Genomic DNA, 144,179 nt, shown 5'->3' with positions numbered 1-144,179 from the left:
ATGTTTGTAGTCTATTACTGCTGTCCAGATATTTTCATCATGCCATTTATGCCTACTGTCTACAGTTTGACCTCGCATAATTCACTGTTTGCTGCTTTTCACAATAATTGAATGAAATGTACTTTAATTGATACAAAATGCAGAGAATATACAAATACAAAATACACCTCCCCATTTCTTCTTCCCTTTGAAACTCCTGAGCTGGCTAATTCTTCTTGTTTCTCCAATAAAAGTCTGCCTCCTCAGATCTCTCCAACCATGTCTTCTCAGATTCCTGCTTCTTTTATCCGTGTATGTTCTTTCTGTGTCAGATTTCTTTTTCAGTCATGTTCCAAAGTCTCTATCTCTTTCCCCGCTTTCTTCAAACACCAGTTCAGAGTGTTCAGCTCCATTCCATCTCCTACAGTCACCACAGTGGCTTTAGCAGATGCCTTTCAACAGTCTAGCCACATGCACTCCAGATTCCTCTGCTCTAATGATTACTATATCCAGACCACCCCGTGGTATCACCCTGTGACTCTCCTCTCTGACCACAGCTTCTCTACCCATCAGCTTGACTGAACATTTCTGTTACTCATCACACCTGGCATCTCTCCTCCCTCCCTCGTCCCTCAGTCCAGTCTCCAGTCCCCTGCGGCTTCAGTTGCCACTCAAACAGCACTGGCCCTAGAGTTGTCCCTTTCAGCAGTGATGTCACCAGTAACGAACATCTCAACCTCTGAATTCTCTGCTTTCACACCCAAATTAATCATACTCATTGTTGCCGGAAACAAGCACAAAACGTTGGTAATTATTTCTACAATTTCTAATTGTTCCTAATAATTTGTATAATTATTGTTTCGAAGTCATGCTGTTGAAACACACCATGGCTCTAGTTTTTATTCACATTATTCATTACCCCCGGTACTTACTCCAAACCTTTTCATGCTCCTTTACATTTATGGTACTTTCTCCCAGCAAGAGGCATCACCTCCCGTTTACAGAGATGACTGAGGCCCTGCAATATGAATGCTATCCATTTCCATTCTCTTCCTTCAGAGCTTCCCTCTCTCCAGTGACTGTGTGTGAGGTCTTCAGGGACGGGCTGAAGCCCCTCTTCTCTGTGAGGCCTTGCATTCCGGCAGCGGAAAACTTACCTTCTTCTGATTCCAAGAGGGTCTTTTCTCTCTGCACCTTGTTCTGTGCTGCCTTCTTTTTTGACTGGGGTTTTCCTGCCCCTAACTTCAAGGGTATTACAGTCCATCTGGAAAGACAGAAAGCAAACTTTATAAAAACAAAAAACAGTATAGGATGAGTGTGTTGGCATTTTAGTGATGAAAGATCAGAGCTTACAGAAGATAGACACAAACCTAATCCAGCTGCTTTGTTTTCCAGATTTTTTAGATGAGAAACAAATACCAGTGGCTAAGTCATTTGCCTAAGATCTTACACTTAATTTAAAGGCCCTCTGAGGCCAAGTCTCCTTCTAGTATACCACACCATCTTCAGACCGATTTCAAGTGTTCATGAATTATGCTTCTGTTTGTATCTCATCCAAACTTATTATTTGCTTTAAACATTGTCTTGTCAGGAAATCTTCTCAAAGGCTCATTTTTTTCTAGTAGCACATTCATCAAAGAATCTTCTGTTCTAATCCAGGAGCCCACTGGAACTTCACACATTTCCCTCTCATCCTGAACTTTACAGGCATATTCTATACTGGTTAAAAGCAAGCACTTTGGAGTCAAGCTCCCCACAATCTGAATCCCAGTCATACCCATTTACCGGAGCTGTGTATCTTTCAGTATATTTCTTTCGCTCTCTGAGCCACAATGTCTTCATCTGTAAAATGGGTTTTAATTCAGTAACTTTCATCAAATGGCTATCAGAGTATTTGACAAATAGTACACGCTTAACAAATGGCCCTGCAGTCACAATTATTTCGGTAGTGCCCTTGACAGTTCCTTTCCTGCCTTTCTTGATCTTATCTCCAGGTAACTGCCACTGTGCTGTCCTCACCTCTGCTCCAAAGATGCTCATTTGAACTATTTTGGCTGCCCACTCTGTGCCCAGGATTTCTGAGTCCACATCCCTAGCCCTTACTCTCCAGAGCTCATTTTCACCTGGGCTCCTCACCTGGCTTCATGGTGGCAGGTGTTAAAATGTGTTCAAAACCAAACTTACCGCATATTCTCCTGTAAATCAGTGACAACCCCACTGTTTATGTTAATTATGATACAGCTTTAATTGTAGTGTAATTTTATAAATGAATGCAGTACTGGGAATCATATTTCCACTCTGTCACAGCTGCAAATAACAAAAAATTTGGAGTCAACAATCAATTGACATTGATTCTACCTTGGTAGGAGACAAGAGAGTCTCATGCATGCAGTCAGTCCCCACCCATGTTGCCCCTGGACTTAGCATCATCCTAGCTTTGCCTGATAGGTAGGTGATGGATAAGAGGTAAAGGGAAATTCAACATTTGCATAATGTTAATGTTAAGCTGGGGAAGAGTTTTTTCTCCTCAGTGTACTGAAACAACCTTCTATTGCTGAATATTAGATCTCTGTCAGGGACTTGAGGTGACATGGGGAACTGAGCCATGATCACTAGCTGTTACCAAAGCCAGCCCCACTCTAGAGAGGATCACACACCTATTAGTTCTTTTTTTTTAATACTATTTTTAAAGGTTACACTCCATTTACAGTTATTACAAAATACTGGCTATACTCCTCATGTTGTACAGTACATCCTTATAGCCTATCTTACACCCAGCAGTTTGTACCTTCCACCCAGCAGTTTGTACCTTCCACTCTCCACCCCAATACTTGTTATTTGTGTTCATTTTGATGGCAGCCATTCTGACAGGTGTAAGGTGAGATCTCATTGTGGTTCTGATTTGCATTTCCCTGATTATCAGTGTAGAGCATCTTCTCACGTGCCTGTTGCATCTGCATTGCCTCTTTGGAAACATGTCTATTCGGTTCTTCTGCCCATTTTTGAATTGGGCTGTTTTTCTTGATGTTCAGTTATATGAGCTGTTTATGTATGTTGGATGTTAATCCCTTATTGGTTATATCATTTCCAAATATCTTCTCCCATTCAGTGATCTGTCTTTTTGTCTTGTCTGTGGTTTCCTTTGCTGTGCAAAAGCTTTTAAATTTAATTAGCTTTTTTTTTTTAATTTTGCTTTTATATCCTATAGGTGACAGATCCAAAAAAATATCACTGCAGTTTATGTCAGAGTATTCTGCCTGTGTTTTCCTCTATGAGTTTTATAGTATGTGGTCTTACATTTAGGTCTTTAATCCATTTTGAGTTTATTTTTGTATATGGTGTTAGAGAACTTCAGTCTTTTACAGGTAGCTGTCCAGTTTTCCCAGCACCACTTATTGAAGAGACTGTCTTTTCCACATAGTATATTCTTGCCTCCTTTGTCATAGATTAATGACCATAAGTGGGTGGGTTTGTTCTGGGCTCTCTATCCTGTTCCATTGATCTGTGCATCTGTTTTTGTGCCCGTATCACACTGTCCCACCCACTAGTTCTTATCTACCAGGAAGACTGCTGTAAAAGATAGTGAGACGCAGGAAGTTCATCCTAGGCTCGCCCATGCAGAGGTGTGTCAGCAACCTACAACCCTCAGGGCCATCCCTTAGCCTTCGCCCCTTCAGGTACTTACCTGAGCAGTAATGTGGACTTGGCCACTCAAACTGAGAACCAAGCCCATTAGCCTCCAGTTTAGCGTGAGCTGCAGGGTCTGTCGTTGGCCTTGTCTGTCCCCTGACTCTCTTGCAGTTGCACAGCTCTCCTGATGAACAGTTCTGCCCATTCCATGCATCCGCTTCCAACCTTGCACAGCCTGCTCCTCGAAGCCCTGTACCACTGAGTGTAGAAATCATCTCCAAAAGGTCTAGAGGAAGTCCCTCTTAGAAAGAATGGGTTGTTTTAGGATGTTTTTTTATCTCATCATAGAGAAATGTTAAAATAGGTACCCAGTTACTGAGATCTGCTTTGTTCCTAGCAGCATAGTAGGTATCTTACAGAGTACATCATCTCATTTTACCCTCATAGCACCCCTGTCCAGAGGTATAACATCTTCTATCACTGAGAAATCTAGCATCATAGGGTTAAGTGATTTCCTCAAATTTACACATAGTAAGTGGGACAAAATTAGGATTCAAACCTATGTCTGTCTGTCATCAAAGCTTGTAATTTTTTTTCCTATGCTGTACTGCCCTTGGCAGATGTGCAATAACTTAGGCAGAATATTTGTTATGATTATTATTCTTAGATGTTTACCTATATTCTTTCATAAAATGAATATTTCTCAAGTTCTCTGTGCTAGGGCTACAGTTACAAAGACTGTTTCCAGAATCTTGCCATCAAGGAGTGTCTATTGAATGGGCACATGTATAAACAGAGACTCACAATAGGACAATGATGGCACGTGTCAAGAGCTACAGATTCATAGGAAATAAGTGCCTATAGTCCATCTGGAAGACTCAGGGAGCCTTCACAGGAAAAAGCAGCATTTGCACTAGACTTGAAGGATGAATAGGAATTTCCCAGGTGAAAAAGGTAGAGGGAGCAGTATTTGTAAAAAGAAAACCTGCAGAGAAGTGTTAGCTTTCGTCCTCTACACAGTGTGACGCCACTGAAGAAATTTAAGCAGGAGAATGACACGGTCAGTTTTACCTCTGTAAAAATTTCCTACAGTAACAATAAAAAATATGGATTGAAGAAAAATTAGACGAGAGTGAAGATAAAGGGATATTTATAATATTCCAGGTGAGAGTTGGTGAGGGTCTGCACTGTGGCAGTGACAGGAGAGGCAGAGAAAACAGGACCCACTAGGGAGGGACTGGGCAGAGATATGTGGCAACATTTCATTCAGCACATTTGGGTCGTTAGAACCTTCTTTCATCCCAGATTCTTCATCTCCCATACCTGCCTTTTCTCTAAATTAAAATGAGATAAATAACACTTTTCAATTCGTGATACAGCTTTTTCATTTACTTCATGTAAGCAATCACTTTGCATGATTTTTGTACATTTTCACATCTGGATCATACAACGAAAGGTTGGGGGGAAACTCATAAATTTTATGAAATCTTTCAGCTTCATCATGAAAACTTCAAAGTTAAAAACATATGGTCCATCCATCTAGCTCTTCTAGTATGTGAGCTTTTGATCTGGAATTTATTTCAAGTTGTAATGTAAAAATCACAAGTACAGTCACCATAGTTACTCCACATTACAACATCTAACATCATCATGATACTGCATTCGGTATAAGTATTCATTTCTCTTTTCCTTTTTCTCTTCGCTTCCAGAATTCAAGAGTTGTGACTTGTGAACTAATACTTTTATTTTTGTCTGAGTAGTGTGCGTCATGACCAGCTTGTCTCACATACTTCAAAGGCAAAGTGTTTTAATGAGCTCTGCAGAGAAATAGGAAGGACAGAAGTAGATTTTCCCTAGGTTTATAAACACATACATTCGTGCAGGTATACACATTAATGTGCACACATACACATACGTATACGTGTATCTATTATACCAATACTCAGGCTTTCTGATGTATAATTAGAAGACTCATTGGCGCTTAAGAGCCATTTGACCATTCCATCCCAGTGGCCATGATATCCAGAGATGTTGAACCATTTCCCTGCAATGTTTATAAAAAGACCACAGATTGGTTTAGCCAGATGTTTTTCAAACTATTTTACTTTTTGTAAATTAGAGCACCCAGAATAGGAAGTTCACAAAATATGTCTGACTCAAGAGTACTAATTTTACTAATACAATAGACCTTTAAAGACTATTTCTAGAAATGTACTAATAGATTTTGTACAACATTTGGTATATACTTTGCTGCCAGTGAAACGGTAAAATATGACTTTAGGCATTTACTAGGTCCATCTAATTTCTCTTAAACCTTCATCTCTTCATTTCCTAAAACAAGAAAGTGTGCTCCTAAAACTGTATAAAGTAGCTGCCTGAGATCATGATATTAACTTATGTGTCTTTAAGTCAGCATTCACTAGAATCTAATTTAATTGAAATAGCTTTGCCTGTGTAAACCTCTCCTTTGTTTAAATAAGATTTCACTGTTTAGTTTTGCCTTAAGCAAATGCAGCCATTTGTTTGTCCATAAAACATTGGATTAAATGTATAGACTAATCTGAATAGCGTCTCCGCATTTCACATGCACCACAGGTTCTTGCCCCCTTTCGTGTGCGGTGTCTTATTTTCACTGAAAACCCAGGCTCTGCCTTCAGCTTGCTCTTTGGGGAAAATACACTTCTGGCGAGAAGACCTCCTATCACCTTACCATTATTGATTTTAAATTTGGAAAACACTACCCGAGATTTACCCTTTAAATGCAACTGCTAGTGCTCTCGAGCCAGTGAATTGTATAGGCACTTGCTCTCCAAGTACACTGAGTTTTTCTCTTCATTACTGGCTGCCAATATTATCCGGCTATCTTTGCTGACCTGAAAAGGCTAGATATTTGGCACTTTGTAGGACGTGATGTGCAGTACATACTGTGAGAAATCCAGTGTGTTCCCTCCAGTCTAACTGTAGTTGGTTTCTATTTTGATCAATAGTAATTTAGAGGTATGATGCTTGTGGAGGAGGGGGAGTTGTTTGGTTTTTCTTAAGGCTAACATCAGAGCGGGCAAGTGTCATGGTATCCTTGTAACATGTGCCTTTTCCCTGTTCAGGCAATGCTGGATGTGGCTGCACACCAGGGCTGGCTGGTGACTGTCCTGAACATCACCAATCTGGTGCAGATGGTGATCCAGGGTCGGTGGTTGAAAGACTCTTCTCTTCTTACCATACCACACATAGAAAACCACCACCTTCACATTTTCAGGTAATTATTTTCATTTCCAATGTAATTGGGTTTTTTTTTATTTCAAAATATTACTTCCTTTATATGTGTGGTCACTTGAATTTCATGATGTGCCTAGAATATTGATTCTTTACAGTGAAAATAACCCTGTTTCCCAGAGGGAAATACAGCCTAGTGACCTAATGTTCTCACCTGGAATTTGATCATCAATCTCAAACTGAACCACAGTTCATTTTAACCTTCTATTAAATTGTTTCCATTTGCAACGTGGAATACATTTTCATTTTAACTGTTTATTACTTTACAATGTCAGCCTTCACTTTAAAAGATGTTATTAAAGTACTTTGTGATCCAAAGTAAAATAAATTACCAATTTCTGTTATTGCAGAATAGATTTGAGGGATCAGAAATCTATTGTCAAAAGTAAACTGTGCATCTGCAAAATGTCCAAAACTGAGTGTTATATATGCCAGAAGCTCAAGATATAACCTGTGCTTAAAAGAAAAGTTTATATTATCATAAAATTGCTCAACTCTTAGGTCCTATGTACATGGCTACAAAGAAAAGAACAGTACATCTTACAAGCAAGGTTTGCGGTGTTTAAATGAAAATGTTTCTTTCACACCAGTTGAGAGATACTCTGCAGCCAGAATATTGGTTCACAGCCATGCAGATGGGCAAAACATTCTGGTGTGCCTGCCATCATGCACTGCCTCCCCCTCATCAGCTGGACCAGGAGCATCTGTCCTGGAGGCAGCTCGAGATATACGCCAGCCAGAACCTCAGGCACACATGGGGTCTCCTCAGGAAAGTCCCTCAATTTGAGTGAAGTATCCTGGGTTCCAGGGCAGTTGTTTCCATGGTGCTTGAGTCCCCACCATGGGACGTCCCTGGAAACTAAAAGGCACATTCAGAGAGTGAGCCACACCAGCAGCAGGTGGCACGGGGGGAAAGCAGGTACCTCCTATATCTGCAGCTCAGTGTCAGGAACCCTTCCAACATGGTACTAAAAGTTATGGGAGCTGGGTTTCAGCAGTAAAGGAGACACATAAGGGTACTAACCCAACACAGCACGCGGGTCTGTTATGGAAACTGTTTGGGGCCTAGGAGATTCGCTCCAGTTCTTTGTTGTTACCCAGAAAAGTGCTGTATTCGTCCATTTCAATAATATTGTTCATCTTGCTGTATAAACAGGAAATTGGAAGATTTAGGTCAACTCCGTTCCTGTGATCTGGCCCTATTTAAGCTATAAATCTCAAATATTCCCAAAATGTACTTTTAATTGTATGTTCCCAAAAACTTACAATGAAAAATTTATTCAAGTAGTTACACTAGAGAAATTTGCCTGCACCCATTAAAAACATATCAGAGCTCCAGTTCAGTACTTTATCCACATGGAAGCATTAGCACACATTAGTGCCTTCCTATAGGAAGACACCAACTGTCTGTGAACACTCATTATTTTCTGAGCTCACATATGATTTACACATTTTATGTCATGGTAGCAAAACTGCCTAGGATTGATATCTTAGAAGATGCTGGCTGATTTTGAAACTTAACAATAGTGACCTTTAAAAAGTTATACAGTAACTTTAATTTTAAAAAACTGTTCTAATTATATAAACCATCATTGTCAGAAAATCCCAATGGTGCTCTGAAAGAATTAGTGGTTGGTGTTGATATTATTTCTTAGGAAATGGAGCTCAGGTATAAAGGGCCCACATGCTGGATTCCATGGCTTCATTGAGTGCCTTCCTGAACTGATCCACGCCTGCGGAGGGAAAGACCACATATTCAGCTCCATGATAGAAAAAGAGCTACCTGCCCCAAAACTGAAGCAGGTACGTCCATCAGTTCCATGTGTTGACACTCCCTCACTCTGTCTGGGCAGCTATACCATGAGTTTTCTAACTTAGAGTGTTGGTTTTGGAGTCAGACTCTCCTGGGCTTAAATTCCGTCTGCCATTTACTAACGGTCATTATGAACGTGAGAACATTACACCTGTCTCACGAAGTTCTTGCGAAGACTAAGCAGGATGTTATGTAAACTGCTTTATATAGTTCCTGATACAGAATAAGAGCTCAATAAATGATATTAAAAATAATGACAGCAAGGGGGTGGGTGTAGCTCAGTGGCAGAGCACATGCTTAGCTTGCATGAGGTCTTGGCTTCAATCCCTGGTACTTCCATTAAAAAATAAAATAAATAACGACAGTAGCAATAATTAGTAGGAGCGTCTGCATCGTAGACAGCTTCGGCCCTGTGCTGTTAAGCCAGCTGAGAAGGGCCTGCTGTGACTTGCCCGTGACCAGGCTGGATGGCTCAGACGCCCTTCTAATCCCTTCCTCAGGGTGGGTTTTCTTTTTTTACACCCGTGTATATTTTCACACAATTCCCTCAATTACTTTTTTATGCCTCCTCCCCTTTTTTGAATCACTTTATTGTTCCAAAAATACCCCTTCAAATATATTTATATTTATATTTATATTTATATTTATATTTATATTTATATTTATATTTCATATAGCTTGGATATAAGTCTAAATCTACCTTGTGAAAGACAACGTAGGTCTTTGCTCCAAACTATCTCTGCAAAGGCCAAAAATATGAATGAACAATGCCAGAAATATTTGGCGTATATAGACTTCTAAGTCTTAAGCAATTTTACCCTAAACATGTCAAAGTGAAATGTTCAGGATTTATAACATAATTAACATACTTACTTGCAAATGCAGGTATTAAAATAAAGAAACTTCTAAACCATGTCATTTTTTTTCCAGTGGAACTTATTTTTGAGCAAGACTTGGAAAATTTTTAACGGGCACTAAAGTCTGATTGTTCAATTTCTGTTGAACCCAGAATTGGCACCAAAAACTGGTTAAATATTCATAATAAGTGCCTACCTTTCTAACTAAATTACCATCAAAATTATGAATAAAAACAATATATTTAAATCAAAACAAGGCTTCTATTAGCAACAACAGATTTCTAACATAATATACAGTGATTTCAAGCCAAGTTTTAGATGTGATAAAAAATTAGAACATTGTTATAATTAGTTCAGGGAGAACTCAGAAGTAAACTTACTTAATTTATTTGCATAAATTGCCATTCTGTTATCTTTAAAACCAAATGCAAATTGGCTCGGTCTGATATGATGATGGTTATTTGGCTCAAAAGTGCTTCAATTTGCAGAGCAATCTGGTGTCGGCTCTGCAGTGAGGCGATCCCAGGTAACATACAAATCCTGAATTATTCCAGAAATTAGTATGTTTAAAGCATCAATTTAAGTGCTAATTGCAGTAGTAATGAGAAAAAGCAGTACGACTGTGAGATTTGCATCTTCTACCCCATCAGTATGCCTGGAACGGCTGCTGACTGGCAGAGGATTTGGCTGCTAATTAAATAATTGTATGCATGGTAGTGCTCTTGCCTGATTCAATAGATGAAGATTAATCCTCAGATAAATATGTTTGGCTGGTATTGAAATGTCTTAGCAATTTCTTTAAAAACAGCTCTTGTTTTATTTACATACATGTATGTGTGTATTTTGTATATACATGTATGTACAGATACATACACACAACAAATATATGTATATGCATTGAAGATTGAAAGTAAAATTAAGAGCTACAAAAGATTACAAATATATAAAAGCCAGATCTGACTTTTGAAGGCTTTGTAAAAATTCCAAGTTGCCAATAATTAAGACATATTGATAACTCATTTAAAGGTACAAGAAACATATGAAATCTTGCTTCATATGGTAAATGTGTCTTGTGTCACAAAGTTAAATGCTTTACAGAAATTGTGTATTTGTTGTCCCTTGATTACTTTTCCACCCTGGGCAGTCTGAGAATCACATCTAAGTGGCACAGCTTCCAGGCTCCGTGACTGTCAGTTCTAGCAGGGGATGGGCCAGCATCTGTACCTTGAAGCACAGTGTAGACCATTCTATGGCTTGACTATTTCCAGATCTATTCCAAACATAATTTCAGATTCACAAGTTATAGGATTGGAGTTGGAATGAAAATTTGCATTGGATTTACATTTTTTGAATTCCTAAGGGGTAGTTTGATTCATCAACGCTTCTTCATTTCAATTAGGTAGACTCAGCAGCACTGAAGTCTTAGCAAACAGGAAATCAGAGCCTATAAGGAAACCTATGGTGTACATTAAAGAAATGAAAAGAAAATCAAAATTAAAACATTCATGTACTTTTAAAACCTTAGAAGGTAACAACAGATAATACAGCCTATAAAGAAGTTTTCTTGACTGACAGTGATATTTGCTACATAATTGTAAATGTTAGAAAAAGATGAGTTAACTATCTGAGGACATTAAGTTTATTTTGTTACATCTTTGCTGTAGACTTGAGAATTCATTCATTTATTCAACAATGATAAGCACTTAGTATTTGCATTTTGATTTCTGACAAATATTTTCAATTAAAAGAGCAAGAATAAAATTGGTAAAATACTTTCTACCCCTTTAATATGTGTCATTCTAATTGGTATTCTCAAAATAATAATGCCAAAAATACATATTTGTTTCTAGAAAGAACCCTAGATTTATAGGGTTCCTTTTGATATACAGACATATGAAATGTTTTCCTTTCAGAATGATTTAGAATATGGACCAAAAAAAAACCATTTTGTACAATAAATGGTCAGTGGTTGATGCTGACTGACAACAATTGCATCACATTTTTTTCAGGTTTCCGTTACATCCCCAAGTCACGCTCTCTGCCTTAGAAGTCACATAAACGTTAGACTAGAAGCTTCTCTAAAACCAGTTCAACAACAATTATTTTAAAACTTATTTTTTAGTATAGTCAATAGCCACTCAATAACTAGTAGGGATTTACAATAAAGGGGTCATAAGTTTAGATAATAATTAATACTTTTTAGGTTGTTTTTAAAGGGACTTTAAAAAGATTAAAAGCACACTATTTTTACATGTAACAGACGAGTACATGAAAAACTGGGAGATCTGAACAAGAGCTGTGGATTGTATCAATGTTAATACCCTGATATTAATACTGTACTTCAGTTTTGAAAAATGCTACCATTGGGGGAACTGGGGAAATGGTGCCCGGGATCTGTTTGATTTCTTACAACTGCACTGAATCCAGAATTAATCTCAAAACAAACAGGCTGGTTTTTGTAAAGCTCACTATTTCTTAGTTGATTACTACATTTCGCATTAACCATTTATTACCTCTTTATCCAGGCATGGAATTTCTTATCTCATTTGCCGGTGATAGATATTGGCTTAAGCGTTAAAGGCTGGTGGGATGACTCAGAGGAAGGACACGATGAACTCCCCATCACAACTGTGACTTCAGACAAACGCAGCGACAACAAATGGGTCAAATTGCATGCTGATCAGGAGTATGTGCTTCAAGTCAGCTTGCAGAGAGTCAGCACTGGGTTCCACAAGGTATAGTGTTTGGTTTCCATTCTCAAATGCTTCACACCAGATACCAGCATGCCCTAGCACACATATCTGTTTAATTACTCATGTGTCCGTGCCATTCATGAATCCCGCTTCATCAACTGGCCTTAAGCAGTAAGAGTCGGTCTTCTGAAATTAATCAGTTCTCATGTGCCATTTTTCAATCCCAGAATACCCACCTGACATCACAATATGATGTCTGGAATCCTGTTCTCAAAGTACGGTCTGTAGACTCAGTCCAGCAGAGTTTTCTAGAGTACCTTTTAGAGGGCAGATTCCTTGACTCTATGCCAGACTGACTGCATCAGAATCTCAAGGCTCCAAAGGAATCTCAAAATCTAGACTTTTACCCAGCACTCCAGATGGAGAAGACGCTAAGCTTTTCTGTGCCTCACTTGCCACAGCTCCTGCTTCCTTCATTCAAATGTATATGAGAGCTTTGTCGCCATTCACACAGGCCAAAAGTTTACAGTACTTTTAAGTTACTGTGCTCTTTTTTGTTGCCTAAGACACCAAAAATAACTATTTGGCCTCTTAAGAATTTTAGTACACAGCGTGTGAGCAGATTGGTTTTCAGACCATAACAATCAAAATATGAAATTCAGGGGCTTTCCCATATCTATAATCAGCCCCTTGGGGAGTGAGGTTCATTAACACCATTCCCTCTGTTTTCACACACAAAATGCACAGGAACTTACTGTCGTTAACAGTGTCTTTTCAGTACTGTGCCTTCAAGTCTCATCTCATTTGATTTCTAATTCTAAAAATCAGTTGGTGTAAGTATAAACTGATTGGCCTCTGGCATTTCAGAGGCTTTAATAAAAATATTTATAGATGATTTAATGTATCCCAACTTACAAAAAAAAAGCACTAATAATCATACAGATAAAATCTTGAAGAAAAAAAAATTTTTTATAGCTGCCCTGTGAGGAGGTGTGATTCCCCATTTTACAGAATGATGGAACTTGGGGAGTTACGATTTGCCAAGGACCTACAGTCTGAAAACATGAGTGGGCTTGGAGCAGAGAGTTGTCTGATTTCAATGCTTGTTCTCTTTGCCCTGACCTGTGCAGACACCCTGACAGAAGCTATGCCTGTCAACATAGCTAAGCAATGTGCCCCAGCCTCAGGGGGCTCATGGTCTCAACAAAAAAACACCCGAACAACTTACCACACTGTACTGAGGTGTGTGTCTAAGGCACCTGGAGAGCACTAACAGGGGACAACTTAATTGTGAGGCCTGTGCAAATATTTCTGACAACAAGATTTTCACCTTAATATTAGTGCTTTAAAATTAGATTTAATCATGCTAAAAAAACCTCTTAAGTTTGTTTCTAAATGCTGTAAAAATACATTGCTCTCTGACCTCTCTTTAAAAATGCCTTAAGTGAAACATCTCCCTGTAAAAGGTTGAGCAAAGTCGGATTAAGTGCACATCACTATTAGTACATGTCATTATTTGTACATTTTACACCAGAAAGTCTTTGTCTTAAAGAATCTCTAGAATAATCTTGTATTTTGTAAAATCAACCTAACATAAAGACTTCAAGTCCTATCACTATCATGATATCTAATCTTGGATTGTGATGATTAATATGTTTTTATAAATTGCTTGGCTTTACAATTCCCATTCCTCAGAGAAAGGACTTCTTAATATCACCATATTAGAATATGTGCTTTTTCATATGGGTTTTATTCTTGGGTTGGGGCAGGGAAGATGTTTATCTGACATAGTACTTATTATCTCAAGGTCCAGTGTCTAGGCTGGATTGACTTTTTCCTAAGCATCAGTCTCTTGTAGATTTAAGACTTTGGAAAATTTGCTTAACATGGTTGTCTCTCAGTTTGTTCACCTGCAAATGGAGTGTTAATTTCATAGAAGAATGGTGTGAGAATATGTTAGTTTGATGTCAAGATTCAGGGCTTTCTGTTCTAACAGAGCCAAATAATTCTGGTGGTTATAGCCACAACGTAGTGTCTATACGGTGCTTTGAGAATCTTAAAAAATGGTGTAGATCATGAACACACCAAAACATGAAGATTCATGGCCTTCAGGTAAGACAACATAGCCTTTTAACCACAACCGAGTGGTATAGAAAATCTGGCTGTTATTAATGGGGTTTGTGTGTGCGTGTGTGGGTTTACAGGGAAAGCAAGACAGCCATGCAGTCGCACCTCGATTTCCCAAATCAAAAGATGAAGGATGGTTTTTGATACTCGGAGAAGTGGATAAGAAAGAACTTATCGCTTTGAAAAGAGTGGGATATGTCCGAAATCATCACGTGGTCTCCATCTCTTTTTATACCCCTGAGGTACCAGGCAGGTAAGCAGAATCTTAACCCTAGAGTTCCAAAAGAGTTGACTATGACTGTGATGAGAAGAGTGGCTTTACATTTTTGCTCCATTTTTATATTTGAGGTATATTTACACACTGTATTTCATGAGCGACTGCTACCTTGGCCTGGACCAGCAGTACGACATCCATCTCCATGTCACACCGGCAAGCGTCTCCGCACAGGCCGACGAGGAGCTCTCCGATGCCCTGACTGACCTGCAGGTGAAGTGACCAGAGCCCAGCCATCCCCGTGAAAGGAGTGGTTGAGAAGTCTGGCTGTTCAGTCATCTGGACAAAGTCAAATTACTTGACGTTTGCCTTGGTGGAATCAACTTACAACCTCAAGCCACTGAGGAAACTGGCAGTGGCTGCAGCACTGACTCCAGCAGCACGAAGTTGGCTGCCAGGGCCCTTTAACAACGTTGCCTTTTATAATGTTGTCTGCAGGGGTCTCTTGCAATGTAAAATGACCACACAGGTGGGAGAATCTTGTGGTTTGTGTGCGTTGAGATGATATTTAGGAATTGTCAAATTTTCATCTCACAGTATACTGTTTACAAGTACATTGGCTTCTCTTTTTTTTTAAGGAAAACTGTACAGAGGCGTGACACTGTTAAGATTTGTTATAACAGATTTCTAACACTGCAGCATAAAATATGTAAGATAAATCTGTACAGTGACACCCAGTATATCTTTTTGGCAAAATTTATACTTCGATCACATACAGAAGTAATTTCAAGCATTTCTTACAGTTATAAATGTTAATAATATATGATGTAAAGTTACATTACAGAGCCCAATGATGATTTAAAAAGAAAACCAACTATACTGATGTTAGAAAATGTAGATACTCTACCTGGTGGAAATAAAATATTTGGAGTGCCACTTCAAGACTAGCTGCCTCACTGAGCCCCTCTTACTCTTCTGTTCTTTTCATTTCCTGCTACTTCAAGACTTCCATTCTCTTTCCAATATTATTTATTTGCACAAGGAGAGAAGTATGGTTCATTTGGAGAAAAATTTCAACCCCTACAGGTAGGTTTTCACCTGTGATAAAGGAAATTTCTCTGTGTCCAATTTCCAACTTGAAAAATAGCTTTCAAACTAAAGGGTTGTTGGAATTCAATGGCCATGAAACATACATTCTAGTGAAATTAAATTTTATCTTTGTATTTTCAGTTATTCCTGGTCCTGCAATGAATTATTTTAAAATACTTTCCAATGTTACCACCACAAGTACTAGAATTTTCAGGGTGTTTTTCTGAAACTGGAACATATTGGAGTGTGTACCTCCTTTTTGGTACTAAAAAAAAAAAGAAGAACTAAAAGGGTGGGGAGAACCAGGCATTCACCTCCTAAAATTAAGTCTAAATAATGTGAACACACAGAGCGCAGTAAGCATGACGTGTCTAAAGAACTCTAGTCTCAGAAGTTTATAGAAAGAGTTCTTTGCTTTTCCTTTGGCAGTTTATTTCCTAATTGCAATTCATACCTTAAGCATTGTTTTAGTGAAATGAAAAGAAAATGAAGGCTATGTATAGACAATCATCAGTCCATAGAGGAACCTGAGGAGAAACAGTCTCATTGTGTTCATGTTTATCAGGATCATTTTTTCTTTTTGAGTAGGCAGGTTTGGGGAGGTGGGGGATCTACTTCGCAGGACACACAACAGAAACATAGGAACGATAACAAAGAACATCCACTGAGAGAAAATAATGTGACTAATTTTAAAATTAAAAGTCATCAGTTCACAGTAAGTTGCAGAAGACACTAGTAAGGCAAGGTTTGCTTGGATGGAAAAGTTCATCTTATTCCAAGGAATGACCAGCACTATTTATCTACCACTTTATGACTTTATCCTCACTCATTTATCACTCATCCAAAATTTTAGTGTTAAGTGTGCATTACGATGTAGGGCATGTTCCAATGGATTAATTCCATATTTCATTTCTAATTCTATATTCCATTTCATAGTCCCCTGGATTTTAATCAACTCCAGATAATGGAAGTGCCAGTCAGATACTCATTCTAGGTACTACATTGAGTGCTCTGAAATCCAAATGAATCAGAGACATGTCTTCCCCTCAGACAAGGCAGCCTGGTGATGAAAAGATGTAGATAACTGTAATAAAAGGAAGTCGTTGCAGCAGTGAAATATTTAGAAAAATCATGAAAGGGACATTTAGGTTGAGTTTTGAAGACAGAACTGTGAAGTTAGAGATGAAGAGCATTGTAGGAAGAACAGTATCAAAGTCTGAGAGCCTGCAGGGTCCAGTTGGTCTGCATTTTCAGAGACATGAAAGGGACTGGTGGACAAAAAGGATGGAAAAGTATATGAAGAGACCCTGAATTACAGGGTAAGAACTGCAGTCTTCTGTGCAAACAGTGGAGTTCCTTGGGAAGGCACCGGAGAAGATGACCAGGAAGTTCAGAGAGTAGAACGGAGACTCAGCGGAGACGGGAGGGCAGGCGTCTGTGCCTGTGGTGAGGATGGGCACCAAGTGCTGATGAGATTGAGCCTCACCCTCAAATGCTGGCATTCCCTTCTAGTGAACTAATCCAGAAGCCTTAGAAAGCTACACATCACTCCCCAAGCACACACTTCTCCCATTCCTCCAGTTACTCAAAACCTTGGAGTCATCGTTGACCCCCCTCTTGCTCACTCCACACAGCCGCAGCGGTGCCTGGTGAACATCCCACGGGGCCTTGGCTCGTGCTGCTCCCTCAGCCTACCCCTTTCCCCAGACACCCACAGGTCTGACCATCTCAGTCTAAATGTCAACCCACCCAAGCTGACCTATCCCCTAGCCCACTTTCCTGTTTTTTTCACCATTTTTCTTATCACCACTATAAAAAAATTTATTATTTAGTCTCTCCTAACTAAGCTTCAGGAAGGGTTTTTTGGGGTTGCTTTTTTTTTTTTTCAATCGCTTTTGTTCACAGCTACATTACCAAGAACTACAGCATCTCTGGGCACATGGTAGCCGCTTGATAAATCCTTGCTGAATGAATAAATGGACCTGGAGACACAAATGGCTTCCAAAACAAAACACACCTACTTCAGTTGACATCTCCTCTTCTAGAGACAGCATCTACTATCAGACCCACCAGGAGTAAGGTACTTACCTGATCCTCATGTCATCTGTCAGAGGAGAGGAATACTTAAGCTAACAGGTAGTTTTATTGTGATGACTGTGGAATATTTTTATATAGCAGTGGGTCTTGGATGTTACAGATATTTTAAACCTTCAAATTATCATAAGACCTTTTTAGTCTGAAGTTTCAGCTCTCCTTTCTCTCACCAGACCTCTTTCTTTCCTCCATCACTGATGCTGACTAGTCACAGTGAAAGGATTCCCAAACTGTAACTCCATACATTTGAAGAATACAAAATGATAATAAAGACTTTCAGAAATAATCCAGAATGAGGAGGCAAACATTATTTCATGAGCTAAAGGAAAACCTGAATTAGGTTTCAAATTTCTCAACTGAGTATTACCAAAATAGAACTTGGCTTCAAAGTTGTAAATTGAGCCCCTAGACTACCTTTCTTATCCTGCTTTTGAAAATCTAAACTCTAAATCTAGAAAACACAGGTGAAAATTTTTTTTATTTAATGAGTTCTAATTATATAATTTTCAGATCCTTAAAAGTGCTCAGAATGGTAGTTGATTCCAGGTGTCCTGGAAGCCTGTTTTTCTGGTGCTGGAGGACGGCTGCAGTGACTTCTGGAAAGAGTTATTCCCACAGTGTCAACCTCATTTCTTTCACTTTTCATTACGGGGCATTCTGTCCTATTTCTGAAAAAAGTTCTTCAAATTTTAGGACTTTAGAAGAGATTTTAAGGATTATTTTTGCCTTGAATCTCTTCCCAAGTCTTTTGTATGTCAGTTTGAAAAAGATCTTGGGGTGATACTCATATATTGGGTCCAGTCTCACCCAGGGTCAAGCTTTGGGCCCCAACAGTCACATCTGAATAGATGCTTAAATTTTTATTGATATTCTTCAATTGGCCTGCAATTCAGAGCATATGTTTTAAATGTAGTTGATTAAAGTTTCACAAGTAATACTATGTTCCTAAATTAATATTAAGCAGTTCATTTTGCAAACTTCCTGGAGAACATAATGGACTGTAAATCAATCCGTGTTTGGTTAAACAGAATTACAGCACCTCTGTCTAATTTAAAGTTCTTGGAGAGGGGATTCAAGATGGTTGAAGAGATTGACCCAGAGCTCTCCTCCTCCTGCAAAAACATCAGAGATACATCTACATGTGGAACAATTCTCACAGAATACCCACTAGCCTCTGGCAGAAGATCTTATACTAGCAAAGCTACAAGAAAAATCTCCACTTAATAGGGTGGGACAAAAAAAAAAGATCATGTCAGGACCTGAACTATCTGCAAACAAAAGTCCAGGACTGGATGGCTTCACTGGGAATTCAACTAAACATACAAAGAAGAACTTGTGCGAGTCTTTCTCAGACTCTTCCAAAAGACTGAAGAACAGGGAACACTCCCAAACTCATTCTGTGAAGCCATCATCACCCTGATACCACAACCAGACAAAGACACTACCAATAATTAAAATTATAGGCCAATATCTTTGATGAATGTAGATGCAAAATTCTCAACAAAATATTAGCAAACTGAATACAACAACACATAAAAAATATCATATACTAAGATCAAGCTGGATTCATCCCAGGGACACAAGAATGTTTCAGCATATGCAAATCAATCAATGTGATATACCATATCAACAAAAGGGAGGACAAAGACCACATGATCATCTCAACAGATGCAGAAAAAACATTTGATAAAATTCAACATCCATTTATGATAAACTCTTACCAAAGTGGGTATAGAGTGTATAGATCTCAACATAATAAAAGCTGTTTATGACAAACCCACAGCCAACATAATACTCAATGGTGGAAAGTTGAAAGCTTTCCCACTAAAACCTTGAACAATACAAGGATGCCCACTCCACCACTTCCATTCAGCATAGTATTGGAAGTCCTAGCCTTAGCAGTCAGAAAAGAGAAAGAAATGAAAGGTATCCAAATTGGAAGGGAAGTGGTAAAATTGTCACTATGTGCAGTTGACATGATACTATATATAGAAAACCCTAAAGAATCCACACAAAAACTACTAGAGCTGATAGATGCATCCAGCAATGTATCAGGATACAAGACTAACATTCAGAAATCTGTTGCATTTCTTTAACAATGAAATATCAGAAAAAAAATTTTCTTAACTTAAAATCATATCACAAAAACAAAAAACACTTAAGAATAAGCCTGACCAAGGAGGTAATATACATACACAGAGACTATAAAATATTGTTTAAGAAAATCAAAGATGATTTAAAGAAATGGAAAGATATCCCACACTCTTGGATTGGAAGAAATTTGTTAAAATGGCCATACTACCCAAAACAATCTACAGATTTAATATGATCCCTATCAAACTACCTGGGACAGTTTTCACAAAACTAGAACAAATAATCCTAAAGTTTATATGGAATGACAAATGATCCAGAATTGCCAAAGCAATACTGAAGAAAAAGAGCAAAGCTTTTAAGAAGACTAACCCTCACAGACTTCAGACAATACTACAAAGCTACAGTAATCAAAACAGTATGGTATTGGCATAAAAACAGACACATGGATCAACAGAACAGAATAAAGAGCCCAGGAATAAATAAACCCACACCTATGGTCAATTAATCTATGACAAAGCAAGCATGAATATTCAATGGAGAAAAAAACAGTCTCTTCAGCAAGAGGTGGTGGGAAAGTTGGACAGTGGCATGTAAATCAATGAAGTTAGAACACTCCCTCAGACCATACACAGAACTAAACGCAAAATGGCTTAAAGACCTAAGCATAAAGAAAGGACACCACAGATCTCCTAGAAGAGAACATAGGCAAAACATTCTTTGACATAAGTTGCAGCAGTGTTCTCCTAGGTCAGTCTACCAAGGCAATAGAAATAAAAGCAAAAATAAACAAATGGAATCTAATTAAACTTAAAAGTTGTTGCAGAGTAATGGAAACTATAAACAAAAAGACATCCCTCAGAATTGAAGAAAATATTTGCAAACGATGCAACTGACAAAGGCTTAATTTCCAGAATATACAGTTCTTACAACTCAACAAAACAACAAAAAACAAACAACCCAATAAAAAAATGGACAGAAGACCTAAACAGACATTTCTCCAATGAAGATATACAGATGGCCGATAGACACATAAAAAGATGCTCAATGTTGCTAATTATTAGAAAAATGCAAATCAAAACCACAATGAGGTATCACCTCACACCAGTCCAATGGTTATCATTAAAATGTCCACAAATGATAAATGCTGGAGAGGGTGTGAAGAAAAGGAATCCCTCCTACACTGTTGGTGAGAATGTAGTTTGGTGCAGCCATTTGGAAAACAGTATGGAGATGCCTTAAAAAACTGAAAATAGACTTAACATATGATCCAGCAATCCCACTCCTGAGTATATATCTAGAGGAAACTCTAATTCGAAAAAATACAAGCACCCCAATGTTCATAGCACTATTTACAAAAGCCAAGCCCAGGGAACTATATTCAATTTCTTGTAATATCATACAATGGAAAAGAATCTGAAAAGAAAATATATATGTGTGTGCATATATAACTGAATCACTTTTCTGTACACCTGAAACTAACATTGTAAATCAACTATACTTCGATAAAACATTTAAAAATTTTAAAATAATAAATAATTTAAAAAATAAAAATTAAAGAAATTGTGGTAAATATATATATGCAGTGGAATACTACTCAGACATATAAAAGTGTTTCCACCTCTCCAACTACAAATGCATACACACTTTCAGTTGTAGCTCAACACACAGACGGGAATGGAACTGTTCCCAGGATGCTTGCCGGGAATGTGTTTGGACAGCTAGCGAAGGTAGAAGCCCCAGACAGTGGAGGAGAAATCTGACTGCCTCATTTCTACCCCTTCTGGGTTATGAGGACAAATGTCACCACTTCACAACCTTGCCAAGGCCATTTCTCATGTCCAAATTAGCAGAAACAGGGACCATTTTAGAAGCTGAACATCTTTTGAGAGCAAGAGCATGTGGGCACCTCACCCTTTCCACCAAGTGTTTGGATTGCAAGGTATAGTGCACCCAGAGTAAAATGGTATTTAAGTAAGTTCTAAAATTTCCTTAAAAGCATTTGTGTTCTTTCCTTAATACTGCAAGCAAAACCCTCTCTGTCCAACCTCCCTGGGAGTCGCGTTGCTCCCAGGCTTGTATAAGCGCGAAAATCAATTTGAGTATATTCAGTAAAACCTAAACCCTTTACTTTTAAAAGCAAATATTTGGTTTTTCTTTCAGAAGTAACTGTCTTTACACCATTTGATCCAACTTCTGAAACCTAATTCTAGCCGAAAATAAGGAGGAAAAACTATGCCACTGGCTTCTAATATATTAGAAGCAATGAGAATAATATAGACATCTTAGTAAAACCTCAATCTTGTTTTCTGATACTTTAGGAAATGTATTCCTCTAAAAACACATTACCCTTCAAGTGGCCTTTGGAGAAACTGAAAGACTGAAGAAATCCTTGGATTACAGCAAAGAACATTCTCCATGGACAATTCTAATCAATTACAGAAACCCAGATCATGTTGCACACCGCGGTGATGATCCTGGCTTCTGTCCACCTTAGAAAATGCTGCAACTCATAGACATTGGTCCTGCTGCTGTTTGCAGCTCTCTGACCCAGAAAGGTTTACTCTCATTTGTTACTTTTCATGCTGAAAATGACTGTACATCTGCATCTTTTATTTCAGTTTTGTCATTTCGTTATCTTTGCCCACCACGTTAATTATTTTTGGATGCTTCATCCTATCTCCAAACAATGTATTTGAAGCACTCACGAGGATGCACTGCATAAATATTGAATGTGCTGAAGACAGAGCCTGAGGTAATTCAAAATGAATTTAAGTAAATTGATTGGAATCAGCTTTTATTTAGGAAGTCTTCTAGGGACAATTCTGACATATTTAAAATAACTAAGTGTTCACAGAGATGCAATCTGCATGTGCATTGCAACAAATCCATGAATCAGCAATCAGAACAGAAACACCTATAAGATGCTGGAAAACAGCTAAAAAGAATCAGAAAGACGATACCAATTGCAGTAATAAAATACCTGGGGAAATTCTTAGAACAAAAATGATTTGATAAAATGAGATAAAGATAATGTAACAATACTGAGGTGTTAATATGAAAAGGGAAATGTATGGTATACCCAAGCTGTATTTACATACATGTTTTATAGGTTCAGTAGACAGAAAAATGAGATCTGTTCCACCTTGCTGAACAGTGAGGGAAAGAGAAGTGGCAGCTGTAATTAGAAGTCAAATGTCTTGCATTGGATTTGGCAAGGATTTCTTGGACACGACACCAAGGGCACAGGCAACCAAAGAAAAATACACAAATTGGACTTCATAAAAATTTAAATTTTGTGCATCAAAAGACACTATGTATTAACAGTAAAAAAAAAAAAGGCAACCCACAGAATATGGGGAGAAAATATTTTCAAATTATATATCTGATAAAGAATGAATATCCACAATATAGAGAGAATTCCTAAAACTCAACAACAACAAAACCAACCTGATCCAAAAATGGGAAAAGGACTTGAAGAGATACATCTCTAAAAAGATTTACACGTGGCCAAGGAGCATAGGAAAAGATGCTCAACATCACTAATCACCAGAGAAATGCAAAATGAAACCACAGTGAGATATCACCTCACACCAATTAGATGGAGGGAAAAAAACACCAGGAAATAACAAATGTTGACGAAGAAGTAGAGGAATTTAAACCACTGTGCACTGTTAGTGGGACTGTAAAATGATACAACCACTGTGGAAAAGTAGTATGGCAGATTCTCAAAAAATTAAAAATTGAATTACCATATGATCAAGCAATTTCACTTCTGGGTATATACGCAAAAGAATTTAAAGCAGAGTCTCAAAGAAATATTTGTACACCCACGTCCATAGCAGCATTATTCACAGTAGCTGAAACATGTAAGCAACCCAAGTGTCCATTAACAGATGAATGGATAAGCAACACGTGGTATGTACATATAATGGAGTATTATGCAGCCTGATTCAAAAGGAAGAAATTCTGATATATGTTGCAACATGGATAAACTTTGAGGACATAAAGCAAAGTTAAATAAGATAGTCACAAAGAGACAATAGTGTATGATTCCACTTATATGAGGTTCCTAGAGTAGTCAAATTCACAGAGACAAAAGTAAAATGGTGGTTGCCAGGGGCTGAGGGAACAAGGAGCCAGTAGGTATAGTTTCAGTTTTACAAAATAAAATAAATTTAGGAGATGGACAGTGGTAACAATTGTAACAATATGAATGTACTTAACACCACTGAACTGTAAACTTGAAAATGGGTAAGATGGTAAATTTTACATGTGTATTTCACCATAAATAGAAAGGTTATTTTTAAAAAGTCAAATGTCTTAGATCAAATAGAAGAATTATAAGAAAACCAAATGACACTCAAAATGTTTATTGAAACTTCAGGACAATTCACATGTAATCAGAATATTTAACACTGGCAAAATTAAACATTCCACATAGAAGACTTACCAGACCACTTTACCAGTCTAATCCATTGAAAATATATTTCAAAAACCTGTCAAATGCTGGATCTAGAAATCATTGTTTCCAGATATTAAAAAAAAAAAAGAAAAGAAAAAAAAGGAGTGGAGCAACTAATTTCCGTTCCTACATCCTTCCCTACCCCTTTTCCTGCCAGAATCCATACCCCTGACTAGGTCAGAGCCAGGTCTTAGAGCGAGAGGGTGACTCAACATCTCCAACACAGCCCAAGACTCTGCGGCTACCACACACTAAAAAGTTATGGGTTGGTAGGACGGTGGTCCCTTTGTGATAGCCACACCTCCAGTAGTGTGACACTGGTGACCAAGAAGTCAAGCCTCCTTCCCTCTCCCCCATCTCCCACACCCATGCTTTTAGGTACTTGAACCCCACCCTGTGAGCTCACAGGAAACATAATGAAAGATTTGTATTTTGCTCACTCTTCATTATGAAATATTCCCAATATAAAAAAAATGCAGACAAACATAACAAATATCCCTGCAGTCTGCCTAATTTATTGAATTATAACATTTTCCATACCATTTATATGTGGAATCTGAAAAAAAAGATACAAATGAACTAATTTATAAAAAAAGAAATAGACTCACAGACATAGAATACAACTACAGTTACCAAAGGGAAAAAGGGGGCTGCAGAGATAAGTCAGGAGTTTGGGATTAACATATACACACTACTGTATATAAAACTAAACAAGAATCTACTGTATAGCAAAGGGAAATATATCCAATATCTTGTAATAATAACCTACAATGGAAAAGAACCTAAAAAAGTAAATATATATATATGTATGTGTATAATTGAATCACTTTGCTATACACCTGAAACCAACACAACATGGTAAATCAACTAGACTTCAATTTTAAAAATCACTGGAAAACTACTGCACTTAGACAATTTTTAAAAAAGAGATTTCCAAAGCAAATACAGTAAAACATTTTCTGGACTTTGTGTAGATGCTTTGTTTCCAGACTGTATTGTTTGAGATTTATCTATGTTGACATAATTTATTACACTGTACGAATACACCGTTTATTCATTTAAGCTGATGGGCTTTTTATATTTGTTCCCAACATGTGCTACCACAAATGATTACTGCAACAATATTTTCCCCACTTCTTACTGAATTGTAATTAATTTCATAAAAATATACATAGCTACATAATATTCAGATCAAGCTTTTAGTGGAGGAAGGGGAGGATAATAGCTCGGTGGCAGAGTGCGTGCTTAGCACGTGCAAGGTCCTGGGTTCAATCCCCAGCACCTTCTTTTAAAAAGGATTTTAGTTGAAGAATCAAAAGAAATTAGACACAATGATTTTATGATTTGCCTAGATTAGTATCACAGGTTTATATTTTTAGGGCAAAATGTAATCTCCCATGGATTTCCCCACAGAAAGCAGGTGATGTTGAAACTGTAGGAAAGAATAAAGGCAGCCATGGAAGCATCTCTGGCCAGGGCTGATGGAACACAGGCAGCCACATCTCACGAGTCCCTGATTATGTACAAATGAAACTAGTTAGCACACATTTTCCTTTTCTGCTCTTTTAAGCTTAGATTTTACCGCATAATTTCCCAATAGATGCTTCAGTGGGAGATGACCTCACAGGTGGATTCTCTAGGCATCACCTGAAGGAGAGTCAGGAAGCAGAGCCCCTGTGTTTTCGCCGGTGAGCCAGGACTCGGCGGGCTCTGTCCGGAGGCTGCGGGTGGAGCTGTTAGGCGGGCACTAACTCTTCCACACCACGGGAGTTAAACTGAAGTCGTAAGCCTCCTGAGAAGTGGGACTGTGCTCTGCCGTCATCTCTCCTGGCACAATGGGACTGGGCAAAATGTCATCATGAATTAGCAAGCATGCCTGAATGCTTCATGGTGTGACAAAGGTCTTAAAAGTTTCTCTTCTATTTTTGATTTACAGATTTTAAAGCTAACATTACATTATTCCTCCCTGGCAGCATATTTGGTCAAATGGTGTTGTTTTCTTGGATAAGCTTGGTTATTTGTGGTAACTATATTTCTCTATATTTCCTATCACATGTGGATCCAAAAGGAGAATCCTGCAGACTCTTGCCTCCCAGTTTTAGCTATAGCTGCAACCTACCCTCACACCCCCCATAAGACATCTAAACAGAGAAAAGTCAGCTTTGATGCAAGATGCAAATATAGTAACACCCCATGAGGTGCTGCCTTGAATGGCTGTTCTAATGCACATTGAATGGGCGATCTATTTAAAGGGATGTCAGACATTTCAAAGAACTTGAATCACTACCTCATCACAACTTACAAGATTTCTTCGAGAAGAAATAAAAAAGATCACATTAAAAAATTCATTATCCATCATTTTCAGAAGCAATCTGTATATCTCTCAGAATACATGTATTTCATCTCATCATTGCATCAACTGAAGAAAGGCATACTAAGCACAGCCTTTTACCAAACATTGAGCTGTGCAGATGCTTCAGAACACAGGAGGCAATGGAAGTCAACACAGGAGGCAACGGAAGTCAGCACCGCAGGCCGCCCCAGCCAACCTCAGGCGCTGCCTCCGCCAGGAGCCTGTGCTCCCTTCCTGACCCTCAGAGCATCAGCCTCTCTCCTGGACACTAACTAGCTCACCTTAGACCCTCACCTGCAGGGCACACGGCCTCTTATATAGGAAGCAGTTGAGAAGTATCTGCGGCACAAATACAAATTTAAAATAATAGATTGAAGGATTGTCTCATACAGACAATGAAACTCATAGAGGAAATAGACTTACTAAAGGCTTCTGCAGCGCCCACTACGCCCATTGTCCTGTTTTCTCTTAAAGGGATTCGTTGATGCGTCTCCGGAGAAGGTCAGCAGAACAAAGTGAGGTTACGGAGTATCCTTCCTGCTTGCAGGTCATTAGGCAGACAAATGCCTTCCTGTGCTGGGAAAGATGATCTGAAAGAGAACCAAGTAAGCGCAGAATTTAGGAAACTAAAGGTAATTTTCAGGCAGTGGGCTCAGGAGTAAAAGTCCCTGACGTCTAACAGTCCCCATGAGAGAATATTTTACAGCCTCCACCCCAGACTGCTGTTCACTTAACATGTTCCCAACCAAACGTGCAGTGCGGAGAACTCGGCGCTCTCTGCAGAGTAATTCTGGAAGGCTATATGAGGAATTTGTGAGTGATGGCTTCTGAGGAGGGGAAGGAAAGAGAGACTTAATGTATAATGCTTTGCACTGTTTTTTTTAACCTTGTGCTTAAAGTATTTTTCCATTGAAAATAATTGATTTAAAATGTTTAATAAAAGGGAAAAAACTCTCAAAATTATAACCTGCTTCAAACGAAGCAAACCAAACTGAAAGACTGCCTTTCGTGTTTCCTTTACAAATTGATTCACTAGCTGTTCATCTGAGGGGATAGGGTTTCCATGGAGGGTTAAGGTAAAAAACTTAATTTCCTGTCAAGGACAACTTTGGGAGAAAGAGGGCAATTTCCCCTTCCTGCCTGGGAAGGGGCGCTCCTGAGAGCAGGCGTGGGTTCCCGGGCGTGTTTGCTGTATGCGAAAATGGCACAGCTGGTACTTGAGGCCCTCAACCCCACGAAGCTCCATGAGCACGAGTGGGTGTTCCCGAGGGACGATTCTCTGTTAAAGGATGATTAAAACAAGGGAAGATTCAGTGTTTTATTTGGGGAGGAAAACTGAAGATTTTCTGGGGAAGGAGTTTTATTTCTGTGCTTTTTCTGCTTCAAGAAATCTCAAGGTGATGTCTCACCTTTCATCCATATGGTTTGAATTGTATCTGCCCCCCAAAAAGATATGAAGTCCTAACCCCCTAGTACCTCCGAACGTGACCGAGTTCAGAAAAAGGGTCTTTACAGAGGTCAAGTTATCATTAGGGCCTTGGGGCAGGTCCTAATCCACTAGGACTGATGTCATTATGAAAAGGGACATTTGAACACAGAGACAGACATACGTGAAGAGGATGTGAAAGGACACAGAGGGGACACCTGTGAAGAAAGAGGCAGATATTCGGAGTCAAGGAAAATGGGGGACAGCTGGAAGCTGGATGAGGCAAGGACGGATCCTTCCCCTACAGGGTTCAGAGGGAGCACAGCCCTGCCGACGCCTGGATTTCAGACTTCTGTTGCCAGAACTGTGGGATCATGTGTTTCTGTTATTCTAAGCCGCCTACCTAGTTTCAGGTACTTTGTTATGGCAGCCCCGGGAACTAACACAAACCCTCCCACATCTTCTGGGCCTACAGACCCTCAGTGACCTCTGCCAGGTCTCAGCGCCTGTGGCCTTTTGCCTCAAATCCAATGCCTTGCGTTTTGCTTCATTGCTTTCAGTTCCCTCATGCAGCTCTCATCTCCAGATCTTGGCTCAGTGGGTCTCCATGCTTGGCATGGAGCCACTTTGTGGCTGTACACCTGTCACTCACCCTCAGGGCTCAGCCTGGAGGCATCTCCTTGAGCTGGTGAAGCTCCTGCCGTTAACAAATGCAAGTTCGTGTGCCCGATGCACAGTGAGGCCAAAAAATACCGAAATGTTGGACCTGGAGCAGAGAAAGGTTTATTGCAGGGCCGAGCAAGGAGAACCAGTGGCTCATGCCCAAAAGAGCCCCTAACTCGCCAAGGGGTTTCAGCTGAGCATTTTTAAAGGCCAGCAGAGGGAGGGGCATCCCAGGGTACGTGGTCAGCTGTGCACAATTCTCAGCTTGGTTGATGGTCGTCAGTCCTTAGGCTCCAGAAGATCCGAGGGCTACATGCTCATCAAGGAGTTAATTCCTTCCATTTGGTGGTGGTTTTTAGCTTCTGAGAAACTCAGGAAATATGCATGAGATACTTCTATCTGGGTACTTGAGAGAGAAGCTGCAGCCGAGATAGGGAGGGGTCTGTCCCAGGGAGGCCCCATAGGGTCCTGCTCAGTTACAATTCCCCCCTTTTCTTGAAACCCCTCAATACTGAGAACAGGTGTGAACAAGGGGAATAATATTTTGGAAAGGGAGGTTAATCAGACACTCGGCAGAGGAACTTGGTTTCAGTCCCTAATCCTGTTTCACCCCTCCCCCAAGTCCTTCAGGGAATGGGGTGACAACCACTCTGGCTACTTCCTGCGGAAATGGGGCATAGTTCTAGCTTGATTTGGGGAGTGGACATGGAGTTGGAAATATCCCCAAATTCCAAGTCCTGGATCCAAGTCTTATGTGATTAAGATCTCATTCCCTGAGGAATTCCGGAGAATAAGCCTGAAAACCAGTCTGGACCTGGCACTCTGGGGGAGACTTGTAGCCAGAGAGTCAGTTGTCTACTTTTGTCTGAATAGGTTTTAATTCTTGATATGGTGTTAACATATATATACGAGCTATTGGCCACCACACTAGGTCTCCTTTTATCTGCTAACACCTGATCTAAAGCAATTTTATTGTCTAAAAATTTAATAGAAGAGGAGACCTTGAGGTCATAAGGTTGCAGCTGCCATCTGCCAGGAGACACCGCTTTGAGAATGGCTGGTGGCATCCTGAGAATGACAGAGCTCAGAAAATTCAAGTTCTCAGCAATATAGGAATGCGTCTGAAATCACGTCCACAATGGCCACCTAGTCTTACTTTGGACGTCTGAACCACAGCGCCTCCGTTTTGACTTTCATATGCATTCCCCTCCTCAAGGCCAAAGCAGATATATAATGCACGTCCAAAAGCCCATAAAACAGGCCACTTTGGTCAGTAAAGTTTAAGTCAAACCATGCATAACCCAGGATGACTTCCCCGTGTCTCAATATATGCAGATTTTCCTATCATTGCCCCTTTTGATTACAATCTTTTAACAAAAAGCATTGATGTTCAAAATACCTGTCCTTTGACACTGAGGTGGTGGTGGCTCTTGCCTCAGGTTCAGATCACGTCCCTTGGTGCTACGTCTCTTTTTTACTTGCCTAGTGATCCGTGTTGGGGGAAAACTAATCAGATATCGTGAACAGGCTCAGAGGGACGTTAATGGGGAAAACACTTTATAGGCCATACATTTTTATCATTTATACCCAGTTATTACACAGGCATCGTACATGTGCTTTTAGCAATAGACTTCAAGCATTGTTATACACCATGAGTACTTACATCCTGTGACAACCCTTTAGAGAATTGTACCCTACATGTCGGGGGCAATGTTGATAGGGAGGCAAATATTTGGTAATCAGCTCAATTAGAAAATAGATTAAAAGCCAGTCATATTTTAGACAAAACCAAAAAACCATAACTATATTCATCAGTTCACTCAATCCCATGTAATCAATCCCCTTTACAGCAGTTCCATGAAGTCAGTGCTACAGACTTTTTAAATATCTTATCCAAATCAGCAGTGTGATTTAAAAGAAAACTGTACACTTGTCAAAAATGCTTCCTTTCTTTCTACTAGCCTTAATTACACATTTAAATTAGAATCCTCAGCTCTTAACTTCTAGTGAATGTTTCAGTATCTTGTTTGAGAATGACCTAACTATTCAACTATTCAGTAAACTTCCATCATTTAACTCAATCCAGCACAACTCTAAAATTCAAGTCACAAAATATCTGGAGAGATCCCCTTTTGGTATACATTCCCATAACATAATCACTGCCAAAGAGATTACCCAAAAAGCTCATCTCATCTGCACTCAATTCACCCATAAGAATATCATACCAAGCTAATTATTTTTTTTTCTGCTAACAAACCCTGCAACAGAAATTACATGAACTTACTGACCTTCAATATACCTAGGTACAATAAGAGACGACTGCATTGATTGTACCAATAAGCTTAAACTAGCTTTAAAATCAGGTATCAATCCAATATTGAATATTTCCTAGATCACATACGTAAGCCTGAAATTTGTTCTGTCTAGCTTTTTTTAACTTAGAGAAATATTTGATTTGTAAGCACTTACTTTTAAGTCAATTAAATAGAGCTCATTTACAAGTTAATTTTTTAAAGTAAAGACAGAGCCAGAGATCTCAGTTTTTCTGCTTGAGTTTAAAAATTTTTTTTTTCCCTTGAGAGCCCAGCTAGATCATTTACATCTCAAAGGCACAGGAAGAGAAATGCAAATTTCCCCTCTAACTGCTTATACGAAAACCCAACTGTCTTGGCTATTTTCAGAGATTTTTTTCTCCAGTTCCCAAATATCCACTTCAGTTTAAAGAAATAACAGTAATAGACAAATATATATTTCATTCACATTTACACCTCTCGCTTTCAGCAAACCAGGAAAAGAGAACAGGATTTGGACTCAGGTACTCACACACACACCCACACACACACACCCACACACACCCCCGCAAGATAAAAGCTAAACTGCAAAAGGCCCTCTTTGATCTAATAGTAGAGCCATTAGGGGCCATTTTCTCCAGATCTCTGGGAGTACTGAGCCCACATAGTATTATAATAAAAAAGAGATCATTTTTGTTACAGTATGAGATTACTTTCACTTATGGGAGCGTAGCTAAAGTTCTCCCAGTTTTGCAAACTACACCCTGGGGGGACAGCAAGATGGAACAGAGCTCTAATCATCCATACTTGCTTTTGGCCAATGTCATCAAACATCAAGCAAACCATTCAGAATGGTCTCTCAGGGTCACAGTTTCCTAGCCCCAAAAAGGAGATTCCCAACCAGTGCTCCCTCAGTCCAAAGGAGGAAAACCCCAACCGACGCCCCAGAGATGAAGCCCAATGAAAGACCAAGGCTAGTCCCAAAGGGAGAATTCCAAACAATGCTCTGCCTCTGGTGAAGCCAAAGGGAAGGGCGCCTTGGTGTCATCACGTGTGAGCCCAGTTGCCAAAGCCGTCTCAAACCAGCCCGTGCAAGTACCGATACACATACAAACAAACACGTTCCCACAAAGGATCAGACGAGGTGTGGCCCAAAAACTCCACTTCCACTTCCAGGCAGAGGCTCCAGGGTGGACTGGCTCCCAAAAGAGAATGGCCCCAGAGTGGTTCCCAATGCACCCAGGATGGCTCACTTTCCGGAAAGGAAAGAGCCCAGGTGGAGTGGGTAGAATTTTCCCATCCTGCAAAAAAGCCAGAGTGGCTCACCCCAGAATGAACATGCAAAAACGCAAGCAACAAATAAGCTACAGTCGCACAGACAGAAAATCAGAGGAGGTGTAGTCTAGATTTCACTGCACCCCAGATGTAGGCCTCCAAAGAGATGGGCCCAGCTCTTGAAAGGGAATGGACCCAGAGTGGCTCACTTCCCACAAACGAATGAGCCCAGGTGGAGGGGAGAAAATTCCCAGCCTGCGCGAGCTGGAACAACTCACCCCAGGCGACACCAAATGTGGGCCGAATGTGGAAGGTAGCTCTGGGCGGTTCTTGGCCCCAAGCAGCCTCGTGGCAAGGCACCGGCCAGCCGGCACCTGTCAGAAAGAATCTCCCCATCCCCCCATCCCCAGTTCCCTGGAGCAAAGTGAGTTCTGGCAGCTGCTGGGACCCAGGCAAGGGGCTAGCCCTGGACAAGGTCAACCTGCCATGGGCACAGCCTCCTTAGCTAGTTCCATCAAAATTGTTACTGAATGCAAGTTTGTGTGCTGGCTCACAGTGAGGACAAAAAATACTGAAATGTCAGAGTTTGGAGCAGAGAAAGGTTTGTTCCTGGGCCGAGGAAGGAGAACCAGTGGCTCATACCCCTCAAAAAAAAAAAAAAAAAAAAAAAAAACCCTGAAATCCCTGAAGGGTTTCAGCTGAGCATTTTTAAAGGTCAAGTGAGGGGGGCGCATCCCAGGGTGTGTGGTCAGCTGTGCACAATTCTCAGATTGGTTGATGGTGCTCAATCCTTAGGCTCGAGAAGGCCTGGGGGGCTACGTGCTTATGATCATCAAGGAGTTAATTCCTTCCATTTGGTGGTGGTTTTTAGCATCTGAGAAACTCAGGAAATATGCATGAGATACTACTATCTTGGTATGTCAGAGAGGAGCTTCAGCAGAGGATATGGGGAGGGGTCTGTCCCAGGAAGGCCCCATAGGGTCCTGCTCGGTTACACCATCCCTCACTCTCCCCTCCCCTCCCTTGTCCCTCCTTCCATTGCTGAACCTGCCCACGATGCTGAAAATGTCTGTGGGTCTGTCTGGCCCATGAGACTAACTCCCTCCAGGGTAGGGACCACATGATCTTCATCTTTTACTCCCAAGCCTGCCACAAGGTCTGGCACATAGATGCTCAGTGAGCTGTTCATGATCTGAACTGCCCTCTGTGTACGTACTGCCAGTGGAACTCTGTCAGGAGAGGCACTGTCATCCCGCCCACCTCCAAGGAAGAGGCGATGCCTGGAATCTAAGCAGCCTCGTGACAAGGAGAAACAAGGGCATCTGGCACTTCTGTAACTATTTCTCATTCCCGCTCAGAGTCCCCATGAGATAAAAGAGCCCAGGGCTACAAATGGGGGCCCAGCAGTGGCATCTGGCCTGGGTTAGATGCCCGCACTGTCTGGGGTATCTTTACCCTCGTTCTCTCTCACTTATCTACTTGTGCATCTGCCTTGATCTCATTTGGTAGTGAGTATCTTTGAAGCTGTAACCTCCTCTTCAGAGACTATTATTCAGGGTCCTCTGGGAACTGAAGAAACAATGGTTGAATTGAAACAGCAAAGCCAGGAGGCTGAACAAATGGGTGGGTGTGAAAGAAGTTTCTGGAAGAAGTAGATGGTCTCACTCCCCCACTTGTTCATTATGAGTCCACAGGAACATGTTTAAAGGATCAAAGATGTGGAAGGAATAAAGAAGAAAAGTGGGAAATAAAAGCCCTATTTTTGTGAGGAAAGAACATTTGATCATCCACAAATTATAAGATGACATACATTAGCATGCTATTTCATTAACAAATTACAGTCCATTCTCCCCAGCGGAGGAATAAAGAAAAAGTTCACCTAATAAGAGAGGTTAGCTCCTAATTAGGATCAGGCTGCAGAATTTGCCGGGTGTAATTTTCCACTGCAAATTGTTCTCGGGTTGACCTTGGCTGGTATTAAGGACATGGGTTTGAAAACACATCTTTCCTCTGCCAGCATGTCCCCACAAAGCACCAGTGCCATTCCACAGACCATTACTGAGTCTGTCTCCATCCCCCAGCCTCCCTCCTGCTCCCGCGTTGCCCTGCTGTTCCCTCGAGCTTTGAGATATCTTCTTAAAGAGAAATCAACATTTACTGAGTACCTCGGGGTAACAGAAAAGACACAGGACTCAGAGTCAGACAGTCCTGGCCGTGAACTACGTCTCCACTACTTACTTACTTACTACTTCTGTGGCTTAACTGAATCTCGTTTCCTAGCTGAAGATGAAATGATGATACTGCCTTTCAGAGTTGTTGTAGGGGTTCAGTGTGAGGGTGGTGTGAGGGTATAAAAGCAAGTGCTCACACATGTTACTTTCCTTCTGTTTCAAGTCCTGTCAGCAACTCTGTGAGGCTGGCATTCCTCCTCATTCCGCAAAGACCTCAAGAGAAGCTAAGTCAGTCTCTCAAGGACATGCAACCCACATATTGTGAGGGCACGATTTGAACCTCTGACTCCAAAGCATCCAACCCAGGCACGTTGTCCACCCAAGCACAGCAACCTTGAGGATTGGCTACTCAGTGTAAAAGCCTTGAGAGATGAATGCTCTTTATTTCCAAGAAACCACCACCACCCACCCTCACACCCCACCTCTCCTCCTCCCACCAAATACCTTGTGAGGTCCCAGGTGTGCTGGACCTGAGTGTAGCTGAGGTGGTGGTTTCATAATGAGGCAAGGATAAGAGCTGTATACCATCCCTCCGTCCCTATTGATTGCTTCACCACATGAATAGGAAACCTGTGGAAAAGTTCTACAAATGCACACCAAGCAATCCAGTTCCCTAAGTCAGCACTTTGGAAAACTTTGGGGCTTTGAAAATTTTCCAGTGGTTCCAGAGATGTCAATGTGACCTTCAGAGACAGGACAGTGGTGTCTGGGATGGGAGGGAGAAGAGTGATCTCGAAGCTCTGGCGACCTGTGCTTTCATATGACTATAACAAGTAGGTAACTGAGAAATTTTACCAGAAAAGATCTTTAAAATAGAATTAATAGAATCTCCTCCGACTTCACACTTTCCTTAATTCCTCTTAGGGTTTATCTCTATTTGCCCTAAATGGGCCCCATCTTGGGCTGCTTCAGAACCATCATTAAGAAAAGAATTTCAAGAAAAACAAAATCAGTTAAAATCCCTAAAATTTAGAGGTCAAAGATTGCCAGAGGTTGTGGAAGACAGAGAAGTAGAAAGATGAAAAATAAGAACAGGAAAAAAACTCTTCTTAGCCAGTACTTACGGACTTGGCAGGTGACATAAGGTTTTTTTCATAAACACAAGAACTCAAAAACAGAGTTCTTAACATGCCAGTGTATTTTAAAGGGGAAGAGAAAAGATTAGGCTTTTCCTCTTATATCTCAAAAAGAATTGTACAAACTTCAACATTTTTCTTTTGGTTAAAAATGACTTTCATAAATTTGGTTATATAAATACTCAAATTTACAAGTAATGATTGCAAAGCAGTCTGACTTTCAGCAAATCCCTGAATGACTATTATTTCCTTCAAAGTCATCATCTCAGTAGACTGCGCTTTCACAGTCAGTTCAACAATTCAGTTACATCCCACAAGTTTTTGAAACTCCCTTTCAGGACTCCCTTCAGAGCCCGAGGTACATTTCTCCTCAGTGGTGGCAAACATTTGTTCTCTGAGAGAAAATCTGGTTTTGGGAAATGACCAGAAATTAACACAATCAGTCTAGATAAAACCAGCTTTTGTCAAAAACAAAATGAGACTGTGGTTCTGGAGTAATTAATTTTGAAACCAATTCCCAAAGAGGAATTTGGAAGTCTTACACGTTGGCAGCCTGTTGGAACAGGGGTTTGCCCTCCCAAGATCAGAGTCCACTCAGCTGTGTGAAAAGTCACTCTCTTCTTTTCTTGAGCCTGAGTCCCAATATTGAGTTTTTGCTAGCTGCTTTGCACAGAGTTTTAATTAGACATTAACAACTTGATGATACTATTTCTCCTTTCGCCTGAGGTCAGTCATCTTTTTTCATTTCTGATGTAGAAAATTAGTTCTCTTAGAACCCACAGAACTAATTAGCTAGTGGAAGGGCCACTGTGGATTTGTTCGATAGATTTACTCTTCAGTTTACAACATTTTTCTGGCATTCATAAGCTGTTAAGATTAGTGCTGAGTAGCTTTACCGTGTTTCTGATGCCAATAGCGTGTGGAGGTTAGCTGGGCCTCCTCTCCTCTCTAATTTAGAAGCTCATTAGGAGACATTTATTTATCTCAAAAGTGCATGACCATCAGGGTCGTCAAGTGCTAATCTGCAGTCCCATCGCAAGGACTGAGGAACAAACTTTTCCTACACCCACAAGGTTTATAAATGCCTTTTGCTCAGTTTCTGTGGCAACTTCTCTGTTTTGGTGATAGATCAAGCATGGTACATATGGGGAGGAAAAAGATACAGTCGTTTCTAAATGATGCTCTCTCTGCACTCACTTGAGGAGTCTGTGTGCCTCCTTGGGGTCCAAGCCTGACCCTTTCATCCAACAGAAAAGAAAGGACCTGAGCATCTTCCACGCTCCAGCGAATGCTGAGGCTCCGCCGCAGCAAGCTGAGATGGCATCCTGGTGTTTGGGAACACAGTGGAGTCACCCGGGCTACCAGGGGTGCCTGGTCTACAGAGGTCAGCTGTCAGGAGCCCATCTGAAATTGGCATCAGGCTAAAACAGGGTGTGTGTTCCCTTGGGCCATATCGGAGGAGAGGGCTCGGAGGAGGAGCTTCAGGGATCTTAGAAAACTCCAAGTTAAGTGGCACAGGGACTTGTCTGCAAGCAGCCTTTCAGATGGCAGCTCCTAAGGGCAGGTGTTCCCCCTACTGACCCAACCTGATATTTTGGGACCGGGGGGTCCGGGTTTTCCCTCCCCTGGACAAGAAGGAAGACGAAGGACTCCATACTGGCCTGCTATTAATGTGAGTGTTCACCTTTGTCACTGCTGTTTACCTGGGGATTTTTATTTGATTCATATAACTTAATCAATGTCATATATGTAAGCTGAGCTCTGATGTATATATTCTTTTATTTATATAATCAAATCTTTGTGCCTCTAGATTAGACAAAAGTGTTATAGTCATCCCTTTTAATTTGGAATTACTAAACACCCAGAATGGCTCACCAAAATGGAAAGTGAAGACAGGTTATTCTTCTAAACTAGTATCAAGTGAATTATTTGCTCAGGAAGATGAAGCATGTAAAGTTAGATTCTGAATTGAATCCCTAAATTCTCAATAAAGTTTCTATAAGGTACATTCTACTGACAAACTTGCTGCTAGTTTGAGACATACAGAATCTGCTTTGGAAAACGGGTTTTGCCCAAGTCAGTATTTTCCTGTAGGATCACATGGCCTGTCTCTGGTGGTTGGCTGCCTAAGAGTAAAGTACCAAAGAAAATTACGGATAAACTCAAAAGATTATACCCTATGGTCCTTCCCTCCACTGCCCGCCTATTGCTTTATTTCTCAATCCCCACTTGAGAAGCTGGCAGTAACTTAAATATATGTTGTTCCTATAGATAACGCTGATAATTTGTCCCAGTTTCGTCAGCACAGAGCAAACTGTGTTGAGAAATCTGCTTGCAAATTACCTGTCCTCCCACTCCATCCACACATCAGAATACCCTCTGTTTTTGACACATATGAATGTGACTTTAATAAGGGAATAACATACAGACTCACCAAGCCCTCCCTTTCCTTTGTTTCCTCAGCCTCTATCTCTCTTCACTTCTTAGTTTTGAATTTGCTGGTTTGTGGGGGAAAAGAAGGGGTGAGTAGGTGCTATGCAGAGACAGTAGTGATGAAAATCTCTAGCTCCTGAGTGACACGGGTCAAATTTCTCTGTATGCTGGCAAAGAAGCCCACAGTCACTGCCAAAACCACAGAGTAAAGTCCTTTAAAAATCCCCCCAGACAGCGATGTTTTGAGAGTTAAGCCTTTTCATTTATATTTGGACAACCACCTGTTGACTTCTCCCGGAGCTTTTCAAGGGCGGATAGATGGCGGGAACCTGGAGCAGAATTAGTCCATTCAGAGGGCTTGATACTCCCCTTTGAAGACACTGCCATTGTTTTCAATGGAGCCCAGTCAAGGCTCATAAGATCAAAACATGAAAAACAAAAAGGAAAGAGTCGACTTGGGGCAGGGTCTCGCTCTCCTCTTGTGATTATCACGGCATTCTCAGGCCATCCTTTTTAATCCAGGAATCGATGAGGGCAGTCTCTAAAATGCATTTCCCAGTCCTGAAATGCGGTGGGTGAGAGCCAGGGAAAAGACAAGGGAGAGAGTCCACGCTGGACGAGGAGGCAAGGCGGCAGGGCCTGCCCCAGGGCTCCCGCTCTGCCTGCACACTGTCCAGGGCAAGTTCTGCTTCTACCACAAAGGAAGAGGGGAGGATAAGGTAAAGTGAAGCCAGAGGACAGGGAACAGAGCGGAAAGTATGCTTCAGTTAGGAAAGTCTCATTTAAAGCAAATCTAAGCAGCAGGAAGGTATATAGCTCAGTGGTAGAAAGTGTGATTAGCATGCACGAGGTCCTGGGTTCAGTCCCCAGTACCTCCATTAAAAAATATGTATGTATAAACCTAATTATAAAAAAAAAGAAAAAAATCAATTAAAGCAAATCTCATATTTGTGATAGGAGAATCAACCACCATAGGATGGCATCTTTGGTGAGATTCAGACAGTTTTAGGCACAGACAAGGTTGCCAAATTCTCCAGGCTGCCTCGATCAAGCCACGTCACAAGTATTTTGTGAGTTTTTACTATACCCTGGGTCCTGTGGCAATTCAACCACGAACCCATCACGGATCCTGCCCCCGTGAAGGTGTATGTTGTCAATCATCCCTAACAATCTCTATAAGAGACAAGAAAACAAAACCCAAAACAGTATGTCTGTTTTTGCCAAATGAAATATTCCAATCTCTCTCTCAGGGAACATTTCCTTGGGCAATTCAGCAGCATGAACAGTGGATGGTGTCCTTTATTTGCCACATACATTTACTGTGTACCACTGCACATCAGAATTCTGCAAAGGACTATGACTCGTAGAGGCAGCTTGGGTAAGAAGGCCAGCCTTGCTCTCCTTCCGTGAGCGCTGCGACAAGGGTGTGTGCCTGGCTCCAAGCTTCCTCCTAGGGCTCCCCTTCCCCTCCCACAAGCCACTTATTTAGAAGCCATTTCTGCTCCCAACTCCCATGGACACGGGGCTTTGCCACAGCTTGGAAGTCATGGCCCTTCACTCTCGTCCACACTGACACCAGTCAGCCCCTCAACCCAGGTACCCAACCAATGGGGCTTCCTCAGAGCAGGGGTAGGGTACGCGGGCTCTGGGCTGGGCGCTAAGGAACTGAGGCTGAACCCAGATGGTGTGTCCCTGCCCTCAAAGTCAATATGGTGAGTCCTAAATTGGGGTGTCTTTGAAGTACTCTTGGAGTATGGAGGGTATGCATTTGATCTTGCTGGGAGAGAAACAAAGACTTCTATAGTTCTAATTAAATTCAGCGTCAACTGCAACCAGACCTGAGACAGGGCTTGAGCAAGCAAAACAGGATTAGGGCCTCGATGGCGCTATGGTTCCTCATTAGATGCTCAGTTCCTCAGATTTATCTTTCAGTTCCCCAGACAGTCATCTAAAAGCAGCATTTGGCTTTCAGAGCCGACAATGAACACACATGTCTTCTCAACAGTGTGGCCAGTGGCAGAGGTAGGCACTCCGCACAGCAAAAGAGAGTGTGTTTCCAGCTGTACTCCTTCCCACCCTCCCTGTACTGTCTCTTCCAGCCCAATCCCTCTTCTACACCCTCTCTCAGATGGATCCCATCTTTCTACCCATCTTGAGGGCCACTGTCAGATTGCTTTTTCCAAAACTCCATGTGCACCCTGTCCTGGCGGACTCTAATGGAAACAGATGGCACACTGACAGGGCTGAAGTGAGGAGAGTTTAATGAAGGGACTGGGCAGAATGGAACAGGGTTTTGGATGCCACCAAAGCATGAAGGAGCACCTAGAGACTGGCAAGAGGAAGAAGCCCTCACGACCCCCGGTCTAAGAGGGCAAAGGGAGAAAGAGCTGCAGCTGTAAGAGACGGGCCGTCCACCAAAATGGAGCCTAGAAGAACATGACCACCACCCAGTGGTGGCGGGAAGAGGACAAAGCGACACATAGTCCAACCTCTCCCTCTCCCACTCTCCAGTGGCAGCCCACTGACTGAACTCAGTCAGAAGCTGAAGGCAGCCCGGCTTCCCTCTGGGACACTGAAGAGGTTCAGTGTTGGGGGCAGAGAGCAGGGTAAAAAGGGCAGAGGATGGATCTCTAGAGGGAGGGGCAAATAGAAAATAAGCAGCACGCAGCTACTATGAGATTGTTCAGACACCTTCAATCCAATGGACCTTTACTGACTATCAAAGATGCGCGCTGCCATATATTACACAGTATCGCACCGGCCCCCAAGCAAGGTTCTGTTACATACATTATCCCATTACCCATCTTACAGATGGTGAAAATGAGGCTCAGTTAGCTCATGTGTCTTGGCCAAGGCCTTACAGCTAATAATGATGGAGTCAGGATTTGAACACAAGTCTGACCCCAAAGCCTGGGTGCTCTACCGAGGGAAGATATACCTAGGACAGGACTCAGGGACCAGTGGGATCTAGGAAAGGAGGAAGAGGGGCAGTCTGATTATGTCTTTTAGGGATTGACCCTGTGGGCTTTAAGCATGTTGGGATTATGAACTAAAATGAGACAGATAAGTTCATGGGCACATGCTGAATCTGAGACCCCTAAAGTAAGCACCTGCTGGGTAGGCGTGTCAGCATAGGGCAATGTAGATAAAATCTGGAAAGTACCTGGGGGTCTCATCGCCATGGGACTAGGGTGATGGCTGACACCTTGGGGTAAATAACATCACCTGGGGAGCCTGCTGGGCAAAGATGAGACAAGGACCCAGGCAGGGCCTTTCAAGATCCCCACACTGAGTTCCTCTTTAGTTGAAGAGAATGTTGTATTGCCTTGCATGGCACCCAAGGCCCTCCTTCCCTGGGCCCCAAACACTTCAACATTCCTTCTCGCTGGTTCCAGAGACAAGCCTTCCTGTCTGGTCAAACCTGCTTCCACCTTCCCAGCTCTTCCTCCTTCCCCACACCCTGTGCCTTGTCTTGCCCACAACCTATGCCTCCTTCACAAATGTCTTGGTCTGGCCGATGGCTCTCAGTAGTTCCCACATCTCTACCACACAGCACATGCTGCATCTTTTGTCTCCGTACTGTATGGACAATGAGATGCTCTAGGTGTATTGGACCTAGATGGATCAAAAACCAGTTGATTCAAGAACTCAGTTATTTTGGAGATAGCCACACAACTTTGTAGCCAAAGGCCAACTTTCTTGTTTGATTCATATTAACCCAACAATTTAGACCAGTTTGTTATTTCTAAAAGAGCACTCCAAAAATACTGGTGGTAGCATCATTGGAATATAAGGGTAGACTTCCAAAGGGACTATACAAGAACACTTAATTGGAAATATATTCCAGTAGATAAAGGTATGGTGGGCTCAGGTCATCCATGTGGCACTTACTTCCTTGCAGTTTGGGGCAAGTTACTTAATCTTTCTAAGTCTGTTTTCTTATTACAGTAGTGGTACTTATTAAATAGTTTTGTCAAGCAGGTCAAATGAGATAGGGCTTAGCCCGGGGCCTGACAGGTACTAAGGCCTTAATAAGTGTTAGACAGCACTATTCATAACTTACCTTATTAAAGCTGGAAGGAGCTGCACAGAAAGTCTAGTCCAATCACATCATTCATAGCTGTGGAAATAGATGCTCATAGATCAGGCCACGATCGAGTAGAGCTCAGACATCATAAAAGGCCTGGGTTCCTTCCTCACTGCCCAGCTTTATTCAAGTGAAGGTATGATGGTTCATGCCTGTACAGGTCCATAGCCTTCACATATATTACAAGCAGGGGGACAGAGTCATCTAAATCTGTTTTTTGTTTTTAATGCTCTGAAGAAATACAATATTTATGTTATAAAATCCAAACTACTTTGATCAACTAGGAAAAATATCTATAACAATATAACGTTTAAGACAAATTTTGGTAAAGCAAAAGTGACACTGGTTCGCAAGCACAAAAATCACTGCTGGTGATCCTTACGGGAACACTGAAAGCAAACGTGGAGAGGACAGTTGGAGTGGAAGTCATGGGGGAGTTGTGTGCATGGCAGTTCTCTTTGTTTTTGTTTTTGTTTTAGACCACTATCTAGGTCACAGGCCGACACCTGTAATGAAAGTGTCCACCTATAGGTGGCAAACTTATACTGCTGGCATTCTGTCCTTGAGTGCCCTTGCAAACCAATGTCACAGTGGATGGAGAGGAAAGTGAAATTTAAAGAAAGGAAAGAAAAAACTTAAAAGGATCCAGAAATGACATTCTCATGCAAACTTACAATGAAAGCAACACCACGTAATTTCACAAAACATTTAGTCCAATTCATCTGCAAAACACCTCATGGAATTGTACCAAATGCATCTATCTGAAATCTATTTCCGGAGTCCCTACAACATAGCAACCCCTGGCTTGCGGTAAAAAAAGGACCCACATCGCTGCCTTCAGACCCCTGACAGGCTGGTGACCTTCCACACGCGAGTGCTTCCAGCAATAGCTCTCATTTGACAGCAGTGGTTGTGCTTGATTTTACAGATAAGGAAACAGAAGCTCAGAGACACCAAGGGGAGTGGCAGCAGAGACTGGAGCCCAGCTCTTTGGATTTCAAGTCCTGTCTCTGTCAGCCACTGTATGCTGCCCCAAACGTAAGGCAGAAAGTGACAAAATAATTCTGTTGGGGTTTATCATTCACAAAGGAGCCCCAGCTGGTTCTTCCGGAGCCTTTCTGAATAGAGTGGCCCCAGCTGCCCCAGCTAACCCAGACTCACTCCCTAACCATGGGATGGGGAGTGCTTCCCAGAGTGCGGGCTGGACCTCCTGGGACCCCTAGGGAAGGTAATAAAGAAACTAATTTATTAGCTAGGAAAAAAAATCCCTCCACACTACTTAAAAAAAAAATCTCTGGATATAATTCAATCTTTTAAAATGTGTTTAATTAGAACAGTATTAAATGACTATTTAAACATATAAAGAGGGTAAACCCACTCCTCGCTCCTTTCAAGAGTTTCCTGTGTATGATTCCAGGATTACTGCTACATATTTACATAGATGTGGATGTGTAAGCGTGCATATAGAGAGAGCTGTCTTCACCCACTTCATATATCATTCTGCTACTTGCTCTTTTTTGTTGACCAATGTACCTTGCAGAGCCTACAGTAGATACATGCCGCTCGGTTAATGTGGCGCGGTGATCTGTAGTCTGGATGTGCCTTAGTATATGCGCCACTCCCCTACTGGTGGGTATTTAGGTTGCTTCTGCTTTTCACTATTCCAAACAGTTCTGTAGTGAAATCCTTTTACATATAACCGTGCACACATGCAAGTATCCCTGAGGGATAAATTCCTAAAAAGGAGATTGTTGGAACAAAGCATATACACATTTTACATTTTTATAAAAGCTGTTGAATTGTCCCCCATGAAGGCTGGACTCACTTTTTTGTTGACTCTTTCCATCTTTTTTTTTTCCTTTCTCTCTTACTAACTTTCTAGTCTCATCCTACACTCTGAGTCACTTTTATCCCATGTTCTAACTTTAACCTTAAAGTCTTCCTTCTCCCTCCTTTTCCCACATCCAGTTCATCAGAAAGCCCTGTTGGATATCCCTTCAAATATGTACAAAATCCAACCACTTCTCACGATCTCCAGTGCTAGCATCTCATCAAAGCCACCGTCATCTCTCTCCTGGATCCTTGTATAGCCTCCCACCCATCTCCCTGCTTCTGTTCTTGCCTCCTTCAAACTATTCGCAACACAGCAGCCAGAGTGACCCTGCTGACAGCAGTCAGAGGGTTGCAGCCCCCTGCTCAACACCCCTCACCAGCCCCTCTCTTCACTCAGAGAAACGTCCTCACAGTGGCCTCCACACCCCAGCGATCTGCCCCTCTCTCCTCTTTTCCTCTGTTTTCCCCATCCCAGCTCTGTTCTACTCCAGACACCAATCTACCTGCTATTCAGTGAGCACCCTGGGTGTGAACCCCTCTTTGGGTCTTTGCTCCGGCAGCCCTTTCCTCCAGACATCACTTGACCAACCCCATCCCCTTCAAGTCAGCTCAGGTTGCACTTTCTCAGCAAAGCCACCTTGACACTCCTACTCCATCTTGCAAACCAAATGCCCCCTCTGGCTCCCTGGACTCTTGGCTCATTTTTGTTTTCCCACAGCACTTACAACCCTCTTACCTACTATGTAATTAACTTTTATCATGTTCATTGTCTGTCTCCCCCATCTGAATGGAACTGCCACATAGGTGGGGATCTTTGCTGTTTTGTTCCCTGAAAATTCCCAAGTACACAGAGCAGTGGCTGGTACTCAACAGAAGCTTATTAAATATCTATGGAACTGGAATTGCCATCCATCCCTCTGTTGCAATTATGAAACAGCTTCCCAGAGGTGTGGTTTTGACATTGAGGCATTTCCTTGGAGATGATGTTGTTCTATGGCTTTTTGAAAATAAGTTTTAGACAGGAAAAATGGAAACATCGGGCATCATCAAAATCTAAAGTTTTTGCTATATGAAGGACCCTAGAAAGGGGTTGAAAAGACAATCTGAGGAGACAATACTTGCAAGTCACATATCCAATAAAGAGTTTATATACATAGAATACATAAAGAACTCTCAAAACTAACAGTGGAAAAAAACCCCATAAAATCCAAGGAAAAAATTCACTGGCAACCAGGGTTAACCACTGAAACGTGATCATTCCCATGAGGTCATAATAAACATTTCCTGACGTGTGTCACACAGCCTAGAATCAACAAGGAGGGTAGTGTTGGCCCAGTGAGAGCTACACCGCTTAGCACCTTTGTGCAAATTAGGAAAAAGATGCCCTCCCTGAGCAGAACATAGGACTGAGTCATGGCTGAATTTCAGTCTTGACCTGCCCGAGTAGGGCACAACCTCCCCAGCTGAACCCAGAAGCTCAAGAACCAAGTTCAGGAACACTAACTCAGCCCCTCCTCACCTTTACACTGACTCCATCAGTGACTTGCAGTGTTTCTAAGAGCAGTCACTTGGCCCTTTTGTGACACAATTTTTTTTCCTGGATCCCAGTAAAAACTATAAAATACTTAGTAGGTACAAGGTATTACAAACCCATCCTGCTACAAGTTTCTTTTTTTGTTACCATGACGGTGGTGCCCATACTCATCAGGATGAGCAGGTCACCCGGCTCTAGGACAAGCTCAGGCCGTTTTGGTTTTATTTAATGAGGAAGGGGGAGCTCTGGCTACTTTTGTCCCTGTTCAGTCTTCGTCTTCCAGGGCGGTGGTCTGTGACTCACCGGCCAGCATTCATGACCTGCTGTCGGGGGCCTGAGGCATCCATTCTCTTGAGCTGAATGAGAACATCTGACTTTCTCTGTCAACCTGCAGTGGAACACACCTCTCAGAGTTTCTGCACTATGCGATACCAGCTCCGGACATTTCTCATTCAGTGCTCATGTCTGTCAGCTAGTCTGAAAATTGGAAGCAGAAACACTTGACAAATCACTGGCCACATTATGGTTACAGGTGGTGACATATTGCTGCTGCTGCTGCTGCTGCTGCTTATTCATGAAACTGGAGGTTAAGACTCCGTTTCTGAGATGTAAAGTAGGGAAAACCCCACATAAAGCCCCAGCGTTGGACAGAATAGCACATAGACAATTTCCACCTGAAATGCTGGTTATTAGAAGTCATGTGGAGTCAGGAGTTGCCATGGAATCCATTTGTTTCTAAACCGGCTCCTCCTGTTGGAATAGTTTTTCATTATCATGTCTTTCTTATAAGAGAAGAGAGGCAGAGAGAGAGAGAGACAGATGAGGGTGTTATCTGATATAAAACTATGTTATAATCTTAATACACTCAAGCCCTGAGATGAATAAGAAATTAAAAATTTTAAGGAGGGTTAGTATCAGCTTTAACACAGATTTGTATCGCTGTCTCGTTTGGAGTAAAACAATCACGTTGCCATCATGTGACTTCTGATTATTCAGGGAGAATACACAGTGGCTTATCATATGACATTTATCTTCACAAACAAGTTATCAGATCTCCACCAGTGCAAGCAAACATCAGAGCAGATCCAAACCAGACAGGCAGCACACTTGCCGCACACTTGCTTCCCTGTTTTCTCCTATGTATCATTGTTATTCACATTCTTAACCACACCGTTACTGTTTTTCCTCCTGTGAAACTGCCACCAGGCTGTCTATCCCCATGTTCCCCCCAAGTTATTTGTTCAAATCATGTGAAGTGATTGGCTGGCATATGTTAATGCTTGAGCTGTTTTTGTGATAGAGACCCCACTTGTTTGTAGGTAAAATACAGAAACAGGTTGATCAAATATCAACTTGGGACAACTGAATTTCAAAACATACAGAATCCATAAATTAACCACTGTCTTAACATACGTACAATCTAACTGACTATAATTAGGCAGGATATCTGTTGGATGAAGACACATTAAAATTATATTTGTATATTTATCTTTTGTGTTTTGCACTAAAGAATATTGACTGTTTCACGTAAAGGAAAAAAAGTGTCTGTTGATGACACCAGAGCCTTGAACCTGTATTTCTGATTGTCTCCACTTCCCAGAGTTTTGATGAGCTCTCCTGCAGGGGTTCAAGAAACTCTTACCTCCATTAAAAGCCAGGTCCCACCTCTTTCTCTGGCCCTGGCCCCTGGCCCTCAAACCTCTTCAGAGCCAAGAGGGCCCCACCCTTAAATGTTTCTGGAAAGACAATTCAAGAGGAGATAAAATTTAAAATTCCTTAGGCATATGAAAAGATGTTCAACCTCCATAATAAAAGAAAAATGAAAAGTAGACTGATTTTTTTTTTCACCTATCAGATTGGCAAAAAAAAAAAAAAAGGTTATAATGCGTTTCATTGCCAGACTGTGAGGAAACAGCCACCTTCAAGCATTGCTGGTGGGAGTGACAATTAGCACAACTTCTGTGGAGAGCAATTTGACAATATCTGTTAGGAGCACAAATCCACATATTCTTGACCTAGCAACTCCACTTTTGGGAATCTGTCCTTGGTTACACTGGTACGAAGGTAACTGTCATGTGTCCAGGGTTGTTCACTGCTGCATTGTTTGTGATCGCAATGAAGAGGAACAACATAAATGCCCTCAGTGGGTGACAGGTTAAATAAATTATACTGATATATTCTCAAAGCAGAATGCTATACAGATGTTTAGGAAAGAAAGAATGAGGAAGCTGTCATGGAAAATGAAAAAATCAAGGTTCAGGACAGTGTACAAAATACCAACCCTAACGTTTGCTTGAACATGCATAAAGCAACTCTAAAAATATAATAAGAAATTAAATGTTGTATAATAGTGGACACCAACTGGCAGCCCAAAGATGCATTTGCTTGGTTTGCATAGCTTTTTAAAAATTGGGTTTCACTTAATCTGATACTCAAGTAAGGAAAAAATGTGAGGCAGGCCAGATGTTAAGATAAGAAATGATGCTGGTAACCTAATCTGTCTGGATTTCCCACCCAGCTTTAGGGTCACACCTTGGACGTAAAGCCGGGTGGAGGGACTCTGCAGTGAGGCTGTGACGCACGGATAAATATTCTGGTCCCAAGTCTCTCCCCAGGTTTCCTAAAGAGGTCGAGGAGCTGCAGCTGGGAAAAGGCGCCCCTAGCAGCCCCAGCCTCCCAGGTGCGCCAGAAGCAGCACTGGTTTATCCATTTGTCACAGTAGGCATGGAGCCTAGGGCTCATGATGATTTCAGGAGCCCACAAAATATTTTAATTTTAATCTCTTTTACATTCAAAAGGAAAAAATAAATATAAATGAATATATGACAATGATTCCAGCCTGAATTACATTCATCTTTATACTGACCTCACTGTAAAATACAATCTTTAGTATTTTTTCATGGAGGAAGGGGTTCCTAAAAATATGACAAAAGTGCCCAAGGACTGACAAAGTCACAATGTACTAATGTGGCCCTGCACAGCAGGGAGCACACAACGCCTGAGAGGAGGCCTGGACCTCACAGCCCTAGGCCCCAGGCAGGACCTCTTCCCCTAGGGACAGCCCCCCTGTACCAACACCACACACATCTTGGGCCCTTTATGTTTAAGGAGTTTGGCAAAATTAGGGAACAGTTTCAAGGCCAAAAGGTGAATCAGTGCTTATCTGCTGTTATTCTAGTGTGTCCCACTCTGGGTGGATTGACCCATACTCTCTGGACTTCTTCCCCAGCTAGAACCCTGGAATCCTAGAACCTTGTAGGGGTGCTCTGAGCACTTCCCTGTCCTCTTGAGGCCAAACTCCCCACTGAAAGGTGGCCTGGCTTAGTTCCCCTGCCTCCTTTCCCTCATCCTGAGGCCACCATCTTCTTTCCTAAGGAGGTAGAAATGACCCATCTTCAGAGACCCCACCCTATCCCCACCATGAGCCTAGATGTCTTATCATTTTATGCCATATGCCCAAGGTCCTACAATAGGTTTTCCACTTTAAATATTTTCCCTTCTGACAGTCTTCTCCTCCAAAGACAAGCTGAGAATAAGCAGACTAAATCTATGGTTCTCAAAGTGTGGCCCCCTGACTGACGCAATAGCAACATCTGGAAACTTGTTAGAAAGGGTCCCATCCCATATCGATTGAATCATAAACTCTGGGGGAGGGGACCAGCAATCTGTGTTTTCACAGGCCCTCCAGGCCCATTTCTCGTGCAAGCTCAAGTTCCCAAACTACCAGCTAGCAGCAAGGATACCCAAATTTTCCAGGGCAGACTCTCCAGTCCTCTGGCTCAGAAGTGATGAGTCGAGCTAGAGGGGGACTCCAGGGAATGTGTCCCAGAAGCCAGAGGCTCTTGGTCCCCAGCGCAGATGAAAACAGAGGTATTTCGCGATCATCCTGGGGTGACGCCAAAAGGCAAGTGTGGGCGGCAGCTCTCTAAGTTTGGCGGCGCCTTCAGCCAAGTTAATTCAGGGCGGCCGTCTAAGGTTGGGGTTCGGGGCAAGGTCCGGGCCGCCGTCACCGCGCGGTGGGAGGTGGCGCCCGCGCCCCTTTCTCTGAGCTCGTCCTCAGCTCTGCTTCTGCGGCTCGGACCACCCCTGCTCCTCCCCTACCTTAGGAATGCCAACTCCAGAGTCCAACAGGGGTTTCCAATTCCTAAATCAGAGAGGGGCACGTATTTAAAAGCCGCGCTCCGCTAATAACTCCACCCTAGGGGACCCCGGGGCTCAGCCAGGTCTGGAAGTTCATCATTTGTTTATGGATTAGAGGGATCCACCTCAAGAGAATGCCTTACCTACTCCGCCTAGGGGGTCCTTTTCAGGCGCTCGCGGCAGTGTCCCGGAGTACATTGGTCCCAGGAGTTAAACTCAAAGCTGGGTCTCAGGGAAGGGGAAACTCTCCAGAAACCTAATTCAAAGCCTCTCAAAGCAGGATGGTGAAGCACAAGTCCTCTGAACCCACTCAGGTCTGATGCCCCTAACTCTTTTCGAGGCCACTGACGCCTCTCTGCCCCCTTCCGGCCACTGGCGTCCCCTAGCTCTCCCGGCCACTGGGACCTGGCGTGCACTCCTGCAGTGCACTGAGAGCAGCATTTGGCCTGAAATTCGGAAACCGACTTAAAAATTAAAGTGTTGGGGTTTTCTTGGGCATGAGCACCTGTCCTCCTTGCTCAGCCCTGCAATAAACCTTTCTCTGCTCCAAGAAAAAAAAAAAAGAATTAAAGTGTCTTTCAACCCCAAGTCGCAAACCAACGTTCATCTTCAGCTTTTGAACACGTTGGTTGTGCTTCTGTGCCCTGCTTTGCTGAACTGTACACACACTATCCGCAGCTCTATTTCTCGAAAGGAAAGGTCTGAAAAGTGTCAGCGCCCCGGGCAGCAGGCACCCATGCTCTCCTGTCCTCAGAAAGCGTAGCATCAGTTTTTTAGCTACTATTGATGTTTGAACAATTCAATTCTTTTAAAGTGGGCCCAGTTTAAGAAGCACTCTTGTTTCTCAGGGACCAATTCAAGGTTATATTAGACTAAGGTTTCAAAATTTGGGTGGAAAATATTATCCAGAATATTTAGAGAAACTACACAAAATTCTTACTTTTGTTTGCCACTCTCATTTTTTAAGTTGGCACATTTTCTTTACCCTTCCTTCCTTCCTTTTCTCTCCTTCCCTTCCTTCCTTTCTTCTTTTCAGTATGTAACGACTGAAGCTAATTTTTTGGACATTTTAATGGTCAATTCAGGCAGGCACCTGAGAAGTAGTACCTCAGAAAAAAATATACTCTCCCAAATGGCCTCATCAAACAAGTAATATTTATCCTGATTTTAAAAACATTAAATATGGCCTTATTTTTTGAGATTCTTCCTATCCTTTGTTTTCCAGCAGACTCGCCCCTCCGCGTCAAAGTTATCAGGGGCCCTTGTTTCTGCTTCAACATCACAACGTCTAAATGTAATAAAATGGGGCTAGAGCAGGATTCACTTGCATGGAAGAAGAAAAATGGTAGTATTTCCTGAGACATTAGTATTTTCCTAGATAAAGTCTCCTTTCCAGCGGTAAAGAGTGAACATCTGAGATATTTAAGTGACCATCTTCAGATTTTGCACTTTTTTTTTTCCGGTTTGGGGGAGGAAGGTAATAAGCTTTATTGATCTTTGACGGAGGTACCGGGGATTGAACCCAGGGCCTATCTGCATGCTAAGCATGCAGGCTACCACTGAGCTATGCCCTCTTCCCCCGGGTTTTGCCTCTTGATTAGAAATATATCCTTCATCCAGACGTTGGCCATTGTGTAAAATCTGCACCTGTATGCTGTGTACAATTGTGTATATGTGATATGCAAGAGTGTAAAAGCTTGTGTGGGTCCATAGCAGCCTGTTGTTTTTTAAAGTATGTTATGAGGGGCGATGTGGGAGACAGAGTGTATTCTAATTTTGATAAGATGTTGAAGCAGCAACGCGCATAAAGGAGTTACCAGAAGGCAAGATAGAGGTCTGTGCCCGAAGCAGAGGTCGCGGCCGCTGTGCTGAAACTAGTTCTGCGGTTTGCACGGTAATTCCGCTGGGCATTCACTCGTTCTTTTACAATCCAAGGGTTCAGCTTCCCTAGTCATGACTTTGCCTAACGTTGAGAGAGGTCGGGCGGCCCTCGCAGGCCCCATCCTATGCGTTCCGGGCGCGCGCATCGCGCGGGACTCCGCACGCACGGGCGTGTACGTTCTCACTTCCTCCACGGCGGGCACGCCTTGCCCCCGGGACTTGCATGCAAGGAGTGGCGTCCAGGGTGGCTGAGGGCGGGATGCAAAGGGGCGGGATCCAGGGGGGCAGTCCCAGAGTGGGAAGAGACTCCCAAGGGCACGATGTCGCGGTCACTCTGGGGTGTTTGCCTTCCTAGTTGGGGGTTGGGAGGAGGAGGAAGATGTTTATAGATGGGCTCCGGTTTCTTCCCGCTTTAGGATCGCGTTCCAGGACCGTGTAGACAGCCCCCGAGGGCCAGAGGGCTACAGTTTGAGGCACCCGCCCAAGAAGGCGGCAGCCTAGCCACTATTAGGATTCCTGATTGGTGTTGGTGGGTAGCGTGTGCCCGTCTTTTTCCTTTCTGGGGCTTTTCCCTTTACATTGGCAAAGAGGTGGGTGGGATTAGACTCAAGAAACTGATTAAAAATTCCTGCTGCTAGAGACGAACACCGATTCTGCGAGCACGTGGGAGGCCCCCGAGGCTCCGGCCCCCGCTCCCGCCCCCGCAGGCGTGGTGCTCGCGCGGGGACCGCGGGCGGGGTCGCCAGGAGGGTGCGAGGCCGGGTCCTGCGCCTGGGCAGGGGAGTGAAGGAGCCGCCTTCCCGCTCCAGCCTGGGTTCAAAGATTAGAAAAACAGGTGTTAGTTGCCATGCTAATTCACTCTCTTGGTAAACGCGGCTCAGACAGTTGTGTGCGGAGGACTTAGCGAGGGGTCTGTCACCACGTGGCCGTGCATTCACTTTGTTTATTAAAGGACACATACTAGATACATCGACTACTGAGCTTCACTAGGTCGCTAGAGCAGCCCTGCTGGCCCCCACCCCCAGGACGTCGTCTTTGGTGTGAAGATTTCCATACTCGTTTTGCCTGTCTTGCTTCTAAAGGCAAAAAAACTACATGTCTTCCGCTCACAACGCGCCCTGCGTCCGGAGCCCGGCACTGCCTGATCCTCAGAGAGTCCCTGCGGTGGGCAAGGGTTTCAGACTGCAGAATAGCATTAACACACCTGCCCGTTATTTGAAGTAGAGACAGGGTTTACAGTAACCGCTTACTTAACTGAAATCCTTTCTAGAACACAGTCGGAACAGAAAGCTGCTTCTTACCCCTAAAGCGTCATTGCTTCGCCTGGCCGCTCCATTTTAGCCCTAAGAGCTGTCCAGGTTGGGGGCGGGGAATTGGGGAGAAAGAAGGATCTCACGTAAGATTCTTTCAACTCTTTCCAGACACCTGCCCCCGCCCCACCTTGTAGCAGTTAACTTGATCTTATCTGGTCTTTCTGGAATCTTGTGTAGAAGGGAGCCACAATACCTCTCTATGTATTCCCACTCATCTCTTGATAAAGAGTGCATTACTTGGTCCGAACCGCCCAGATCCAGGTCTTCAAGTGGCTACAGTCTCTGGGGAAAGGACTCTTTCTAGGTTAGAGCCCATTAGCTGGATTCCAGTTTTGAAATACCTACAAAATCTCTACGTTAAGTTCTTTTCAGGAAAAAAATTCTTTCTGTTCGGAACGCTCACCACCTCCTCCCTCCAGGTGTTTCCCAGATGTGTAAATACCCCCAGAACGCTCCCGTGGTAGTTCTGCGAGCTTACTGCCATCGGGCGGCAAGGAGGTGACAGATGTGTGTATTTTTGAACAAACACTCTTAGAGTTGTTCCAAGTATCAGCAGGATAGCACACACCCCTCTTCAGAATAACATGTTTTCTCGGAGGCAATTAGAGCCACAAACGAGAGGACGAGTGCAACATGACTGGTATTCTCACTGTCTTATATCGCTGAGGAAACAACTGCCCCCAAGTCCACCTCCAGGAGCAGAATCGTGGTCACCAGCAGCGATAAAACCAAGCAGGGAATCGCATCTGTAGGGAGTGATTCTCAAGCAGCAATAATTGTCTTCCGGGGCTACTGAACTTTTTCCCGTTGCTATCTGTTGTTTATCCTCATATGACGGAGAAGGCGATTCTAATTAGAGGTTCTCTTAAATATAACTTGTCAGCAATAGTACTTAACAAGCGTTTGTTTAAACGGCTCCTGTAACGGAATAGTGAATGCTGTAAATTCATTCATGCAGACTGTATCCTTTCTGTGAGGAATTATTCATGTTGGACTTTTGCTTCCTGAAACAAAACCCAACAAAAAGTCTTGGCTCACGTTGAAGATAGTGGATTGTTGTGAGGTATCTATCCCTGTATCAATGACTCTAACTCTATTTTGGTCCGAAATGTAACCCTTTTCCCCTTAGTGTCTCCTATCTGCTCCCTATCGGAAAAAAATCCGTGATTGAGCTTTCTTTCTACCGTGAACAAATCAGCCCCCAAATTCGACCCATTTCGAAAAAGATGCACCTCTTTTAGGCTAACTTAAAGGCGGATGGTTTCGGTGTCGCTGTGGTTGCAGAGAAACGCGAAAGAGAAAATATAACACAACACCGGCCCCGCGCACTCTATGGGCCCCGCGACTTGCCGATGGGAAGGGCGTGGCCGCCAAGTCGGCCTTTGAGCGAACCCCGCCCTCAGCCCGGGCGCCTCCTACCCCGCCTGCAGCCTCGCCTGCCGTGCGCCCCAGCCCCCGTGCCCGACCTCGGTAGCCCCGGGGTCCCTGCCAGCCGCTTTGTGGCGCCCTCTGCACTGAGATGCCGGGCGCTCGGGTCCGAGTGCACAGCCATTCGACCTCCGGGAGCGCGGGGAGCGCGGATCCTGCACATGTCCCTCAGGGCCCTGGAGGCCAGGAGCAGCAGGGGCTGCCGGGCAGCGCAGACGCCGGTGCCCCCGGCTCTTAAGGAGGTCTGCGGCCACGCGGGTAGCAAGGCGGAGAGCCGGGAGCAGGGGCCCGCGGGGGTAGGCGCGGGGAGTGCTCAAGTCACTCGGCCCCGTCGGCCAGTGAGCGCCGCGCCCCGGGACGCCCCTGACCAATAGGAAGCGAGGAGGTTTGTGAGTGGCATTAAGGGAGGGCGGGAGAGAAGGAGCCCGGGAGCGAAGTTGAAGCTAAACCCCGTAAGCCATAAAGAAGTTACAGGGGGGCGTTTTCGGCTTCCAATTAGGAATAATACTGGCTTCGTAGCAACTACTGAGGAGGAGGATTCTAAAACCACCTCACCCGTCCCAAAGCCCGCACCCCCCTCCTTCTCCCATGCACCCCTCCCCCAATTCATAATCAAGGAAAGAAAAGAGAGCTGGGGCGCGCTCTGCTCCTCTCTGCCGGTGGGAAGCGGAGAGGCCTGAGGAGTTGCTTAGTTGGACGTAAGCATGAGTACAATTAAGAGGCGGGGGCCTCCGCACCCTTTGCCGTCAGCGGGGACTGAAGGTAGGTGAAGCGGAAGACACCCTGCGCCCTCCTAGAGGCGCCCGCAGCTCTACGGCGGAGGGGGAGAGGCCAGGGCCTCCCGCACCGCCCCCCCTCCAAGTGCCTGCGAGGGGCTGTCGCGAATGTGCCACCTGTTAACCTGGCGCTGCTGTGCCCGGCGTGTTGCCGCCCCTGCTGGGCAAGGAGAGCGCTGGGTCGCCTCCTCGGGAGTCCCGAGGGACTTGATGTGTAAGTGCCACTTTTTCAGGAATCCTTGAGACTTGAGACCCAAGGTAGAGAGCCAAGTTCCCAACCTGCCAAAGTCGGGGGGAATGAAAGGCTCCCGAGCGCGGTGGAGGAAGTCTGATTTGCGGAAACCTGCTTTCCTAGGACGTGCGCCTGGCCTGGGCGGGGGCCTGGGGACCGGAGGCCGAGGGGCTCCTAAGGGTCTTCAAAAATCTGCGTTCCGTTGTTTGGGCAACTTCCCAGGGGGCTGGAGAATGTGTCTGGCAGGAGTGAGAGAATGCGAGCATTATACGCAGAGGGCTCAGTCTCGCTGCTGATCTCTCCGTATCTTAACAAACACGCACACAAACCAAAACACCGAGCCCGGCGAGGAAAGCGGAGGCGCGCTGAGGCCCTTTCCGGCCATTTTTTGGAGTTCGGGCGAGCGCGTGAGTGATTGTGGAGCGGCAGATCTCTTACGCTCTGATGCTGTTGTCTTCACAGTGGCCTGAAAGAGCTGTCCGGCATTCCCGTTCTTCCCAAAGGGGCTCGGAGCCTCCTCAAAGGCCGCGGGACTGAGAGCAAACGTCGGGGATTATTATGTCGACTTTCCGAGGACCGGGGTTCGCAGCTCGGAACCGAAGAAAAGGCTGGCTCCTCGGGAGTCCCGCCGGCATTTGAAACCCAGGGACGCCTAGGATTGCCCAAATTGCCGAGGATCAGCAACTTTCCTCTACTGGCATCTCATATTTTTAAAGAAAATATTTTCTGTTCTCCACGTTGGTCTTTTACTACCAACAAAACACTGAAGCAAAGACTTCAGTCTCGTCATTCAAAGCGTGCTTTATATATGTTTGCCAAATATGATCTCTAATTGAAAGTTTATTTTTGGTTTTGGATGAATCTGTGGAACTTATGTTGTAAGAAGAAAGAGGGAACGAGACACGATGAAAGAGAAGTCCAAAAATGCTGCCCGGACTAGGAGGGAGAAGGAAAACAGTGAATTTTATGAACTGGCTAAATTACTGCCTTTGCCCTCGGCTATCACCTCGCAGCTGGACAAAGCATCCATAATCAGACTCACCACCAGCTACCTCAAAATGAGAGTAGTGTTCCCAGAAGGTAAGTGACTTGGCCCAGATGGAATTTCAAAGGCAGAAGGGGTACAGGATTTGCCAGTGAATGAGCCTACATCACTGGGCAGAGAAGTACATTCATGCTTCCCTGCAAAGGGACGTTTAGCATGGCTGCTTAAGTAAGGACCTCTCTGGATTTAGAATTTCGGTTGCCTTTCCTGTAGCTCTTTCTACCTCTCCATTAATACTTTCTCTTCAGCCCATCAAATATGTCTGATTGGGAAGCAGCCCAACAGTGCTTTTGTCAACACTTAGATAGTGGGCTCAATATTGAAACTGCTACTAATCTAAACATGACTTTCTCTTTTTTTATTCCTCTTGTTAGAATTGTATCTAGTAGAGAGCAGGAACACCTCCAAATTCTTGTATTTTTGCCATGTCTAGATTGCCCCATGTACATGGAGATAATAATCTAAGCCAGATAATATTTTCTATGTCAGTAATTCAGTAAATGGGGAGCAGGCATAGTCATGAACAAGTACGTCCTGAATTTACCCAGCCTCTTGATTGCTTATAGCAAATGTATTTTGAGTTTTTGAGATGTTCACAGATTCTGAAACTAACTCTGAGGCTTGGTGATTTGCATCTCTTGGCTTGGTATTTTCTGAGATGTAAGATTGAATTAAGATGGCTAGCCTACTTAGAAAATATCTTCTAGGTGGCAGGTTGGCAAACGGATACCTGGGGAAATTGTCTTATAGGGCCTAGAAGTTAGAATAGCTGAGCTATTGGCATGATTTAAAATGTGTATTTAGATTATCAAGATTTCCCTGTGTGAGGACAGAGTAGCCTTCATCGAACACTGTCTTATATAAAATCATTTACACTCACTAGGAGAAGGACTCTTTTCTGTTTCCCCATCCTTTCCTTTACCCATATTCAAATAACATGAAAGGATTAAAAATATTTTAGATATGTCTTTGCTGGGAGAGGGGGATTTGGAAATGTAAAGAAGAGAATATTAAACAAACAAAACTCCAAGAGAAAGAACTCTGTTTACTTACAAACTAGAACTTCTTATTTGACCCTGAGAGGTTTATGTTATTGTTGATTTTAGATGTTTGGGGTTTGTTGTTTTCTTTTAAGGAAATAGGGGGAAGGAAATAGTCATTATCGGGCTTTGAGTTTCACTCTGCTTTATCTTGACTAAAAGTTATTACTGGAATCAAAATCTTGCAAAACATGACCCCAGGTTAGTCAGGGCACTAAAGGAAAACTTTCAAATTATAGTTCAGTTTTACCCCCAAAACTGTAAGTAGTGTTACAGTAATTTTGTCTTAAAGCAGTTCCTTGAACAATCTCATCTGACCCTGGAAACCACAAGAGGAGAGGCATCAAAACCTAACGTACCCTAAAAATTAAAAAAAGAAAGAAAGAAAGAAAAGAAAAAGAAAAAAGAGGGGGAACTTATTTACTAAAAAACCACATTTCCCATTCAAACTGTCCTGAGAATTGCTGGTGGGAAAATTACTATTATGCTACACTGCCTTCTGTTTAAAAAAGAGATCTCGTCGTCTTTATACTGTCAGCGCGTACTTTATAAAAATAAAGCTATTGTGAACTCCGCTGGCCGCTCTGTTCGTAACAGGATTATTAGCAGTGATTTGTCAGCCCCTGCGGTCTCAGTGGGCTCCCTTTCTGCGTGATATCTAGCGGGTCTCGTCAATTATCGTTGCCGATGTCGCTCACTGTTTGATCAGAAGAAGCATATGGTGCCGCTTGTGAGGCTGCGAGTAATCGCGGAGGAAAAGAATAGCGGGTCGCCGTTCTGGGCGGGCACAGGGAGGGACAGAGAACCCGCGGAGTCACTGGGCCAGGGGCTCGTCTGTGCCGTGCAGACCCCGGGCCGACCGTGTGTGTGTGTGTGGGGGGATTCGGGCTGTTTTGGTTTTGTTTTAAAGAGAGCTACCTTTCTTGTTTAATTAAGGGCTAACTCCACAAATTATAAGTCTCCTGATAAATAAATAGGAGGAACAAAAAGTAAACTTTCTTAGCCAACTTATTATTTTTAAAAAGAGCGCCGGCAAAGATTCCCGCTGGAGTCTCCTTGGTGGCCAAATCCGTCCCCTGTGGCTACTTTAAAGGCGACTGTGCTTTCTGCAGCCCCACTCACCTTCCTTCCGAGCTCTAGGCCTGGGGCCCCTCCTTCCTCTCCCTTTTTCTGTGGATGAGTGTGAGTTTATGGGGAGGAGGGGATGGACGATGTGTGAACTCTGGACACATCATTTATTTCTCAAGCTACTGTTGAGCTCGTAACTCACCCGCAGCCTCCACCGGGTGAGTTAGACAGGGTCATCCAGACAGTTGGTCCTAGGGATGAGGTTTTAATTTTGAGGATAGATCAGCTTCAAAAGTCCAAAACTTAGACACAGCCCTTTAAAATATTAGAGAACAACAACAAACCAGCAGCTTTCAAAGGAGTGGAATAATCACAAGCGCAGAACCAGGCGCAACCTGCAGAGGGTGCCAAGTTTGGGTTCACCTTCAGTCATGAAGGTGGACAAGGTTGGATCCAAGGCAGTGGGGGAAACTGAGCACTCTTTATAGGGGCAATCTGTTTTAGTGATGAGAAATGGAAAGAATTTGTTTGAAAGTTAAGTTCGTTTTTATATCCATCTTGACACCATCCTGGCAAATAGTATGTCTTCAATAAAATTTTAAGGGTGGGATGAAGGTGGCTACTTTATCATGTAATGTGGCCTTCTATAACATGTAATGTGGATTTTGCAAGGTAGATAATCTAAAATAATTCTAAATCTGATGACATCTTACTTATAGCCATAACAATGCTGTAAAACAACACTGTTTTTGCTCATATTACATTTTATCTGTAATACCCGGTAATGACAAAAGGTTTAACTCAACAAACAGAAATCCTTCTATACCTACATTTGAAAAAAATTAAAAAAATTTTAAAATACAGCTAATTGCCTCCCTCCTCAGTTGCTGAATACAATCTGCCCCTCTCCCCGGGGTCTAGTAGATTCCTGGTCTTCGAGCAAACTTCAGCTTTTATTTATCTGAGTAGATAAAATTGAGCTGTTGAGGGGAAAATGAGAGAGAGAGATAACAGACAAGTAGAATATGGGCACTTGAAATAATTAAGAATAAAGCATTAGATTGGAAATTTAATAATAACAAAACCCAAAACTCTGGGACAATTGCTGTGAAATCATTAAAACTACATATCTCCCAAGTGGTAACATATTCTATTCTAAATAGACTTACAAAGGAATAATTGAGGCATCTAGAAATATATGTCTTTAGTGTCATCCAAACCAGAAAGGCGGGATAAAAAACGAGATGCTGAGACTTTATTTGTGTACAAATAGAACAAACTCAACTAAAAATATGTATTTGTTATCCAGATATAATACAGTTTTGGCTGGGGGTGTAGTGGCTCACAGAATAGCCTTTGAAAAGATCAGATATTTTCAAATCTATAGCCATTCAGAATCTTGGTAACATCACTACCATTTCATTGTCAAGATATCTTGGGAAAATAAAAATAATGACAGAATTGAAATTAGTAACTGTGCAGGAAAGAGTCTCTACAAAGACTGGAAGGACAGGATGATTAAACAAACCTATACAGACCCTTTCTATTATATTCACCTCAAGATTGAAATCCTTAATCACCTTCTATTTTTTGAGGCTGAGAACTGAAAGAGAAAAAGAGGCCCCATTTCCCACGTGGATGGGTGATTTAAGGCTGTTTTTCTTGCTGCTTGGGGAAATGATTGAGCATTAGGTTTCCATGTTTATTTTCTTACAGAAGTTTTTCTCATTTAAAAGACTTTAAGCACAGTTTACGCTCCATGCTGGTTTTCTCTGTTTAATTCCAGTTTTGATGCTGACTTGAAATGTAGACTGCAGAACTAAACTCATGCAGAGTATTTGCAAGGTAGATTTATGTGCTAGAAACTGTAGAACAGATCAATGAAAAAAACTTTTTTTTAAAAAGGGAATTATCACTAATGAAAACAATAACAAAGAAACAACTGTAAAACCTAGATATCATAAGCTATGGCAGCATGCTTTTAAGCTGGGTACAATCACACCCATCTGAAGCAAAAATCAGGTTAAATTTCCAGAGGACAAATCTGATTTCTAGAGAAGTTCTTTTTAAATTCTGGGGAAATCTTGGCAGCTTCGAGCTTTTGCAGACACAAAGGCAGACACAGAATTCGAGCCTATGGATTCTTGCCTCATTTCTCTGTCAGCTCAGAGAATCTGTCTCAAGAGAATGGAGTTTAGACCCAGCTAAAACCTTATGATTTTAGCTGTTCACCCATTGCCAGTCTCCGATCCATGGAATTAAAATTTTTACGTGATGGCGGGGAACCCTCAATTATTTAGTAATGGGCCTGCTAATCAGAAAACACTAAAACAGTATCTGGGAATTAAGAAGCAAACTTTGTTCCTCAGATAGCCCCATCTGGCAGGCGGCTCCTGCGTGGAGTCACCCGACCTCGGTGGCTCGGACCAGACCGGGAACAGCGGCAGTGTCAAAGCCCCTGCCGCGCCTCCCGCACCGCCCGCAGCACGCACCCGGGAGGAGCATGCAGGCCAAGGCCGGCCGGCCAGTCCGCGCGGTGCGTCCCATTCTCTCCTGGCGGCGGCGGCCGGCGACCCGCCCGCCCACGCTCGGGTGGCCGCAGCTGAGGGTGCGCCGGCTCCAGGCCTCCGCGCGATGTCTCCTCACTCCCCGCGCGGGCCAAGGTCTCTGCCCTCCCGGGTGCGAGGACGTCGTGGCCCGCCTGCCCTGAGCAGGGGCCAGGCGGGCGCGGTTGTGGGCCCGCCGTCCTCCGTGCCGCGCGGGCCACTGCCAGGAGGACTCTTCTTCGTTTTAACCGAGATCCCGCCCAAGGGGCCGTCCTGCGGCTGTCGAGTCCCGGCCGCCAAGAAGAACCCAAGCGGGATACGCCCGCTCCTGCCTTCGGGGCGGGTGGCAACTGCCCGCCCGGCTACCCTCGAAGGTCCAGAGTCTTGGGGCGACATCGCTTGACGCTCTTGGCCGCCGCGCAAGCACTATTTTCAACCCCTCGTGCATTTTCGTCCCATGGTTTATTTGGGACCTGGCCGAACCCCGCCTGACCCCATTTCCCGCAGTTCGTGTTCTCTCGCTGCGGGCTCGGGTGCCAACAGCCAGCCTGGTCAGCAGGCTTGGCCCGGCCCCGGAAGCGAGGTTGGAGCACGACTAGGGCGCCGAGAGTCAGCGCTGTGACCATCGATCTCCACCCCAGATTTGCAGTAACATTAGCGGATCCCCTGGGTGCGGCTGGGGGTCTCAGAGGCGGGGTGGGGGCAGAGCACACACGCACTGTGGGGACCAGGCTGCTGCGCGGGACCAAGTCCGGCCCCGCGCGGCCACCGACGCCTTCGGAGGATCGGCCACACCCGCCAGGTGGCGGAGAAGGCGGCGCCCGAGTGCGAGAGGCGGGGGTGGGTGCGCCTTGGTGCGTGAAGCCGCCTTCTGTCCAGTGACCGCCGCAGGCGCTCGGTCTCGGCTAAGCGCGCTGGATCTCCGTCCGTCTCTTCCCCAGAGAGCCTAGCCGCTGGGGCTTCCGGAGCCCTAATACGAAGGCAGCTAGGTGGTTGGGCTGGGGAAAGATTTAGACAGTGGGTTCTCAGCTTAGGCCCTGTGGAAAAACCAAGTGGCTGAGACAAGTTCCCCCGGGACCCGAAGGTGGGATCGCGGTCTCGGAGGGCTTTCCCCGCCTCAGTCACCAAGTTGTGGTCGGGTTATGGGACAGCTGCCCCAGCAACCCCACATTGATAGGCGTATTGTGATCCATCCAAGAGATGAAGGTGCCCGAAAACCGACTATAAGGAGGACACCTTTGTATTGAGATATAGTTCTTATTTGTTAAAGGAAGAGGGGAAAAAACCCCAGTAGAACAAGCTGTCCTCCTCCTCCTCTTCCTGTCTGAGTGAAGGAGGCGATGACGCCGGGTCTGTAATCTATATTTTGTCAAGGGTATGAAATTCATTCCGAAGGAAAAGCTCGATCAATTTATTTTTGCTGCTTGCAATAACACAGCTGGATGATGCTTTGAGCTCACGCTAGACTGGGGCTCATCATTCATTCGCCAAGAACGGGCCTAAATTGTGCCTGTGGGATTAGGTCAATTTTAGTGGATCTACTTCGCCTCATTTGGTTACTAATTGGTTTCTTGTTTTATAAATCGAAATCTCATTTTCAGGAAATTACAAAACCCGTGCAGTCAGTCCATTGAGGTAATCCTTGGGTCAGGGGGTATTTAAATGGAAATGGCTCAACCGCGCACGGAGGGTAAAGCAACAGTGAAACTTCGCCCGGGGTTTCTCATGAAATGTGAGCTAGCCCTTTAGATCCATAATAGATACATCCCTTCTAATACTACTTATGTAAATATGATAAACCAGACCTTAAGGGAAGGGGGGAGGGGAGAAGCAAAATTTATCTGCTAAGGTTAATGTGGCATATCTTGGAAATCTTCCAAAATAGATTATGTTTTCCTTGGTTTTCGGCCACTTTAGCTGGGGAAAATCCTTTTGTCTAAAACCCGATTTAGTTATCGCCTCCCTCACAGAGCTCCTTTTCTCCTTTGCAAAACCCCGTTCCCTCAGCCTCACCGAATTACAAGAGAATCTTTAGATCTTGTTCCCACTGTAATCCTGCCCCAAAAGGAGCTGGTTTCCTCCTCATTTTAAGCAGACAATCAAAGGATTTGCGAATTTTCTGCGGTAGGTCAAGTGCAGAAACGAAATCTCAGCTTACCCCCCTCGCTAACTGCAATTGGGCGCGGGAGCGCGTCACCGCAGGCAGAAGGTGAGGGGGTCCAGGGAAGGGGTCTCTGACCCACTCCAGGGTTTTCGGGAGGTGGAACCCGTGACCGGGGCTTCAGCGGTTTCCTGGGCAGGCTGAAGGGCGAGCTCGGCCCTGGCATTAGGTCAGGAAAGCCCGACAGGTAGACGAGGGCAGCCAGTCCCGTATAAAACATTAACCCAGACGTAACCGTGTGACGGAGACTTCAACCGGGAACATAAGAGAAGGCAGTGCTCCGTGAGAGCAAAAGGTTCCTTAAAAAGTGTGGGGGTGGGGTACAGGAGAGGGCGGGGGAGGCCCCTGTTAACCTGCGCCCGGCCCAGCTGTTTATTAACCTGCCGAGAAGTCTTACTTTCCCTTCGTAGGCGCATTCTAATGAGGCTGCAACCCGAGACCACAACCAGCCGAGGCTGGCGCCGAGAGTTCGAAACAGTACTTAGCCTCAAGTCGAATTTAGGGGACTTTCAGATAATTCGAGTTGGGAGGCGGCTTTTGGGCGTCTCCAGATGCTTTGGAGGACCTTCATAATCTTAGAACAAAGACGTTTGTTGACTCCAAGCGCAGGCCTTGCATCCTTCAGGGAGCTGCGGAAGACGCGATTCCAGACGCGACGCGGCCTCGGCCCGCTCCCTGCACCCCTGAACGCCCGGCCTCTCGACCCCGGGAAGCTTTGGGCTTTCAGGCTTCGGCTGGGCCCGCGGCATCCGAGTGCCAGCGCCACCCGCGTCCCCGGCTCTCCCACCAGGATCCTTTCCCCTTCCCCCTGTGCGGCCTCGCCGACTAACCCCTCTCGCCACTTCCTCTGGGTGGGTATGTGTGGTCGGGGATGAAAACATGAACAGATCCCGCCAGCAACCTTGGAGGATGGCTTGACTGAGACGGGAGGAGCGAAGGGAAGGTGACAAGGCGAAGGGGTGTGTACAGGCGGCCGTGTCGGAGGCCTCCCGAAGGGTCCTGGAGGACCACAGGGATCAGGGCAGTGGTGTCACTCTGGGGAGGGAAACTGGGGCGGGCTAAAGAATCAGGAGGGGTTGCCGAGACGGCAGGGAGGGAGAGGAGTCCGGACGAGGGCGGGGGGCATCACTGTTTGCAGAGCGGTGGGGAAATCGTTAGATTTATTTAGATGTGCAAACACCCAGGAAGACCCGATCCGAGCTTAAGAGGCGCTCACGTTTACTCGTTACCAGGGTTTTGAACGCTTGCTTAAGAAGCAGATCCTGGCCAACACATTTTAAGAGTCCAACTCCGTGTTTTATTCAGAAAGATCCGCCCCCACCCCCATATTACAATGCAAGTGTTTGTCATTGGGTACTTCATAGTGATTTGTCCCATAATGCAGTAAATCAGTACATCACCCTCCTTTTTTTGTTATGTTAAACCTTGCTTAATGGTGTAAGCATAAAAGAGTTTAACTACCTAGTTAAATTAATTTCAGCAGCAACACTGTTAAAAGATATTATTACCCATAAGTAGTATAACCTTGGTCTCCGCCAGTTTCTTCTGCCTTATTTTTCATTTTCTCTCGGCAAAAATGTACTATAGCACATTCCGTATTAATTTAAAAAAATCAGCCACGGGTATCCTGGGAGGTGGGGTGGGTTTTAGGCATCACCAGAGAAATGATTTGTGGCAAAGCCTGGAAAGATCTTAACGTGGTAACATCAAGGAGACGAAGGGGCAGTCTTTGTTAATAGATGATACCCGGATAGCAGAGAAACTAAATAATTCTGTATTTCCAAAAGAGAACGAAAATATTAGTAAGACGGTGTTAGCGCCTGAAAGCAAGTGATTTGCACAAAAGCCCTTGGAAGGTTCTTTTTTGATGGGAGGAGGGCGGTGAGGTTAGGATGTGTGAGGAGGAGAGGAAAGGCAGAGGAAGGATTGCGCAGTGATGTTGATGCTGGGAGTCATCCGCAAGCAAACAGATTTTCCAAAAGGGGATTAAAGTCAGAGGTCGAGGCGAGGAAAATGGCTGGAGAACCCCGCAGCCAATCAGAAAGCCCTCCAGGTATGAGCTGGACTCGGCCTGCTGCTTCAGGTGGCTCTGGGCTGACAGCGGCATTAGCTGCTTGTGTGGACACCCTCGGCCTCGTGATAAGGATGACGATGAAACTTGGGGTGAGAAGTAGTGTCCTTCTCCCTTCTAAGCACACTGGTGAACCTACGCAAAAGTTACCGCTGTCGTGCGGTGTCGGGGCCCCTCTGGGCAAAGGCTGAGCCCAAACTCGGTTACTTGGGGTCCTGCAGGGGGGCGCTCAGCCAGGGCGCTGCCCTTCCGAGAAGCCGAGCCCGTCCAGCAGAGGAAGAGGGAGTCTGACCTTTGCTCAAACCTTTAGAAGCTGAGAGGGCGTGGCCAGCATTCATCCGCACCCGACTCGCTGTCCAGGTGGGGAGGGAGCCGGGACGGTATCTGTCGTGTGCGCAAGCTTGCGTGTGTGACACAACCGCGAAACTAGTCTCAAACTGCCAGCCGGCTCGGAGTGCGTCTTTTAAGGATGTCTCTGTGTCTCCACAGGGCTCGGCGAGGCGTGGGGCCACTCGAGTAGGACCAGCCCCTTGGATAACGTTGGCCGCGAACTGGGTTCGCATCTGCTCCAGGTACTGACGCGGGCCTCGCGGCAGCGCATGTGCTTCAAGGACCCGGGTGCCGGCCGGAGCCAGGCTTCCAGTTCCCCAGAAAATAGGATCCGGTCCAATGGCGGCCATCTCTCAGTCCCTATAACTCCTTATAAAGTTAAAATGTTTAGCTCTTAACCTCGATAGATGCCGACGGTGCCTCGCGAAGCAGAGAGGGTGACAAGGTGACAATTGGCCCATTGGGTTTGGAAGGGAGCCTGGCAAGTCCCCAGTCATGATGGCTAAACCGAGGGAGGGGGCGCCATCTGACACCATTCGGCAGAGGGAACCGGAGCTCCCCGGGCCAAGCTGCCGAGGCCAGGCTGCAAAACAATCCGAAATGCAGGATTTATCCAGGAAATAACGGGAATCTGGTAGAAATGCCCGTCAATGCTTTAAGCCTGCACATTCCGGATCCAGCTGCGTCTGCTGCGTCTACTACGTCTGCAACTCGTTTCATCTCTTCCCTGTAGTTCCCAGCTCCCTCCTCTCTCTCCACACGCCCTCACCCCAGGCGCCCCCAGGCTGTGCACAGACCCTGGCATACACACATACACCTCCCCAGGTAATGAGTTCATCCAATGTGCAGGCGCCCATCACCGCGTTGTTTGCAGTGTACACCGTTTTAAATTGCCCGTTGCCCGCTTAAGTCGCCTAGCAAATATTTAAAATAGTAAGACTCCCGATGGCATTTTTAGGCTTGACTCTTATATCCCACCCTGCACCCCCTTATTCTTATTATTCAAGTCCACCTGGACTTCTCACGTGGGACCCTGGAACCTGAGCAGCATGGCATTGGGGAATCTGAGCCGATTCCCGGTCCTGGGCCAGGCATGAGCAGCATCTCAGGGCAGTGGTGCCGAGGCCTTTCCTGTCCCATCACTACCCCATCCCTCCCTCAATCCCAGAGGCTAAAGTCTCACAGAGCAAAGAAAGACCCTGTGTGAGCAGGCCTGGCCTCCACATATCTAAACTTAACTAGAAAGCTGCTGTCTCTCACTTTTCTCAGGGACACCCTGCAATAGTTGTCTCTCAGCTACTGAACCCCTCCCAAATTTTTCCACATTGCCAGCTAGCTTCTGTCACCAATAAAAACAAGGGAATAAAACCCAAGCAATCCCTCACCCTTTCTAGTTTTTGCCCAATCTTTCCCCTCATCTTCATCCCAAACATCACAGGACACAACTAGCCTCTGTTTCCATCACTTACCCTGCTCCCCTCACTCCCACACCCCTGCAGTCTGGCATCTCTCCCAGGTGCTCTTCACAGACTCCATTCTATTTTGATATCCAGCATAAGATGCCCATCTCTTATCCCACCTGACCTCGTTCACTCCACAAATATAGCAGGCCCCACTGTGTGCCAGGCAGAAAGCCCTGCCTTCATGGAGTTGACATGCTAAGGAAAGCAGCCTTGCAAACCCACTGAGGTTTGACAGGGCTGCTGCATAGTATAACAGGTGATGTAGGTGCCAAGGAGAACAATAAGAAGAACAAGGAGCAGGGCTGTGTTTGAGTGATGCCATTTTAAATGGGGGTGGTTGCAGAGGAACTCACTGGGCAGGTGACATTCAGGAAAAGATCTGATGGAGGTGACATTGCTCACCTGACATCCTGCCTCTCCCTCAGTCTCTAAAGTAGCACACCTTCCTGTATTCTTCTTCCTCTCTGCTTTTTCCTCTGGATTTCCCACTGCTGTCTGGCTGTATGTGCTGGCATTTCCCCAAGGTTCCAGCTCTGTTTCTCCTCTCACAGCTTCAAGGCCTCCTGGGTTGTCTCAGTCAACACCACCACCTCAACTCCTTTCCCCACATTTGCATGACCCTCTCCCCTCATCCCCCACCTGCTGGTTTCTTGTCTAGACACCCCTCCTGAGCTCCAGACCTTTATTTCCTCCTGCCAACTGTATGCATCCAGATGGAAGTCTGCATATACCTGAAGTTTAGCATATGGAAGAAAAGAATTCACTATCTCCCTCCTCCAGACTCCACTCATGCAAAAATTTACTGTGCCTACCTAAATTTTCAATGATCTTGAAGTTAGTCTCAGCTTCTCTTCCTGCCACCATAAATTCCACAATAGCCAGAACCATCTTTGACTTAGGCTCTCCCCTACCTCGTCCTCCTTGTGACCACTCAAGTTCAGGCTTGCCCATCTCTGAGCTCCTCATCTCAACTCTTCCTTCCTATATGTCACTGTCCACATTCTGCCAGAAAAAAATATACCTCAGCATGCTCTTCCCTTGCTTAGATACCTCTGTTAGAGTCCTGAATCCTGCAGGAGCATCTCTGAATTGGTCAGACTGACATCTCAAACTCTCCAAAAATCCAGCACTGGTGTAATTCCTCTCTGGTACACCAAACTCATCATGCCTGAATACACCACATCCACTCTCCCCCAGTCCCTGCTTTCACTGTGTCATTTCTTCTGCCTAGGGTGCCTTTCCTCCCTTCTCCCATTCAAGCTTCCTCTTCAAGGCTCTGCTCAAACAGCTCTTCTAAAGCCTCTCTAATTCTCCCCCAGGCCTCTAGCCACTCAGCCTCCAGGCCCTCACAGCACTGTCTACTCAGCTGTATGGTCATCATATCTGTCTTTAGGCCAGGTGTCCCTTTTGGATTTCCAGCTCCTTAGGCACTGGATCTGATTCACCCTTATGCTCCACTGCCTGGACTGAAGCCCACTCACAGAGTTAAAGGAGCAGTGAAAGTCTAGGACTTTTTCTTCATGGAGAGCCTGTCAGTTTGACGCATCAGTGTAAACACATACACACTATAGCACTACTCTATGGACTTGCTGCCCGGAAAGCCTCTCATCTCCTAAATCCCCCTCTCCTGGACTCTTTCCAGAGCCACTGGCCAGCTGCCTTCTGTCTACAAACTTTTCATACTGCCGGCCCTTCCACATCTCCCAGTGCCTACTATTTCCCAAACCCTGCTAGTACTCTTTCCATTATAGGATGCTTTCACTACAGGCCCCTCCCAGACTGACACAGGAGACTCCTGGATCGTTCAGTTACCATTACCTCAAGAACTTAACCTACCTATAGCAGGCTGTGATTTCCACCCCCTCCCCCAGAATGTTTGTGTGTATGTTATAGATATGTCTGCTTTGTCCATTTCAGTGGATCCTCAGTCTCGGAGGGCAGTAGCCTTATCTGCCACTTCCTCTGGGTCTCTCCTGGGGTGCTGCATGTCCCATGCTTACAAATTTGGAGTAAACAGAAGAGGGACTCTTGTGGCTGCCTTTCTTTGCCTTATTTCTTGTCAGCTCCTCTCTGTTCCATCTCCCTGCGCTTGTAGCAGAACATCTCTACCTTCAGTTCCCCCACCTCCAATTTCTCCCAATGGCCCAGAGGGCTCTCTATTCAATTATCTCTCTCTCTCCAGACCCTGGATGGCTTCATCTTTGTGGTGGCCCCAGATGGGAAGATCATGTACATCTCGGAGACAGCCTCAGTCCACCTGGGTCTTTCTCAGGTAGGTGAGTGGTCCACACCTCCAGCCTTCAGTGTTTACAATCAGGGATGGAGGCAAGAGGTGGGGTGGGGATGGGGCTTTCCCAAAGCTTTTATATGTGTTTCTGGGACTGGAAACATCTCAGCTGGCAGGAAGTCTGGATCTCCCCCTTCCTCTACTTACCCTATTCCCTCCTCTACGTAGCCTTCAGCTTCCACCCCAGGCCCAAACAGTGGCTACCTTTTTGAGTTACTACCATAAGCCAAACAGCATGGGAGGTGGTAACATACATATCACGATGTCTTCATCAGAACATTGCCAGGAAGCTGCTGCTGCTACTACTCCTACTAGTGCTACTACTACTACTACTGTAATCTTTATTATCATTCTCTTTTCTCACAGATAAGGAAACCCAGGCTTAGACAGGCTGCAGTAGGTAGCAGGCAGTAGAATTGAAATTAGAACTCAGGGCGGACTGTAGAGCTCCGACTCCAGTCCTCATAGCCCTGCAGGACCCCCCCCCCCGCCCAATCTTCCAGCCCCTCCGCGGGGCAGTCCACCATCTCGGAGACGGTGATACCCTCCTCTTTACAGGTAGAGCTGACCGGGAACAGCATTTACGAGTACATACACCCGGCGGACCACGACGAGATGACCGCAGTGCTCACGGCCCACCCGCCCTACCACTCTCACTTCGTCCAGGGTAAGGCAGTCGGCTTGTAGCTCTTCCTCAGTTAGCACGGCAGGGACCGTGGCGCCGCGCCGCCTCTCTCACGTCCTGCGCCTCTCTCCGCTCCTCCCTCCCAGAGTACGAGATCGAACGCTCCTTCTTCCTGAGGATGAAGTGCGTCTTGGCCAAGAGAAACGCGGGCCTCACCTGCGGCGGCTACAAGGTGCGTGGCTGAGAGGGAAGATCCACGCCTCGTGGCGGCCGCGGCCACCCAGCCGGGTGCGGGCGAAGGGGCAGGACGAGGGGCGCGCGCGGCGCTAGAGGGAGGTTCCCGTCCCCAGGACCACTCCGCACGGGTCCAAGCGTCACGGGCCCGGCCCACCGCGAGGGCCGTTAAACTTTGCGAACACCTGGGGACTACCTTTTGCAATTATGTATGTCTCACTGGGCACAGATACTGCCTGGCCGCTGGGGATCTTTACCTGGGGTACATAATGGGCCTTAGGGATGCGTAAAGCGTCTGAAATGGTGGGCAACTAAGGTAGATTTGTAGAGTTTACTCACAGCTTCAGATTGTGCTCCCCCCACCCCCCGCCAGAGGTTAAGAACCAGAGCTTTAGTGGAATCCACGGTTCTCTTGCTTAATGACATTAAGCACCATCAGAATGCAGGTTCCAGGGCCCCCTTCGCGTTTCAGATGCATTTAGGGTTGGCCGGGCTCAGGGCTCTGCGTCTTTATAAGCTCCCAAGTGAGCCCAGTAGGGCAGTACAGTCATTCCCTTGAGACACCATGGAGCACCAATAATTTTGACCCCTTCAATGCATGGGCGTGACCCACAAGCTTTTGGGCCCGAAGAGTCTCAAAATGTTTCAATCCATTCCCCACATTTTTGGGCTGTTTCCTGAGTGTGGCTGAGTCTCACACCCTGACCATCCGCCTCAGGTCATTCACTGCAGCGGCTACCTGAAGATCCGCCAGTACAGCTTGGACATGTCCCCCTTCGACGGCTGCTACCAGAACGTGGGCCTAGTGGCCGTGGGCCACTCGCTCCCTCCCAGCGCCGTCACGGAGATCAAGCTGCACAGCAACATGTTCATGTTCCGCGCCAGCCTGGACATGAAGCTCATCTTCTTGGACTCCAGGTGTGCGACCAGGGAGGGAAAGGGTCACCCTTAGTGGGAGGGCAGCCCTGCTCATCGACTGAGAGCTCTTCAGTCGACCTTATGAGCCCATTTTGCAGATGATCCGAAGTGCGAAGTGAGGGTGGGCAGCCAGGTCTGAGATGGCTGTCGAGGGTGGGGACATCCCCGCACCCAGTGCTCATCCGGCAGGGATTGCTCTCCTGCTCTCCGCAGAGTGGCGGAGCTGACGGGGTACGAACCTCAGGACCTGATAGAGAAGACTCTGTACCACCACGTGCATGGCTGCGACACCTTCCACCTGCGCTGCGCCCACCACCTGCGTAAGGAGCCACCCTGCCCCGCTGCACTAGGACAACCCGTCGCGTGGGTGGGGGCCATTTGGGGGGAGGGGTGGTGGTGGTGATGGTGGTGGCAGGAGAGGCCCTGGAGCTAAAGACCCTACCTTATAGCCCTAGTCATCCTAGGTCCCTCACACAGGCAGAGGGAGAGTCTGAGTTTCTGGGTGAAATCCTCCCAGGAGGATCTTGCTCTCCTGTTGACATGCCCCTCAGCACCCACTCCCACCCCACATCCCCCGCCAGGCTAGCCCATTTGGCTCACGCACATTGACTCACTTCAGCTTTTGATACAGCTTTGCTTTGAGCTTAATCTTCCGGGACAGGGAACGTAAGCATCAGAGTTCAGCGGCCCAGATCCTACCTTTCATCGTTAGAAAGTCGAGTTCGGGTAATTTCCCAACTTTAAATGTTTCCCTCTTGTTCCCCTCTTTGCTAATTGTGAGGGAGGAGCGGACTTGATGCAAATTAACGGGCCAGTCTGTTCGTTTGGGAACCTACCAGTTGTCGGTCCCTCCTGCTTGGGGGCAGTTGTTAGGGCTCTCGTGGGACCCGAATTCCCACAGCCAGAGATTGCTTTTGGGCCAGTTCAGGAGCTGGCTGTTTCACCACCAGCTGCCTTCTGTTTCTCCGCCAGTGCTGGTGAAAGGGCAGGTGACCACCAAGTACTACCGGTTCCTGGCGAAGCACGGCGGCTGGGTTTGGGTGCAGAGCTATGCGACCATCGTGCACAACAGCCGCTCCTCCAGGCCACACTGCATCGTTAGCGTCAACTATGTCCTCACGTGAGTGCAAGTCTGGGGTCCCTTCTCCCACCCAGGCGATTCTGGTCTCCACGAGGGTGCAGTTGGTGGGCACAGTCAGTTAGGCAGGCTGGGGTCCACTTGGAGGCGCCGGTTTTGACCCTGAGCACTGGCTATGCTGGAAGGTGGCAGCTGGAACACTTTCATCGTTACGAAGAGGTTTCCTTCCTTATGTTCCAGAGAAAGATTTAGAAGTTTTTCTATCCATACTCCGTACTTGCTTTCTGCTCTCTCTCTTTTAACCTTTTAAGTGAACTCTGCATTAAATGAAACTTAATGCGACAGGGAAAGAGAGAGAGAGAGAGAGAGAGAGAGAGAGAGAGAGAGAGAGAGAGAGAGGGAGAGAGAGAGAGAAGAAAGGGTCCCACGTACGGAGACGTTTATGGTTAACAAACAGGACATCTGTTTCACTTTTTCAAATCTGGGTTTGAAGTTCTTAATTTTAACCAGAGGCTCCAATCAAACTTAAGAGTTCTGAGAGAGTGATTCTTTCCCTGAACCACAAAGAGGGTTTAAGTGACCAGGAGGGTCTAACCTTAACCTCCAGAAAGCAAAGGGACCTGCGATAACGCTGCCAGTCTTGGCAGGTGCCCGGCGCCGCGCGCTGTGCTGCGCCGCCGAGCGGAGCAGCCAGCAGCGCAGTGCCACCTGCAGGCGGGGCTGGTTGCGCGGCCCCCGTCGCAGCTTTGGAGCCTTATTCTTCCTAGGAACAGTAATCGTTTCTGGTTGCTGGTGTGCCCCTGCAGGCTGATCATGTGTTCTGGTGTGCCGCTAGTGAAGAAAGCACGTTCTGTATAATGTTTGTGAAAGTAGAATTGCTTAGGGTTGAAGCCTTTATGAAAAACCCTTGTGTGCGCATTTTTCTTTTTTCTTTTTCTTGGTAGAGGTTGAAATTCTTGTGATTTTAGGGAACATCAGCAGTTATTTACTTTGGAAGCATTGACACTCCAGGCACTTAGTAGAAATGATATTTTGACATTAGGAAGTTGGCTAAAGGCTGCTATTTGGAATCAGACTATACTACAGGCCACGAGGACTAGATTCATTCCACATTCCTTTAAATTAACAAATTAAAAATGTAGTAGTTGGAAATATTATGCTTGGCAATAAGACTATTTACTCTGCTCCCTGTTTAATAAGAAAATTTAATTCAGTAGGCTTGGAAAATGAATTTGGTTTAAATGAGGATTCAGTACTCAAGAATAATAGCTAGTTATTAAGAAGAATTTTTTATTTCTTTCATTTTAGTAAACGGTGTTAAAACAAATACTATTAGGTTTTTATAATAGCAGGAAGGCTGTGGATTTTAATACAGAGCAGAAAACATACTAATGTTTTGGGTACCATGAAACAAAACCATCTATTTTATGAATGCAGTTTTTCATATTATTAAAATAAATGTAAGAGAAAATGGCAAAACATAATTCATAAAATAAGCCACTTTGTGAAGCAGAAGTATTAAGGAGTGAAAAATTATGTCTGCTTACCATAGAAAGGAAATGGACATTCTTTAAGAAGGTACTTTGTATGTCTGAGATGTCACGAGCGTTATACATACACTCTGTTCTTTGGTGGGTGCCTGTGATTAGTAATCATTTTTTATCAAACAGCAGGGTATACAGTCACACAGACCCATATAAATTATCAGAATGCAAGTTAGACCTCCCAATGGGTAAACTTAATTTATGTTCAGAGTCATTTTGAAATAGTCTGTATTGTTTTCCAGTGGATAAGTGTACTTTCTTCCTTCTGTTGACTCTGCCATTCTTCACTTCACACACTTCTTCAGAGCTGCAGATTAGGCTCCCAACTTTACATGAGATTAAAAAGATGTAATGAGGATAAATGATTTACAGAAGGAAAAATCGCATGGCACACATTTTCCTGAATGTTTTATACCTCTGAATGAAAATAGAAATAAACACACAGAAGCACACAAGAGGAAAAGCTGAAATTGATTTTATGAGTCTCAGCTCCAATTCTTTGTATAAAAATTCTTAGGATAATTTTTATAGCAGCAAATGTGAAACTGCCTTAGATGGAATGTCATCAAGCGGCTCTGGGTGTGTTGACAGGATTTTCATGATGAACAGGTTGCAGTTTGTTTGGTGTGTATATCGCACATCTGGCTGGAAGTTACTAATTTACATTGTCTTAGCAAATTAAATAGATGGCTATTGATTCTCTATGGTAGCAGTGAACTACCACATACATTTGTTTTCAGGGCTAGTTCTCTATGAAGCCTGAGAATGATAAGTGAATTCTTTCCAAATATAGCATCTCAAACAATATACTTAAAACCACAAGCCCCTCAAATAATTTGACAGACCAGATGTTTTCCAAATTTAGACATTTTAATAGCATACATTTTGAAGGGGTTTCCATGTCATGAAGGTAAAGAGAATTTAATATAAGCATTGGTTAAATGAAGGTGTGACATTTTGATGGAAGCTGCGTCATAGGAAACTCATTTTTTTCTGATTTCCTGATGGTAAATTTATGGCTGAAGTTAAAATATGTGTAGAAAAATCAGTCATTATTATCTAACAAATGCAATGATGAATAGAAATATTCAGTAACTTTGTCTTAATAAGCAGCTGCAACAGTGAATGTAGGAATTTTAGAGTCATGTGGTGCCTTTACTGGCTTTTGTCTGACCACCATACAAAATGTTAGTGTTCTGAAAATCTGGAGAAGAGACAGAGAAAACATAGATTAAATTTAAAAAATTCTCTTTAGTTTTTCTGTGAGTCCTTGAAGTTCCCTGAAGCTCATATAGCTCTTCATTGAAACTCCAGAGAACAAAACAGAACAAAAAACCCCAAACTAAAAAACTGACCAGCCTGTAAGCTTAAAACAAAACAAAACAAAACAAAACACATACCTTGTAAGCTTAAAAACAAACAAACAAACAAACAAAAAATCTTATAAACTTTGAGTACCCACAGGCTTTGAAATAAGTTTTAAGTAGGATGGTCCCTGCTCCCTGATTATTTTCGGGAAAAGAAGAGATGGAGCTAGTGTCTAGTAATAGTGAATGTGGGGAAAGCCCAGAAACGTCTGGAGAGTGAAAAGGAACATACTGTGTAAAACCTGATTTTCCTGAATTTGTATTTCCTTGAGTTTAATTAGTAGTATTAATTATTCGTAGCCAGTTCAGATGGAAAACATTAGTACATAATGTGAAGAAAATTGAAAGTGTGGAACACCCAATAAACTACAAAAAGTAATTTCTAGAAAAACGAAGGGTCTTTGTTCTCTTTATGTTTTAAAAAATTAAACTTTTAAAGTCTACTTTTAAGAATAAACCAATAAGGTCTAAAAATCCTATTTAAAATACTTTAAACATAAATCTTTCAAATATACAGAAAAGTCAAAATAGTAGTTCAATGAATATCCATACACACATCATCTATTATATGTCATATTTGCTTTATGTCACTCTCTTCCTATATGTATGTCTATTTGTGTATTTTTTCTCCACTGAATCATTTTAAACTAAGCTACAGACATCATGATACATCATCCTTAAATAACATTCTCCTACAAAGCCACTGTACCGTTTATGATGGCACATTTAAAGTGTTCAAAACTACTGTGTAGAAGGTTGCAAAAATATACATTAGATCTATTTACTGATGCCATTAAAGACAATCTACCACTGAAATTCATCAAGGACTCGCTGATGTGTGACCTCATTTAGGCTGATTGATAGACAGTATTTTGTGAGGGGACTTCTGTAGGATATAGTTGTAAATGTTCATGTATTTTAAACTAGACTTCTAATGAGAATTGTACACTAATACAATTCTGATATTTTATCTGGAAAATAAAAGAGAAGATTTTGAGAGTGTTTTGGTAGTTTTGAAATCAGATACATTTAACATCTTCAGCCATTTTTTGTTGGTAAAGAAGCCATCTCTGCTTATTTCCGAAGTTTAGGATAGAACACTGTTTCAGTGGAAAATCTCATATGTTGTTTTAGAGTGAGTCACTGAACATATAGAAGAAAGTAATTTTCTGTGTTACGACTTCTATCTCAGTGTTACAGAAGGCAGAACAAAGAGAGAATTTACATCTGTGGTCTGTATTACACTTGCTATCTACTGAATAACCCTTGCAATTTGCAGAAAAGTTAGGGCAAATATCAAAGGAGACATACTTCCTTCATGCAAAAGAAAAAAAAAGGAGTCTCTACATTTTAATTATTGCAGGCCCCTTAATTTTTGTTCTTCTTTGCATAAAACCATTGTAGTTCTCTCAATTAGAAAGGGTTTTTAAGTGTTACTATAGTCTGTGAATAGACACCTCACATATCCTTACTATAAAGCAGCAAACATTACAATATGCTTATATTAGTTTGCGCTTTCAAGTACATTAGTAGAGCTGAGTTACTTTGAGTGATTAACTTAAAAATGTATAATTAATTTAAAGGCCAGTGATGTTATTACTATGAGGAAATTTTAGAAAATGCTTTTTAAAAACTTGACCAATAATATGTGTAGTTATAAAATGGACTTTGTTTTCCTGGTTGGCAAAACCACCCTTTTATATTGCAAATAATGTCAAATGAAGCAAACTACACCAAAATATAAAATAATCTACTCTCATGTGCCTCAGATCTATGGAGCACTTGTTGCATAGATTTAATGTTTTTGATCCTTAAAAATGATGATCATGCACCAGTATATACCCATAAATTAGATTTGATCCTTAGTTGTGTTTAATTATGCTGATGATAACATTAAGCATCAAAGCCCCAACTGTCCTTTTCAGCCCCAACTGATCTTTTATGTAACTGAATAATCATAGAAACAAATTGAAGACACGTTTGTATAGATAGAAATTTATAACAACCAAAACTAATAGTAATTAATAGTAATTTTATAACTATCAAAACACTTTATTAAAGAAAAGAGCTGGGAGATTTAGTCTGTTCTACAGTACATGATGCCAGTACTCAAATAATCTTAACCTTCATACGCTTTTCACTTTTTGTAATTTTTTAAATTAAAATGGTCTGTATTTAGTTTTGAATTCATCATTGATACTCAACATTTCCCCCCCTTGCTGAATACATATTTCAGTGCTGTCACATTCATTACCAACCTGCTGTGTTGACACCGCTGTACAGTGGTTGGGGCGGGGATCACACTGCCCATGTTCTAGGTGAGGAAGCTGAGGTCAGATCTGCCGAGGAAGTGGCGAGGCCAGGGGTGCAGCCTGGAGTGTTGACTGTCTTCCCTGTGTTCCCTGTATACGAGGGGTGGTCGGGGGTGGTTGCAGGGGAAAAACTGTCTGGGAGAGAGGAATGGATTTAACTGAGTAAGGTGTGCAGTGTTCAGCCCACCCAGCTCTGGCTAGGCCTTCACCTGATCTCATGGTGCAACGTCAACACGTTTCCTCTGTGTTGCTGCTTTACCAGTTTGTACAGATATGGACAATTTAGGGGGTTAAATTAGCAGTGCTGCCTTCTCAGTGACACTCAGTTAAGAGTGTATCTTCCCCCTCACCAAGGGCATTTTCGTCTTTAAGAAAAAATGTAGCTTGCCAACATTTTAGTTTTTTACTGAATTGCTTGCCTTTAGGTTACACAGATACAATATTGCTATTACTAATTATTTCATTTCTGCAATCAGATCTAACATTTTGTTCCTGTTAAACAAGTGTGGAAACAAGTGTTGGTGGATTGGCAAGTCAAGTCATCCCCCCCTTTTTTTTTAATCAGATGAGGCACCTAATTACCTCCTGTGACAGCAGGCTGTATCCTAGGCGGTGTGTGTGTTTGTGTGTGTGTGTGTGTGTGTTTGTGTATTGGTGGGGGTGGGGTGTGGTTGGACCTTTTCTGCTTTTGAAGGAGAATGACAGAAAATCTTGTCCCCTGGGACTGCTGAGAGGCTGGGGATGGAAAGCTTCCCAGCATGCTCTGGGTGAGTGTGTCATCCTCTGGCCCTTTGGCACTGCTGCTGCCTGGCTGCTTCCCCTTCGCAGACTTCTTTGACTTCCACTTCTTTTTTGTTGCCTTGACCTGGAGGGCACTGACTCACAGGACCTCCCTCTCCCTTTTACTTTCTCGGTAGAGATCACTTGGTGTTTTCTAAATGACTAGCCTGACCACTCTTCTCTGGCTGTGGGGAGGGAAAGGGTTCTGATCGATGAGTCATATCATGGAAAAACATGGATCATTGCATTTGAGGGCAAGGATTCATCCACATTATTGTGAATAGATGGACAAATTCAAAGGAGGCATTACTGGAATTCCTGAGAAATATTTTTTGTTTGTTTTCTGACTTATTGTAGTCATGCAGCAAACAGTGTTATATTTGGTACAAGATGTGTGTGGGTTAGTGGGTGGGGTGGGTTATGCATATCTCGATAATTTAATAAAAGGCCGCTACTTCTTTTCCTTTATCCAGTGCTTTCCTCTCTGTTTTCTGTTCTCATTGGCTTGTGACATCTTTCCAGATGAGCAGGTGGTGATAGAAAATTCATTTGGGCTGAAGTACTGGTGTCTGTGTTTAAGGCATCATGCAGAAAGGACTGGCTGGAGTTTAGATGGAACCTGAAAATACCCGCGTGCCTATGCATGGAGGAATTTAACATCCTGCCTTGTTTGAAGGAGTCACTTCCATACCTCCTTTCCCCTGCCTCAGGCATCCTGAGGTCCAGGGAACTGGCAGGGGAGAGAGGTGGTCTGTGGTGAGGGCAGGGCTAAGGGCCATGAGAGGGGAACTTGCTTTGGTTGGGCATTGACAATGTTTGGGGTCTGGCTGAGTCCGGGCCATCTGTTTACCATCTGTGACTTTGACTCTGGAAAGTTATATTGCACTAGGATCATGATTTTGTTTTCATAAAAGCACAAAGTATTATTCAAAGCAACCTGCAAGGAAAAGGCATGGGCTTTGGTGCCAGATGGACCCGGGTTCGAATATGCTCCGCTGCATAATAGCTGTGAGACTTTGAGCACAGTTCTACTCCTTTGACCCTCTGTTTTCCCATCCATGAAATGGAGACATTTGTGTATACTTTTTAAAGACTGAGGAGGATTAAATGAGACAATGTCTGTGTGTATGTATGTATGTATGTATATATATATCACAGTACCTTGCAGAAAGCAGATGCTCAGAATATCTTAACTCTTGGTATTAGCTCTTGCCAATTATGTGACATCAACTGAAACACTTTGGAAGGAGATGAAGAATCCCCTCTTTAAGTTGGATTTCAAAATTCTCGAATCCACAAATTTAAGTGTTTATTTTTTTCCCTTCCACAGCCTTCCATACACATTCCTCCAAGCATTGTGCTCTTTTTGTGTGGTGGCTTCTATAGTTTGGTCAAGTGCACCCTGTTTTTCACTGCTGTCATTGTAAATTCTAGAGGGAGCTGAGATTTCTGCTTGGATGGAGGTAAGCCATCATTTACCGAGTACCTTATTTGTGCCAGGCAAGGTGGAAGGTGCCCTACATGGTGGAATGGTGTTTTACAGGGAAAAGGAGTATTCTAAGAAACTAAGCTTTCATCAAATTTCTAAGGTTAATTTAGTTCAAACTAGTATTTTGTCAATTTTACCAATGTCAATAATGATGATTCAAAGTGACTAAGGCGTGCAACACTAGCACTCTTGATGGTGTTCAGCGGAGCCTTTTGTATGTTCCCCATGACTCCACAGGGATGGGTATGGCCATATCACCAGCATTTTACAGAGTATGGCAGATTGCAATGATTTATTGCCTGCATACATGAAGCAGAAGTCTTGGCATCTCTTGAGTAGTTTACAGTTCAGTTGGCAAAGTAAAAGCGCTTCATTGAAATATTTAAGAACTCAGATCAGCCCAGTTTGAAATGCTGTGGTACACTTGCACTAGTTGCTAAGGGCACAGAATTCAGAGGAGCTTGGAGTGAGGGTGGAGCTATCAGGGAAGGAGTAGAATTTTAAGGGTTGGAAGCAGAGCCAGGGTCTTTTGATATGAAGCAGTGACTTCTGTACATTGGTCCTATTGTTCTTTCTCAGTAAGCGTCCCTGTGACACAGTTTGTATCACTTTTCAAATTCAGCTGTGCTTGTCTCACTGCTTCTCGTCGAAGCTGAGTTTCTTTCTGTCTCTACCTTGGAACTGAGCATGTTCTATCAGGCTTGGAAACTATTTTCCCTAAGGCTCTTACCTATCCTGAGTTGGTACTGGTGTATCTTCAACACATTCAACACATTCATCTGACTTTGGTAATAAATATGTAAATATTAGCATCTAAGCACAGTTTTTCAAATTTTAAGGGATGTCAGTATTTTGAGTTGAACGTAAAATCTTATTCAATGAATACATGGTGGTACCACATCTATAATGGTTATATTTTTTCAATTAGTTGTAGATAGCAAATGTGAGATATACATTAGGATGACAAACAGCAGCAGATTGGAGGTGAGGGAGGTGCAGAGAACTCCAGATTTGCAGGACTAGGAGTTCTCCCAGTGTTGCATTTGACATCCCAATCCTGCTGTTAGAATATGATGCAGTATCTCCCCTAGGCTTATTACTTAGGTGTTTCAAACCCTTATAACCATAGGGATGCATTACAAGGTATTTGAAAAATGTACTATGAAGTGAGATATCACGACATTTTATGCAACACAGCATACTAGTTAAGGCCTTGGGCTCTGGGTCTATTGCCTATTCAAATCTCAGTGCTGTCACTGACTAGCTCTGGGGCTGTGGGCAAATTGCTTAGCTTCATCATCTCTACTTCTTTTAATCTGAAAATTCAGGTGATAATTCTATCTACCTCATAGAGTTGTGAACATTAATTGAGATAATGTGTGAGGTTCTTTGGCACTGTGCCTGATCATAAAGTAACATGGAATAAATGGGAATTATCAGGGTGATTATTTCAGTGAAATTAAATAAAAGAATTTTTGTCCTGCTGGTAAACACAGAATACAAGTCTGTAAGTCTTTGAGCTGAAAGAGAGAAAGCACAAGTCTTACGAAGGCCCAGGGTTGCCCAAGAATGAGAAATCGCCAAATATTCTGATGCATCTGGAAACGACTGTGAGACACTCCTTCAGCTGGTTAGTGCTGGTAGGTCTTTAAACATTCATGAAAGATTTATTGAGTACCTATGATGCATCGGGCACTGGGCCAGGTTCTGGGGACATCAAAACGGACAAGACAGTATCTGCAGGAAAAAGAAGAAATAAGCACAGGTGTAGCCTGGCTTGATTTCCCCACGGGCTTGCTAATGACTGAGATTTCTTCCTGGACAGAAGTGCTTCCATCTACAGTTAGAAAGAAGAGGGTCTAAACTACCCTGGGAGTGTTGGGGCCACTCCCGGGGAATAAGCTTGTAGGGGTGGTCAGACTCCCCTCTGGTTAGATGGTGGGGAGGGAGTGGAGGCAGTGGGAGGAGCTGGGTCCCTGGAGAGAGGGGGTGTGTGTGTGTGTGTGTGTGTGTGTGTGTGTGTGTGTGCAGGGAGATCATGATTGGCAGTAAAGTAACTGGCTGCAAGCCAAGAAGTCCAACTCTAATTCTCACAAGGACATTATCCAGGGCAGGTCCTGTGTATCTCATTATCTCGGCCAGAGAGAGCAGTTGTGTCCAAGTTAATTTTTGTCCTGTTGGAACGGTGTTGAGTTGATCTTTGTTCTGCTTTGAATGGGATTTTTGAATATTTCCTGGGACTGACCTCTAATAGGATTATGAATCTCCGCAAATTTTCAATTGAAGACTCACTCTAGAGTCAAAATAGTCTTTGCAAATTTATTACATTTTTAGAAAATGTTGCTAATTGTTTTAGATTTTTATAGTATTTTAAACTTTTCTCTTGTAAGGGGTAACCCCCTGGCCCTGCTGCTGCCTTGCCCTGGACAGACTGGATGATGACTGTCAGCTCCCAGCTGGAGGCGGAGTGGGAAGGCGTTCCGTTTATTGCTGTACTTAGAAAGGTTGGGGCAGAAGAAGGACTCACATTAGAGGGGTGGCTACTTTGTGTCACAGGCTCAGAGAGCCCAAGTGACTTTGCCAATACAGCTAATAAGTGGGTGTGCCAATCCAGAGCCCAGACTCCAGAGCCTACCTGATTTCCTCTTTGACGCGCTGTCCTTAAGCTGGTAATATTGTACCAGGGTGAACCATATGAAATTGCTGTTTCTGTGCATTAAAACAGTCCATAATTGGCAATTTCATTTGATTCCACCTATTGCTCAGGAATAGGATGTTTTGCAGAGATTTTGCAAAGGGCTATGGATATTTCAATGTGAGGTCTCCATTGCTTCAGTCTGGCTGTACTCAGAACTAGTCAGCTGCCAAGCCGTTATGCTCACCCATCAGGCCTCAGCTCATCTCCCCTTCACCAGTTTAAGTATCAGTGGTTACAACATGTTCACAAATCAGCAATCCATAAGCATCACCCATAGACCATTATTTCATTTATTATTATTTTTACCAGGATTCAAATGTGAGCTGCTGTCTTTACTAGGGTATCTTTCCTTTGATTGATTGCTGAGTAGACAGAGCTTGTGAAAGGCTCTCTCCCCCTTTTTTTTTTCCCGAGGATTTCTTGTTCAAACAGAATTTGTTGTATCCACACCAGTAAAGCCATGCTAATATGGGCTGCTGGCCAGACCGTGGAAATAGCCTCATTATGTTGAAATGGATGTCATAATGGTACCCATTAAGGTGGGATTCTCTCTGTGTTTGTATTTTTAAACCCAAGTCCCTTGCCACTTTTTACATCTCTCTGAGAATAGCAACATTCTCTGGTAATGCAATCTGAGAATGTGCTGGCTCTCTCTTCCTGCAACTGAAAACCATGACAAAAATAGAATCCTGGGTTCGGAGCATTTTTAGGGGTTTATGGCCTGCTGCTGCTCTGTAGTCATTCATTTCACTCTCTGCGCCTGTGATGACTGTCATGTGTTCTGGTGGCTGGAGGTAAGCACCCACGAGATTTACTTCTTTCAACACTTCCATTAATTGATATTGGTGTCCAAATATATGCCAGGAAAAGAGCAGCTATTTTTTTTCCTTCCAGAACTAACCAATTGCAACACAAGTGTTTTCGTTTTAATTTTTATAAGCCGTTAAGAGACTAATAGCGTTGGAAGTCACAGCATTTCTATTAGCTGTTGAAATCTTACTATAGCCCTGGCAAAGTGGAGTATTTGTTGTGCTGGATTTGGGTAATGGGCTCCTGCAGGGTTATAGCTCAGGAATGTTGGAAGGATGAAGCCCACAAAGGGGAGGGCAGAGTGGGTGTCAATTTCATTCCTCCAATTAGAGTAGTTAAAGAAATAGCGAAGTGCAGGGTGGCATTTGACTGTGAGGGCTAATTGTAAACCAAGGGAAAATATTTAGAGACGCTACATGGCATTTTATACCATAATCTCTTTTCTATTTGTGTCTCATCTTGGGTGACTCAATAGGACCTTCATTATAAACAAATTTCTATCATTAGAATCAGCTTAATTTCTGTTGTTATAATTAAGAGAATGGTAAGAAATGTTGTAGAGCATAGTCCTTTTTACTGAAAACTGGGGTTGGTTCTTGCATTCACTCAGCAAATATTTCCCCAGTGTCTACTACATGCCAAGCTCTGTGTAGGACTCTGGTATGACTAAGACAGTCAAGGTACCTACCCTCATGGAGTGTAAGTTTTAGTGGGAAGAGATAATACCTATAAACAAATAAATATGTCATATAATGCCAGGAAATAAAAGGGAAAAAATTAAGTAGGACAAAGAGATGGGAGTGGTAAAGGAAGTCCTCTTTGAAGACTATTAAATGTAAGGAGGGAGGCAGCCATACTGAGACCTGTAGGGAGAATATTTCCAGCAGTGGGAAGCAAGTGCAAAGGCCCTGAGGTAGAAACCAGCTTGATAAGTTGATGAAAGGAGGAGGTCACTGTGGCTGGAGCAGGGAAAGGGAGGAGAAGAGCAGGAGGAGATGATGCTAGAATAGGCAGAGTCAGAATATGTTGATCTTGAAAGCTTTGGGAAGCCATTGGAGAGTTTTGAGCAAGGGTATGGCATGAAATAATTTAAGCTATGGAAGGATCATCTGGCTAATGTGGAGAATAGACTTTGGAGAAGGTGATGGGAAGAAGCAGAGAGATCAGTTGGGAAATAATTGTAATCGCCTAGATGAAGGACGATCATGGCTTGAAAGAGGGAAGTAGTGGTGAAGGATCAGATTCAGGTTGTTTTGAAGGTAGACCGATGGGGTTTGCAGATGGACTGGATGTGAGTTGTGAAAAAAGTAGGAGTCAAGAATAGCACCTAGGTTTTCAGCCTGAGTGACTTGAGTGAATGGCAGGAAGAAGCAATTTGTAGGAAAGGCAGCAATGAAGGGTTATGCGTGGGCCTGTTCAGTTTGAGATGCCTATTATTCATCAGGGTGGACACATCAGGTAGGCAGTTGGATGTGGTGTCTTGGAGTGGGGAGGTCTGAGCTGGAGATTGGGGGGCTTCAGCATATTAAATTTAAAACCAGCGGAGGGGGTGAGACCACTAGAGGGTGGGTGTGTTAATAGAGAAGTAGCCTGAAGACCAAGCCCTCCAGCTCTCTAGTGCTACAGGGTCTGCAGGAACAGGAAGTGCCCAAGAGGAAAGTGAAAGGAGGCAAACAGTCACTGGTGGGGAAGGGAGTAGTTTGGTGATACACACGCAGTCAGGACAGGCCCTGGGGAAAGTGCGAATTTTATCTTTGGAATGGTCCCTTCCTTCTCAGTGGTTTTCCATCTTCTCTGTGGTACCCTTTCTTTCAACTGATTCTTTTAGTTTTTCTCATCCCGGATGACTACTGCTCCAGTTCTCAAAGTATGGTCCCCTGACTGGTAGCATCAGTGCCATCCAGGATTTTGTTAAAATTGCAAATTATGGGCTCCATCCTACACCTATAAATGGGAAACGCTAAAGAATGGAGCCCATCAAGCTGTGTTTTAATAAACTCTTCAGGTGCTTTTGATGCTTGCTGAAATTTGAGAATCACAACTCTAGGGAAAGGAGCTGATAAACGAAATCAATGAAGGATGATAGATAAGGCTTACCCTTTCATCCTTTATGAGCTATCTGTCTAAAGCCAAATAAATAAATGTCTAATGGTAAATTTTACACATCAACCAGTAGCCCATTCTTGAGATATCTTTATGGGGGCCAAAGAAACTACTCAAGCCCTACAAAAAATAAAAGCAGGCAGCTGCCTATCCTGTCTTTGGTAATGGGTTCTATTGATAACTATGTATTCTGTATAATGTTATACAAACTCTCTGACTCCAAATATGGCAACAATGAAAAATTTGGCATTTTAGTGAGCAATCCAAAATCTCTAACAATTAAGAACTTATTTTGTTTAAACACAACTTATCTACCAGGCAATATAATAATAATAATAATAATAATAATAATAATAATAATAATAATAATATTTATGAATTGTGAATTTTTATTCATAAAATACATCACAAATTAATTTTAGCTATTTAAATAATAGAGTTTTATGTATATTTAGTTAAGCATTACAGTAGTAAGGACTTAAGGAGATTAGAAATAAATGAATCCAATTAAAGAACACGTCTGTGAGATTTGATATGTCATAGGTATGAGTGAACTGTTTGCACAGCAACTGTAAAGAAACCGTTAATGATTAACTATCTAGAAGAGGTTTAATCAGGAATAAATGCTATAAGACATATTTTAAAATATTTAAGTTAAACAAATGAAGACCTGTGCATTTAAAAACACTGCATCATGCTGTCATTTTTTGCTGCATCTTTTCCTAGGGAGTTCAAAGCCTGAGGTACAGCTTTTCCATTATCTCAGAAATGCCAGTGCCTTGTGTTGTGTAGAAGAGGGTAGAGCCTCCAACAGTTCTGTGAGGTTTGGCCTGTGGGGCTTCCCCACACTCTCTGGGGAATTTGGGGACCCAGTGATCTTAAGGATAAGTGTTGTAGGAAGATTATTTCTTTGTGATTACAGATATCTTTTCTGTTCCTGGAGTTCATGTGGTGTTGCCATCCTCTCTGCCAGAGGACAGTTGTAGGATTTGGGAATCAGCTTTGTAAGGGTCAGAAGGACTAGGTGAGAAAGCTATTCCTGTGAGAACAGAGCCCCAGCTGAATATAAGGTGTTAGGTTATTGGGTTCCCCCATTACTTATCCATCTTAGGTATTGGAAGAGTTCTAAAGAGAACATATGTTAGAAAAACATCAGCTTAATAAGTGACAGTGAAGTTGGGGGGGGATGGGCAGAGAGGGTGCGGAGGTGAGACAGAATGGGAAGAGATAGAAAAGGGGGGGGCTAGAGTAACATGTGTGCATTTTATTTTATATCTGTGCAAATTTTAAAAAGTAAGAAAAACTTGGTTGATATTAGTGTCGTTTTTTCTTTTTTTATATTTGGCTATTTTCTCCCTTCAGAGTAGGCTTAAAATTTGGGGTTCTGATTCTGAGAGAGGAGACTGACAATTTTTTATTTATGCCTTTGATGAAAGAGGCAGCACATTTTATATTTAATTTGTTTGGATCTAACTTTTAAAGCCCAAAGTTTCATTCCCTATCCCCCCCCTCAAGAAAATAAGAAACAGAACAGCTATAAGATAAATAGAATTTGAAACTGAGACTAGGAAGATTCACAAACACACCTAAAACTTAAGTAGCTAGATATAGAATGAATTTCTGAGCATTAAAAAATTAAGTTCCTCAGAGCAAGAGATGTGGCCCCAAAGTAGGGTTTACTCCATTTAAAGAATGACGAATATTTCATCTATAACTCACGTGAAACTAAATTGTTTTAAGAAACTACATGGCAAGATTTTCTTTTTGTCAATTACAAGTAATAATTTAACTTGTAGTCTCCAAAGAAGGAACCGTGAAGTCCTGTAGTTCACTTGAAACCCTTCAGAGACAGATAATTCTGTAAAGTAGGAAGGGTGGAAAATAGATCAGAAAGTAACTGAAATGTATGGGCACCAGGAGAGCATAAGGACACTTGGACATTAAAAAATGATAACTGTTGTGCATGAGAAGTTGAACCTACGGGGAAAGAGTTTAGTGTTGCTTTCTCTGTTGTAACTCAGCATTGTTCACAAAGAAGAAACCCAAGAAATATAAAGAAAAGAAATTGAGGAGACATTTCATTAAAAGGTGGGAGTGCCTGAAATTTCCCTCAATTAGTGTTTCTTTTTCAAGGAATATTTTTCTGATTATAAAAGTCATGCATGTTTGTAGAAAAAATGAAGATAATGTGGAGAGGTACAAAGAGAAGATAAGGAACATCATTAATCTATTTTCCAGATACCTACTGTTAACATTTCAGTTTTTTGTCTCCCGTATGTTACATGCATAAAATAAACATGCCTATACAGCACATGTTAATTTAAAAAAAGAGAGATTTTTTTTACTTTATCAATGGTATTTTTCACACTGAGTAAAAAACAAAATAATGACTGCATAATTTTTTATCACATTGGTATACCATAATTAAGTAATGTTTATGTTTTTGGTTCTTCCTATTTGCCTATTTACATTAAATATAATAAATTAGGCTGATCAGCACCCTCATATATAGACTTGTGATATCGATCTATGATTACATTCCTAGAAGTGGAATTCCTTGATTTAAGGTATGAACACTCCTAAGACTCCCGATAAACACTGTTAGTTTACTCTCTTACTAGTAATATATTAAAATGCCCATTTATTTCACCCTGTCTTCACTGAGATTCATTGTCATTTAAGAAATCTTTGCCAATTTGAAGGGCAAAAAATAACATCTGATCGCTGCTTTAATTCACATAGGTTATTACCAGGAAGGCTGAACCTTTAAAAATGTTTCTCAGCAATTTGTGCATAATTTACATCCTTTTCACTTTTTCAATTGCAGAGATACTGCATTTATTATTGATTTCTAGAAGTGTTTCTCTGGGGGTTTAAAGCACTATTCCTCATCACTCCTATACAACTGTAATGGTTCAAACAAATGGTTGAGGATGAAATTAACTTAGTATTCTAGTTTGCCTAAGTGTTGCATATGCTGTGCCTGAATTATAACTTGATACAAGAAAGTACACTTAATTAATATATATAACACTAAAATGGTAGCATATGATATGTTTCTTTGATTTAAGATCTCAGAATTATGGAATGATCGTTACTAATTATAATCTAAGAATTTAGAAATCTCTCACATAAACTTGCTTAATTAGCAGATATTTATTTCCCATTTATGTAGAAAAGTTTGCCCTTTTTTTCGAACTTTTGGTCATTTGGATGAAAGAGGAATGAAAGTTTGTTGCAATGAGAATTATTTTGTTAATCTCTTGCAAGTGAGCCTCTATTCTCTGTACGATATTGTGCTAGACACACAGTAAATAGAGACTATGAGAAGAGAAGGAATTTAAGAGGTTGTTGTAAGATATGTCACTCTCTGTGAGACAGAAATTAGAAGTGCCAAATGGGTGGAAGGGACAGTGACTGGTATAGGAGCTCGGGGGAGGGAGCAAGGAAAGATCACAGTGGCAAGTGCAGGGAGGCAAACAGTCAGATGCCGAGTGGTGGCGGTTCTGGGTTTAGCTACATTCCAACTTGTGTCATGGGTTTGTACGAAGGTGTTACACAATCCATGTTGTGAGGATGGTTGGTTTTGCCACATCTTACCAACAACTTGAAGTTTTTGACTTACTTTTTGGTTGTTGTTGTTTGCCTGTTGTTTACACCCCTGTCTTTCCTTCTTGAAATCACAATGTGATGGTGAGCCTCATTCACTACCACATAATATTTACTCTCACATAAGGGAAGGGTAAGCCATCCCTTACCCTTGAGTGGGGCCATCCACTCCATAGCATGTTGGATGAAACCTACAAGATGGAGGAGAAAGAGGTTTCTAGGTAGAGGCAATGTTTATGCAAAACTCAGGACTTTGGGGGAACTATTAAAATCACCAGATCAAATGGAGAAAACCACAAGGAGCAAACACAAATCCACTTATTATAATGAGACGATTACATTTCCAGGGGTGCCTTAGCCTAATTCCCCAGCAGATTGTCCTAGTCGGTGAGCCCCTCACAGTATGGAATCCTCCTTATCAACCATCTCTGCTGGGCTCCGTGGGAGCCTGAAAATGAAACATAAAGTAGGTCTCTCTGCTGAGGAGGTTTACCCGGTGGCCAAGCAGTAACTCTGCCAGAATATAAAGAAGGTCATACACTTCGTGTAACAGTGACTCTAGAATCCAATTAAAAATTTTAGTGTAAGGCACAGTCATTCCCACTTAATCCGACCATGGTTTAATGCAATCCTCTGTTTAGTTCAGTCTGCGCCTTTGGAGCCAAATCAATTGTATGTCTTTGTGTCCACGTTTTCCCCAGTAATTTGATCACCCTCATCTGTTTAAAAAAAAAATAACTCAATTGGCAAATCTTTTAAGAATTGCCACATAACATAAAATCATCACTCTAGAATGGCCAGCTTCAAAATTGACGTGACAGAAGCAAAACTTCAGTGGTCTAAAACAGGAGCAGAATAAGGTGGGGTGGAGTTGAAGAGGAGAGTTCTTGCAAAGAATCTTGACTCAACAGAACTGGTCAAATACTGTTGATTGCTTCTCTGTGCACTCATTCCAGTTCTCTTGAAGGTTGTACATTGTTGGTGCTGCTGTCCGCACCACTGACGCCATCTCCCAGTCGAAATGATAGGCATGATATTAACGCGTTTCTCGGAAGCTGACAGTACCTTTCAGCGGTGAAGACACTTTTGCTTTGCACTGGCATCACACTGAGCTTCCCCTGTGGCAAGCTGGCATTTACTTTGTGAGTGGTCGTGGACTATTGCTTAAGGAAAGGCTGAGAAGGCCAATGACGCAAAAATAGCCCCTTTTATTCTATTGGAATTTGAGTAACTCCAAATATGTACATGACTATTATAAAGTTTAGAGTAGACTCAGATGGTTAATTCTGCAAATTGAATGATTTCTTACTGTCCATAATGGAATAAGAGGATTACTCTGGTCTGTGCAAATACGGGTGAGACTGACAAGCTGCAGGTCCTAGTGATTGCAAATTATCGGTTTCACATTGCTTTCAGAGCTAAGGTACCTGAGGATGTCCTCAGTTCTGGTTCAAGTCATTAAAGGGAGAAAAAAGTGTAAATTGGTATCATAGCCATTTTGAAAAATATGCCAAGTGGCGTATGCCATGGTTCTTTCCATCTGAGAATCATATCTGGGAGAATAGTGTGAGCTGCCCTTGAGCGGGTTACCTACAGAGTCCTGACCATGGTCTAGATGGCTCTTCTCAAGCAAAAATGTGAGCAGGGCTGAGTCCTTCCTTTATTACAGTCAGCCAACTAAGGCTCCTCACCATTCTCATTTCAGAGTCCAAATTCTGTGCAGGCAAGTATTTAATTTTGTCCCGCTCAGCAGAGAAGCATTGAACAGATTTACCAGGCACACACTTAACTTGCAGGATGCGTGTGTGATACCAGAATGCGCCTCCCTGGGGGAGGAGGAGAGGTAGAGCCAGACTCTTCTCTGTGTCTGAGTTCGGAGGAGGGGAATGGAACTCTTAACGTGATTCCCATCAGCATCTAGACCTTTAATCTACACAAATGAAATTCTCCATTTAATAGAATTCAAAAAGTAAAACAAATGCTTTGTTCGCATGAATCCACCATTCAGGATTGCTCTTGGCAGCACATCAACCATACTTGAAATGTCTTTAAGTGGATATATATATTTTTTATTGTGCTTTTCATCCTAACACATCTTTTGAGCTGTTAGAGTCTTGAACAGAGAAACAGGAAGGCTGAGCTCCTCTCAGAGTTCTGGGTCTATGTTGCGCCAAGGTCTTTGTTTGCCAACTTAGCAATAAAGAACTTACCTTTAATAGATATTTTGGCCACACCACAATAGAGTTTATAGGCTAAAAAGGAACAGAGCAAATTAAGATGTGTTTGGGGTAGAAAGGAAAGAAATAAGCATGGCAGTTGTTTGTAATGAAATGTATTACAGTTGCTACCAAAGTGAAACTATTGTTCTGGGGCATTCAGGTGCCAAAAAGTGCCACAGAGCGTGGACGTTAAGAAATAATCCTGTTTATCGAGCATTTACTATGTTCTTCTACGCATCATGCTGTGAGATTTTCATGTAATATGTCATCTGGATCTCAGCATATCCCTATGAGTTTTAAAGAGGAAACTGAAGTCTAGACAGGTTGTCACACAGTCAGAGGCTCAAACTGTGATCTACCCGACTGTGGTCTTCTGCTCAACTTTGGTGGATTCTTTTCTGTATTTTTTGGTGTGCACCAAAGTATTAATATTGTTATTGGTGTATCAAAAGTATTTGTATAACTCTTCTTATATTTATTGGCTTTTTCATTTGAATATGTAGAATTTAAAATCATCTATTGGCTTTAAAATTTTAAGCCTATTTAATTTGGAATATTTCTATCATTGGAAACTATGCAAACATTTTGGAGGGACTTTTTCAGTTGTTGAGATGCGTACTCTGGGGTCTGACAGTGTGCAAGAGAAAAGTGAATCCTTGTTTATGCTCTGCTTACAGCCATGAAGTCTCTGTGCTGAAATGTTACATCAAGAATGAGTTAACAAAAATTATTGGGCTGTGTTTTCAGGGGTGCATGACTTTTTCTGTCAGGGCCTATGTAGATACTCTGCTGACCAGTGGACAGAAGTACATTTGAAACAGAAGATGCCCGAGGATGGGGGCTCTCCCTCTTGGATGGGTCCAGCTTGCTCACTGTCGCATGCATGCGACCTCAGGGCCAGGTGGGTCAGGGGACCCACAGCCCACAGGGGTCTTTTCTCACAGAGAAAGGCTGCTGGGTCATGAATTATTAGTAGTCATAGAAGGAAGCAATCCTTTCCTGGTTGCATCCTTACCTTCTTCCTCTTCTATCTGTGTGAAATACTATACAAAATGCCATTGGAATAGGAGAGAGTATCTCTTGACTCTAGTCTTCTAGGAACATAGAATCCACTGGGAAAGATACGACATAATCACTTGAAAAATAAGATTAGAGGAGGAAAGAGATAAGCTTCCAGTCCCCTCCCTACTTCTCTCAGGAACTGGCTCTGGTGCCTTGGTCATGAAGGTAGAGACTTGGTCCTTCTGTTCATTGATGTCTCCCCAGGGCCTCCACAGAGACACTCAGTAAATACTTATTGAAGGAATGGATGGGTTTAGCCATTGGGAAAGGCTTCCTGGAGCTGAGTGGGATTTAAGATAGTTCTTTATAAGAGGAGTTTTATAAGTATGTGTTGGAGGAGGAACAATATCAGGAAAATACAAGGTCAGTCCAGTGAGAACAATTTTGAATGAAGTGAGGTGCTGATGAAGGAAAATTCTGAGTTATTGCCAGAAAAATAGATATGAGCTACATTTTGGAGGGCATTGAGTTTCTGATCAAGGAGTGCTCGAGTCTGTGCTGTGTGTCGTCCTTGGAAGTGATTTGCACAGTAGAGCGGACCAGCCATGTGACCAGACTCTCCCAGCCTGAAAAACAAACTGCATGCCTACCTTCTAAATTTTTGTTACTCATATAGGAGAATTTTTTTTTTAACTTGCACTGAGTAGATGGACTATTTGATATGAAGCCATTGTAATTTGATGACATCTGTCTCTACACTGCAGTTTGTGGCAGTGATATTATTGGACTGGTTTTAGCTGGTTTCTATTCCTGGTCACTTGAGGAGGAGCTTCTTGCTTGAATTATACTTTTGCTCTTGACTGATCTCTCTGTAGAAGAAGAGCTAGGGAAAAGGAAAAGAAGGTAAATGAATATTTGCCGATCCGCGGAAATCTGCCAGTCACTTTTACATATAAAATTTTATCAATTGATTACATTTAATATGCCTATCTTAATCCAAAGAGATTGAAAATGCATGTAAAATGTTTTAAAAGGTGAACCCGTTAGCAAAAGGAAAAATAAGATAAGAAAAATAAAGGAAGCAGAGGTATTTGTTGCAGAAAACGCCCGCCGCGAGGACTCGTGCGCTTGCTAGAGCTGGTTACGCATCAGACGTGGGGCTCTGGGCTTTTTGACTTCAGTGCAAAGAGGGAAACATGATGAGTGAAATGATTCACGGGGCTCATGAGATAAAAAGAAATCAATTACTCAGGCGCAGCCCAGCTAATTCTGGAACCTGAGAGAAAATTCTCCGACGGGTCCTCATAAAGAAGGCTCTGAAACATTTTGTTTTGGCTGCCAGTGGGAAGAGTTGATATCCTCTTATGAAAACTGAGGAGTCAGACGAGACTCCCTGCTGCCTGGAAGCAGGCTGAGGTGGTAGCTGTGGGCAGGGCCACGCTGTCATCTTGAGTCCCTGCATACCTGCAGCAATGCCTTGGTGGTGAATCTCTGAGACACACCCTTTATCCACGTCATATCCCAGCCTGCAGTTACGATGCTTGTTTGTTTATTGTTTCTTCTCCCCAGTAGACTGTACTCTGCACAAGGGCAGGGGCTGTGGACGTCTCATTTACCCTTTCATCTCCACATGACACAGAGTCTGGTATATATTAGGAGCTTAATGATATTTATTGAATGATGGAGTAGAAGGAACTTGGGGGGAACGTGTACCCTAAGGTAACTGAATTAGTTAGCCTGCTGAAAGGGATTTTTAACCACTTATAAGCCTGGATACACTAGTTTGCTAGCCAGACGAATATTTGGAATGTTGACCAAAATGACTGAGCTTGGAACAGCTGATGGAAGACATTCTTCTTGCCAATAATCAGATAGCATCAGATGGTCAGTTGTCTGCTGAGCTCACCCCACACGGAAAGTCTTTAGAGTAGATGTTATAATCCATATCTCACCAGTGAGGACACAAAGCTCAGAGAACTTGGATTACAGGTTTATTTTCTGCTTATACAAAAATAATGAAAAAAATATTTTAAAATCAAGACATCTTCATGAACCTATCATATAATTTGGCATGGTACACGTGGAAGCCGCATCCATACACACCAGTTAAATGTTAGGCACTTCTAAAATAACCAAGGTGGAAAACCAGTTATATGGCTGACTTTGGCTTGCTTCCTTCTCAAATACGGGTGATTGCATTTCTAGGGAGAGAACCTGCATATTTGTTTCCTGCGCTGGCTGATTAAGGGCTGTATCTTCCCACCCTGCAGGGACACGGAATACAAAGGCCTGCAGCTGTCCCTGGATCAGATCTCCGCCTCCAAGCCAGCCTTCTCCTATGCAAGCAGCTCCACCCCTGCCATGACTGACAACAGGAAGGGGGCCAAGTCCAGGCTCTCCAGCTCCAAGTCAAAGTCCAGGACTTCCCCTTACCCTCAGGTAGGTACACTGCCATTTGGCAACTTCTCTTCTCTTCTCTTCTCTTCTCTTCTCTTCTCTTCTCTTCTCTTCTCTTCTCTTCTCTTCTCTTCTCTTCTCTTTTCTTCCTTCCTTCCTTCCTTCCTTCCTTCCTTCCTTCCTTCCTTCCTTCCTTCCTTCTCTCTCTCTCCCTCCCTCCCTTCTTTCCTTTCCTTTTTTAATTTTGTCACCTGGTTTGGTCTAGAAGTGGGGGAAGTATTAAAGCTGTTTGGAATTAATTATCTGGCTTTAATACACTTAAAACTTCTATAAATCTGGAAAGCTTTCTAAAAATATCTTCTTCCTCCCCTTCTTCCTTTAAAATAACTGCTGGTAAAAATTTGAAGTGTATCTTGTGGTTTACTGCTTTTATATGAAGGTTGTGAGAGGCTTAGTTGTAGTCAAAACCGTAACTTTGTTTCAAGGAGATTGGTCCTAAAATTTTCCCCCATAATAATTAACCAGAAAGATGCAGCCAGCATAGCCAAATATGGAAAACAAGAACTTGATACAGAAAAATTAAACCTTAGGGCAGGAACTGAAGTAGGATAAATTAAGAGGTGGAAGCAAAAGATCAAGGATGCATTTCACCATGAGATTTGAGCACAGATGGACTATTTATGGGGAAGAATGAAACAAAGAGGGTCTTCCAGATGGCAGGAATGGTAGGAAAAGCAACTCTCTTCTCATCTTTGCAATGTGGTGAGCTGACAAGACCCAGAGGAGGTGTTCCAGAAATTCTGCAAGGTACAAAGATGAGTCTTGATTTTTGGGAGGATAAAAAATGTTTGCCTCATCAGCCACTGAGATATGGAAATGTATCTGTGTCAAGGTGTAGGCACAACTCTCTCCTGGCCTGAAGGAAGTAGAACAGAACTGAGGATTTCCCACTCCTGTTATCTGTGGCCACTTCCACCCTACTTTTTTTTTTTTTAAGGCACCACATCAAATTCCTGCAGCTCATTAGAGAACGTCAGGAAATGGTATCAAATCAAACTGGATTCAGAGTCATTTCATCAAGGTGGTCTTTATCATCTGTGTTTTTAAATATATTTTTTAAGTGAAAATGGAAATCTAGTGGGTCCAGAATTCTTTCCTTGCTTACCAGAGCTGTGTCATTCTGTTGACTTCTACAGGTGTGTACTGTTAGAGGAAATGTCATTCACTGAACTAACGGTCACTAAGAAGCTCCTATTTTCTAGATTATCTTAGGAGCTTCGTGTATGAAGATGAGATCATGGCCCACGAGGGGCTGATGTCGTGTGCTTTAAAACTTCCCACAGACGCCAGATTTCTTTACCCTGATAAAAGGAACTGGAGATGTGAGATGCCTGGACATTTTTCAATGTACACCTTCTGTTCTGAGGACTGAGCACTTTCCTTATAAAGCGCATTTTAGTTCAAGTCACTGTGGAGGAGGAGGGGTTGTTTCTTTCTCACTGAATATCTGAGAAGCTTTTCTTATTGCTCTCTTGGACATCTCTTTTCACTACTTTGAAGGATGGACTACTCCTTTGGGTAATTCTATCCTTAAATGTATAGGAGTGTTGAACAAATAGATGAAGGAATTTAAATTAGGAAATACAAAGCAAAGAAGGAGTGTGTCCACTGTTACACAGACATTAAGCCACAAAAACAAAATCTCCCCACTGGACATCCAAAACCTGTCTATGTTTTCTATCACACTCAGCTCTTAAGTCTAAAATTTCTTTAGTTTACTCTAGTGGTAGACAACCTACACATTAAAAAACATCTTAACTGCCATTAGACTGCTCTTTGGGTTTGTATGGGGAGTTTGTTTTTTTTTTAACACCTTTATTGTGGTATAGTTCCATTCAATAAACTACACATATTTCAAATGTACAATTTGATGAATTTTGATAGATGTATGCATCCATGAATCCACCACCACAATCAAGATAGCTAACACTTCCATCACTCTGTGTGGGGAGGAGTTAATTTGAAAATTATACATATTTTATAGTTTAAAAAAGCAATACAGAAGGGTAGAAATTAGAAAATCCCCCACCATCCCCTCATTTTCCCCCTACAAATGATGGTTTCTTCTAGCAATTTTGTCTGATACATAGAAATCACTCACATGCACACACATTTGTTCACAGAAAGTTTCTCTTGACTTTTTTTTTGTGTGTTCACTTTTGTAATTAATACTTACATAAACATAGTCTTTAGAATTTTGGTCCTGTGTCTCATTTGAAATCTCAGTCATGAATTAAGTTTACTTAACATTTATGTGCCTAGTAAAGGTTATTCTTTAATTGTGTTTGCTTTAGATAATCATGGTGCTAGGTCAATCATTGACTGAGTTCCTTGTACATGGGCTACTAACATGTAGAGATCAGAAATGGACACGTCTTTGCTTTCGAGGAGCCACTCTTGTGGACAGACCAAAGAACAGGCATTTGCAGTGAACTGTCATGGGGTGAGCAGACACATTTGGGGTCACATTAGAAAAGCAGGATGTCTAGGGCAAACTCTTCACTGTTTTTGCTGGGAGAAAACAAATCTTTGCCAGCATCTTGGATTCTAAATCCTCGGAAATTTTAAAGAAAAAAAAATTTAGCTTCTCAAAAGTCTTATTTGGTCCAAATTGTCCTCACATTATTAATAGTTTGCTTTCAGTTTTCCTGCATCATTGCTATTATGTGTCTTTGACTCAGTAGAATTAGCTGAGCCTCTGCATCAGAAAGATGCTACTCTGGCCATTGTCATGAATGGGGGAAGGGGCTGGGTAGAAGGTGCTAGAATAGAAAGAAGTGGTATAAGAAATGCCCTTAAATTTTGTGGTACAGTTGGAATAAGTTATAGACTAGAGTAAGGAGTGTATAGGAGATGATGTGTCAGCCTGGAGGACTGGGGAATGTGTTAGGGGTGACCTGACCTTGAGGGTAGAATTCAGATATATGTACATAAGGCAGAGGGGAGGACATTTCAGAAAGACCACAATTATGAAGAGATGCAGGAATGCATTGTTAGTGTGACTGGGCCTGGGGATGAGGTAGGAGATGTCAGCCCCTGTGGATGAGGACTGGTGGTTATATGCCTGGAGGAATGCATTGATTGGTGCCAAGGAGTTTAGATTTTCTTTTGTGGAAAACCAGTAAAGGTTTTTGAACAGGAAATGAGAGCATTAAGGTGGCTGAAGCAGGATGAACTACTCAGGAGACTCATTTTAATCGTCCTGGTATGAGTCTAGGAAGGTCTGAGCTGAAGTCCTCAACCGAAGTAAAAGGCATTGCAGAAGAAGGATGGATAAAATTCCTTCTTATCCTTAGCTGCTTATGCTTTTTTCTCTTTATAGATATATTTTGATCATTATAGATTTATTTTGAAATTATATTTTAAAGCTTACATTTTGGAGGCAATGACACACTTGCATTGAATGTCCCTTTATATATTGGTAGACACATTGTAAATGTACTTTTACTTACTGAATGATCAGACTTGAATGGTATTTAATTTTAAGTGCTTCTGCATCTTCTCAAAAATAAAGAAAAAGTCTTTTCTTTTATGTTATTTCCATGTTCCTTATTTTTAGCATGCAAGTTCTCATCAGATTTTCCAGGGGCAGTTTCTACAGCCAGGCTGAGCTCATAGGGTAATGTCTTGTGCCTTTTGTTCATTTATGAAAATGGTGATTGAATGATCCTATCGATATTATTTACTAGGTTCTTTGCTCTACTATGTATCAAGCATATTTAGAAATTTCTAACGACATCTGACGAATGGCAAACAGCAACACTGCTTTTTGGAATTATTTAGATGCCCTTGTTTGAACATGCAAGATGTGCACACTTGTAATTCACTGCCACCACCCAGTCTGTCTGCTAGTAGATGAACCTGGTAGGAGATGCCCTTGGGAAAGATTTTAGACTTGATTATATTATAGTCGCTTAATGAATGACTCAGTCACCTTTGCACCTCTATGTATTACGTAGGACAAGAGAGGTCAAAATAGAACTGTTTTGAATGATTTTGGAAAAATCGTTGTAAGGGATGTTATAGACGAAGCTCTGCAACTCTGCGGTTCTGCAGACTCTCCTGTGCTGGGGGCAGCGCTCCTACCGAATGACAGTTGTATTCACATAGCAACTTATTTTTTTTTCATAGTTCTGTTGAATTAGAAATAATGAGTCTACAGAATCTATTTTTCAGACCTTATCTCTGGCAATTGCCAGTAGCAACTGCTGGAGTATTTTTCACCCATTTTGATGGAACTAGTCTCTGCTACTGTAGTGCGGTTGGGAGAGATCTTGCCGTAGCTTAGCCATGTCAGTCATGAATAAATCGCCTCCTGATGCCACTTTCCTTTTAAGCTTCTCATCTTGGCATGTTCATAGTTGTTATGTTTATTAGAGACAGTGTGTGCCCTCCTTTTTATTGCATTCCCCTACCCTCTTCTTGCTTTTCGCCTGGTCAGTAATAACCAATACACTATGTAATTCTCTAATAACAGTGCATGCAGAAAACCATGGATGCTTCTGGAATCTGAACGTACTTAATCACTTGCTACAGATACACTGTTAATTAACACTTGCAGGTTTAACTCCACATCTGTTACCTTACATAATCCCTCAGAACCCTCTTAATTCTCAGGACCAGCAATCTGGCTTCCTTTTGGTGCAGGTAGAAACTTTCTTCCTGCGAAATTCTTTCTGGCCTCAAAAAAAAAAAAAAAAATCAGTGACCTCTATGCTGACTTTTTAAGTTACAGAGGAAAGAAGGACCAAAAATTTCTCAAGCATGGTTTTCCTCTACACATGGTACTTTTATCACTACCAGGATAGATATCCCTTCATTTCATGTTTCAGATGTCACATGAAAACGTAACCCTTGACAGTGAACACCAACAAAAAATTTTAATGCATCTTGCAAAGAAAAGGGCTTTCTAAGAAAAAACTTTACTCAGAAAATCTTACACTCTACAGGCTTGTTTATATTTTCTGGTCATGTCTACACTTGAGATGTCCCCTCTTCTATAAAAATATCAGGAGATTATTAAAGTGGACTTTTATGGTCTTTTTAGATGGTCTTTGTAAATGAACCTGATTTTTATTGTAGAAAATACTTTGCTCAGTAAGGTGAGACCTCTGTGTACTTTGGTTTTTACTAACTCTTGCATTTAGTTAAATATCTATTCTGTGCTCTAAAACACTAACAGTGGGTCCCTAAGGAACCATGTCCATGGTGTCACTAGGGAGGCACAACCAACATTTAGAGAGGAATTGTAAGGTGTGGCTGGTCATGGGACCTTCAGGCCACTGCTTCTGCCTTTTGATTTCCTTGGCGCGTGGTGAGGGGAGGACAGACACTCCCCATTAATCAGCATCCTTCTGCTCCCAGATTTACCTGTCAGTGCCTGCTTCTCTGTCCTCACTCAGTACATGGGTTTCAGAAGGAACCCGATGCCTTATTTGAAATAGGCTGGTAAGGTCTGCTGTAAAGCACACACAAATTTGCTGCAGAAATGTGCAGGGTGAAGGAGTGATCTGACTAAGAGAAAGGTGATGTCTGAGGAGATATTATGAACAGAATGAGTGATGAGACAGAAGGAAGCATCAGTGGGGCCAGGCAGCAGTAGCTGTTTCCAGTTCAGTCTACCTGCCATTGTAGGGAACTTCTTTGTCCCGCACCTTGCTTTGGAGCACGGTAGTATAAAATATTGATAAAGGCAAGGTAGACATTTGTGGCAGACAACTAGGTGTATGGGATAGAAAGAGGACCAAAAGATGATACACTTTTTTGCTGAATAGTTTACTCAAGTGGGCAGGTATCTTAAATAAACTGTTTCACTGGTGTGGTTTACTAAAACATGTACTTCATAGTGGCACATGGCACGTAAAATTCATTCCCAATAGTGAGAATCCAATGATGACAAATCTCACGAAAATTTGAACAAACAGATGGCTATACTTAGTCACACAAGATTTACATGTTGGCCAGCAGGACTTTATTGAATAAGAAAAGACCAATGAGAAGGAAAAAGGAGAAAAAATGGTATCACTGAGGGAGGTAGGATGAGATTTTGCAAAAATGAGAAGACGAAAGGAAGAAAACTTGGAGGCAGTAAGCTGGGATTCTGAGATCCCTGAGGATGGGAGACGTTGTCCTTGACAACCAGATTGCCTTGGGCACCCAAAAGCCCTTAGGACATATGAAATGAGTGAGTGAATGAACGGATGGATGAGCCCACCGAAGTGAAGGTGGTAAGACAGGTGGACGAAGAAACAGAGGAGAGATGAGATGACGTGGATATACAGCCCTTCCCCTAGAGGGCTTCCAGATTCAGCGGGGGGAGATAAAAACGTGAGCAAGTGATTTAAAGGCAGTGTAGTATGTATGCCATGGTGGCCGTGGTGGTAGCTGAGGTGCTGTGTGTTGGGGGCTCACCTGCCCTCCAGCAGTGGGCCAGGGGTGGGAGTTGGGAGCTGACAGTGAGAGAACTAACAGCTCCTAGGCTCAGAGACCTTCATGCCAAAGGGAGTTTCCAGCAGGTTCAACTTTATTCCTGTTGGCAAGGTTTGCAGCGGGGCTGCAATAAGGCCCTGCACCCCTTGGGTGCCCCCCAAGGACCAGGCTCATGCTCCGTCTCCCAGCCTTGCTCCGTCTCCCAGCCTTGCTCCTCACCACCTCACCCATCTACCCTTCTTCTCCCATCACCTGTGTCCTAGGAGTGCCCTCACTCTGGAGAATTGCAACACATCTTAATCTTCCCCCCACCGTGGAAAACTAAGATTTGGAAATTTTCCTCTCCAGTCTTCCCTGCTTCCCAGAGTGACCTTAAAAGACCACTGGTCATGTCAGTGTTTGGAGACCCGCCACAATCCTAGCCGTCATTCAGGGCCACCTATAATTGGGTCCTAAATTACCTAAACCCTGTGATCCAGCCGGACTTCTCTGCTCACTCTTTGCTGAAAGCCTTGTCCTTTCCTGCCTCCACACTGTGCTTATGCAGTTATTTCTGCCTGCATTGACTCTATTTTTAAGAATTCTGCCTATCTTCTAAGGCCAGGATTGAGTGCTATCTCTTTCATGAAATATAACTGACTTATATTTCTCCTTTGGGCCTCTAGAATAATCTGTCTTCTAGATATGTCAGATCTCCTCTCTTGGACTATAATGTCTTTGAAAGTAGTAACCATGTCATTTCATACCCACCCCCCACCTTGCCCCAGGACCTAGTACAGTGTCTTCCAAATACTCATTCACTAAATGTTAATGAAATGGATGACCAGTTAAATAAACACATTAAAAAATATGGGGTAATTTGTTAATTGCCTATAAAAACATATAAAACCCCCAAGGAGGGAAAAGATTCTGCTACTATGGAACTTAAACCTACGTAAGAGGTAAAAGATACCCATGCAGAACAATGTTAGGATGGTTTTGCAAATGCAGAATCCTGCAGTACAAACTAGACACCTGCGTGCCGAGGAGGAATCAGATCCAGTGGAATCTAGAGGCGCCTTCAAGAGTGAAACTTGGAACAAGCACTCTCTGGCCCTCATTCTAGGGGCAGAGAACGGTCCACATCCGTCCTGAAGTGGGCTTTCTAGTCTTCATGTCTCCACTGTCATCTCCAGTGCAGCAGTGGAGAGATGTGGCAACTGATGTTTGCTCTGTGTGTGTGTGTGTGTGTGTGTGTGTGTGTGTGTTTTGATTACAAAATAATTGCCCTGACGTGTCTGTCCAAGAAATGCCATTTGGCTCCGTGGTTTATCTCAGGAAACTGTCTCTGTCTGTGGACTCAGCCCTAGTTCCAGAGCCCACTTCCCATGATCAGTAGACACTTTCTACATCACTCTCTTGTTCCTTTAATTATCTGTGTGCACTTTGGTGCTACACCTTTAGTAGGGTTAGACCCTAGGAGGGACAGATTTCTTCCATGAGAAAGTGAAAAGACTCACACAATTTTGTTTCTTTCTTTCTTTGGTTTTTGACCCTTGGACACAGAAGGCCCTGTGAGGGTCATGTTCCTTCATGATGTTTCCTGACCCTTAGTGTCTCTTCTAGCCACTCCTCACTGTCTTTGTCCAGTCCCAGGCTCTTCAGAACAGGACATCACATCGAGACTGCTTCTCAGCCTCCTTACTGTTCTTTTGGTCTTGATCTTTCCTGTCAGAGTAAGCTTCCAGAAATCTCATTTTCTGTGTCCTCCCCTGCCCGACTCCCTGCCCCCAGACCTTATTTAAAAACCTACAGCAGCTCTGTGTTTGTTATAGTATGCAGCACCATCTCCACAGTGTGGCCCAGGCTACATCTTCGCCTCTGTGGGCCACCTCCAGCTGCCCCACCCCCGCCCCTAACATCGGTTCTCCACGCTCGCTGGGGTCTGCTGTGTGCTCGCCCCTGAGGACACCTTTCTTGCCGCACTTCTTAGATCCTCCCCACTCACCAAAGCACAGCTGCAGCCCACCTCTTGACCCCACAGATCCCTGGCTCTGAGGAATAATTCATGTTAAACACATCTCTATTTCATAATGGAGGATGGTTTGGATCAGGGGAGAGTTAGTGTCAAAAAAGAAATTGGGCAGCGGGCAAAGCAGCTGTGCTAAGTCAAATGGAAAGCCTCTGCTTCTGGCTTAATGGAGGTGATGGCTAGAATTTGGGATTCTGCTTTGCAGCCGAACAGAGGAGAAGAGGGGAGTGGCAGAATCCACCATCAACATGTGCCCAGGGAAATTTATGTTAACAAAATGTATAAAATCAAATTTTATTAAAACTAAGTAGTGAAAGTAAAGAGAGCAATGCCGTATTCGACAGTTCTTGGTGGGATTTGACCCACTCGTAATGGAAACTTTCTAAGTTAACAAAGTTAGATTTTGGTATCTTTGTCTAAGAAATCTAGATTCCTTTAACTCTTCCATGTTTCACATATTTTTTAGGAAACCCCTTTAAGCATATCATAGTGCATTGAATTGCAGTGTTTTCCTAAAAGGCCAAGGTCTGGATGTATATTATTTAATGGCGAGTTTAGCTCTCCTCATTATTTTACTCTGCTTGGCTTAGAAGATGAAAAGGATGAAAAGGTAGGTCCATCCTTCCATTTACAGACACCAATTTGAAATCGATTAACTCAGTAGAAGGCCTCAAACTTCAATTTCTTTCTTATAAAATTACAAATCAGATAGATCTCTCCTTTCAGCATGCAGAAGGCTGGTAACATGCCCGCCAATCTATTGGCCCAGTTCTAGGACGTGGCCCAGAGCAGCTCGGGCAGCCGCCCTTTGTCCAGACTCAGAATAAACCAGCGGGAGACCAAACAAAGCAGCAGTTAGGGGCTGGAGCAGGTGGCACCACCTGCACCCATCAAATTCAAGCCCATCTAATCTGCCACTTGCATGTGAAAAATCAGAGAGTGAGTCAGAGTACCAGCAAAAAGACGGAAGTGGTTCTGGCTCACGCTCAAAGCCCATCATGGAAGAAGATTACCATTAAAACTTGTGCTACTGGTCCTGTTAACCCAGGATTTACCTACTGGGCTACAGCCGTTTCTGTATGATCTATGCAGGCTGGGATATTCTTGATCATGACAGCTGTGAATGCCAGGACAGAAAGGGCTTAATCAAATGTTTATTACCTGTTTTACATCTTCAGTGCAATGAAAATGCCTGCCAGTCTTTAGGACTTTACCTTTGGATTTACAAAAGGATGTGGATTGTGGATTTCATGGCTGGGAATAGCTCTCTCCATATGGAACCCTAGAGGAGACTGCCTATAGAATTACACTGGAGGAAACCCAGCCTCTGGTTCCGTGTGCTGCTTCCCCTCCAGCTGCACATCACCCTGACAGCTAAGGAGATGTCGACTACAGTTACTTCTCTGTGAGAAAAATGACTGAACCAAATCCCAGGAACATTTTTGTAGCTGTGGGGGGTGGATTAAGAGAAGACCTATGACATTTCAAACCACATTTGGGGCATATTAAAAAACTTCCCATGTTTCTACTTCCACTTCATGAAATATATCAGGAACTTACAGGTATGAAAAGTTTCTCATCAGCATATTCTTTGAGCTAACAATAATGAAAATGTGGCTTAAAGCTAGAAACAGTGTCACCACAAATACTAGATTATCCTTGAAGTGGAGCAAATCATAAAAATAATGAGTGAAAATCTTGTGAGCCCATTCTTAAAAACTGATTTTGAGAAGCTGATCATTTATACCATCTTCTAAAATGAAGGAAGAAAAAGCCAAAATATTTAAAGTTTTTAATAATTGAATTTTGAATCAGTGAATGCTTTCTAATTATTTATAGTATAAATGAAAATATTTACTGCTCAGTTCCTCTAGTGAAGACACCCTCAATGCTGGGATGTGACTCAAGATTGATATATATATATTTTTTTAAATGCATTCTCTAATTTTTCTTGAAGGTTTTTTTCAAGCTTAACTCTTTTGGAGCTATATGTAATTAAAGTGAATTTTTCACGAAGATTCTTTTCCAGTGCTAAATATTGTGAGACTTGTGTGAGAATCATGTTACACTTAATGTATAGTTTATACAGAATTATTCTTGCTGTTAATTAATTAAGACAATAAATTAGAATTGACGTGGCAGCAATAAACTTCTACCTACCACTAGTAGTGCAGGAACGGAGCAAGTATCTTCTTTACAGTTTCATTTAGTTATAATTTCTATCTAGTAAAGTTTTTCAAGTTAGAAATGGACTCTGTTTTGACTGCTGTTCAGTTACATTATCGCAGGCAAGTGTTTTCAGTCAGCTTCCCAGGTTAGCAAAATAACTTGCATAATTGTCATTTTAAAATGCATTTGATTTTGCCATTAGTTTTTCCTATTACCCTTGTGTTTATCCTTGAGAAAACTCCGGGCAGTTTCCAACGTGTCTGAGCCAAAGCTGCTCTTTATAGTAAACACGACTCCCGTTGGAGGGAAGCATCCCCAGCAGTGGGGTTGCTTTAATGGACATGCTGTATTACTTTAATCTAACCCTTTTGCCATCTGTTCTTCCCATAACAGTGAATGAAAAAAGAGGACATATTTTATGTTTCAGGGTTACATTAGTAAAAAGTAAGATAAAAGTGATTTAAAAGCATGCATATGTTCTTAGTACAACGCGTCTGCATCTGTAATGTTTTTTCTCACGGTGCAGACACAAATCAAGAGGAAAGCTGCTCATGCCTGATAGAGTGAAAGTTTTTCATGGAAAACAGGACTTTACCATAAGAGGGTCTTCTCTATATTTTACAGCTAAAAATGATAAAAACCTCAATGAGCTGCCAGAATCAAAATAGATAACCGTAACATCTATTGTTGGAACATCTGGCATTTTTCCTGAGTTGGCTTGTGGCTGCCACATCCAGATGAATGCAGAGCACCTGTCTGGAGCATGCTGCAGAGGCAGGAATGAATCTCATGACTGTTATCCAAAGGCAACTATCTGTGGGTGTAATTGTGGTGGAAGCAGGCTTCACGCTGTGTGGAGGTGGTCTACTGGAGTGTAGAGGTTGGAGAAAGCTCCTTTTGTAAGAACATGCTTGGGGACCTGGGGTCCAGTGCTGCCTACAGGGTAGGGCGCTGCTGTCTTTGTTAGCTCAGTACCTAAGTTTGTGTAAGTCCAGAATCCAGGAAAGAGCAAGGACTCTGGAATTGCATCTCTCCTTTTAAAGATCACAATCATGTGACCTTGAGCAAAAAAATTCTTTTGAGCTTTGTTTGCTGCATCTATAAAGGGATTAATGAGACTTTTAAGATGTTGTGGGTACTTAGTAAGACAATGTCTGTGGGATCTCAGTATAGTGAGGAGAGCATAGCAGGTATTTGATAACGGTAGCTATTGTCCTTGTTATGGGCATTCGTTAGCATATGCAAATCACATGGCAAACTGCCTCCAGGTCATTGTTCATTTTCCTAAGCAGCTACAGTGTTAACAGAGAGTAATAGCTCCCTTCTTTGAATTCCTAAACTATATTGTTTTTCTCTTTATTCAAGCCTCTGCCATTTTCTAACTTGTATTAAACTTATGTTCTGTGCACTATTTATACGCCTCTGAATGTGAACACCTTGAAGGCGGGGCTGTATTCCTCACATCACTCCGCACACTGTCTTGCAAATATCAGGCACTCAAAAAATATTATAATGAATCAGAAGGAATTGTTATGAATAGTTCCCACTGAATGCATATAAAGCCCCGCTGATGGCACAGACCTTTAATCAGATGAGGTATCAGTCTCTTCTAGAAGGAATGAATTTTTCATGAGCCCTGACTCTCAGAGGGGCGCTGGGGGATGTGGCTGTCATCTGACATCCTTTCTGGCAGGCATCCAGGTTCTTTGCCCGTCAGCTTTAGCCCCTTTAGTGAGTGGCACTGGCTTCATGTTTATTAGAATCGAGGCATCCTTCATCAGACTCATTTTTAAACTTACCAACATGAAAGCCTGTTTAGAAAATTAAACTTTAAGTAAGAAATAGGGATAAATTAAGGTGCAGAGTATTCAGAATAACAACAAATTTTCTAAGAAAGAAGAGCAGAAGTTTGGGCAAAATTAACCAAAAATTAGTTTCAGTGAACTTTCTTTCATGGTTGGTGTAACCTAATTAAAATAGGGAATTGAATCATTCAGTTTTTTAGGTTTAAATGGAGGAGAAAGTGTTGTTACCTTTTCAAAAGAAGAGCAGATATCCTATAGCTCTTGAAACATGATTTTGTTTTACCTGAAAATAGTCTAGATATAGCTGGGAGAACTGTCCAGAAGGCATGCATAGATTCTAACTGATCATGAGTCCCATTCTCCCTCCACCCTTAAAACAGATCTTTGGGCTTTGAGTCAAAGTTTAAGTGATAAGAGTCATTGGTACCAAAGGTCATTTCAAGTTTGAAAATCAGAGCCTTTGGAAAAAAAGGCCCTCATGTTTAGGTGATTGGCCAGTGGCCTGATTTTTTGGCAACTGGGATGTTGATTTCTTTTTTTTTAACTTTTGTTGAAGTATAGTTGGTTTACAATATTGTGTTGGTTTCAGATGTACAGCAAAGTGATTCAATTATATTTTTGTGTTTTAGCTTATTTTCCATTATTGTTTATTACAAGATATTGTATATTGAGTATAGTTCTCTGTGCTACACAGTAAATCATTGTTACTTATCTATTTTATGCATAGTAGTTTGTATCTGTTAATCCCAAGCTCCTAATTTATCTCTCCTCTCCTCCATTTCTCCCTTTGGTAATCATAAGTTTGTTTTCAATGTCTGTGAGTCTGTTTCTATTTTGCACATAGATTCATTTGCCTTATTTTTTAGATTCCACATATAAGTGATGTATTTGTCTTTCTCCGTCTGACTGGCTTCACTTAGTATGATATATTCTCTAGGTTCATCCATGTTGCTGCAAATGGCAATATTTCATTCTTTTTTATGACTGAGTAATATTCCATTGCGTATATATACATCACATCTTCTTAAACCAATTATCTGTTGATGGGCATTTGGATTGCTTCCATGTCTTGGCTATTATAATTTGTGCTGCTATGAACATTGGGGTACATGTGTCTTTTCAAATTAGAGTTTGTTTTTTTTCTTTTTCAAATAAATACCCAGGAGTGGAATTTCTGGATCATATGGTAGCTCTATTTTTAGTTTTTTAAGGAACCTCCAACTGTTCTCCGTAGTGGCTGCACTGATTTACATTCCCACCAACAACATCCTAGGGTTCCCTTTTCTGTATAAGAGATGTTGATTTTTTTATCCCTTAACATATATGTTTTATCTCTGACATGCTTATAGGATGGGATAGAAAATATGGCCTCTAGATAATAGTCTAGGGAAAAAACCTCTTTTTTACAAGATGGTGATATGATAACTATTCCCATTTACCCAAGTGAAAGTCATTAATCAAGGACCTTTACATGGTACATACATATCTGTAATGTTTGCATTTTTAGAAGTATTTTAGTACATATTATTTATTTGATTCTTGCTGCAATTCTATAATGCACTTGTTCCTATTCTGCAGATGGAAAAAAATCAAGGCCCACAGAAGGTCATTCTTTGTACAAGCCGTATTGGATGACAGTAGGTCAGGGTCTTCCAAATATTTGACTTCAGTGCTGTTTCTACTGGAATCCCTGGTTGATAACTTAAATTACATTTTTTTTTTGCACAAAATACTAATCATCAGTAATAAAAACAAAGATTTAATTAAATTATAGCTTAATTAGAGTATATCTCTATCGTCAGGAAAAAAAATTTTAAATGGCTTTGTCTCTAATATTTCTATAAGAATAAGATATAAGTTTGCTCTATAGGGATTTTTTTATGTTTAAATATTTATTTTGAAATGATTTGATACATAAAGAAAAGCTGCAAGAATAGTAAAGTATTCCTGCCTACTAAATCCAGGTTCACCAGGGCTTAGCATTTTGCTGTCTTTTTTTCCCATCTTCTCTCATTATTTATTTTCTCTGAATCATCTTATAGTAGGTTCCAAATATGATGCCTCTTTACCTAAACCTTAAGACTTCAGTGTATATTGCTTGGTGTAGTGGTTCTTAGAAGTAGGGAATCGCAGCTTTTGTTAGCCATTCCCAATTCCCCTCCATAGAGGTTGTATCAGTTTGTATCTCCACCAGGGATGTGGGGCAAGGAGCACCCATTTCCTGACATTCTGCCAAATAATATATTGTCAAGGGTAGAAAAAATGCTGCTATAGACATTCATGTATAGATTTTTATATGAATATAAGTTTCATTTATCTGGAAAAAATATCTCGGATTGCATATGGTAGTTGTACATTTAGGTTTTTTAGATGCTGCTAAGCTGTTTACCTGAGGGGCTATACCATTTTACATTCCCATCAGCAATGCAAGAGTGAGCCAGTTTTCCTTCATCTTTGTCAGCATTTGGTGTTGTCACTATTTTTTGTTTTAGCCAGTTTAATAGGTATGTGGTGATATTTCATTGTGGTTTGAATTTCTGTCTCCCTAATTGCTAAGGATGTTGACCATCTTCTCATGTGATTATTTGTCATCTATCTACCTATTGGATGAAATGTTTCTTCACATCTTTTGCACATTTTGTTTTTTTATTGTTGAGTTTTGGGAATTCTTTATATATCCTAGTTACTAGATCTTTGTTGGATATGTGGTTTGCAAATGTTTTCCCCCTGTCTGTAGCTTGTCTTTTCATCCTCTTAACAGGGTCTTTTGCAGAGCAAAATATTTAGTTTCAACCAAGTCCAATTTATCACATTTTTCTTTTATGCATTGTGCTTTGGTGTCAAGTCTAAGAACTCTTTATCTTGCCCCAGATCTTGAAGATTTTCTTCTATGTTATTTTCTAAAAGTTTTGTAATTTTACCTTTTACATTTAAGTCTGTGACCCATTTGAGCTAATTGTTATATAAAGTATGAGACCTAGGTTGAGGTTCATTTTATTTTTGCTGATGGATGTCTAACTACTCCAGCAGCATTCCTGGAGAAGTCTGTCTTTACTCCAGTGAGTTGGTTTTGTACCTTTGTCAAAAATCAGCTGGACACATTTGTGTGGGCCTGTCTCTGGGTTCTCCATTCTGTTCTATTGCTCTGTGCATCTGTGTGCCCATCAGTCCCACACAGGTATGATGACTGTAGCTGTGTGGTAAGTTTTGAGGGTAGGGAGATAGACCCATTCTCTCAGTTTATTCTTCTTTTTCAAATTGTTTTAGCAATTCCAGTTCCTTTGCCTTCTATATAAATCTATGTACATTTTGAAACTTTTCTACCTTCTTTCAACCACTTTCTCTGATCTTTTTGTTTTCTCTGACCAATTTTTGTTTCCTTACATGTTTTCTAGTTTGCCTTCAATTTCCCTTATTACATTTTCATTAAAATCTATTTTCCTTTTTACAGCTTGTAGTTTATTCTTTATTTCTTTGAGCTGGGTTAGTTTTTATTGCTTTTTTTTCATGTTTTGTTATTGTTTGGTGTTTGTTTTTATTGCTGTTGATGGTTTCTTAGTTTCAAAATTTCTGATTCCAGGTATGTGCACCCTCGTGTAAGTCATATGTATGTCGTGTGTATGTCGTGTGCACGTGCGTGTGTGTCTCCAAATGCTTGTTGAGAGTACTTGTTTCAGTTTGGAGTGTTGTCTTACAATTTTCTTTTATTTCATGGTTGGTTGTTTGATGTCAATTTTTTATCAGCTGAGATGTTTGTATTTCCAATTTCATGTTTCTTTCCTACAGGAGTTTTATAGGGAGTTTAATTTTTTCTTACTCTGGCATTTCATGGGCTGGGCTACTATGTCAAGGTTACCCTTTTCTGTCAGTTTTTTAAATACATGATGATTATGGTGGAGATGGGCAGGAGGGAGGATAAGCCTGTCTTGTGGAGCTTTTTCCTTGTGTATCTGCTAGACCCTTAATTTCTCCCTCTTCCTTCTTTCCTTTCACTGCTATGTCTCCGAAGGACACAGCCCTTTCTCAATTTATAGCCTTCTTTTATGGAAATGACACTTGTCTAAGGCTGCCACTTTGGCTTTTGCCTGATTTTGTGTCCCTTTCCTGTGACCAGTGCTGTGAGCCACTGCATACTGACTGGTGTTCATAGTCTGGCACTTACCTGTGCTTTCTCTGGCAATGATTTTCTTCATATTAACTATGTCCTAAATTCCTTTCTCTCTCTCTCTTTCATGGAGTCTCTTAAACCTCTCTGTACCCTATTTTCTGCACCCACAGGCTCACAGCTGCTGTTGGTCTTTTAATTTTTTTACTTACACATAATTTGAAGTTTAGCATTTTCCCTGCCACCTAGTAACAGCATAGGTCACATGAGATTTAATTTGTGCTTTTTGATGACCTTACAGGTTCTTGGGAGAGGATGTGTGACGAGTTGCAGATTCAAATGGCTGTCATCATCCTTCATACTCAGAAGCCTCTAGAATGGAATAATTTATTGATCATAAGGCCTCATAATCCCTATAAAAATTGTTCATAATGGGACAGTTGGGGGAAAATTGACATTATAGTAAAATTATAACTGACATAATGACCTTCTTCCTATAACCATAACAATAAAAATTCTTGGTCTTGGATTATAGTTCTAAATAATTATCAACTTTAAATAAGTGCAATATAGGAACAGGCATAGGGAGCATATGTTTCAACACTAGAAAAGATACCAAATAATTATTGTGTCCTACAGAATGTTAGAGCTGAAGGAAAAGTTCAAGAAAGACTAACCGAATATTGTCATTCTACAGGTGAGGCTAAGAAAGGAAAAGTAATTTTCCCGAGGTTATCCTGAGAGTTACTAGCAAGGATGGACCTGGGACCAGGTCCTCCTGGCACCCTGTTCCTAGTGCCTCTTCCATTAAGTGGCCCCAACTCTGCTTCAGTCTTTGAACTTGACCTTCAAATGGTTGTTTTTAAATGTTTTATTTTCGGTACAGTTAAGACAGACGGTATCACTTATCAAGATTTACACCCACTTGAATTAAAACTTGCTCAGTGTTTCTAAGTAAAATTAAGAGGTGGTGGTTCTATGGTTACAAAAAAAATGTATCATAGTAGGTTGGTAGATTAAGTACCATCATGACCCTTTTCCTGTTGAGACAAAAGAAATTCAAGCATTTGCTCACAACTTTCCACGCCGTAAGTAGCAGAAGTAGGTGGAGGGAGACTGGAAGCCTTGGTACATAGCATTGGTTTATTGGGTACACGCCCTGCCAACATTGCCTGGCTGCCTTCCTCCCTTTCTGCCCTTTCTCTTTCTTCAAATACTTAATGAACACCTGAACTATTTCAGATCAGATTACAGGGCTGGATAGTTAACGGAGCGCAGTTCATCTTAAAGGGTAGATGTGGCTCGCAGTTTTGACAGTGCACACAGGTTCAAGTTTACAGGCCTTCTCCTTATAAATGAAGGCTGGGCTTCTCCTCCGTACCTCGGAAGCAGTGGGTATTCTCGGTCTTACTGAACCACCCAGCTCCCGCCTGCTCAAAGGGCAGTGCACTTGCTGCTGTAGTTTCTTGATTTATTGACAAGAGGCTTGTCTGTCTGATTCTTCTTTGGGTGCTCTTGAAATGTGTACCTCATGTGTGCTAGGGTTGCCTCGTGTTGAATTTTCTTCGTCAGAGAAGGTCAGAATGTTCCTCTCTGCTGCGCCAATAGCTCTTTCCCGCATACACTTAGGGAAGGCTTTTCCCCCTCTCAGCAGGGCTCAAAAGTCTTGACTGGAGTACTTCAGAAATAGGCCTGCTTTATACTTTTATGAAAACAAGCAAAGCCTGGGCAGTTCCTTGCTTGGAAGAGCCCTGACGATCTGAATTCTTTCTAGGCCCGCACCGGGGTGGCGCTCCGAGTGAGAATGGGTAGCGCTGTGGTCCCCGCTCAGGAAGGAGAGAGGTGCTGGCCCCAACTTGGTGAAAGCGAAGGTGGCGTCTCTGAAAAGAGCGGCCACCGTCACAGAGAGAAAAGGCGGTGGCTCGTGGAGGCGGGTGCAGAGAAATGCTGCTCCGGATGCCTCCGTGTGCCCTTCCTTCAGGCCTGCGGCAGACAAGTTGGATTTTCTGTTCTTTTTTCCTTGATGGACTATGCTGATGGTCCAGATGTTCATTTGGAAAATAATTAAAGCAATATTAGAAATGGTCATGGAAAAACCCTGAACCTGGAATTGCCTAGAACTCTGGCCTGAGCGCACTGTGTGTATCAGCAGGCTTTTGAGTGCCCGGGAAAACCCCTGGAGGAGTTCCAGTGTGATTTGGAGGGCCTCATCCTTCTGGCTCCCTGGGACCTGGCGGAACTGTTGGTTGGCACTGAGTTGGGAAGAGCTGGGACTCTTCCTCTGGGAAGGGAGAGTTTGCGTCGTCCTGTGGAGGTCTCATCATGGGTCAGATTTGCTCAGCTAACCAGCGTGTGACAAGAACAGTGGAGCCCAGGAATTTCTCCTCTCCCCCACCCCCACCCCCACACACGCCCATCCCTCTTTCTTCTTGCGGATAAGAAAGAAAATGTAAACTGGTCTTACATTTTGGTTCCTGAGACTGTTAAGCAGTTCCTGCCACTTTTCCGGAAATCTTTCCAGCACTGAATCCTTTTTTCGCTCTTCTCTTCCTTACCGGTGTTGTCTCTCAGGTATAAAACCATGGTTTAGAGTGCAGGCTTTGAGACCAGATAGCCTATGGGGTGGCAGTAACATCTTACTAAAATTCTCAGTGTGCAGTGTCCTCATCTATAAAACGGAGATCCGTTACTGGCCAGGTGGTTACAAGGATTCATTGGTGTAATATATAATGAATGATTAGTGCATTGCCAGGCACACAGTAAGTTCTCAATAAATGACATCTGTTATTAGTATAGCAGTTAATCTCTGTATGGTACATAGTATTGTGTTTGGCACTAGGTAACCAAAAACTGGTAGAAATGATTACAGCACTCATTTTAGTGGCTCTTGAGGCCCTTCAAACTGAGCACACCTCCTAGGGAGGTCTGCAGGGACTTCTATGTTTTCTTTCAAACACCTGATCAAATACGCTGGCAACAGGTGAGCAGCATGATTCCAACAAGGCACAGCCTTGCCTGCAGCTGTGTTGTCCCGAGGAGCCCGTGCATGTTTGAAGTTGTGCTTTAGAAAGCAAGAAACACATCCTCGTGCATAGGCCCACCTTATATGGGGCAAGGCTTCTCCAAAGTCACATTGAGATTAGGAAAGCATTTATTAACTACCTTGCCATGTATCCAGCATAGCTCTCAGAGAGTTAACAGTCAGTATGCAGCCTTAAGTCTTATTTTTGTTTTGTTTTTAAGTAAGAAAAAATGTGAAAAGCAAATAGGAATAAAATATGGTGCTTTCTTGGACTCCCCCTTCGGCAATACCATTTGGGAGGTGACGGAGAACGTGGGCTTGAATCTTGGCTTTGCCACCCACTAATCCTGTGGTCTTGGGTAAATCATTTTCCCTCTTAGAGTCTTAGTTTCTCCAGCCATATAATGGGTTACAAGTATCTCCACTAAAGCGCTTCTAAGAATTATGTAAAGTGATTCACGTGAAGTACTTCCAACAGTGCCTGGTATTTTCAGTCCCTGTTTTTTATTATTTCTAATAATAACTGCTTTCAGCAGCCGAAAGGATTTTCTTTTGAGGTACCATGACTGATGAGTTGATTCCAAGTCTGGGGTGCCCAACGTGGTGCTAGAGTTCTTAGAATCTTATTTTGGTGACTGAAGCCCAATATGACCTTAAGGGTGTTTCAGAGTAAAACAGATTCCTTCCATTCTTTCTTTCTTTTCCTTCTCCTTTTCTTTTTCTTTTCTTTCTTCTCCTTTCCCTTCCCCTTCCTTCCTTCCTTCCTTCCTTTTTTTTTAAATGCACTTTTCTCACCCTCTCGGTTTCAGTATCCAGGATTTCCCACGGAAAGATCTGAATCTGATCACGACAGCCAGTGGGGCGGCAGCCCACTGACCGACACAGCCTCCCCACAGCTCTTGGACCCCGCGGACCGGCCAGGCTCCCAGCACGACGCGTCCTGTGCCTACAGGCAGTTTTCGGAGCGCAGCGCCCTCTGCTATGGCTTTGCACTCGACCATCCCAGGCTGGTGGAGGAGAGGCATTTCCACACCCAGGCCTGCGAGAGCGGCCGGTGTGAGGCAGGCAGGTACTTTCTGGGAGCGCCGCAGGCGGGGAGGGAGCCCTGGTGGGGCTCTCGAGCAGCCCTGCCCCTGACCAAGGCCTCCCCAGAGAGCAGAGAAGCCTACGACAGCAGCATGCCTCACATCGCTTCGGTCCACAGGATCCACGGTAAGGCCATTTCCAACCACCCCTGACTCACAGCCTTGTGCCCCTGGGCAGGTGCATCATTGACCGTGGAGGGACCCCCACCCAGGGGTTTTCTTGCTGGGCTTTACAAATCAGAAACTCACACTAATGGGATTTGAAAAACCAAATCCACTCTTTTGAAGTGTATTAACTTTGCTGATATTTTCTAAATGAATTTATTTTTGACAGGCGAGTAAAAATGATTCTCATTTTAACATCAAAAAAAGTAAAGGAATTAAATTAAAGTGAATTGTTGAGTCAGTCTGTTGAAATGTAGCATATATGCATTACATGTCTTGTGTGCAATTTGATTCTGTATTCTTTGGCTTCAAATGTGGACCCTGGCAGGTTAGGGCTCATTTAGCAGGGTTTCTCGGTGAGGACACTTTTGACGTTTGGGGGATGCCTGTCTTTATTTTATGGCCTTTCACTCACATCACAGGTAGTTTAACCTTCCTGGACCTCTGGGAATTAAATGCCAGTACCTGCCCCCTCCCTCCATCATTAGGACAACCCACCGTGTCCCTGTGAATAAAGGATGGAGTGAGGTGTGTAACCTATGGAGAGTTTCACCTGGGGATTGTTACATGGCTTTAATGAACACACAGAGACGGGCACTGCAGTAAAAGCCCTTAGTGTTATTAATGCTCTTCTTTGTTCCTCTTAAGGTAAATTGCACAAGGAGCACTCATTCTGTCCATTCCAAGCTTGGGTCCAGGCAGGTCTTGAAAACGCTCCCTATTTCGTTAAAAGTCAGTGACATTAAGATCAATCCGACAGCCGTGTTATTTTTCTTGCTGTGTCTCTAGGATGAGAAATGTGCTAGACGTTGTTGTTCTCACCCAAAAAAGTCTGCAAATACCACCTAGGCACTGTCTGTTCTCTGTGAATGATTTTACTTTGTTTCCATTTTGCTTTTGCTTTTTCTGCTTTTGCTTTGACTTTCTCTAGTAGACTGGGAATGGAAACCCAGGGCAAAGGGCAATTACTTGCCAAAGAATGGAGTGAAGTGAAAATCCTGGCTTAACCTACATGGTCGGGAGGAAAATATTAGAAATAAAATAAGAAGAAAAGGGAAAGGGAAAGTGTGATCCAGGGCTTCTCTGCTGCGTTAAGCAGTTGACAGCTTTCATGTGTCCCTTTCTGCCTCTCTTCTCTGTTTGTACTGACTTTAGACTGTTCTGAGAACAGTGCAGTTTATGGAATAGATTTTGGATGCACTCCTCCTCCATATTAGATGTCTCTTCTTGGTTCAGAACAGGTTGTTATTCATTTTTTAAATGTTTATTTGTTCCTCACCTTATTTCAGAAGCAATCTAAGATACCAGAGTTACTGTACAATTATGTGTGAAATTGAGATTTTTTACCACTAGATTTGAGAAGACAATATTTATATTTTTGATTGAACAAGATATATACAGATATATCCGTGTATACATATACATATATATGAATATGTATATATATAATAGTTTAAAAACTAACGTTAGAGCTTTAACTCTACTTATGATACATATAGCAATTTTAACACTCAGGTGACTTAGTTGGAATTGAAAAAACAGTTCAGCCTGTATCATCACCTTCCTCAAACCCAACTGGAAGCATTTTCTAAGCATCAATTCAATATAACACTTCTGTAGAAAAATAACAGAAACCAAGTGCTATGAATTTTCCTTTTATTATTTACAGCTGGACAGGCCCAGGGACGTGCATACATGGGCAAATATAAACATACTTTACCACTTTGCTAATTGGTATTCACAACCCACGAACAAAGTTTACCGTCTCAAAAACTTGTTATAAATTTCATCTGCACTTAAAAGCCACTGAGAACTGTGAATTCCAGGACAAATGTTGACACTCTGTCATGTGAGCCTGTGTCTGTTTCAAATATTGGTGCATATATCAAAAATGGAAGATATAAGGTTTCTTTTAATGGGAAAAAGAAATATACTTACATTTGAGGTGGGGGTGAGTTTTGAGACCACTTACTTTTTACTTTTTCTGATTTCTAGGGCGAGGTCATTGGGATGAAGAGAGTGTGGTCAGCTCTCCAGACCCTGGGTCTGCCAGCGAATCAGGTGACCGGTATCGCACTGAGCCGTATCAAAGTAGCCCGCATGAACCTAGCAAAATTGAAACTCTGATAAGAGCCACCCAGCAAATGATTAAAGAAGAAGAGAACAGATTGCAGCTAAGGAAAGGCCCCCCAGACCAACTGGCTTCCATTAATGGAGCTGGGAAAAAACACTCCCTCTGTTTTGCAAACTACCAGCAGCCCCCACCGACAGGGGAGGTCTGCCATGGCTCCGCTCTTGCCAACACTTCGCCGTGTGACCACATCCAGCAGAGAGAGGGAAAAATGCTGAGCCCCCACGATAATGACTATGACAACAGTCCCACAGCACTGTCTCGGATAAGTAGTCCCAATTCGGATCGCATTTCAAAATCCAGTTTGATCCTAGCTAAAGACTATCTCCATTCGGATATGTCTCCTCACCAGACAGCAGGAGACCATCCTGCCGTCTCTCCAAACTGCTTTGGCACACACCGGCAGTATTTTGATAAGCATGCTTACACATTAACTGGATACACCCTGGAGCACTTATATGACAGTGAAACTATTAGAAACTATTCCTTGGGCTGTAATGGCTCACACTTTGATGTAACTTCCCATCTGAGGATGCAGCCAGATCCCACACAAGGACACAAGGGAACATCTGTTATAATAACCAATGGAAGCTGATGTTTTTCTAAAACATTTTGTTCTTTAAGGATCTCTGAAACATATTTATCATTTAATGCCCCATTACCAGCATTTACAATGCCACAGATTGTTAGAGTGTATAATTTAAGTTACTAGGTATTTAACATGTGTTCCTGTGAAATCGAAGACAACAGCGTTGGCATTCAGGGTTACACACAGACAGTGGAGTTGAAGTGAATATACACATTGCCCCTCTATTTATATGGGAATCAGAATAGATAAATTTTGAATTGAAAAATACTTATGTAGATTAAGTGAGCTTATACACCACGTGAAAGGACTGACGGATGGCATGATGATCCAGTGAACTTCACACACACAGATCACTATCTGCAAATTGCTGTATATACTTTACATACGGAAATAGAAACTATATACCATAAATACACCCAGAGTAGGTTACTTTCCTTAACTTTAGCACATTAAGCTTCTTAAAGAAATTTCCACTCCCCAAGTAACTAAGAAAGAGAGAGATACCTCTTGTAAACTGGCTTCTTCTCTGTGCTTTCAATCATCCAGCTCATTTGGTTCAGGCATAAATTAAGGAAATATTTCTGGATATGATACAAGAATGAGTTTTCACCTGGTTTCCATTACAAGCAATCAGGAAGTGGTGATTTTTCACCTCACTTTTGAGTTATACAAGGAACAGGATCACACTGACATAGCAGTGAGGGTTCTTCTAAGTAAAAACACCAAGATGTTGGGACACACATCAAAAGCTTGGGGGTGCCCAAATGAAAATAAGTTAGTAAAGATGCAAAGGCTGGAGGCAGCAAAAAAAAAGAAATGGTATCTCAAAACAAACAATTTAAGGGTCAGCACATGTAATCAACATATTTGGGGCTCATAAAACTAAACAAATAAAAGAGTCAAGCTAATTCACCAAGAAAAAAGGCTGATACGTGCAAAAAAGAAAAAAAAAAAGAAACCTAAGGAAAACCAGTGAAGTGCTTCATGACAGCAGTGTAAGTGTTTGAACACATTTCAAAGCCCAGATGTGCAAATGTGACATGTGGAAAGCCTCAGGAGAGAGTCTAAGATAAAAGCCTGGGCTGATAGACACGTGGTTAAAGAGCAAGAGTAGTTCTCTGACCCAAGGATCAGGCAAAGCGTTCATTTTGCCTATTGTTTGCAAACAACAAAAACCACAAACTTGGTCTTAAGTTCATGTGATACAGTATAAAGACCAGCAGACTAGGTGCCGGGATCTCTGGGTTCCAGTTCTCTCCCTGCCTGTAACTTCTTTTGGGAGCACTGATGTGTCACTCAGCATGCCTGGACCCCAGTTTCTTTGTCTGTATGGAAGTTCTAATGTTCCCTGGTTCTGTGCTTCGTTAGTCCAGCAGAACTGAACTTGTTAACCAGTTAACTCTCTGCTGTGAGGTATCCAAGTCTTATCATTCTGGCTTTTCTGTGCTTGTACAGAGGTCTGGGTGCTTTGAAACTCAAGCAGGTGCATGGGCTCTTTTAGGTGTGTATAGTGACAGTCAGCTTTCTAGTTCAGTCAAAGTGTAGATGGTACAAACTGATGAGGGAGAAGAAAACCAAGTAAGATTATTTAATGCATAATTCTCTAGCAATCAAAGCAAAGTGACATAAGTGATTAGAGAAGTTTCATAGGTAATATTCCCTAGGAATCCTCTGCCCACAACTCTTGCCATATGGAAGGATGGGAATGCATTGGCAAAACTTGGCTTATCATTTTGAAGACAGAACATGACACTGAACACTCAGGGATTAGTACTGTATTTTCATCGTTTAACACAGTTATTTGGCAGTCCAGAGGTACGTGATGTTCTGAATGATGGTAACCTGAGAGATGAATACTGGGTTGTTTGTATATGAGTAAAGAGGCTACATAAAATTAAATATTTCTTGGGTATGACAGAGCAACATTTGTGCTGTAAATGGAAAAAGTGCAAGTGAGTGAGAAAGTTAGTGCTTATCATATATCCTTTTAAAAATGTTCAAAGAACAATAAAGACTAAATTTTGAACTACACAAGCAAAAGGATTCAGTAATTTTGAGAAAGATATTTATGGGAACCCCTGGCACACTTAAGGTGGATTTTTGATCCACTTGCAACATGAGGTAAGGTTTTAGGAATGCTAAAGTTCTTGCAGAATTCTGTAGATGGCCAAAGGGTCCAAAGACACAACTATCTCAAGAATATGGTGCATTTTGGAAAGGAAATCTGTACAGATGGGTTTTACTGATGGATACACTTTTTAACAAAAATGTTAGGGAGAGATGCTATAAAAGAAATGGAATCTTAAGAGTCAAGGACAATGAACTGTTACGAAAGAAAAGACTCTTATCTGAATAAATTTCTGTGGAATTTTTTTTATGGGAGATAGTTAATTGATGAAAGAAATAAACTATGAACTCTACAAACGGGATAATCAGAAGGAATAATGCTCTTTCAAATAGTATGACCTATATTTTTAAGTGAAGACAGAATTACTTGAATTTCATCTTGATTAAAATTTTGGTAAATTGACCAAAATACAAACAATTTATTTAATTCACATGTCAACAATTTTATAGTAGCAGCTTTATTACATTACATTTAATGCCTATATATGTATGTTCCCAGTTAAAACTAAACTTAAATTGGCTTTAGTTTTAATACATGATTTTCATTGCTTTCCCAGATGCTGAGAATCATGACACATGATTGAAATAGAGAAGTACGATTTTTTTTATCACTGGGGATTCATAAAAGTGTGTTATATCCAATTACTAGTACAATATGTAGCAATTCATTAGATAATACAAATCTCACACTTTTGAGTAATAGAAGGAGTTTCTTTACTTCTCATTTTACCTGTCTGCCCCACCTAACTAAAAAATTTGGATGACCAAAGAAATAAATGAATATTTCCCCATCTTCCTTGGGAAAAGTGAGTTCAACCCATTTTTGAGAATATACAGGTTTGACGTATTATTTTGGGATGCACAATACTAATGTCACAATCCCTATGGGTCAGACATTTAGGTGCGCTTCAGCTCCACAGGTCTTTTGACACACTATGCTGAGGATAATAGCCTCGCTTTTTCTTAACTGTAATTGCCTGATAGAGACTAATCCGACACAGGGCTGAGGTGGCATTCAGCATGAGACAGGATGCAACGAGTGATTGCCTTCAGTGTTTATACAGAAAACTCATTTATTCGTTCTTGATTGTATTTTATAGGACTAGCACATTTCCTTTCAGTACTCTTCTTAGTTCCCTCCGCCCCCTGCTGCCACGTGCTCCCTCTGGGCAGAGAATCCCACTTAAAATTTTTAAGCTTTAATGGGCTCTTCTAGAAGAGGGTAATATGCTCCATTTTCTGTTCTTTTTTAATGGGGGGTGAGGATCGATTCAATAAAAGGTCGTTTGGAAAATATGCATAGATATTTTAGAATAAAATGAAAGGCTTTTCCCCCACTCCCAAAACCTAGACCAAATAAGTTTGATAGAAGACACTACAGCTAAAGAGACCTTCTGGATACAGAGATGATATTTTAGAGCTCTCTCTCTTTCTTTCAAGAGTCAGCTATTACTAATATATTCAGTGCAATTCTGTTAGTACTAATAGTATTTGCAAGTGTCAGAGTGAATGCTGATATTTGGAAAACCGAGGATTTGACCATTTTGGGGTCACTTACCTAGCCCAGTGGAATAACTTATGCTTTAATACACTCTCTTTGACTTGAAAAGTTTGCCCAGATTTGGTTCCTTCATTCACACAAATCACAGGACATAAACATACATCTTATTTTCCAAATGACTTAACAATAAATGTAAACCCTATGGTTCTCTCATGTCAATGTCAGCTTTTGTGAGTCAGAATTAGACTATAAGATCGCAAAATCAATTGGTTAATTTTTGCTGGGAAATGCATTGTGGATAAAACAATCGTTTTCACTGTCAACTTTAAATGAATGACAGAACAGCTGTGGACACATGCATAGAAAATGTTCTTGGGAGAAATTTCTGTGTGGGGCTCATTTTTTGTGCACAAGAGTCGTACGGGTAATGCTGAACTCAAAAAGGGAGATTGTGCCCATATCCAAACAGGGGTTTGCTCAGAGTTCCTTTTCTAGGATGGTATGCAGAAAGGCTGTGTGTGTGTGTGTTCATTTTGTCTACACGCACATATACACAGTTGTAAAACAAGTAACAAGATTCTGTTCTGCTGTGCTCCTTAAAAACTGATGGTTCACATAAGAAATCCTAATTAATAACTTAAAACCAAACATTTATCATTTTATTTATTGCAATTTTGCTGCATGGGACTTTGCTTTCATAAGCCTGTATAGTGGAGAGTTTGTCCTAATTTGCCAATCTGGAACACATGTAATCACAGTTGAATTTCCACCCAACGACCCTGGTGTGTTTACATTTCAAAAGAAATGAAATTGGCATGGAAAAATTTTTAGAAGTACTGTAACTTTTTTTTCCCATTATTTTTCCCCAAAGGGAAATATTTCAAAAAGTGAAACATATGAGTAGGCACTTCAAAAAAAGATAAAATATTTTATGTTTGTTTTTTGACTGACATGCTATAAAAAAGGATTATATTTGTGAAAGAAAATACTGATTGCCAAGATTTCAAATACCATCTTGCAATGTATAGTTTTTAGTGACATCGTAGTATAAATCTGTAATTTGAACTTTTACTTTGGAATGTAAAGTAGAAAATATTAGCTATGTCAATGATATCTTGCAAAGTGTTCCCCTTTATAATTATTTATATTGTAAATAGCTTTCTGAAGTAAATTCGAAGTTAATGTGCATAAAATGTATTTATTATGTGAGGAAATTTTTGGTTTAAAATATAGTTACCAATATGCAGTTTGAGTCTGAATTCTTCATTTGAAAGAAAAATTTCTACAGGACAAAACAGACTGTTAACTAGAACATTAGAAATGTAAAGAAATAAGGATTGTTTTGGCTCTTGTTTCTGTTGGAATGGGTAACGCATGCGCGTGTGCATGTGTGCGCGTGTGCATGTGTGCGCGTGTGCATGTGTGCGCGTGTGCATGCGTGCGCGCGCGCACAGACGCACAGTAAAAGAGACCTAGCAACAGAAGCTTACGCATGCACGGTAACTCTTAAGTAACAGCTTTGATTTGCGTTAGATACCAGAGAATGGTTTCTCAATTAAAAAATATATATATTTTTTATTTTATTTATTTTTTTGAGCCATGGAGGTAATTAGATTTATTTATTTATTTATTATTTTTAGTGGAGGTACCGGGGATTAAACCCAGGACCTCGTGCATGCTAAGCAATGCACTCTATCACTGAGCTGTATCCTCCCCCAGTTTCTCAGTTTTTTATTAGAACATCTTAAGCAGGACTTCTTTGGTCTCCACTTTGCTAGATAAAGTGAGAACTTTACGAGTATAGGTTACATGTTTAATGCCCAAGGAGGGAAGTAAATAAAACCTGTAATATTGAGATCACTTAGTTTGCTGTGATTTAAAAACACATTAAAACATATCTTGAAAATTGTTACTTGGAATCCAAAGTGTTTTTTAAATTTAGAAATTAAGAATTAAGGTCAAACAAAATTAGATTGCCAGGAGGTTCTCTCTCAAGCATTTTCATAGCACCTGACATGTTTTTTTCCCCCTCCAGAGAGTTCTGATTTACCTTGATGTATTCCAGAAATTATCAACCATCAGCCAGTTCAACAAACCTACATGATACATTTTTAATTCAATGGAAATATTGTTTATCTCTCATAAAGCTTTTTGACAAACCTATACAAAATATTGTTGCCATTAATATTATAGCATTCATCAGATTTTTTCCAACATGATTCTTTAAGTAATTGTTTTAGTGCTTTTCTTTCTGAAAATAAAATTGTTTTCACCTATTTTATACTTCAAAATAACTGGGTTTCCAATTTAATTCACAGCGTTTATGGAATCCCTATTATATGTTCCACGTGGGAGAGACACCAAGAATCTTTCTTATTGTAGGACATTATAGGAAAGCACACACAGAGGGTCTTTGATTTTCCTTATGTGCTTTGAAAGTGTAAATTCTCAAGATAATCATAAAAACGACAAGCATTTATTGAATCATCATGTGCCAGGCGTGGAACCAAGCTCGGATTGTCACTGAAGTCTGAATAGAGACCATCGCAGAGGCAACTGCCAACATGTGCTGTCCCATTAATGAGGAAAGTGAGGCCCGGAGTGATTAAGTAACTCAGTGACACAGCTAGTAAGTGATGGGGGTGACAGTTGAACCCAGGTAGGTTTACTTCAAAACACTACCTTACTTCATTCTGCTTTCTTTATGTAAATAAATAAACATGTGAAAGAAAACATTATCTGAATGGTGGTTGCATAAAACAGATCACTAAGTCCAGTCAGTGGTGGCTCCAGTGGCCCAACGCGGGGTCTTAGGGATGGGCTTGCTCCTCCTCCGTTGTCACACTGACACATGACGACCAGCCCGAGGGACATGGAGGCCAAGCCTGCGCTTCCTTACATGGCATTTTGCCTTCCTGCTGAATGAGCATTCTGATGTGTCTTTCAAATAAATGTGATACCAAGGAAAGTCTAGGGCTTAAATAAGCTACAGGCAAAGTATCTTAACAGGATCCCCATAATATTTGAAGACAATTTTGAGGCTTTCTCAATTAAGAAAACACAAGTGGATTCAATAGTAAGGAAAAACTACACCTTTTTCTCATTCAACATTTTCAGGAGGTGAACCAAAGCAGAAATGTTACTTGTTCACTCTAGTCGGTAAATACTGTTGTGTTTTGTGGAAAGTTTTCCTTCCTCTTTGAATAAAGACCAGCCAAAGCTCACTCCACCAAGAACCAATGTGTGTCAGTCTCGCCTGCGTTACTTCAGGGCCTGGTTTCAAGGGTACTTTGCGGGGAGAGCTTAGAGGGCTGTTGCAACTACCATACTACATGTTTTCCTCCTTTGAAGGGAAACTGCCCGAAAGTTATCTGACAGAAGACTGCCCCTCAGAACATAGATGATTCCTGTAAGATGCCTTTAAGCAACGCATGAGCCTGCTGGCATCAGCCTTTCTGCCTCTGTGATGGTGCTAAGTCCTGGGTGCCAGCAACCCAGGCGGCCTGTCCAGCCATCCCCCGGCCCCGGCCTCTGCCTTCCAGTGTCAGGAGGGTGGATCCTCTGTAGCACTTCTGGGCCTTCTCATAATCATATATGTGCTTTATAAGTTAATATGTGCTGTATTTACCGATGGAATTAGATCCAGGGTGGGAGAAATGTAAAACAGCCCCTGCTTTGGGAGTTTGTAAATAATCTCTGCTTTGTTCCGCTTCCCCCAGGTCAGGCTCCTGTGTGGGGAGTAATTCCATATGGGAATCTGACTTGAGTGCCATCTAAAGAAACCTTAAAGGGAATCTTGGCAGTATTTCCCAAGCCTCCCAAGCCATAAGGAAATCATTCTCAGTATCTGGTGAGGATTTTCTGATAGCTGTGTATGATACACACACACACACACACACAGACACACACACACAGACACACACACACACACACACACACACATATACACACATAGATATCTAACAAATTGAACCTCAAGAGTCTTTTTATGGGTACGATCTCCAGAGTTCACTCACTCTGGAGAATTGAGATCTAATGTGACAAGAATCGTTCAGAAACTAACTGAGGTTCATTATTAGAGACGCAGAAATTTCTACATTTCTAATTTCTAATTTCAGCCCTTGTGTTCAGTCACGTGCCCCCCTGCTGAGGCTAGACGGGGTTTGTCTATGGTGCCATGCTAAACCTACTTTTAAATTTGAAAGGTCAGAGCCACCTTTTTAATAAGCATTTGCAATTCTGTTACAAAATTAAAGGTTATCAGTAGCTAAGAAGTTTTCTTCCAGGGTGGAGAGGTGAAGAGGTGGACAGGCTAGCTGGTTTTCACACTGCTTAAATATATCTCTCAGTCACCTGTGTACTTTGTTTAAATACCCACATCTGCTATGTAATTAACCCTGATGCCTTTTCTGCACAAATAAAATATGTAGAAGGTGTCTTTTAATATAGGAGACAGAATGTTTTATTTTTGAAATTCATTTTTCTCTTCATGGACGCTGCAGTTGCTCCATTTATTGTTCCCAAAATGAAGTAAGATTGCTAAAGATTTCTACCACTCTTTCATCTCCCCTTTGTTTGGTTTATGGCCAGATCACCCTTTTTTAGAGACCTTGTCATGTTACATTGCTCCAAATTTTTACTTTTTCCTCAAGATCCCCTTGTCTTACAAACATCATGTCATTTTATTTCAGTGACCATCCATCTCTAATGAGAAGGACTTAAAAAATATGTCTCTATAACCATCATGCCACTCCCATGCCTAGAAAAATTAACCAGAACGTCTTGCCATGCAATATGTGGCACTTTGTAAAAGGAGGGGACTGACATCAGGCATGAAATTCTGTCCAATGTCTCAGAGTCCTGAGGCCTCTCTCTGGACACTCCCAGGCTTCAGCCCTCCCACAGCCCCTTCATCTACTTACCTTCGTTTTCTTCCTCTCTTTTGACCCCTCTCAGCTCTTCCCCGAGATAAGGGTGCTCGTATTCCTTTGACACACAACTGGGTGCGTACCTGCACGTCCGTGCACACGCGGTCTGCGGGGGGAGCCCTGCCTGCAGCCCATCAGGTCTCATGACTGCTTAGCTACTCTCCATTCAACCCTCATGGTGGCTGTATTCAATCCTGAGAGCAACTTGAATCCTACTGTGGGTTGAAGATGTGGTGCTCTGCAGCCTTCACTTTCCTGATGTCTCTTCCCGACATCTCAAAGTGTACCTGTATCTGCCTGCTCATCTCATGAGCCAGGGGACTTTCCTCTGTCAAAGGACGATGCTGGGGCTTCTTATCTCAAAAAGCTGTGGTGAACAGTCAATGAAGCAATGCCTGCCGAGCCCTCCACATACAGCAAGTGCTCAATAGATGTTGACATTTAGTGTTATGGGCCTCTGAGAAGCTGATCATGCAGTTTTCCACCTCCCTCTCATTCATTATCCAGCCAGCCTCCAACTGACATGGCCCAGGGCCTCCCTGAACGACACTGAGCTCGCCACTGGCAATACAGACACAAACCTGTGTGGCCCGTAAGGTAAAAGGGTCACAGCCAGGGGCTGGGGTTGGGGGGGGTACCCAGATGCCCTTCCACTCCTCCCCCACTTCCCTCTCTGCTGCCCCTCCTCTGATGCTGGCTTCTCATGGCCTCCCCTTGACCGACCCATCCTCCGCTGGCTCAGGACTCACTTTTTTCCAAACTCTCCGTGTTGACGTCCTCAGCCAGCTTGGCAGCTGCTCCCCCATGTTCTCCAGTGTGTTTGGGCTCGTTCATTAGCAGCAAAGACCCTCATCAAAGGGCCTGTGCCCTATCCTTCCGTTCCCCCCAGCCCCAGCCCCCAGCACCGTTCCCAGGCATAAGAGAAGCAAGATAAATACATGTGTTCTTATAATGAAAAAATATGAAAACAAATAAGTGTAGATTTATGTATAATGGAAATGCTTTGCTGTACTCCAGAAAATGGCACACTGTACCTGTCTATATTTCAATTAAAAAAAAAAAGGTAAATATATATTGGATGAGTGACTACATGCTCCCCCACAAATGATGATGATGTGTTTCAGGTTGTTTCATCTTGTCCTACAGTCAATATTATACAACTTCCTGGGGCTTGTGCTACCCATAATAACACTCTGGATTCTAGAAACATTATAGTTGCTTCATGTTTTCTTTATTGGGGGAGGGGTTGCAACTTGCTTTTACCCTGTCATTGTGTGAGATACTACCTTTCTTTCTTTACAAAATCCTCCTCTTTCCCCTCAAACTTCTCTCCTCCATTCTATTCTAAGAAGACAGGGTCTTCTTCCAGGATTCATGCCGTTCATGTGCATAAAAAGGCTCTTTGCATCCCTGTTGTGGCTGAAGGAAACATAAATCCCTGAGCTTGTCACATCAGTTGCTTCACAACTGAGCCCTCAACTGCCTCCTTGGTCCTTTCTCCGTCGGCCCCCCAGACACCAGAGGCTTCCCTGCACTGGGTTTTCCCGTCTTCCTGGAACGCGCCATGCCTTCCCCTCTCCTAGGCCTTGGCCGGGGCTGTTGTCTATGCGAATGCTCCACAACCATTCTTTGCTGAGAAAGTTCCTCTCCACCTTTCATGGCGCAGTGTTCACAAATGATGCCTGAAGCCTGGCTCCTTCTGGGAAAGTGTGACACTTCCTTTCTGGGCTGTCATCGTACTTGGTTCATATTCCTGTTGCCATGTTTATCAAGTGTTCAGTGAGTTGCAGGCTCTTTTTTAAATTATAAAAACAAGACATGAGTTAAAAAAATTGACACAGTGCAGAAGTGTGTAAAATAAAAAAGAGAATGTGCACAATTTTTCAACCTCTTTCACTTAACAATGTGCCATGGGCGTCCTTCTACATCTGCTTCTCTGTGTCTCTTATGCTCTTTAATGGGTACACGATAGTTGATAGTATGGGTGTGCCATGGTTTACTTACTTATTCTGATTTTGATAGACATCTACTTCTTTCCAATTTTTATTTGTTATTTTACATTACATACGTATATACAATAAACATCTTTGCAAATAGATCCTTTTGCATCTGTGACTGAATTTCAGTAGAATAGATTCCCAGAAGTAAAACTGCTGAGTTGAAGGGTATCTTTATTCTTGATAAGGGCTATCTGGTTGCCTTCTAAAGACCCTGTAATAGTGGACTCTCCCCTCAGTGGTATATGAGACTATATCCTTGTCCTTTAATGATTTTCTCTTTTGTTTCACATAGGACTTGTGTATTTCTTGACTTTATTCTGAGGTACTCAATAATTCTGTAAACTGTTAACAAGTTAACTTTCTTCTATAACTTTTTTTTTCTAATTTGGAATTGATAGTGTATAGGAAAGAGTTAATTTTTGTATATGTATCTTGTGCCAGATACATATTTTTTACATCAAATAGTGTGTACCTTTGGATTTTCTGGGTAAGCAATAATATTTATTCTCTATTATTTGCAATTACTTCTTTTTTATTTCTGTATTAATAAGTTTTTAACCATCAATAACATATTTATCAAATGTCTTTTTGGCACTCAAGGTGATAGTACGTTTCTTTCCTAATTTCTTTTCTTTTTTGGCGGGGAAGAGTTAATTAGGTTTATTTATTTGTTTTTAGAGGAGGTACTGGGGCTTGAACCCAGAACCTCATGCATGCTAAACATGTACTCTACCACTTGAGCTATACCCTCCCCCCTCCTAATTTCTTAATTTGAAACATTCTTTCCAAATGTTGAAATATCTTTGCATTCCTGGCCAAACCCTGCTTCATCAAATTATCCTTTTAATATACTTCTATATTCAATATGCTAATACTTGAGTTTGGACATTTTCCTTTATTTTTTTAGTTGTAATCATTTTCCTGTATTTGCCCCATTTGAATAAGGGCTCTTTGAGAACAGGAACCATAAATGTAAATGCCCCTTCACCTCACATAACACCTGGTACACAGCAGATTCTAAAACTTCGCCCATACTTGTGCTCTGAAGTCCTGGATTCAAATCCCAATTCTGCCTCTTACTAATGATGTGGGCAGGCCACTTAATATCAATCTGTTTTGCCATTTGTAAAATGCAATACTACTTCCTTAAAGGGCCTATGTAAAGATTAAATAAAAGAACATATGTAAAGTCTATTACAGTGTTTAGAGCATAAAAAGCAATTAAAGTTCACTCCCTTCATTTTCCCTTTGATACAGAGAAATAACCTGAATTTATCTGTCATGGGACAGTTATCAGGGCAATCCAAGAATTTTTTTAATGGAGAAGATTATGGGTGACTCTGCACCTCCACCTTCTCACCACAAAATGAACGGTTGGATGTCAACCTTTTTTTGATCATTGTCATCAGATAAATATTTGTTAGGTAGCTCATAATTACAATTTGAGAAAAATTTAATATCATGTAGGTGCTGGGGTCAATTAGTAAAAAAAATTTACATTGGTATTATAGTTCATTATTTCATGTTTTCTACTTTAACCACGTGTGTACACACACAGCACACATCTTATTATTTTTTTTTAGTCTATTCCTATTAGAACCTGAAAGGGTAGAATGAATGCTGATTTAAGTCACCAGTTCAGCAGTAAGCACGAGAATTTTGTGATGAGATTACTCTCATGTGAGATTTTTATTTCTTCAAGAAGAGAAAAAAAAAAAGAACTGGATTGTTTAAACCTGAAAGCTCCCTCCAGCAAACTTAAATATCAATGTTTTCTCATATACAGGAGAATGAATTGGATTGCCTATGCATGGAGTTGAATCAATGCCTAAGGAAAACCCTCTGGTGTCATCTCGCTGAGTGGTTTCAAATAGGAATACGAAACCCAGATGAAACTCAGATGAGATAGTAGAAATTGTGACAGGGCTATTTTTGAAATGATGCTCTTAGGAAAAGCTGCTGATTGAAATCAATACCTCAAGACTCGGAATTTGAAAAGACCATGTCTGAGACCTGAGAGGGTCACTGAATAGAAGTGTCAGCTGATGGTATTCAGACCGTGCAATTGCTTTCACCAAGGTGCGTCTGTGTTGACTTAAGTGACTTGTGGTAGCCGGGGGCTGAGCATACATTGAGACAGTCTCCCTCCAGTCAGGCTCAGGGGACAGGGAGACTAGAGGGGACATTGCCTGGGGTCTAAATGAGGAAGTCCTAGTGTGCTGCATTGGGAGAAATGAATTGAACTGGATTTTCATTTCTCCCCTGAAAAAGAAGATTCTGTGAAGGATGTGAAGAACATAAACCTTTTAAATACTGAAAAAAATTAGTGTACCCCAAACCTTGCAATATTTATTTCAGACCAAGTCCTATTGAATAAGTTATAATTGATCAGAAAAAAATCATTTGCACAGATCTCTGCTAATATTTCCATTTTTCTCCCAGGAGTCATTTCCTTTTTGTTAAGTGTGAGATTTGTGTGTGTGTGTATGTGGTGATGTCCCAGAGTGCGGGGTAACAGAGAGGCTATTCCTTCAATTCAAACTGAATTACATAGAAGTTGCAGGAATTGCTTAATTACACTAAGATTTGAGATGATTTTGGGGGAAGAAATGTAGTTTAATGAAGCTAATAGCCTTTCAGTTTTTTTTACTAGGATGAGATTTTAAAATTATAGAGAAATTAGATTTGTCTTTTGTTGTATGTTAAAGGGAGTGAATCACATTTCAGTGTCCCTAGCACATGTGGTGTATTAATTATTGTGTTTACTAAGTTTAGGATTGTTCGTTGGAATGAAATTGAATACTCATTTCAAGTACTCTGAATCCAGCTCTCCACTCTCCTATCAACCCACGGGACATGTCCCAGTTTCATGTGTGTCACAGGCACAGTGACCATCACAGGACAGGAGTAACAATCCCCACCCACACACCCAAACTCTCACATGCTGCAGAGCTAGACACGCTCTTTAGAGCCATAAACATGGCCAAACTAGAGGTAAATTAAGCTTGGAAAACTGAATCAAGGTTTAAAAATGTCAGAACAGTTTCAAATGCCACACTGCCCCATTTTCTGCCTTGGTTTTGTAAGAATATGTTTAAAAGAGGGACCCTGTTGTCACTGCCACTGTTCTGAGAAACTTTTCCAGTGGAGAAGCTGTGAACACGGGGGCAGGGTGTGAAGTGAGGAGGCTCGGCGAGGCGGCTGAGAGCATTAGGAGGAAAACGAGCAGCAGAGGTGATGGGAGGCCTGACTGCGTCCTGTGTACAAACACACCTGACCTTGAATCAGAGCCGGATTCTTGGACATTTACATTATTATATGACTGCTGGAGCTACTGACACTCTCCCTACAAGACCCACCAGTGTAAGTCTGTCTACTCAGTCCTTTTAGCAAAAAAAAAAAAAAAAAAAGAAAAGAAAAGAAAGAAAGAATTGGAGGCTGGAGCCTAGCTGGAGAAATTTTCTGCCTTTTCTGCTTTTGGCTTTTTTGGAATTTAAGAACTCACAAAACCAAGAATTTAAAATATGATCTCAAAACCAACGTCTTGCTAACCTACGTTCTGTCATACCAGCAATGCGACCTTGAGGAAAGGACTTGATCTAAATCTCAGTATCTTCGACCATAAAATGGGGATAAGGAGAGTCCCCACTTTAAACAATTGATGAAAGGGTTTAAAAAGCTAGAAGCAGAGCGCCAGGACCTAACCAGCTCAGGACGCAAATATTATTTGTGATTAGTACTATGATGACTATAATCATTACTATTTTGATATTGTTCTTTGAGCTAAAATTCTATAATTTCTGTTTCTAGGGCTAAACGGAAGTCAGAATTAATATTTATGGATTTTTTTTGTTGTTCAGGGTTTTTTTTAAAGGGAGTTGCATCTCATCAAAAGCATTCTTCAGAAAGAGAAAAAAGAACTGTTGGAATGTATGTGATAGTTTTATTTTTATTGCAGTTCTTTAGTGGAATTCCAATATTATTCAGCATGTTTTATGTTTAGAGAATTATTTAGGGTATAATCAAGAATACCATAACACTGTCTTCATAAATGGGCACTGTTTTAAAAACTAGGCATAATTAGCAGGAAGATATTCATAGTGAGGGTCTGACATTATTATGACTTCAATATAAATTCCACGAGGTGGAGGAAGCCCCAGAGAGAGAAGGCTATAGATTTATCATAGGGTGATGCCTTTGCAATATGGATTGTACTTATCTTTTTATTTGCCACAGACAATGTAAATTAGAAACATCTGAACGAGGATTCAAATAATTTAGCATCTGTAGCCCACTATAAAATACACTGTTCTGATGCCTAGAGTAGAAACAGAAATTTACTGTTTTCTCACTCTACTCATAGGATGCTTTGGCTTGAGGTCCCAGAGGTAGCCTCCTACCAGTGACGGACAGGGAGCCGTCCTGAAGGAATGTGGGGAAATGGGAGCGGATCACTTATTACTTCCTCCTCTTCTCTCTTCAGTGCTCTAGACAACATTTTGTTCTGTGGTCAAGATGTTATCAATGAATAAAAACCCTCTGAGGGGGTGAAGTTTGGGGTAATGATATCTTCAATCTATTTTCCATCTTCAGGTTATTTATTCTTCAATGGTTGGAATTACAAGATTTAAGAAATGTAACCGAGCAGTTGAACAGTTAAGTTCATATGAATACGTGTGAATTTGGGGGATGTCCTCAATGATTCTAAGTGTTTCTGGTTGGGCAAGTTTCCCAGCAGGTAGGAAGAAGTCCATGGTGCTCAGAGCAGGAGTTAATGCCCACAGCAACAGACAAAGGGCAGAGAGTCTGTGACAAGCTGGGACCTCCTCATGGGATGTCCGTGTTTGCTCTTCCCCCAAGCCTTATTATCCTCACTCGACAGACGAGGAACCTGAGGCTCAGAGATTTCTCAGTGATTTACTCTAGGTCACTTGGGTCACAAATCTGACTTTACAAAACTTCCATTTCCCAGCATGATGATGAGGAAGACCAGTGGAAGATGGTGCATTCGTCATGTGCTCTGAATGGCTGGGTGCGTTTTTGAAGTGGTTTCCAAATTTTCTCATCCCACAGTGATTTGGAAAGTTGGCATGAAAGCAGTAGACTCTCTAAGGCCTGAGAGAGTGCCTCACTCTTGTCTGTCTAATCCGCTGTCCAACTGAGGCATTTTTCCCACTGGGGACGAGAGGGGCTTCTCCTTGCTGTACCCATTTAGCAACAAACAATAGCTGGGTAGTTTTGATCCAAGTATAGCTATTAATTTGCAAGTGGCTCTAAAGCAGATCTGAGATATCCCATGACTTTATCCTAGCTGTGTGTCTTGAATTCAGAAAGTGGAAACATGTTGTCCCTCTGGCTGCCCAGTCTACCATGAGAGCCTCAGCTTAATGCGGAACTGATTTCTTTCTTTGAGCAGAAATAGCAAAGCAAGCACTTCAAAAAGACCAATCCATCTCTTCTCCATAAAATGTTAACACCCTTCAATGTACCAGAAAAGCCCCCCAAAACAAAGAAACAACAAAAAACCCCACCCCAACTGGCTTTCACCCTTTGCATGCAAACACCAACTGAAAAAAAGCAAAAAGTACTAAGAACATTTGAATATCCTGTTTTGCAATCCGTCCGTTAACCATTATCCCGTACTGTAAAAGTTGGAGCGAGTACACCCTCTCTGTGGCTTTCCTGTAAGCTTGAGCTTTGCCTACCCATGGGGTTGGGGAAGGGACAGCAGCGTCTGTGGAGTAGCCCCCAGCTGTCTTCAGGAGGCTGGCTGTGCGGGGCTCCTGCTCCTGGGTGTTTGCTGTGTGCTTGCACATCAGAGCCAATCCCCACAATTGGACCTGGGACCAGGGACCCGGGTAAGGAAATGTCTTCAAGATGCACATGAACATGGACTTCTGAAGAGCCCGTGGCACTGTCATCCTAACCTGCCGAGTCCCCATTGGGAAATCACACCATGGAGTTCTTGGTTTCTCTTGGCCCTCATTGAATATCCATACCATTCAGAGTTAGTCTGATGCTTGGAGCACACAGTCACTTTCAGAGGGAGGTGTTTTTGGTGAAGAGAAGGGGCAGGAGGGATCTAGTTAACAGTTTCCTTAGTGTCAGCACTTTCTTCCCTATGTTCAGAACTAGGGACCAACCACTGGCTTGGAATACCAAGTGGTTATGTTTCTACACAGAAACGGCATGAGAAATATTTAATACATTGTACTGAGTATCAGTTTGAGAGAGCTTTTCACCTTCTGGTTGTTAAGGACTGACTGTGGTTAAGAACTTGAACTCTGGAGCAAAATTCTGTATTCAAATTCTAGTTTTGCCCCCAAACTAGCACTCTGACCTTAGGCAAGTTACTGACCTTCTCCGGGTCTCCATTTTCCTATATGTGTAACAGGGATGGCAATAGAATCTACCTCAGAGTGTCTAGACCACTCTCAGGTAAATATTCAAAATATATTAGTATTGTATCACTGCAAGGGATTAGGAAGGTAATTCAGCTTTATTTTGTGATTCAATTTTGTCAACATTATATAGGTAGCTTATTCCCTGCTGGAAAGTGATTGAAACACTTGCTAGACTCAAAAGGTAAAATTTTCTACAGAAACCAACGAACGCTCTTCTTTGGAGGGATTTTTTTCCCCATTGATAACTATAGCTTCTATAAAATAAACATAATTCTTGACGTTTCTGAATTAACTCTTATAGGGTATCATCATGGAAGAAATAATATGCTAGTGTATTTCAGTGGTCTGATAGATACAAGTCATCTTTAGATTTGAATCACATAATACTTTCTTCTTATTTAACAGGCCGATGTTTTGTGAAGGTTGGCTGGTATAAAATTTATTGCTCTTTAAAATGATGCTCTCAATTTAATTGTTTCTCAGGACCTTCTGGAAAAGAAAGTGGAACTGTAGATCATTTTTAAATGAGAACTGTGAGATCGAGAAACTGGGAAGAAGATTATATTCTTGATCGATAACCCAGTAGTGTTATTGGGTTACACAAAAGTATCCTTGCATTGTTACTCTTTTTCATTCTCAGGACTCTCAAGAAAATAAGAGAAGCTGAGATGAGGTCGAGGAGAAATAAGTAGCAGGATTATTAGAAAATATGGAACTTAATGTTGCTTTACAGCTTTGGTTTTATCCTCTTGTTGCAAAGGATTGTCTGTTTTTTTCTCTGAGTCAAGTAAAGCGTGAGTGTGAAATACATACATAGGTTTTGAAAGGTTGGTAGAAAAGATATTGTATGGTCTCACACATGATATTTGGTATACAATGTGCCTAAGATTTGTAAATTCATATACAATAATTAATAATGAATGAAATAAGTAACAGTTTTGGAGCACCTACCATGGGCCAAGACATTTAGTGCTCGCAAAATGTCACATCATAAATATGCCATTGCTTTGATAGACTGTAAAGACATTGCTTTCTCTTTTCATCTTTACATCTCAAGTAACACTCCTATGAATGTCCTTTGTATCAAGGATGACTAATAAGAATGAGGATGTCTTATTGCTGCAGAACCAGTTCTCCTCTCTTCTGGGCATGCTGCTAGATTACATCTTCCAGCCTCTTTGCATCTAGATGGGGCCATATGATTAATTGGTGGCCAATAAAGAGTGATGGAAGTGATACATACTACTTCTGCACTCTCTTGATCTCTCTTTCTGTTGGCTGGGATGGCGAAGATCCAAGTGATGGATTCCAAGGCCATAGAATTTGGAGAAGCCACTTGCTAGACAGGAGGAGTCTCGATCCCACACTGGTAAGCAGAACTACCTCTACACCTTGTCCCATAATAATGTGAATGGAAAACACTTCTGTTGTTTTAAGCTCGCTGAAATTCAGAGTTGTTTGTTATACTAGCTAACATTGCTTACCCTGACTAAAACAGTATAAATGCTTCTTTACTAATATAGAAATAACTCAAAATACTAAGAATAGCTAACATCTATTGAATATTAACTATATGCAAAGACTGAAGCTTAGAGCGCATGTTACCAGGCCAAGGTCACAAGCTAATGAGTGAGAGAACCAGGATTGAAAGTGGGGCAGAATGACCTTGAAGCCATGTACTTAACCACTTTGTTCTGATATTTTTCTATGAAACATCACATTTACTATTATTATTTTTGTATTCTAGAAGTAAATCATGGAATGAAGTTTGTGTCAAATAAATTTTTGCCCTAATCACCATTAAAAAGTCTTGTGGTAAGTACCTCCGAGTAACTACAATTTTCATAGCTGAAAATCTCTGTCCTCAGGTCACTGGGTACACATTTCAGCACTTATAATGATGTAAATAGATATGCATCATCTTTAGAGTTTTTCTTCCCCAGCTGGGCCAGGATACTTCAATGGAGACATAACACAACAGGTCCACCCACTTTTCTGTTTTTGATTTGGCAGGATCACTTTTTATTCCCATTAGTTCAACATCAACCATGTTACTGTGCATTCCAGCTGTCAAAGGAATATGGCCTCTGAGTCCCAATGGCCAGGATCCTAGTGGTGATGGTGGAGGTGGTCTGTGTGAGTTAGCGGGGGTGAAGGCGAGGAGAAATGCCAGATGAGGGGCAGGATGGGTCTGGTAACCCTCTACAGTTTCCTTCCACAGAAATCCATTCTGTGTATTCTTGTTTGTTGTAACCTCCCAAAGAACATTATTTATCTCCTAAGTAAAATGTACACACTCAAACTCCAGTGACCTTAAGGAATTTTAAGTATGACTATGTGTTCCTTGTAGAAAAACCACTTTTAAAATGTAAAAAAAAGAAGCTTTTTTTTTTTAAAGCTAAATTAGAAACAAAAAGATCTGAAAACTCTGGAACCTATACGTATAGAAATAGTTTTGGGGGGACCATATGTTCCTCTTTGTAATACAAATGTGTCGAAAGAGCAAATATCTGCAAAAATCAACTACAAAGAATACCATGCGAGTTAATGCATATCAAGCCATTCAGTCACGAAAAAAATTTGGAGTAATCAGCAGTGGGTCCATCCAGACTCACTCTCTGCAGCGGTGATAAAATCCCAGATGCGGTGCCAGCCGTGTGTGGAAAGGCTCCAGGTCGGAGGCACCCCTGGGATGCGTGTGCCTGGGGAGAGAGCAAGAGCAGCTCAGCCTCACCATTTGAAAGCTCTGAACGGCCTGCTTGGAATGCTAATGGCTTATGCTTTCTGCTTGTAGAGGAGGATGACTTTTCTGCAAAGCATTAAATCATTTCCCACCCCCAGGTCTTTCCAAATTCTCTCAGACGACTCTCTCTGAACTGATTCTTACATTAAAATTTGGAGAAGACACACCACAATCTGTAGGGTCATAAGAAAGGCATAATAAGGAAAGCAGACCAAGTTAAAAATGGTGAAATGGGAAGGGACTGGAAGGGTTCCTGGAGAAGAGGAAGGGAGAGAGAGGGGTGAGCCAGGGAGAGAGAAGTGGAGCTGGTTAATGGGAACGTTATCTGTACAAGGTTGGAAACTGGAGTTCCTGAACGCGAAATGGACCTTTGCCTAATCCTATGGCAATGTCAATATTAGCTGTGGTTTTGACTCCAGCTTTAATATATTAATTTATATAGAGAACACATACTGCAAACAGTAAAAGCTGGGGTTTAATCTGACAGCCCATTGAAGGGAATTGTGTTAACTAGCAATTTCACACATCTCTAGCTGAATGATAAATGGTGTTAAATGAAGTAGAATGAGATCCTCAAGGCCTCCCACACCATAAGGGGACAAATAAGTTTATTCTGGGTAATGCAGGGAGTATCATGTTTTGTGCTCATATCTTTGGAAATTGATGCTCTGTATATAGCATATAAGGTAACGAGCTCATTTTATTAACCAAGACATTTCATTTCTGATAAGGCTGTGAATAGTTCATACTCAAGACACTCTGAGTTTCTCAAATTCGTATATCTTCTCATCTTGAAATGAAGCTTTTCAGGGTCCTTAGCTGTAGCTTCTTGAAGAGGAGGCTCATTTGCTGAGGACCAGAGAAAAGTCCATCTTAGGGCTTCCCGCTGCTCATTCTTCCTTCTTATATAGCAGTCGGGCTCTTTCCTTAGGAAGCCCGTGCTCCTCAGACTCAGATTTCCACTCTTCCCTGGTGATGCTCCTGTTCAGTCCCAGAGAACTCGCCTCAAATTTGTTTCCAACTCTGATTTCTCATCTTGCAACATTTTTCCCCCCACCCAAACCACTGAAACTTTTGTTGCCTTTGCAGTTCCATCAACAGGACTGTAGAAATAAGAGCAGACTCACCTCTTTGAGAATTATTGTATTAATTGACAGCATCAGTGCCATTTGAGAGCAACCTGAGGCGGTCCACGAGCGAGCACACCCAAGTCACCTGGTGGCGTGGCCAGAGGCGGCAACCATGACTGCGAACGTGGCTTGTACCACTGTCTCCCTTCCAACTAAAGCTGTAAGTCTGATACTTGAGTACTAACTGGTGATTCCTAAAAGCCTGGTACAGTCCTAGACCCAACTGGTATACATTACAATTCTCTACCATATGCCCCTGGTTGGGGAAGCTCTGGATCCTACAGCATCTATCAGCCTGGCACCAGGCTGCTATCACACAACTGCAACATTTTATTTTTCATGACAATTTTATATCACTTCCAGACTTTGAAACTTTTTCCATTTTATTGAAAATTCTTGGTTTACTTGTTGGCAGATCAAACGCTGTTCTTAAGTGCACATAGTTTAAAATTAACTGTCCTTTAACTCCAGCGAACAAACCTGGTTAGAAAGCTTTTTCCCCCAACACAAACTCTTAAATTCTTCCTCAATTCTTGTGAACTGAGGAAATAATTTAATTCCCAGGACCTGTGGATTGCGTGTCTCTCTACATATGGTGTACAGGATGTGTGCCGACGGCCTTCAGAGGCAATAATTTTTAGTCCCGGGTTGCTAGTGGATTTTGCTAGTGCTAGTGCTCCCTAACCTTCATGAGTGCACTGATTTAAATTGCATTTTAAAAATTGTATCTATGTTAGCTCATGAGAAAGGTGGTCGATAGCCAGCTATGTTGAGGCGGTGCCCAGTCACATGTGACTGTGCAGCTGTGGGCACATCCGTGACCACTTTCCTGGACTCTGTATCGGACTGACTGATCCCTCTGAGAGTTCCCTTGTGACTCTTTTGGGTGAAAAGCTGGCTTTGCCACTTACTAGCCACGTGACCTTTGAAAATTTGCTTAACCTTTCTAAGCCTCAGTTTCATAGTTTGTAAAGTGGGGATGAAACTAGTGCCTAATTGTAGGTTTGTCGAGACTATTAATTGAGTTCTTTCACTTAAAAAATCTCAAACAGTGTTGCAGAAAATGTTAGCAATTATTAAGTGGGACCGTATCTAAAAGATCATCTTAAAAGTGTGTTCCTTATTTAAAAAATTAGTTGTTAAAAACTTCATGAGGTCAGATAAGTGGGGGAAAAGTCTCTCATTGTATCTCGTTCTCTGAAGTGAGATTATGATGTTCTACAAACCACTGCAATTCTGCTCTATTGATTTGCTCGTCAGGCCTTTCCACGATCAGTGTTAGTAATGGCTTTGGTAGTCTTCCTATATCTGTGGGACTAAAAAGCCTGGCTGGTTTCTCAAGACACAAATTGCTGAACCGATCACAATACCACCAGTGGGTACTTTTGAAGAGTCTTCTTAACCCTGTGCCCTGTGTGGCTCCCGGGGAACTGTCTCTCAGCTCCACAGGGCAGGCGCCTGGAGGTCGCATATTTCTTTGCTGTTACTTCTTCAGCCAAGGCTGTCAGGACAGCTGTCCTGAAATGGACCTGTTATGTTCTTTCTGTCGATAATTTGGCTCTGGAACTGAGACCTCTAGTTGCTGCATGTGGCTGGTACTGTCATATACAAATCTTGGAGCCATTGGTGCAGAGAAGTAGAGAAAGCCTGTCTGCAGCCAGAGAGAAGAATGGAGCAGACGAGAGAAGCCAGACGTGATTCAGAGAGACTCAAAGGGAGCTGACCTACAGGACTCCTGGTGGCGTGGCAGGTCCAGCTACGTTCTTGCTCTTCCATTTCATGAAGAAGTCTCTGTCGATGTAATGAATTTTGTTTTCACTTAACGTACCTGAGTAGCAACCAAACACCTTAAAGACTCTTGGTTCTGATCAGTGATGATTTCAAATAAAGCTCACAAGTCCATTGCCATCCACACATGGGACCCCATCACTCACCCATGACCTCTGTCAGTCTAGTGCTATTTGGTTTTAGGGCAGTGACACCCGATATCCATGTATTTTCAAACAGCTTTTTTTTTAACCTCTTAGAACATAGAACAGTTCATTTGATTTAGTTGTGTAAATTTGGAACAGTCTCATTTTATAATTGCTGAAAGTTTAAGAAATGATGGTTAACGAAATTCATTTATTTCTAACCCAGTATTTGAAAGGTGCCTTAAATTCTGTAAAGAATATTTGTAAAAGTTAGTGCCAACTCATGTTTAAGAAAGAAACTGTGTAATGTTTCTGGTATCAGTGGAAGCCGCATCTCAAAGCAGAAAAATCCTCACTTTGGTCCAGCCTAGAAACCAGAGCCAGAGGGTAGCCCTCAGCAGAGTTTCCCTAAGTGTGTTCCTTCGAATTCTTGTTTTCAGTTATGTTAACAAGCGTATTGAATAAAGGCACTCTATGTACAAATATGCTGTGAAACACTGAATTTAAACACAATTCAGCTCTTTGTTAAAGGTTTTAAAAAAGATTTTATACCATGATACACATTGTGATTCTCCAAGTGGTGTAAAGTCATAGTAATTCCTAAAGTATCTGACTGTGGAATCCTTTTCCTGTAGAGAACATCTTTGGGGCAAGCGTTCCAGGGAACATATTTTGGGTGTGTTTTCCTAAGGGAAGTATCTGGGGAAGGTGGGTGTTGCCTGGTGTAGCCAGACTTGCCCTGCTTTCTTATTACTTACATACGGCTCTTTCATTTATAACTGATGCCAAAATCCCTTTGGAATTATAGATATTTTTCTTATCAGTACCAGATTTCAGGTGACACCAGCAATAATGAAACAAGACTATGAATGGCACAAAGATTGCCCCTACTGGATTACACAGTCCTTGAAGTGAAGTGCCTTACTCATCTTGGAATCTCTATGATGGGGCCAGTTCACGCCAGTCATATTGGTTAAGTTGAATTATTGAAGAGTTAGAATTAAATGTTATTCATTCTTTCAACAATTAGGAAACTATGCATTTCTTTTTCCACAATAGACGCCTTTAAAACATGATGCTTTAATGTAGCAAGCTGTAACTGAACTGGCTACACCAAGTGGCACCATTTTAATTCTCTGGGGATAAACTGCCAGCAAGTACTTTACTCTTTTACAAGTTTCTTTCAAATTTAGTGAAATATCTGTTATACTTTTGCTAAAAGGAGGAATGATACATCTTTATTGGTTAAAGAAATCAAAATTTTGCTTAGGCAGTAATAAGAGGGCCTTAAGGAACAGACCATCAATCCAATAATTTAATAAAATTACAAGAGACTGCGATCAGAACAGTTCACTGTAAGATTTTTGTTGTTCTTATATCATTAATAGAATTGACTCTGGCAGTATGAAAACAAGCTGGGCAAAGTTAAGATGCTTTAGATTACATGAGTATTCATACTTATAATGCATATAACATACGCATTGCATTTTAATTTATGGGCTTACGGGAATAGTGATTAAGTAGGAGACAGAAGAGCTTTTTAAACACCTCCTGGGGAGTGATTTCTATTCTTTGCTGTCACATCTCCAATTATTCTTTCTCTTCAAATACTTATTCTCTTTCTTTCAGTTTTCCTGGTACAGGTGGCTGCCATTTGCAGAGCTATCAATTTTGCCGCCCCCCCCTTTAAGGCAGCATTATTTATGCCAGTTCCTGCTTATCCGTCTTTTGATTCATTTAGACAAGAACAGCTACAAAACATTTTAAACAGCTTGAGAAAAAGGTTACCTCTAAGGACTGCATGTTATCATGCATACTCTCTAAGTAAAATGTTTAATCTGCTCCAGCACAACTCTCAGGGACTGTGACTCTGACATGGTTCTAATTTGAGCCACTCTTTTAGATGCCAGAAATGTGGGGCTCAACACCGTCATGGTGGCGTGCACCAGCAAGGCTATCCCACCTAGTGGACGAAAACATCAGCTCTGCTGGAGAAAAGTTTTCCTCATCTTTGAAAAAGGATGTGGAGCTTGTGTCACCCAGGATAGTTGCTTTCCTTTTGTTGGTTGCTGTTGCGTATTTCACTCTTCCAAATCATTTGGTTTAAAGTTTGTTATGTTAGAATTGATAGCAGGTTCTGTAGTCTGTTCGACCATAAATTACCACTCCTTGTCTTGGTTCTGAAAGAGATTACTTAGCCATTCACTATTTTCCATGGGATGTTCTCCAGATGTGTGCCATCTGAAGTGTCCTGACACCTCACTCCGGTGGACTAAGCTGGCCTCTTGTTGAGGAAACAAAGAACTGGAAAATATATACATCAATGTGAAAACACGCAGGTCCTCAGACAATGTTAAGATGCCTTCACACTTTCCCGGAGTCCATTTGTGTTTCCCAACAATGCCCCTACTGTGGAGAGCAAGTGCCTCTGCGGTACTTACCCTCCTTTATGTATAATTTTATGCTAATCCTCGAATTGTTTGAGGAGCCCTTAACAGTCAGCTGCCTTTCTCTGTTTTTGGAGGTCTCAAATGATGTTACAACTTGGAAATCCCATAGATGTGGGCAATTGTGTCTTTAAACAATTCCGGCCCATTGGGTTTTCTAATACGTTGTGTGTTAAGGACGTGGTTCTCTCCAGTGCATCCTGAGATACTGCAGCGGATTCTCTGTTTCAAAGTGGCCCCAGGGAGATAGCCATTAAGACAGCATCACCTCTAATCCAATTTCCCATAATCTGAAAGTCTGTGCAAAAGCAAATGTTGAACCTGAAGCTGAACGCAGTCTTTTGAATACCAGACCAAGACCCGTAATATATTATCTTAACTATTTTGGGGAGAGGCTGATTGTTTGCAAAATCTCTTTGGGTTGCCATTAGTTAGGAATTAATCCTTCAGAAATATTCGGCACTCAGCCTATTCAGCGCCGAGCCTGGCTCCTCCAGCCCCACGGCCGGGCCAGGGCCCTGGCGGTTGCTTGTGTACTCAGTCCCCGCTTATTTTGTTCAGGTTCACGATCAGGCGAGACAGTGCTGTCAATTCAAAAAGACATTCTTTTTTCAAACTATTGATCTCCGTTGCTTTTGCAAATCCTTTAGTATTGGCTCTCAGGATTACTATAATGCTATAATCATTCTGTTAAGGATTCAGATTTGTGGTGGGCTAAAGATGGGAACATCAAAAGGACTGAAATGCCCTTGAAGCAATCAATTTTTGTTCATCAAATACAAATGCTGAGAGGCTGCTTTCAGCTAATAATTTATAACTGAATTAATGACACATGGCTTCCTTCGGTCTTTTTCCCTTGGCTTGTTCCCCCCTCCCCCACCTCTTAAATGATCTGATTTTATATTCTGGCAAGTAAATTTGA

At 42.2% G+C, this 144,179-nt stretch overlaps 2 protein-coding genes across 4 annotated transcripts in view; both read left to right on the top strand.

The window, feature by feature from the left end:
• ASCC3 (activating signal cointegrator 1 complex subunit 3) overlaps positions 1 to 15,528 on the top strand; it is a 301,819-nt gene extending 286,291 nt beyond the window's left edge. For all 3 annotated transcript variants that reach the window (XM_015235974.3, XM_072965658.1, XM_072965659.1), the window contains 5 exons: positions 6,714 to 6,865; positions 8,538 to 8,685; positions 12,078 to 12,287; positions 14,450 to 14,625; positions 14,721 to 15,528. In XM_015235974.3, the coding sequence (XP_015091460.2) occupies positions 6,714 to 6,865; positions 8,538 to 8,685; positions 12,078 to 12,287; positions 14,450 to 14,625; positions 14,721 to 14,868 (834 nt within the window). In that variant the 3' untranslated portion in view covers positions 14,869 to 15,528. The remainder of the gene's footprint in view (positions 1 to 6,713; positions 6,866 to 8,537; positions 8,686 to 12,077; positions 12,288 to 14,449; positions 14,626 to 14,720) is intronic.
• Positions 15,529 to 54,735: 39,207 nt separating this feature from the next.
• Positions 54,736 to 119,683, top strand: SIM1 (SIM bHLH transcription factor 1). The gene is made up of 12 exons (XM_006200253.4): positions 54,736 to 55,051; positions 55,760 to 56,377; positions 65,718 to 65,800; positions 69,204 to 69,293; positions 69,867 to 69,975; positions 70,080 to 70,165; positions 70,886 to 71,085; positions 71,299 to 71,405; positions 72,058 to 72,205; positions 94,367 to 94,535; positions 114,904 to 115,306; positions 117,340 to 119,683. The coding sequence occupies exons 2-12, from the start codon at positions 56,203 to 56,205 to the stop codon at positions 118,068 to 118,070; spliced, it is 2,301 nt and encodes a 766-aa protein (XP_006200315.1). The 5' UTR covers positions 54,736 to 55,051; positions 55,760 to 56,202; the 3' UTR covers positions 118,071 to 119,683.
• The last annotated feature ends 24,496 nt before the right edge of the window (positions 119,684 to 144,179 follow it).

Source organism: Vicugna pacos, chromosome 8, assembly GCF_048564905.1.
Source record: "Vicugna pacos chromosome 8, VicPac4, whole genome shotgun sequence".
NCBI lineage: Eukaryota > Metazoa > Chordata > Mammalia > Artiodactyla > Camelidae > Vicugna > Vicugna pacos.
This window is presented reverse-complemented; position numbering and strand designations above follow the sequence as displayed.

Bases quoted from the DNA above. Each gene is read 5' to 3' on its own strand.
- SIM1 (XM_006200253.4), top strand. From the start codon at position 56,203: ATGAAAGAGAAGTCCAAAAATGCTGCCCGGACTAGGAGGGAGAAGGAA. The intron at 69,294-69,866 runs GTAGGTGAGTGG...TCCTCTTTACAG, and splicing joins TCCACCTGGGTCTTTCTCAG to GTAGAGCTGACCGGGAACAG. The intron at 71,086-71,298 runs GTGTGCGACCAG...TGCTCTCCGCAG, and splicing joins CTCATCTTCTTGGACTCCAG to AGTGGCGGAGCTGACGGGGT.